Consider the following 144,179-nt stretch of genomic DNA (forward strand, 5'->3'; position numbering starts at 1 on the left):
TCTCTGTGGGCTTTACAGCTTAATTACCTGGATTGTGGGCTTTCTGATTTCCACTCCTTCCAATCACCCTTCGTCTTTATTAGTATTTAGATGGTCTTGCTTAGTGTGTTGAGTTTTCTCTTTACCCTGGCATCTGCAGTGTTAAATACGCACACAAAAGGCCTTTGGTAAGCCCTCATCACTGTGATCTGTGCTGAAATCAAACAACACGAAGTCTGACCACAGCGGGGACCTTTTTTCATTACAGGTAGAAGTGAGGCAATAAAAAGAAATGTGTGCATGTGTATGTGTGTGTTTGCAAATGCCCAACAAGGTGTCCACAAGCCCCCTCCTTTTAAGAGAGCGTGCAGGGCTGATGAATAGGGTAAGGGAGGATGGTGGAGCAGTGATTCTGTGTGTTCAAATGCTTATCTTTTCCTTTAGCTATTCTGAGTCACTTCTCTGCACTTTTCACTGAAGAACAGTTTTGAGCTCTGGGTTAAATGGCAGGAGCCATCTGATCACTCCCCTTTCTGTACATCTGGCTGGTGCTAGCTCACCTGCAGCATGTTCTCAAAGCATCTGCACCATGCTCAGAAGAGTTGAGCTCAGTGTTTCTGCTGGGCAGCAATGCCAGCATGCTAACCTCAGTTCCCAACCCATCCAAATGAGGTGTCCAGGCCTGAGCTACAGCACAGAGTATGACTGGGGTCTCCGCTCTCCACAGAGCAGACAGGATAGACAAACCCAGAATCCTCTTTGTCACTCCAGTACGGCTTTTTTAGCCATTCTGCCTACACCAGTTTCTCTCTCTTTTGCTTCTGTGTTATACTGGAGAAAAAGACTTCTGCAGAGGGTAGAACATGCGAGGGAGAAGAGCAGGTCTCTGCCTCTACATTGTAGCTAACCCTTAGCATATTACACTGCAGGGCTTCAGTTTGGCCTCTCTTTCGTAAAACTGAGATAGCATTGCCAGTCTATTGTTGTGAAGTGCAAGATATAGATGGAAAGTCCTCATACGTGTTTTAGGACTGGGCTGAATGTTCTGCTACATAACAGGTAGCCACACACACAGCCTGAATCCTATATAACAGATGAGAATGGAATTTGAATGCTTACAATATGTCAACTAACCAGTGCAAACACAGGAGATGGAAGCCTCTTGGTAAGGAGAGACATCACACAAGCTTTCTGGGCATAGATTTGGCAGTAGGTCCAGATTTATCACTAAGACATTGCCTTCAGACACCAGTGAAAAGCCCCAAATCTCAGCCACTGCCTTTTGATTCTCCTTTTACCTACAGCTACAGTCCTCCCCCTCCTCCAGCTGCAGAGAGATGGTAACTGCTTTAGTACAGAGCCTGAGTGCCCAGTAGGCACTCAGGACTACCTAAGGGCAACACTACTTCCTCCCACCATTCTTCAAAGTATCTTGTGGCCAACAGCTAGGGATGTTCTCTGCTTCTGTAGTATCCGCCCAAACATCCTTTCCCATATGCAGACCCAGAAAATGTCACATGCTAGTTCCTTCATGCCTCCATAGAGCATCCTTCTAGTCATCTTCTCAACCTCTTCTGTAGTTAGATCCAAACTGTCATTTTCCCCTTTCTGTTCCCCTGAAAGGGCTCACAGGCTTCACTTTTGAATGGCACTTCACCATGCAGCTATGTCAGTGCTATTAATTTAATTAAAAAATTCTAATTGAGAATGAGATGCACAGCCTGATATGAGTATGTGTGTGAGCTTAGACAAGAGAAAATACCACTCCCCAAATGCTGGTAAAGCATTTGTTAAACTGTGTCTCTTGCAAACCAGGGCAGTAAAAGCAACTCTTGGTGACAGGTACAGGAAGGGGTGTGAGGGTAGGTAGGAGGAGAGCCTTGGGTATGACTGGAAAGAGCAATTTCAGTGATTCATGAGGACAGGATGTCATGAACTGCGTACTGTAACGCAAGTCAGTAGGTTACTTGGTCACTTGAAAAGCATTGCAGGGAAGCTAGCTTTCATCATGGCATGCTCTGAATTTTAAGCAATCCCTCTGAAAATTACTTGAAGGCTCTCTAAAATGTTCAGACACAGAAAGCTTGGCGAACTGAAGTGTGGAGATAACGCAGAAAGTTTTAAGATAACTTATTAATCTTGAAAATGTCTATGAGATGAGCGTGTTATCACTGTGCTTTTTAAACCTTTGATAAGGTAAATAAAAACATATCAGTTCAAAAATAGTTTGCCACACTGTTAAAAAAAATCTCATGACATTTCAGACGCCAAATCTTTTCCATTCTCTGTTAATAGCATGTCTGGATCAGTTTCACAGTCCTTTAGAAACACTATCTACAATTATGAACTTCAATCAAAGCAAGGAAGACAAACTTTAAAGAAAATTTACATCAACTTCCCCAACATTTGGAAAAACCACTCAAAGATATGCATCCCAACATCCTATGGTTCCAACTGTAATTTTACCTGAGAGAAAGCAGTTTCATGTACTAGAACCACACGTGCAGTATGAGGTGGTACTAAGTCTGGAATCAATGAGGCATTACATGAAATATCAAGGACCTAATTCTCCATTATTTGCCTCTTGTACAGTCATTTACAATGCTGCAAGTCTCACTACATCATTCTCTTCATTCTTTATGCAGCTATTCTGCATAAGAATAAATCTTAAATTTCTGTGAGTGTTGGGCATTGTGCAGCAGCAGAGCCTGTTGTGACGTGTGAAGGCTAATGTACCAGCTTGTGAGCTAAAAAAGTGCTATGTTGCACTGCAGTTGGGACAGTTACCACTTTCTGGAGCCCTTCAAAGCACCAGGCGTAGTGTAATCCCCAGATCACATAGTTTGGCTTCCCTAACCATCACGGGCAGAATTTGGAGACCACCAATAACCATATCTCTCAAGGAACAAAGCAGTGGGGATTTTCCACATGACAGCCCAGCAGTGAAACAGTGAAGCCACCAGTGGACATCAAGACATGTTGAAAAACTCAGTCTGGAGTGTCTTCTGGCTGTTGTGTAGCTCATATGAAGAAATGGTGTACAGCCAAAGCCTGGCACCAACTTCCCATTGGATATGTATATAACATGAAGAAGCAGAAAACAATGGAAAGTCTTCCAAAATAACCTTACTTATGGTCATACTAATGTAGAGATGCAAGAAGCTATGCAGAGAAGCAAGCATATCACTAGTATGACTCAGAGCAGAACTGGAGAAGAAATCCTTAGGTGGGCTATGCTAATAAGCAAGAAGACTGGAGCTCACCAGCACTGAGAATAGTATTCAGAAACACCCAAAACTTACTACTTTTTCTCTGCTTAACCTAAAGAAAAATCTGGAAGTAAAGAACTGGATGTCCATGACATGGTCAAGTACTTTGTTGCCTGGTGATGGTCTAGAGGGGAAGATTTCTGACTTATGCAGTGGACCTAACTACCTCAACTTGGGATATGAAGAGCATATTGCACATGCACATATAAGAGATTTACCATATCCATTCACAGACTGTTCTTCCCTATACAGATGGTGTTTATCACCTGAATTTGCTTCAGTTTTTTTTTCCTGGGGAATTACTGAATAATCAACTTATCCCTCACATAATCATTTCCTTATTATCCAAGGTAAAACCCGCTGGATCTAATAGAAGACCTGCACACAAAGGGCACATAATATTCACCACAACTGAACAAAAGTAATTCTTTACATTTCAGATGCTACACTCCACAATGGCATTTTTTAATCTAATGCCATACCAAAATCTGATCAGATAAAGAGAAGTGGAATTGGTCCAATATTGAATTTTAGAGAATTAAGAAACCAGAACTCCCCTGATCAATCAGAATTCACAAGAAAGAAAGCCCACCAGCTTTGCTGATCCTGGATCCCAAAATGAAAACCTGGACATAATGCATATTCTTGACAGAGGAAGGAATAATACGGTCTTACTGAACACACTCTGGGGACAGGTGTAGAGGAAGAAAATAATAAACCAATATGAATTTTGGATTATATTTAGTTGAAGATTCACATGCAATTTAAAATCAGATTGGTTAGCTCTGTGAATGAGATGTGCCAACACATGATAACATCATAATATGCTGCATGGGATATTTTTCTGAAGAGTTTTCTCAAGCCATGAGCTGTGAGGGAGTGCAGGGAGGCTCAGCACAGCTTATCCAGATCAACATCTCTCTTCAAGACTGACAATGAGATTTTTAACAAAACCATTAGTCATTTGATTGAAGGCAGTTTGACCAAAATTGATTCTCCCTGATCCAAAGGAATTAATTTCAAACACTGCAGGGTGTTTTCATGTAACATGAAAGGGCCCCTTTTGTGCTGCATGAGATTCAGACCCCACAGATCTGTTCTTCTGCAACTCCCATCTGTGCATGGAAAATCCTTGACAGTTAGTTATCCAGATATTTAATGTTTCAGAGAAATAATTTATTACAGGGCTCTGGCACCTCTTCTGTAACCATGTAGCAACAAACACATGCCACCCACGTTATTAATTACTCTACTTTCAGGAAAACATAAGAAAAGGGCTACAGAAGGAAGGAAAAACATTGGGGGGCATATATAATTATATATATATGTTTTTAATTCTGATGGTACCCTGCTTTCTTATTTGGTTGGTAAACTGGAGCATCACATTTGGTGGACTACAGCTCCCTCTGATTTGTACTGTCTTGTCTGCACCACCTTGAGGCAATGTTGATCTGAAGAAGCTGTAGCTCAGGAATCCTAGGCTGTTGAAAGCACATTAGTATAGCTGTCCATGCTACCTTGGACCACTGTGTGACTCAGTGCAGAACAGGGACTTGGTGGGTGCCCAAGGACAGTGACAGCACTAGTTGCCACAGAAGCTGTCATAAGGGGAATCCAGTGTGTGTGTGTGTATCCTGGGACTCCCTGTCCCAGCTGGTATAATTTAGGACATGGCACAACCACGTTTGCTCTCAGAAGCTGGCAGCTAGGTTAAGATACCCTTTTATGCCCAAATTGGCATTTAACTTGGTGGTTTGGGTACTTTTGGGAAAGATGTGGATTTGAGTCACTTTGGTAGAGCCTTGTGAGTGAAGAGTAGAGTATCAAACCAGTAGGCTATTGTATAAGAGGCCCCTGCCAGGTCTTAAAAGAAAAAAAAGGTTTCCATTCCATTTGAATCCTATGTGCCAGATGCACTGTGACAATACTTAGCAGCGTAGATCTCTCTGGGGAAACAAGCATTGAGTACATAATTGCTGGGTTAAAGATGGGATAGGTGTCACTCTGCTCAGCTTTCTCAGAACTGAGGGGTTTCCAGGCATGAGCAGATGCACAGCTCCAGCCAGTTAAGGAATATATAAGAGAAAATTTGTGACATAGAAGATGAGGTGGATGCCTTCAGGTATGCAGCTTTGCACTTAGGCACCTGTGTTTCAGTTTATATGCCACATTATGTGCATAGGTCCTTTTTGGGATCAGCCCTTCATATCTTCTTGGTTTCTTTCATGTTTTGTTTTCACAGAGGACAAAGGGTTTCAAGAATGTTTCTTGCACAATCTGCATAAAGGATTAATTTCCTTTTGAGAATACTTTTATTCTTTCTTTCTGTCCTCATAAGAGAATTTTAAATCAGAAAGACAAATGTCTTTTTCCCCTGTCAGCATGTTATCCACATGGGAGGTTAACAGTCACATGCTATTCTTGGGGTCAAATAAATAACAGGAATGAAAAAAGAAAGGCCTGAACAGTTCAGGAAAAAACAGTTACTAGCATACAAAATGTGTATTTAACCTTTCATTTTAGATATAAGCCAACAATTAACTGCTTATCACTATGAAGAAATCTCTATTAACAGCTTATTTCCCAACTATGAAATTGCTTTTTACTTTGCTTGGTAGTGTCTCTCCTGGTCACCCTTGCACATGTGACCCTAGAAAAGGAGACCATAGACTAGGGCATTGATGCAATCTGGTAATTTCCAAACGAGTAGCAGGAACTGACATATTTTTGCAGAGACAATGGGCAAAGAACAAACATATTGTTACCTGTTAGAAGATGTCACAAAATAATGATTTCTGAGAATCAAAACAGCCATATCTGCTCAACTCTGAACCACTGCTAGCTGATCCTTCTGGTAGGCATTTCCAGCTCTTCGGGAAGAGGGTGTAGTTCTGCACAGAGAATGAAATAGTCATATATGCTAGGCAGAAAGACACCACGAATGACAGGGATAGACAGAGGAACAGATAAAACATTTTGCTGGGGTGAACACAGAGTTTAACCTGAACAGAAGGGCTGAGTATACACACACCAGATTGCTGTTATGAACAGACTGCTGTATGTCTCATGTAAGCAGTAAGGCCTGAAAGTGCCCTGATGGAACATGAATGTACAACATAGTGGAACAGCACACACACTACACCTCTGTCCCATTTCAGGAGCAGAGATGACTTTAGAAGTGGAAGGCACCTCTTGTCCCTACTATGTAAAAACATGTGTTTACTAGATCTATAGCTAAGCTGGTTAAGTAGAAAGGAAAGGTGAGGAAAAAACAGGACTGTACCACTACTGCAACAATGGCAGTGTTTTTTAAGGAAGGTTGCACATTTGGGGATTTCAGCAGCATTGAAGTTCTGGGATGTTACATTATAAACAGCAGTTCAAGCCATGTTCAAGGCTTCTTAAGTGAACACTTACTTAATATTTGACAAGAAGACTTGAAGCTCAGCTACAGCAGAGCAAAAGGAGGCACTTCTGCTGCAAACATCTCACCAGATTTTGCAACCTCTCTGTTTCCCTATAAATGATTTGCAAAGCAAAGGTGGTAACCTTAGGTCACTGGTGTTTTGCTGGGCCTCTAAGATCCTACCCTCACTATGAAGGGAAATTCTCTTTGTAAGCAGTGGGAAAAAGGGACAAGATGCTTGTCTTGGACAAGACACTTGAAAGGATTTCTAGAGGAGAATTAATTCAGGTTGTGCTAACCCAGGCAAAAGTAACCCTTTGCAGGCTTTGAGGCCCATGTAACCTTCATGAGCAATTCAGCAACACACAAAAGTGGTGTGGACAGACAGACTGGGTAGGTAATGTGAGCTTGTACAGTCCTGGAAAAAAACCAAACCAGACTTTGATACAGAGAAATGTGAAGTACTTTAACAAAATATGAAATCTCTTTTGAAGCTTGCTAGAACCACTGGACCCTCAGTGAATGAAAAAGAGAAATCTAATGTGCAGCATCAACTAGTATCCAAAAAGATTAACTTAGTATTGCAGCCATTTCAGAAAAGTGGTACAGAAGATGAGAAGAAGCTCAAGCATTAACTTGGGGAAAGATACTTCTTTTGTTATAAATTATGATTGGGAAGGATTTGAGAGCTAAGTGGTTCAGTTTGCCTGGAGTAACTAGGCAGTTTAGGAGCCAAGATCCCAATACCCTTGAGGGTATTGAGCCCACCTCAGGACGTTTCGCCTCTTTTTTACCTCCCCGCTGAAAGTTGGTCCAATGCAGTTTTGCAATCTAGACTATATAAAACTGGTTCCAGCTCAGATAGAATTTTCTGCTACTTATCTGAATACTTCAGTAGAGTGTATATCCAAGTTCAAAGGAGTATGAAAGGGAAGAAGAAGGAGGATGTTGTGAGCAAGGACTATAGAGATGCTTTGATCCCTTATGGAAAAGCCCTATAGACTATCACAGAAAATAAAAGCCATCAAGCAGCACCATTCCTCAGAGTTTAAGAAAACCATATCTCTGCCCTTAAAAGTACAACTGAAGAGGACAACCTAGGGAAAACTACATTAACCTTGACAGAGCAACAATTCTCCGAGGTACTTCTACTAGTGTAACTTTTCAGTGTCTCACACTTGTAACTATCTAAACTTCATGTCTGTGAGGCATAGCAATTCTCTTGCACCCTCTTACAGATGAAAGAATTGAGAGCTAGTGCAGGGTTCTGGCTTAGGGGTGTGATGGGTGTACCTGTGTCAGCAATAGCTCAGTGCCTGTACTTGTTACAGCTACAGTCAGGGTTGCAACTTCTCCACTGTAGGAAAGGTTTGTCTGTTCATGTGGCAGACACCATATCTCTGCTGCTCACTATATGGGACAGCACAGGCCATGTAGCTCTGCTGCTTCTATACAAACAGCTGAACTTTCTCTGAGCCCCTGTTCAGAGGGGAGTGGAGTCAACAAAGTTGGAAAGAATGGCTGTGGAATTTCTCAGTTACTCACTGCAGGTCATAAAGAAGACAGAGCAGGGGAGGAAACTGTACCTGCATTTTACAAGGCTACTTTTCTCACCCTCTTTCTTTCAACATCACAATTCTATTTCCATTTAATAGTGTTTATCTTTTCTACCTGTACGAGAACCTTTAATAGTGATGGCTTCAAGTGGGTTCTTGATCATCTTAGAATATAGTACTTACCTACTTAAAGAAGAATGGTGCAGAACTGCTTACATTGTTGGTGAAACCAAGAAAACAGCAAATAATACAAGAATTAAATGATGGTATCATCTGTCCATGTACTCCAGATATGAAAATAGCGACCTTTTCAGTTTTGAGATTCCTGATCCTTTGATGAAAGTTTGTGGACTTCTTTAAGAGATTAGTCTAAGACCTTACTAGATACTCTTCAGATCAAGTTCCTACTGACAGCTAGCCCTTACCTCAGAAGGACAAACTTCAGTAGGAAAAGACCTAATGCACATTTAATCTCACAGATCAAGGTATGGACCACAGAGGAAAAAAAAGACAACCCCACCCCAAACCTTTGGTCTTCAGTCTTACGCTCCATTACAATGTTTATTAGCTACAAGCTGGAGCATATGCAAAATTCTGTTATACAATACAACGTGGAGAAAGTCAGATTACGCATAGCAGAGTAGCGCCTGCTACAAAACAATACAGTACTGCTGATTAGACTTATGACCTAAGTGAAGCCATGTCCCTCTTCCCCCATTACTGCTCCAACAACTGATACAAAAATAAGGCTATCTCCTCTTGGTTCAGGTGCAGCCCCAGCTAGAATTCTGATGCTCAGGTACACCCTTAACCACATGTGTTCATCTAACCAAAAATCTCACTGCTAGTTAGCAAAATTCCAAGCCCTATTGCACATACCTATAAGGTAACAAAAACATTCTTAGTCAGGATGCCAGAGGCATATAAACTTTGGCAGCACTGCCACTTTTGCAATCCACAGTGGCAAAAGGATTGCTGCTAGTTTACAAAACACAGCAGTTGACATGCTCCTCTTGGTTGCTTGCCAGCATGCTGTCCTGAGATCCTCTCTCACAGTCTTTTTTGACTTTTTGACACAATCAAACTACAGTACAGACCTGCTTCCTGACTGTCCTCAGGTTTCCTGCTCCAGGTAATCTGACTGTCAGTGGTGGCAAATGTGAAATTGAGGGTGGGATATGAAGGAAGTAATATGAACCCTGAATCAAGAAGGATAATGACAAAGAAGTAGGAAAGATGTTTGTTGGACACCACAGCAGAAGATTTGTCTTTTACACTGTATTTAAATTGATCTTAATTGAAACATGGAAGCCAGATCCTTCCCTTAGACACATATCCATGAGTAATTACTAGTAGCTCAGCAAGGGAAGAGTTAACTTGACTCCGAGGTAATTAAAAACCCAACTTTTACAGCATCTGACTAATACGATTGCAGCCTTCCAGGAAGGAACTGGGGGCTTATCACAAATATCAGCTTTTATGTCGTCATTAACTAATGACCAACTCTTCATACCCACCTAGAGATGAAAGTGAAAATTTGCACATGCAGTATCTGCTTCTTCTTATGTTTCCCTAACAGACTTAGAAAACAGAAACTTGTAGTGGGGCCTGACCCTGCATTTGCAGTAAATTCCTATGAATGCCAGTGTGATGCGAGGTCATGTAAAGAATATAAGCCTAGGAAACTGTTAAGTAAGAATTTCACACTTCAAGATCTACAGTAAGAAAGTGCATTAAAGTATCAGTGTATTATAAGTGCAGATGCTCCTGAAGGCTTTTAGAAATGCCAAAACACTCAGTTTTCAATCCCATGGTAATCACATTGTTAGCTAATTGTATCTGTGGATGTGCTCAGTCTTTTAATACAGCTTTCTATGTAATTTTTACCCTCCTCCTTTACCATGAGTAAGCATCTATGTTTAATAATGGTTTGTGCCACATGAAACCCTCCGAATAGATAACCGAATGTAATTCATTTTTTAATAAAAGGTATGTTGTAAATATTGAGTAAATAACCATGTAGACAAGTTGGCAAAAGCATGCAACTAAAGGTGTGCATCACCTCCAGGACCGTGTGAAGGGCAGGTATCAATCCTTATTGTTTAACATTTGTGTAGAAAGTAGGCAAGATTTATATATATATTTATTTATATATAAATCTGGACACAAGCTGGAAAACTTTATACAGTAATAAGCAATAAGTAAGAGAATCACAACCTAGAAATACGCATGAGTGTTTGAATTCTGCTATGGTATAGGTACCTTGTTTGTCTGTGCAGGTGTATGTAGCTATGCAGCCAAAATAAGGGTACTGCTACTTTCCTTATTCTTGCAGCCGAGATTTTCTTTATAATTACATCATGGACTGAATTTATAACTAAGGCATGGCTAGAAATACAGGCTTCATGTAGCCAGAAAAGTAAGGTAAGGTTTGGTTAATTGTCTTTGGCCTTTGAAGAAATGTACTTAAGTTGTTCAGTGGCCCTTTGCTGTCAGATACTCTTGTTAGATTAGAAAACATGGTTTAACTCTGTGAGTTTTGTTACATGGGTGATGAATTAGTCAGTTTGCAGTACATGTGCATTAAATGGGATTATATGGAAAAGAACTGCTGATTTATTTAAGAGGGGATTTTAAGGCAAGTTTCTCCTGTGGGGAGATTTTGCCCTGAACAATTTGTCTTCCTCTCCGTTGCTAAACACTACTCTCTAGCTACATCCCCATCTGAACTCTTCAAAATTCACTTTATGGCATTCTACCCCCCTCCCCCCCCCCCCCCCCCCCAAACCAACTAGGAAAAACGCCTCTCTTAGGCTTATTAATTTCTGAATATGTCCTGTGCTTCATCATTAGCAGAAATGCTAAATATGAAACCATGCTCTCCTATTTAGTCCCTGGAAAAAAACAGCCTGCAGTAAGTCTATATCTTGAGTTGTCAGCCTTCAGTGCGGGGATGGCTTTTATTTGTATTGTCCAGCACTGAACTCCTTGGCAGGACTCTGAGCAAAAGAATTTAACAACATTAGCACCTCCAAAGGGGCGATCATTTGTTACATATAAAAAGAAGGCATTATTTTCTATGCTGATTTTGAGTATTGCTTCCATTTAAAGGGCATGGGGCCAGGCTCTTGGCTGGAATTCAGTCCAAAAACATCCTGGTGATTTGCAACAGCTAAGAATCTATCTGCTTGTAGGGATCTGGGGAATCACTGGTCTACCCTTTCCCTTTAAATTTCAAGAAACTAAAAAAGGGAAAATCTCCTAGCTTGATACCCTGCACAGAACGCATCCCAGGTACGTGAGATCTGTCCCACCTCTGTTGGCTCCTTCCCTAGATCAGCCCCAGTGCCTGCAGCACTCTCCAGGAATCAGAAGCAGCAGTGAATCCGGGCTAGAGATGCCCAAGACATCTGGATGGATGGACTCAGCCATCCCCGGGAAAGGTGGTGACAGCCCCAAGCCAGGGAGGAGCAATGATGAGAACTGGTCCAACCCACTTAGAGATAGAGGTTCCAGCTTCACCACTTGTTCCCAGGCAGTGAGAGTAAGAAAAGCAGAAGCTTTCTCCACAGCATTTTTGGAAACCTTTGGTGGAGAAATACTGGCGTGCTCCCTAATCCTTTAACATGAGATAAGATTTGGGATGGGCCACAACACTCAGAATTACGGGAGAGTTTTGCAGGCACACAGATTGTCCAGTGGGATTTCATAAGACATGCTGAGAAAGAAAAACATTTTCATTCATGACATTCCCTTGTGCAATTCCACACATTCAGAGACAGGAGCAGACTGTTTTCCCACTGTGAAATCTCACCAAACCTCGTTGAAGCTGTGGGCAAGGTCTGAGTGCAGCTGAATACTCTCCAGTTCTGGTGAAATCAGTGCGAAGGCTAGAGGTTCCTTACTGCTTTGTTGCAGCAACAGAAGGAAACGGGCTGAGAGAAAGAGAAAAAATAAAAGTTTGTTTTCATGGGTACAGCTCAGAGCAAACAATTAAGCCTCATATTGATCAGCCAACTCCCCCTAATAGCTGACTATCTGCAGCACCTGCAGGCCCTATAAAAAACATGTGTGAGGGGTGGGAGAGGAGAAGAGAGAGGTGTGGTCTGGCCATGGTGCAGGACTATTAAAACTGGTATTCGTCAGCATTGACCATAACAAATACCTTAGCAATGTTTACTGTGTGCTGCACAAGGGGTGGGAGCAACCAGATAAGGTGACTGTATGAAGAGCCAGGCTCATTTGAACTTTGGCCTGATTCTTCTTGCTGTTTGCTCAGTTTATTCCAGGGCCATAACAATAGTGCTAAAGAAGTCTCTAGATAAACACTCATGTCAGTGAAAGGGGAGTCAGTCTCCTTGTCCTTCACGTGCTCTTCCTGCCCAGCATCCTGCTGGCCATTTCAGTCTGTGACTGACAGCTGTTCTACAAGCATTTGGGTGCAGTTAGATGCCTTCATTTACCTTCTGCCTAAGCCAGGAGGTAACACACACGTATCTCTGTGTCATGGATTCATTTTCTTCAGAAAAACGCAGGGAAATGAGCTGCCATAGCTCAGTTCTGCTCCCATTCCCTCCAGAGTAAACTCCAGGCACTGCAGTGAACTCAGAGGAGATTAATTCAAAGCGAAACAGGGCAACTGACAGTAGTTTGGCTGGATAAACTTAAACAAAAGAATATCTGGCTTCTTTTAGATTTAACTGAAATAAATTTGCTTCTCAAAGCAAACGCAAACCTTAGCTCCTAGACTCAGCTCCTGTTCCCTGTCACCCTGTGAAAAGGCACAACTGATAGATGAGCTTCCAGAAGCTGCAATTCGAGGCATGTTTATTTGATGGCAGTGCTGGCTTAGTAGACTTAGTCTCTCTTCACTACTGGTTCCCTCCTCAAACCACTTATCTGCTGCGCTGGGACAAGTGTTTGCTCCACTGGAAGAAGTGGATCAGGGAACTGACATGGCTGAAGAATAACTCAAGTTCCCTGCACACTCCCAAGGTTACTTTTTGGGGCGGTGAGTTCTCCAGGCTGCTGGGAGGGTGCAAAGGACAGGACAGGGAAATCCAAGGATCTTCAGGTTACCTAAACACAGCTTAACAAAGGTTGTAAGGTGAGGTGCCTCATGACACCTGATATAGACACCCCCATTCCCAGCTTTGCACTGTCAAAATAGATGTGCCAACTTTCATCAGCCACTGGTGGGGCTGCGGGACTCCCTCTGGAACTTCTTAAATCTGAGCTGCCACTCAGAACTTTTATGAACTTAAAGGAACTTCTAGGCTGGGGTAATATCCCTGCCTTGCACCTTCACCTCTAGCACTTTACCAGTTCCAGGATTGAGTTACCTCTGCTGCCTGGCCTTGAAAATGCAGCAGCAGTGCGCCAGGTTTGTTACCGGAGAGGGGCAATCAAACAACACAGATTAAAGGAGAACAAACCCATTCCTTTCAGGTGAAGGTTTCCTCACACAAGGTCTTTTCCCTTTTCTTTAAATTATACGTACATGTTCGGGCCCTCCTGTAGCCAGAGGACTGGAAATGCTTGCTTTGACTTCTGAGGGCTGCTTGGCACATGCTGGCTGTGAATACAATGTGATCAGTGGTGTCTTGGTGCAACTGCACAAGCCATCAGGAGCACAGTCCTACACAAATACTTGGACAAGCTAGCAGTACCCTGTTGGTAGGCCAAGGATGCTTCAGCCTGCACCCTGACTGAGCACAGCAGTAAGGCAGCACGTGTGGAAATGGGAGAGGGAGGCAGGCAGCAGCTTGCTGAGGGTAATACCTTGCTGTGCAGGCTTTCTGCACAACAGAATGGTGGTATGTTTCTGCATGGGTTTAGTTTGGCCCATGTGACATCCTGCCTGGGTGGCTTCTTCTTACCCTTAGCAGGAAGTCAGGATTATAACTGATCCCTGCTGCTGGCTGGGCTGAGGTGGATAAGAAAGCCCTGAAGCTATGAGGGGAGAAAGCAGCTCTACATCTCCTGTGTATCACCCTCATCCCTGGTAAAGGGCACAGGCAAATTAGTCAACCTTAAGGGCTATTCTAATTTATAATAGCAAAGAACAGGCCTCTGGGAACCATTATAACTAGGCAAGGGTAATTGGAGAGCTAACACCCTTTAGCTAGATGTCCTTTTCTGAACACTTTGTACGTGGGAACTGCCAAGAAGAAGCCAAATGACATCAGTTTGGATAAATTCCCCATCAGACATATCTTCTGCCCCTTAACCATAGGAGTATTACATCTCTTTAGCTAAAAGGTGCTGGCATTGTCCCACGTGTGCGCAGTATGTGTCTGTTCTTAAGACTGATGATAACTTGTGCCTCTCCCCAGTACAGAAAGTACTTTCGTGTGAAGAACCAAAGCTTCAGTTCATTTTATACATAACCAGGCTGGGTACTACCTTTCCCACAGCCACTCCTGCCCCCAGTGATTGCAACTGCTGACTTAGGCTCTCATCTTTGATCTCAAGCACCAATTCTACTCTTTTGCAGTGATCTCAATCCCACAGAAGATAAACTGATCAGGGCACATAATCCCATCTACTCACTCTGTTCCCAGGATAAGTTTGCAGCGAAAGTATGCAGAAAGGGTCATACAACACATGGAGAGCTTTTCCAAGACATTAAGGTGGAAGCTGATCCCTCTTTGAATAGTAGATAGTTGCTAAATTAGCCACACCTCTGCTTCAGGTACTATTGCAAGAATTGTCAGTTTTGCTTCCGCTATAAACCTGATGGCTGACTCAGTATGTGCCAGTAACTATTCTTCTAACTAAAGCTAGCTCAATGAACATATGATGCTCAAAAGTATGTAGAAGAACACAGTACAGCGTACAGAAGCAAATACTACAATATGAAATTAGATGGCCTGGATTAAGACCCCACCTGCAGTACTTCGTTCCGCTCTTGGGCCCCTAGCACAACAGAGATGTGTACCTGCTTGAGTGAGTCCAGAGTAGGCCATGAAGATGCTGAGAGGGCTGGAGCACCTCTCCTATGAAGACAGGCTGAGAGAACTCGGCTTATTCAAGCTGGAGAAGAAAAGGCTCTGGGGATACCTTGGAGCAGCCTCCCAGTACCTGAAGGGGTCCTACAGGAAGTCTTGAGAGAGACTTTTTACAAGGGCAGGTAGGAATAGGACAAGGGGGAATGGCTTTGAACTGAAAGAGGGTAGATTTAGATCAGACATTTGGAAGAAATTCCTCACTATGAGAGTGGTAAGGCACTGGAACAGGTTGCCCAGAGAAGCTGTGGCTGCCCCATCCCTGGCAGTGTTCAAGGCCAGATTGGACAGGGCTTTGAGCAACCTGGTCTAGTGGAAGGTGTCCCTGACCATGGCAGGGGGATTGGAACTGGGTGAGCTTTCAAATCCCTTCCTTTTGGGTTTAGAAACCCAAACCGTTCTATGGTTCTGTTATTTCCATGCATCTGTTTTAAGAACCACAAAGACCACATTATGTTATTATATGGAACTTAGAGCTAAAAGTAAGTTTCACTGGAATTGATTTCCACTCATGCCAGGCTTAAGGAGATAAGAATTAGGCTCTTATTCCAGATTTACATCAGAAGAACTAACGGCAGAATGTACAATTTTCTTCCAGTAATATCTAATGATTAAATAAAGCAAAAATGAAATTTGACAAGCAGCTGGTTTGATAAAATTTATAGGCACAGAATCAGATTCTCTGCCTGTTGCAATTTACATAGATGTTCAGACCAACTCTAAGTGACTATACTTCTCTACTATTCTAAGACAAGTGTGCCTCCCACCCAAAATGGTAAAAATAGAAATGACTGTACAATGCATGGGGCAGTATAGAGTCAAATACAGTAGAAATACATTGCATCCTTCCTTGTGAAAATTTACAGCCATGAAAGTTCTTACGTTGTAATTGTGACAGTGTGTGAAAAAGGAAGCTGTTACGATTATTCTAGAAAATGGAATATTGAAAATGGATATTTTGGAAAACCATTTTACCACTTTTTCTGAGTATAAGGCTGTATCATCAGCTTCCATAGACTGACCTTAACCCAAAAAGCACTTGAAAATACTAAAGAAAGTGTGGTAGGAAACAGGATGATCACAGAATCACAGAATCCTAAGGGTTGGAAGGGACCTCAAAAGATCATCTAGTCCAACCCTCCTGCAAGAGCAAGGGTAACCTAGAGTACATCACACAGGAACTTGTCCAGTTCAAATATCTCAAATATCTCCAACGTAGGAGACTCCACAACCCCCCTGGGCAACCCATTCCAGTGCTCTGTCACTCTCACAGTAAAGAAATTTTTCCTGATGTTCACATGGAACCTCCTATGCTCCAGTTTACACCCATTGCCTCTTGTCCTATCACTCGACATCACTGAAAAAAACCTAGCTCCATCATCCTGACACTCACCCTTTACATATTTGTAAACATTGATGAGCTCACCCCTCAGTCTCCTCCTCTCCAAGCTAAAGAGACCCAGCTCCCTCAGCCTCTCCTCATAAGAGAGATGTTCCATTCCTTTAATCATCTTTGTGGCTCTGCACTGGACTCTTTCAAGCAATTCCCTGTCCTTCTTGAACTGAGGGGCCCAGAACTGGACACAATATTCCAGATGCGACCTCACAAAGGCAGAGTAGAGGGGGAGGAGAACCTCTCTTGACCTACTACCCACACCCTTTCTAATGCACCCTAGGATGCCATCGGCCTTCTTGGCCCCAATTGCTGGCTCATGGTCATCCTCCTGTCCACCAGGACCCCCAGGTCCCTTTCCCCTTCACTACTGTCCAGCAGGTCAGCCCCCAACCTGCACTGGTACATGGGCTTGTTCTTCCCCAGATGCAAGACTCTACACTTGCCCTTGTTGAATTTCATCAAGTTCCTCTCCGCCCAACTCTCCAGCCTGTCCAGGTCTCGCTGAATGGCAACACAGCCCTCTGGTGTGTCAGCCACTCCTCCCAGTTTAGTATCATCAGCAAACTTGCTGAGGGTACGTTCAGTTCCCTCATCCAGGTCGTTGATGAAAATATTAAACAGCACTGGTCCTGGCACCGACCCCTGAGGGACTCCACTAGTCACAGACCTCCAGCTAGATTCTGCCCCATTGACCACAACTCTCTGCCTTCTTCCTTTCAACCAGTTCTTGATCCACCTCACTACCTGATCATCAAGCCCACACTTCCTTAGCTTATCTATGAGGATGCTGTGGGAGACAGTATCAAATGCCTTACTGAAATCAAGAAAAACCACATCTACCACTCTACCATCATCCAGCCACCTAGTTACTTGCTCATAGAAGGCTATAAGGGAGAAGGCTAAAGGGAAAAGCCAACGAGCTTTTTTTAGCTTTTGGCTAAATTATTTAGAAATGATAGTTCACTGATTTGTCTACCTTAGTGTATTTTTTATGCTACTAAAACAAAGAATAATTTGACTTCTAATACTTATGATAAGAACCTTGAAAGGAGATTCTGAGAAAGCATGAGTTTATGCCACTGCAAAATTCTGGCACAGGAAGAGGAGGTGAACATGATTCTTGGGATCAGCACAGCTGTCTGTTCTCATTTCTAGAGAATATACCAGGAGAAGCAAGTGAAGTTCAGAGTGCACTGATCACTTCAGACCAAGCAGTGCTTAAAAGCATGAGGGATCAAGAAGCAGAACAAGAAGTAGCCAAGTGTACATCTGAGAGGGAGACTTCAGTAGGCCTATATACTAGGCCTATTTTCTTGATTCAGAATACAATAGTTTGTCCTTGTCCAGCATCACCTTTGTGATGATGAGAAGTGTGAATGATGCCAAGCTGTTCTTCACCCAGTAATGGAATATGCACATGATGGTGAGTTTTTTTGGTGGACAGCTAAAGGAAGCATTGGACTCCTTTTTCCATTTGGAATGGGCTGTTGTACATCAGCTTGTCTTTCTGCTACAGGCACCACTGCAAGTCTGTTAAGAGAAAGAGGAGAAATGCAGTAAAGAAACCCAGATCCCCTGGGAAACAGCTTAAGATTGTTTTCTCAGACATCTCTAGAAAGCTCTTTGTTATTCCAGACTATGAGGAACTGTAATCTGAGCAACAAAAACCACTTAAATAGTGGGTCAACTGTCCTTTATGCGTTCATTTTACATACCTTTGAATTTAAAAGCACAATTTGAACTAGTCATTGATGAATTAGAGTTTACAATACAAATAAACAGGCTACACCAGAAAGTTAAGCAGGGGTAACTTTCACAGCAAGGCTCTATTGAAATTCATTTCTATCACTGTTAAAGGAAGGAAACTGAATTGACTGAAACATATATTTCCCCAGCTATGGCAAACAGCATTCACCTTCTGTCCTGTGTTCAGAGACATGATGAAGACGAATTCTGTTATGAATTAAAAAACCCAACCAAAAACCAAAAGAAGACACTCTACTGACAGATGAAATACCAAACAGAAAAGAAAACAAAACAAAGCCAGCTCTCTGCCGACTTTTTCTGAAGCTTTCTCTTACTCCTGCAACAGACAGCTACCACATGGAGGCAGGCTCTAATGTGTGCAACCCCTGCTGCTGAGCCTGGATTTAAGCCATAAATTGTAGCTTAAATGCTCTGAGCAGTCCTGTGACTGGTGGAGTCTGAGTCTTTCTGTAACAGAACAGGTCTTCTGAGTACCTGATCTTGCTGTGCAGTACAGCATGGAAACAGGACCTAGGAAGCCAAGTTAAGACAATCATGCTGCTTAGGTGGCAGCTGTATTGAGGGAAAAGCCAACGAGAAGGATGAGTGTTTCTTCTGCAGTAGATCAGGTATTATGCTGGGGTTGCCAGTGTGTCAGCTCTGGAAGCTGAGCTAAATCTATCACCAAGTCTCCTGGACTGTTTTAAATGAGCTGTTAACAATCTTGACGTGGGGAAAGCATCATGGTCATATCTTGAAGAACTGACTATTTGGCCCTGCTGGTTAGCTGTCCATCATTTTGCACAACCCACGCTCATTGCCACAAAGGAGGTGATCCCACGATCACATGTCAGGAGCCTTATGACACCCCTCGAGATTGCCCAGCCAGCACCAAGGCAGGATGATACCTCAAGCTGTGTCCCTCAGTCTTGCCCTGCATATCTTGACAAGGCTCTGGATATCCTAGTCAGACATCCCCTTGTCTAAATTTCAGCAGCAACAGAATCATGAGTGTGACACACAGACCAACAACAAAAAATTAAAACATCAGACAAAGGCTGGGGAAGGTTTTGTTGGAGATTATTTAATAAATCTCCAACAGAAGTCGGTTATCACAAGGAATAAAATATTACGTGAATAAAAAGAACTCATTTCAACTGTCTGTTTAACGTTTCCTTTGTAAAAACCTTGAAATACACCTGCCTCCACTTACAATGCACCGATGTTGCAGTTTACATCCAGTCCTCTGAGGCACTTGGATGTTACTGGGTATTGCCAGGCAACTAGAACTCTCAGTGACATAAAAGAAATTGGTGATCTTCTGCCGAAGATTTTTAGTATCTAGACAGATGCTCTGAGAACCTGATTCAAAGAGAGATGTGTGACTCTTCTCTCCTTGCACACCTGTATTCCTTGGAAGAGTGATGTGTAAGTGACTGCTAACTTTCCTGCTAAAAGCATTTCCTTTTTTTTTTTGTGATCGGGCCCTTTCTGACACAGGCTGCAAGTCAAATAGAGAATTTCAAGAGTGAAAGCAAAGCACCCATACAAAGCTCTGCTTTAGCCTGAAACAGCAATGAGCTCATGTCCTGATAAAAGGCTAAACACAGAGAAGAGCTAGCAAGATCAGAGGATTTTCTTACAACACAGACTCAGCCAGCTTTGATATTGTGCTTCGTTTTATAGTGTAATATAAACATCCACTAAGCAGGAAGCGAACAACCTGCTTCAGTGGCAGGCACCAGCCCACCAGCCACAGGGAAACTAGGGATGCAGCCAGGGACCTGCCCTGCTTGCATGTTAGGTAGCTCCCTGGGAGGGTAGATGGTAAAGCCATGTGGCACACCACCCATCAGGTAGCCAGCTGCAGATGTCAGGCACTCCTTTCATGCACGCACATGGAGATAATTTGAGTTACCATCCTCCCAGCCCAGCCAGCCAGAAAAGACCCACCAAAAGCATGTTTCCTGACAAGGCAGGGGTGTTCCATGCAAGCAATTTCATTGTCAGAGCAGCATTTGCCAAAGGAATAGTTTTTTTTCCCTGGCAATGGGGTGGGGAGGACAGATAACAGCACAAGATTAAAAAGAGGACAGAAGACTGTGCTTTGCTTGAGAAGACATTCTCTTCCTGTTTGTAGCTAGGTCAGGAGATCCTTTTCGTAAAGGGTTTTTGCACACCAAGTGTGAACCCTTTTCCTCATGCAAGCAAGCCAGGACAGGCCTGGCATGAGTGGGATGGAGGTTTTCGGGGCCACACCTATCTCACAGAAACTTGTGGTGGAGCCAGCTGTGGCAAGTGCCAGTAAAACCTGCAATCAGGGGCATTTTTCATACTGAATGTGTCCAGGATGACTTTCCTTTCAAAACAGTAGAGGATGAGACTGCAAAATATGTCAGCAGGTTGATTATTTTACAGGATGTTTCAGAGCACAGGCCTGTCTTTCATTGCCATGGCAGAGATGTTAGGCAGTCAAGCACAGGCAGGAGCACCCTGAGGAGCGCAGTGCAGATCAGGGGGCCAAGGAGGTGGGATGACCGAACATTCCCTCCCCACCAAAGACCAGTATTTGGAAGAAGGGGTGAGAGGGAGGGTGCACACCCTTAATTTAGTGCCTCTGTCTCTTTTACTTGCTAATGACTGAAACTGGTGGCAGACTCATATACCTGATACAATCTCAGGACTCTGTTTTGGAAGTGGCTGTTGCAACAGAGCTGGGTGAAACCCTCTGGTTCTGCTGTTTATTCATGAGAAGCTGCAAGTTTCAGGTTGGTCACCAAAATGAGATCTATTATTTACACAGATCTTCAGGGAAACTGAACATCCATCATAGCACCACAACCAGACAATTTAAACAAAAATCCAAACCTAAAAGTCCTCCGAAGCCTGGATTATGAAAATATGCAAAACCAACATCAATATCCCTAGAGAGATACAACTGTGTAGTCAAAATACAAATTTGGCCACATTCTGCACTCCCACAGTCTTGTCAAAATTTATTTGTTGTGACTTGCGCTCGCATGACTCCGAGCACAGCAGAAAGTGTTCATTGATCGTGTCCAAAATCAATTGACCTTGACTCCAAGCCTGAGTGAGAATTAAGCAAACCACATATTTTTGGCGCACAGATTTAATCAAGATTAAATAGTATGCAAAAGAATCCAAATGTAATTTGATAATAGAAAAGGGTTTCCCCCCCCGCCTTTTTCTTAGAAACTTGGTCAATATGTTTCTCTCCAAAACAACAAACTTCTGCTCCTGAGCAAAGGACAGGCATTGAACGTTTAATTTGTAGTAACAATTTTTTCAGGAAGCTGTAAGAACAGAAAACAAGCCATTGTAAGACAAGTGCAAGTGTAGCCTTAAATAGGGCTTTCAGTGTCAACAAAGGCTTTCATAAATACTATGTGAGACTAACAACTTTGATTCTTATTCCACAGACTTTAAGGTGAATTGCTATTCTACCTGAAAACAATCCCATGTAAAGTCAATTAATAGTTAACAATCTTGAGCTTTCTTATAGGTTGCATGCAGAATAAAATGCATTCTTTGGGATTCTTCTCTGTATTTCCCCTTTGCTCTTTGTGCAACCTACCTAATTTTGCATCAGGCTCCACTTATGCAGCAGCCAGAAAACGTGATCCCTTCATTGCACACAGCAAAGACTCAATAGCTTTGAACCTGATTTGATGCTTACTGGGCCTGTATCCTTTGCTATGCCAAGGAACTGGCACTGAGGGCTTCAGAAGGGTATATGGGCAAAAGTGCAGGATGCATTCAGCAGAAGCATTTCCTGAACCACACATCTGACAGGATGAGCTAGCTTGTGAAACCCCTCACAGGCTTCTCCTGGTCAAGGCATTGCCACTTCTACATTTCTTACGCTGTATTACTTTGCTGGGCAATAGCTGTTTTTCAAACACAGCCTAACAGGGAGGCAAAGAAACAGGCTTAGTGTTTGGGGTGGGGAGCTGTGAGCCGTGCTTCTCTCAAAGCCCCAGGAGCAGCGTACTTGCTGATGGGAGGCACAGCACGCTGCTGCTGACCCAACCTGCCTGGATGCTGAACTGCCGTGCCACAGAGAGAATTGTAATTTGCTCTAACAGGATGGGCGTACGCTGGGCTGTGTCCCCAGCCAGTGTAAATCACAGCAGCCCTCCTCAAATCAATGCAATTATGCCAATTTTCATAGATTCATAGATTTTCAAGCCAGAAGGGAGCATTGTGATTTACATGTTGGTTACAGCTGTGATCTATGTTGTAAATGAGGATTTATAACAGCCATGAGGATCTAGCCCTTTTCATGCATTTTGTGCAATCTAATCTTTTAGTCAAATAAATTCCACAGAGCAGTTGCTTTGCTGCAGACAGTTTTTAGCCCTGTTGGAGAATAGCAGAATCCTGCAGACCCACATGGAGTGGGAAGCTTTATGTATACCTTGATGAGAGGCTGAGGGGGCAAAAAAGCCCCAACACAAAGTACTGCCTTGAGTAGAGGACTGGGTCAGGAGCAATAGAGGTCATTGAGCAAGGAGGGAATGACAGGTAGGTGGAAAGCACCAGCTCAGCATGACCTCTTCAACATGCTCAGGCAGCCCTGAGGCTTCCCCTTTCTCTCTCATCCAACTGTACAGTGTTCCTGCCACAGACCACCTCTGCACAGAAAGCACCAGCACTCTTCTCAGCCTCTTCTGCCTTCACAGCTTGATGCTGCCAGCCTATGGCCATATTGCAAATGTATGCCTCACATCCTTCGTAGCGATGTACCTCTGATGATCCAAACACCAGCTGACAGCATCCTCTGCCTTCTCACTGCTCCTCAGTCCACTTCACTGTGACCATGAGCTCTATATGAACTGGAGGCTCTGGCTTTGCCAGTGTGAGTCCCCCACAGGCTGATGGTACTGGGGAGGAAGTCCCTAGCTGGTTCTGATTTTCTGCTGTGCTGCTTCAGACACCCCTGGCAGCTAAATGAGGACAGGCACAGAAAGCAAGTCAGAAGCTTTTGAGGCAAAGTACCATGCTTTCTTCCCTCTTGCAGCACCAGCTCAGCGGGAAACCTATAGGCTGCGTGGGATTTTGAGACCTCTCCCTTGTCTTTGCAGTTCCCGTCTATTTCCAAAGGTGCTTTGCTGCTTCTGCTTGGCCTCTCTTAGCCAACTCCAGACAGACCTGCCTGCAGGAGAGTGCTATTCATGTACCTACACTTGCAAGGGACTACAGATTAGCAAACCTTTCAGTATACTGATTGTCTCACGCAAGTATTTGCACTGATAATTTAGGGGGCTTACAGATGTTAATTAGTAGGTTCATTTAATTTTCCCCATTTTCCACTATTTACTTCTGTTCTCTACTAGTAGGAAAACTGAGGCACTTGAAGGTTAAGGTAACAGTGCACCAAGCTTTAAACTACTGTTTTCCAGTGCCTTCTGTTTTCACCATGACAGCTAACAAAACCTTCCTTTTGTATTGCCAAAACATCCCACAGCGCAAATGTAGGGATAAGGACCTGTCATGCCAATGGGCTCTGCACAGTAGCCTGTCAACACCTAAGGACTGATGGTGGCATCCCAAAGGACAGGATTAGTATGTGAGGGAAAATGAGGAAACCTTAAGGAACTTTTTAGAAGCTCCCTCCTTCCTCAAAGGAATGTATTAAAAGTAATGGGTCCAGTCCAATTCTTCAGGTAACTGACACAGTTTGGGTTTGTCTTTACTGAGAAAACAGGTTGAAGCAATGAATCTAGAGCCTATCAAATAAGCTGTGGTCATTTTGCTTCATCTCACAGGACAAAATAAGGCTGGATTGAGTGGAGCAGTCCATCTGCACTGCCAGGAAGCTGTTTATGTTGTACGCCTTTGTAGGGAGAAAGTGGGTTAGTTCAGACTATTTGCAGCCCACTGAAAGGCATCAATGTACCAATCCATCTGCTTAACCTTAACTCATCCAGCTCAAACCAGTATCAGTGAGACAGACAGCTGCTATAGGCTCAGGCAGGGCTGGGAAATTTGTGAGGTCTTAGTGAGATGAAGAACATGTATCTACTCCATGGACCAGACTCTGGGCTGATGTAAATAAGCCTGGCTTCAGGGGCACTGGTGCTTGATCAGAACTGGCAATTTATGGGGCCTTATCAGGAACATTAAGGCTTCATTTCTGGGGTGTTGCAATCGGATGTGGGATTTCATGTGCTTTATTTCAATAGCTGTGGTTACCCAAGTAGGCCCAGACATTTAACTTGAGCATTCCTAGAAGCTGAGATGAAATAGCTCTTTCCCTCGAGAAATGTTATACTGTCTTCTGTATTTACTGTGCAGACCCAGTGAATATGGAATACAGTCTAAAATTTCTCAAGTCATGCAAAATACATTGAACTGCCTTTAAATCTTGCCCACAAATATAGCAGTTAGAGAGCAAGTCCTGGCCTCTCCCGTATCTCCTAACCCAGGTCTTACTCCAGTTGAAACACATAAACCAGCTCTGGAACTAGATCAAGAATAGGAGCACAGTGTGCCTCTCCTTCCATGATTAATTCAATTCACAATGCTTAAGGAAGAGTGCATAAACAAGTACACGCACACACGCAGCAGCAGTCCACCAAATTATGCAAAGAGTTTGCTTCATTTTTAGTTTTGCAATCAATCCTCATTTTGATTAGTAGCACACTGACACTCACCTGGAAATGTTTTTAGAACTGACTTTTTTGCTATGAATGCATATTGCAGCCATCCTCCACCAATGCAGCAGCAGCCTCCCAAGGCCCCAGTGGGAGTGGGAAAACATAAGGCAGTAGCTGGGAAAGGCATTGTTCCTCTTGCCTTTCTGGTTTACATCCGCACTGAATCCCACTTGATTTCATTGCCAGGTTGGTTTGGACACAAGGAGCAAAGGGAGTCAATTAGCACTCACCCCCCTCTGCACACACACATCCTCTTGGGAAAAACATCTCTGTCTCTGGAATCTCTCTTGTTCTTTCCTTAATTGCAGACTGATGCTGAAGGATTTTGAAGCAAGGCAAAAGAACTGCTGTTCACACCCAGTTTTTTCCTAAAAAACTGTTGTTTTCTGATCTCTTTTTAATTCCTCTCAATGTCGCCATTAAGAATTACATTTTAAATGCCAACCTAACATACAAGTCAGTGGTGCAGAGAATCCAAGGAAAAGCATTGCAAGCTTAGAAAGTAGGCATGAGCAGAGCACACTGGCTTACCTCAGAAGACGGAAACAGTGAAGAAACAGTCAGAAAGGTAACTGGAGACTTTCCAGACAGGTGCTTTTTCTGTGTTGTACATTTCCACAAGGATTCTGATTTGATGGCATGGTGGAACTGAGAGTGGCACCACCCGGGCCTGAGAGGAAGGACTCCTGAAAGAATTATGGAAAGGAGCTGGAAGGAATCCAAATTGCTCTAGAAAGCACTGGGAAAACATATTATTCAGGGGTTGGTTACTACTTCTCAATCGCTATAACGCCTCAGAACCAAAACCTGAGCTCAGGACAGGGACTGATCCAAACCACAACCACCACAGCCACCACCTTGGACTCAGAAGGTTTTGCTGTGCATACAAAATTGAGGGCAAAATGAATTCTGTTTTAGAAGCAGAGGTGCCACAAAACCCTGCATATCTGTTTGGGGTGAGGGGGTGAAGTTCACCATTTTAAAAACAAGCTAACTCTTCAACTCAGAACAAAACATAAGAGTGTTTCTGCAGAACCAGAAATTCTGCACTTCTGCAACACTGAGACAACATAAATATGGAATTTAGAAACAGGAATATGTAAATACAATAGCAAAAGTTGCAATAGGAAAGTTCAAGAAATCAGAATGAAACATTTTCACTTGCACAAAAGAAACAATTTGACGTTACCACAGTAAAATGAGAAAGTCAAAAGATAATTGTTTCTCATTTTCCTATTTTAAGTTTTGACACATTTCCACAAAAGAATTGCATTCTGACAAAAACACTTTTACTGACAGAAGGCCACTTCACTGATTCTTTTTTTCTGCTCTGCTAAAAAGTTTCCCACAACAATGCAGCATGAGGCAAACCTGGTCACTTCTGTAGGAACTGCTCCTGCCCTCAAATTTCTAGCCTGCTTCTGTGACACCAACTCTTCCCTGCTCATATGCTTCAAGTCAGAGAAGAATCTCATGCAACTGAAGTTATCAGCCTACCTGTGGTTTACGACAGATCTCATATTTTCTAATCTAAAAATTCAATTGTGGCAGCTAAAACCAAAGCAGGTGATATTTTTTATTCCTGGATTCATGTCAGGTGTCTCAGTGAAACACTGGTTCCACACTCAGTTGCCCTGAATGCCTCCATGTTCTGTCTCTTCTGCAGTTAAGATATGTGCTATTTTCTGCTTCTTTCCTCCAGTGAGTACCTATAAGGACTCCTATTACATGGTTTCCACAACTTGACCATCCACATCGATAAAGATGAGAAATCAAAAATAATCTGGAAATAAACACTGGAAGATGCACAATGCATCAGGCCACAAGCAGACCTGGTACAGCTCACTGTAAGCCCACACCCCACCAAAGACCACCTGAGAAAGTTTTGGGCTTTGTAAAGGCTAGATTAGAGACTAATACTAAATAGTCAGGGGCTGTGGGAAGTGTTTGGCAAATACAATTCTCCCTGTCTCTCTACCCTGAGCGTATTACAAAGGAGTGCTCTTCTTATTATCTGAAGGAGACACATTACTAGGGCCCTAGCTGCTTCTGCTGATGGAAGATATTAGAGCATTTTTCACAAAAGGTGCACATGCCCCAGACAAGTCCCCACTGAGTAAATGCTTCCAGTCTGCCTAATTCCTTTTTACAGTTTACATAAAACCTGGCACTTTTCACTGCCTGTACCCTACTGCTGTGTAGCATCATTCCGTGCTTCCAAACACCTGATGCGTCATCTCTGTGATGGATGAAAGGGTTCACACAGATTATGTGTGTGAGCCCTCTTGGAGGCTCCAGAGATAAAGCCTCTGAAATTCTAAAGCACAGTCTAATTTCCTGGTAATTCAGGTAGAAATGAAAACATTTTTAAGCTGAACCATGTTAAAAAACAAGTGGAGCTTGACTTTTCTGGGTGATTCAAAAACACTTTCTGCTTCTTCCACTGAACATTATAAAGTTCCTCTGGTTTCACTCGGGTTCTGCTGGACTACAGAGGCCTTTCATTTACTCCCCTGACACCTGTTGGTCTGCAATACAAAATGCCATGGGGCAGTTTTACATAACTTGGAAAGAAAATTCCAGCTTCAGCAGTAACAGGTAGATCCTCAAATTAGTCATCAGGTGAAGAGCAATGGAAAGTGTTTAGGGACAACTCAGCACCATAAAAACTGCCTGTGAAAGAGTTTCCCTGTCTTCTCCATTGCCTGGCTATGCTATGAAGCACAAGGCAGTAGGCGTACTAAGTAGACAGTACAGTTGTGCAACTTCACTGATTGCTGACATTGATGAGGCTTCTGTCCTTGAAAGCCAGCCACTCTTTTATGAGACCAGGCTGGCCTTTACCAAACCTCAAAGTTCCCTGATATTGATAAGGTCTAAAGGAAAAAGAAAGAAAAGGAGAAAAAGTGCAGATTATGGGGGATGACAGTGAAATAAAAAGAAGGGAGGTGAGGATCACAGGACCAGACATACACTGAGAGAGAACTGGATGGAGGGAACATTAAGCAGAGCACCCGTCATGTCATGATGGCATCTAAGAAGCGGGTGACTGCAACCCACTGATGCTGTGCCCAGCAATGTGAGAAGGTCATAGCACAGGCAGAGCTCCCACAGCTTCTGGGATTTACCATCAAACTTCCCGGCTGGGGAGGTGACAGCGAGGTCCCTCAACTCTTTGAGTTCATTAAGATCCCTGAAGCTCTGTATTCGAGCTTTATTCTGAAAGCCTTTTACATTAAAGCTGAAGGAAGCACACAAACCCAGAAGCTGGAACTTTAAGAAGCACAGCACATATTGCAAAGCTTAGTGTAAAAAATTAGTAGTAAAAAATGCACCTGGTACTAGCAAGCTTCCAGGTGCTAGTTAACCTTTGGGCTTCTTGGCGTACAGGGTGAAAGGGGCCTAACGGGCAGAGAAAGCTTGCGAGCTGAAACAGATCCTGATGTCAAGGTTGCTTCAACAGCAGCTTCCCTGCTTTCTCATAGTTGTGTTAGAAAGAAAATCATGTGCCACACAATCTAAAACTCTAAGTGGAAAGAGCTTTGTGCCCCTTTTCTCATCTTCCTTATCCTTTCTATCCGAGTGCACAATAAATGCAGAACTAAATATTGCATTAACATATACCATGTGGGATTGCTTACTTGAATACACAGTGTAAAAAAGTGTGGGATTTTAACTGGCAGATAGATTTGTGACATCTACCATTTTTATGTAAACGGTTGTAAAATGGTCTTTGCACAGAATGTTGTTTTGACATAGTAACCTTTGTCTAGCTCAGAAAAAGACAACAATGAACAATGCAAGGCACAGCATATACTTTTTCAAACTATTTCTGGCATGCTCTTTCATTTTACATAGTACATAGCTTTAGGCTGTATTACATGTTATATAGTAACAGTCAACAGAGTTAAATTTTTTCAAATGAATCTATTTTTTATTACACACCCCCATTAAAATAGATGTTTTGTGTGTGACGTGTGCGTCTGTGGATTTCCCTCAGAAAGAACCAGATTGATCAACTAAAGCATGAAAAGAGTAAGCTTCTGCATTGAGAGTCAAGATTTTGTCAAGTTCAGGCAATTTCTCCCCCCCTTAAAAACTGTAGGATTGACTTTCTTGCTCAGACCATGTTTATATTATTGTAGGTTTATTACTTCATTGAAGACACTGCAGGAGATACCAGAAATCTAGTCCGAGGTCTGCGCTGTTAAAGGACTGACATAACCCACGTGGGAGGAGTGAAAACATGCACACGGAGGTGACCAAAATTGGGTTTATGCAGCAGGACTTGTAAAGTCATACCAGCTAGCCTTTAGATTTCCACCGGACAGCACAGAAACCAACGGCTGTAGTGTTAACATTTCTTCAGTGTTAACTCTGAATGCATGGCAAAAAGAGAAAGATTACCATGAGTGGTGCAGTTTAACTGTTCAGATACTCCCAGGGATATACAAACAGCAGACTACTCTCCACATGAATAAATTGAGTCAATAAATTCTGTCCAAAATGTTGTAAGACCCCAAATATATAATGGTCCCCATATTGCTGAAGGAGATCCTGCATTTTCTGGGGGCTGTTGGTGAGCAGCTGCCACCATTGACATGCAGACAACAACACAGACCCTTGTTGTTTTAACAGGTCTGGAGCTGCAGTGGAGCAAGTGCACAGCTTCCTGCTGAAGTGACCTGCACAAAATTACTGCATGAGCCTGGTTAAAGCTAGTGGAGCTCCATGGCATTTTCCACCAGACCTTAGCAAAAGGTCTAGAGGTCCCAAGATCTGGGCTGGCCTCCAATTTTATGAGGACTGCACTTGCCATTTTTTATGCTTGTGCAGAAAAGCCCTTTCATAAACATCTTTCTTTTTCCTCTCTCAAAAGAACCGTGTCCTGCCTTAAACACTACAAAAGAAGTAACAGAAAATACAGGAAAACAATGCAAGGTTCTGCATAATGTGTATAAGAAATGACTGTTTATCACTGTATGAATACCTAATTAGAACAGACATAGCTCAACCTCAAAATAGCAAAAGTACAGGTTAAAGCATGCAGCATTCCATGGTTAGTACTGCAAAGATACAGACAAAAATGTGTAATGAAAACCCTGTGAAGTAAGAGCCATTAAGCAGGTAAGTAAAAAGTCCTGCAGAGATGAAGGCATGCTATAGCTGGGCAGCCACTCTAATCTCTTCATTGCAGTCCTTGTTCTCCACCCATTCCTGGCCATGCATTTATTCCCTGTCCTCACAAGGATGTTGGTTTCCAACCTGAAAAGACATCTGTCTGTCTTTTGATTGAACTGAGTGTATGGTCATAGGGTGTACTCAAGGCAGACTTCTTGAGATAAATGCTGACCTGGTTTGTTAGTTCACACCCAGCATCACGCTAATGTGGTTACACTGCTTCCAGACCTGGCTGGCTTGTGCTGGTTAGCATGGAAAGAAAATAACCTGTGATTGCCAACACTCGTCCATACACATAGGAGGACAGGTTACTGTGCATAGAGACTGTCTGCTTTTGGTTTTGGACAGTATTTAGAGAAGCAGCTGGCAAAAAACTCACAAAACCAGTTTTCTCACTGACCATGAGGTAGTATCACACATGTCTTGTGATTTATTCTTCCAAGCAATGAGAGCAAGACCCTCTGTCCAAGTCCAAACACCAGAATAGCCTTAAAAGCATTACCTGAGAGAGCATGAGAGTAACAGAACTCACAGTGTAGTAAAAAGAGTGCCACTGTGTAAAAAGATGTGCACAGCCTTAATACAACACTTTGTACAGTACTTTGTGCTTTATTCTACTTATAGGAGGGCTTCAGCTGGCAAAAGTGCCAAATTTTATTTGTCTCCTGGAGGTCCTTTTCCTAATAGTCCCTGCTGTGGCTCCATCTCTTTTTTTGCACTCTACCAACAGATAAAAGCCAGTAAGCAAGATTTCAGAAGTGGTCGTATCATCCCTGCTCAGTCCTTAGCCTTTTCTTCAGAAAACTTTGCTTTCTTACCTGCTGTAAAATTCAGGTGCCCATTTCTCCTCTCCTGTACAGGCAAAATGTCGAACCATTCTCCCAGTATCTTCTTGCAGTATGGTTATTTTCTTTCTCGCAAAGACTCTTTTTCTTCCACATCCTACTTTCCACTGCTCACTTCCAAACTCAGCTGATCCTTTCCTGAGCTTCTGGAGTACACCTCATCCCAAATGCCACTGCAGTTTATTCCTCTCTCGTACTGCCTGGGGATCTTACTCATCATTTTTGGGGTGATTGCTCCTTTGCACCAATGCCTCATCTAATACTTGACCTCTCCACAAGAAGAAGTGTAGTTAGAAGAAATATGACTACCTAGCAAGCCCTGGAGATAATGAAAAAGGGCCTCCATCCACTGCTTTTACTTTTGTTTTTTGAAGTGACCTGAGATGGGGTATCCTGGACAGCTCAGAACAGAACCTACCCCACATTAGGAGCACTTCAGTCCACTCCAGGGTTTTCATCTGGTGAGATGCACGCCATTCATTCTCCAACACATCCTCAGCAGTGACAGGGACATGCTGAGTCTTTTCTCTGCCACTGTGCAGCTGGCCCCACTTATGTCTGAAACCACTCCTGAGCAGCACCCACCTGAACTGTCCCATCACTGGAACTGCTCAAATAAGGAGCAAAAGTGGGTGTGAGAAGGAGCCAAGCACATGGGCCCAGATTCTCAGCTCTTAAGCCGCTTCACCAGTCACTGTGCAGCGTGCACGTCAACAGGAGACTATCTGCCTTATTCCACTATCCATTTTTGTGCTTCTCAAAGTGCAGTCTTACATTCACCTCTTTCAAAGACCAAGCTGGGTGCGTACTACATGTGGGTGCATCTCCCCTCCATGTTTAATTCTACTTTCTGAACTGTGCATTTTGAGTGCTTCTGCAGCGCACAGCGCGCAATTAGAGACGGTCCCACAGGGCAGAGGTGCAGACTGCATCCTGAGATATTCCTCTGCTGTAGAAAATAAACAGCAGCCTCTGAGACTGCCTCTCTGCCGAAGTGATTTTAGCATTTCACTGTCACACAGCAGGCGACCTGGGTGGGGATGGAGTGTGCTGAGAGGAGCCGCTGCGCCATCCTCGGGAGGCTGGTTATTTTAAAATGCACCAGACAATTAATTAATTTTCCTTAAAAAAAACCTGCTGCAAAAATGTAGTTGGAGGTATTACACTTCCATAACAAAGTCTCTATTATAAATGAGCCTCTCCTTTTCAGACAGGGCTCTAATTAGATTGCCTGCGGTGATGATGAATGGCCAAGGTGAATTCATTTCTGGGGGAAGTGTGCAGCAGCAACCTATGTCCAAAAGGCAGTGCTGCCTGTGGTTGCTGCCTCAGGCACCCCATCAGCACGGCTGGGAAACCACTGCCTGGCTTGGGGGGGCTCGGATGTGCTTCCCATAGCCTGCCAGCACGTCATGAACAGCCCCCAGCCCCCAGCCCGGAGGAGCCATGGTCACCATCTTCCCCTCCTCTCTCAACAGCAGCACTGCAGCAGTGTGGGGCTGCCCCCAGGCAACAGGGAGGCCTAAGGCTGCTTCAGTGCCTCAGGGCCTGCACCTGCCCAGAGACCCTGGCAAGGGGCTGAGGGCCGCGGGTCAGTGAGCATGCAGCCCTCCTTGCCTTCAGAACAAGCTACAACCTGGAGCACCTCTGGGCAGCTTTATTACTGTGATTAATGTTGGTGTGATGAATCCTACTCCCTGTCTTTCTTTGCCCTCTACACAGTAAATGCAGTTTCAGAGGTACAGAAGCACTGTGCACCCTAATGACCAGGGATGCTCTTTTTAAGGTCTGGCTTTAAGAGCATTTGCTGTCAAAAAGGAGAAGCTCGCTGGCATTTCGCAGTGCTCATGGCTGGGTTTCAAAGGCAACCTTTTGCAGGATGCAGCAGGTATCTGGAGAGAGGTAAGTCACACTGGGCTCAGTCCTGGCCAGGAATCACCCTGTGTTTACAGATGTTTGTTGTTCACAAAGGCCATCAGAATTTTGGCTAACAGCTTAGCCTTTGCATTGTTTCAGAAATTCTGCTTTCTCTAAATCACAACTTAATTTCTTTTTTTCTCTCTCTCAAGTTTACTGTCGGCTGTTGCACAACAGTCCATGCCTGGAAATGAAAAGCTCCATCCGGAAGTAAAAGCTGCTATAAAAAGAAGGCGTTCCCAGGACAGATCCATTTCAGTAAATGATGAGGGTGATGCGAAATGAAAGTTGTGCTGAAATCATTAGCTCTGAGAACATTGAAAGGACTGAAATGTATGAATTAAAAGCAGCATTGTCATTTACAGTTACAAAAACTCCTGCATGGACAAAATCACTGGCAGAATGAGGCAGGTGATGACAGCAGCATGTTTCTGTTCTGTGGGCTTTTTGCTGGCATTAATAAAAATAGTCTACTTGGAGGATGAAACAGCTGCTTGTCAGAGGGCCTCTGGCTCCCCACACAGCACTGTTTGGTGTGGCGTGAATACTAAACCTTAGGAAGGAACACTGGATTTGGAAATTGCAGGCCTCACTAATGCACAGTCTAATCCACTTTAACCGCACGTTTTCGTGGGCCTCCCATTCCTCTTTGGCCCTGAACACTTTCTGAACAACTCTACAACTCTCAGCATCAATTAATGTAAATGTGACAGGCTTCTCTGATACGTAGGGTAAGGAGCCTTTCAGCCTCATTAGAGAAAGGAAGGGTTTTCCATCCATCTCCCGATTTTGATGGAAATAGTGTACAACGTGTTTTATCTTTGTGGAACAGTAAGAGCGAAGGGGCTGTGAGCCAGGGCCGCCAGCTAAGAGCAGAAAATGAAATTTAATTGGTTAGTAACAAAATTTTAGTGCTGAGACAGCTTGTTTACATCTATTTAATGTCATTGCTTCCTGAATTTGTCTATCAAGGAGTGCTGCCTGACTGCTTCAGCTAGATAACAGACTCGCTCATGCTGCTTCCAGATTTATCATCTCTTGTGGCCACCAACAGCCTCTTGCCAGTCTTTCAGTCTCTGTCTGGTAGCATCCTTTTCTATTGAACTGCACTGATTTGCACTCTGTCCCTGCTTTATACCGTGGCTTTTCACCTGCTGGTACTGTTGTTTTAATTGCATCCTTTACTTCCGTTCTGGCTCTGTGCCTTCTGTTTGCCACCCACAGACCTTCAGCAGCTTTGAATCTGTTTCCCAAACCTGATCCCTTCCTTGCTTACAAACCCTGTAATGGGCATTTTATGTTAAGTAAGTGAGACAGTTCAGCTCTAACGCTAAATTGTGCAAGGACTTGGGAGCTGGACCTCAGGAACATGGAATTCCTGAGTGTGCTCATTACTTTGCGGGACTGGGCCTGTAATGCACTTCTGCTTTCCTACATTTGCTTTTCTTTGAGCTATAGAGCCAGCTCCCTTCACATGCCTTTAAAAGGCAAACAGGATAGGAAAGAGCGTTTGTTCAGCTTGCTGTGTCTGTTGCAGAGTGCTGCACACTGCAGGAAGGGTCAGAGCCTGCACACTGCAGTCTCTGACCGAGCACTCTTTAGCTGGTAAGTGGCAGTATTTTCAAACCTGAGAGTTCAAGCATGAGAGGAAAAAGGAATGCAAATTTAGAGACAAACCTCAATATAGCTGGGAGCATAATGCATGTATCTATGTGCAGATGTGCCCCAAAAGTACCCATGAATTGTAAAGCACCGTAATTGCCCCCATTGACATTCAGGTGGTGTGGCAAACAAAGAGCAACTTACACATCCAAGAGGGCACACAAAGATTGGCTCCACAGTTAAAGGGGAAAAAATATGAGCCAATATCAGTAAAGTGCTCCTATAGGAAAGCGGAATGCAATGGTCTACTACTCTGCCTATTTGTGCTATCTGTTCCATGCAGGAAAAGATTTTGAAAGGTTTTTAGGACCATGACAGTATTCCCTACAAATGGTTCTTTGCTGCTGCTATATTATAAAAACAGGAAGGTGGCAGTAAGTTTTTTTAAAGGGGGAGGCAATTTTTTATGAAAAGATGCTAGAGGAACAGTCAGATGTACCTGAAAAAACCTAGCTTAGCATGATTTTCAGACTTAGAAGCTCAACAAAAAGCAATGGAGCAATTCTTTAATTAGCTTTGTAACTAGGTGAATCCCAAATTTTACCATTTGGTTCTGGTTGGGAGAATTGTTCATCCGATGCAAACAATTGTGAGCATTTCCAGGTTCTTCAGCTAAACTCTAAGAAGCTTGAATCAGGACTAATAAAAGGTCTTGTTACAGAAATAGATGATGGCATGGAAAAGGGATTCCGGCCCCCTGAATACTGACATATGCATGTTCATCATGTTCAGAGTGTCTGCTTTGCTTAGACTGAGTCAGAGATATTACATAAGGCTTAACTGCTTCTTACATGAACTTCTAATGGCAATCCATTGCCTCATAGCAAAATAACCAGTCTTGCAGAGACCCTGAGGCTCAGCTGCTTCTCTGTGATGCCCTCAGAACCAAACTACAGAAGGAGCAGAGTTTTGGAATGCAATGTATAACACAAGTGATAACAGAAAGATGATGTCAGGAGGTATTAGCAAGCTAAAGGAAGTTGAGGAAATTGTTCCTGGAAGCACTAGATAATGAGGGTCTCATTAAAATGGACACCATTAAAAGGAAGCTGCTTACAAAGGAAAATGCCTTTTCAGAACTCCTACCAATACTTAGGAGAGCTACACACCTGTATTTATTGTTAGCTGGCATTTGGGGTTGAAACAGTGCAGATGCACCCCTCAAAGCTTTTCACAGTGACAGAGCCTCAGAAGATGACACTGGAGAGGATCTCCGCTTAAGCAGGGGAGACGAACAGCAATGGTGACATCAGATAATCACTTCTATAGGTGAGGAGTAAGTGGTGTACAGTTCTACCACAGAAAATATTTAATACTGTTCCTCTGGCACTACTTTTTGTTAGGTGGGAGCATAGACCAAAATTGGCATGTGTCAAATCCCATGCAGCAGTGGAACTCAGAAGAGAGACTGCAGTTACCTACCTGTGACAGAACTTTCAAAGATGGCCAGTTGGTTTTGGTTTCAAGTGAATCACAGGATGTTCTTCCCCATCTCCTGGAGTTTTCATACCTGTCTGCTACCTTTACAGAATGAGGCCTTTTTCCTTAGGGGAGCAGAAAAGAGAATACCCTTCATACAATTTTACTTTGCCCATAAGGGCATCAACCAGGCATGATGTATTCATGGCAACTAACAAGATTTGTAAATATACCATGTCTGCAAAGTCACTGATGGCAGATGTTTTTTCTCCCTCACTGCACACAAACCTTGTAAGCACAAGCACCCTTTCAGCATAGTAGGGAAGGAAAAATGCAGTGATGTCTTGCCATAGAGAGAGAATGCTGGGGGGTGGGGGGAGGGTAGGCTCATTTAGGAAATTAAACATGACCTTTTAAGCAGAAAATGGATGAATGTAGAGCAGACATCCCATCAGCTGTGCAAGACAAAAATATTACAATCTGGCTAAAAGCACCCCATGCTTTTTTGAACTCTAGATGTTATAAAAAGCTGTGGGCAACTAATTTTGTCCAGTTCCTATGAGTATTAATATATGCAACTGTTTGCAACAAGAAAAAAAGCAGTGTCTAATAATAATCATGATGCATTCTTATCACTTAGAGCAGAAAATTTAGCCTTGATGCCATCAATACAGCTGCGCAGGAGTCTGCCTTCCCTGCTGCCTCCATCCTGCAGGTTCCTACATGCCCTTATATTCAGTGACTACAGCTCAGCCAGCTCTGAACTACCACGCCAGTGCTCTGGCAGGCTCATTCCCTTGATGAAGAGCTGAGGCATCCGCTGCAGTGCATGCTTCACCCCTGGCTCCCTCCAAGCCTTGTCTTCTTCTCAGGCACAACCTGGTGTGTCACAAGAACACGGCCAGGGTGTGCACCCTCACATAGGAGCTGAGAAGAACTCTCCAGCTCCCTGGGGCTGATGCAGCTGTGGGAGCTGTACTCAGTGTCCTTGAAAAAGAGCCTCTTGTAGAAGATCCAGAACAAGACCTAGGGCTAAAGGAAACCTCAGTGTCTGTGGGGGGCAAGAGCTGCACCGTCATTGATGAATCCAGTGAAGTACTTGAGGTGAAGAATGAACTGCAGAGTCTCCTGCTGCTTTGGCACAAGTCATGTCTGCCCTTTCCAAGATCCCCATACCACACCACCTCTATTGACCACTCCTCGGATGTGATACAACAACTTGGATGAGATACCCTCTGAGGGTAGGGGCAGGTGATGTGCCAAAGCTACCACCCACTCTGTGAGTTTGGGCTTGTCTACTGCCCTTTAGGCCTGATGTCTGGTCCATTCAGCTGCTGCATTTTGTCTCAGTCCCATCCACCCGGCTGAGTAAGCAGTTGCCTGGAAATGTCAAGAATCCCCAAACTTGCCAGTCTTCCTCCCTCTGCTTCATATCCCAGCCAATCCCTGAAAGCACACAGCCTCATGGCTTTGTTTAATAGCGTGTTTCATTCATCCAAAATTGCCAGGCTGGGGGATCCCATGTCCACCCTGATACTGATTTGGAGAATTCATTTGTATATTGTGTTTTGTTTTATTGATGCTCATCACTCACTTTAAAGTGGAGCCAAACCAGTTCAAGGAATTCACAGGCTTGGTGCCTTCCTCTGAACAGCCTATAAGACACTGGTTTCCAGGAGGAAGGCTGTGGGAATGAGGGCAGGAGTGCATCAAAGAATGAGCTTCTTCATTTCTGTGTTTACATATTCAGAAAAAATAGTATAACACTGTTTAAAACTCTCTTAAAAGTAACAGGAGTGCTCTTTCTGCTGACCTTGCATAAAAATGATAATCAAACAGCCTTTTTAGTTTACAACTCCAATAGAATCATACGGAGAGAAAACATATGTTGGTCCAGTGAGTGACAGGGAGAGAAGTGTTACTAAAAAGCTTCCAATGGTGTCATCCCAGGGGGAAAAAGGGAGAAAAAGAACCAGCTGAAAATGAAATACAATAATAGAAACACATCTTTTCATATGGAAATGTTGATAAATATGGACATGTTGAGCCATACCACTGCTGGATGTAAGCCACCATAACCCTGCAAACATCAGGAGTGCTATGGCAGTTCACACTATCCAAAGAGCTTTTTCTTTAAGTACGTCATGCTTTGAGGCAATGGGTTCCTGAGCAGGACTTCCAGTCTCCAACTGGACCAAGTGGACAGGTTTACACACAGCACTAAACCAAATGGCTGGTGACACAACCAGGAACCACTGGCTTAGAGTTTTTCCTCCTGTTTGAGATGACTATGATCAGCCACGTCTGCCTACAGTGAGTCTCAAGAAAACAGTAAAAATACTTGCCAATGCAAGCAGTAGCACATTAGTCGTGAGGTGGGTGCACAAACATCATCTTTATCTGGCAAATGGGGAAACTGCATTCCCTTGGCATCAGGTCACAGATCTGTAGCAACCACAATTAGTCCTCTCATCTTCTCTCTGCACACCCCAGGCCTATGGCTCCAGCTCACAGTGCTGTCACAGGGTGACTCCAAAGAATGAGCGCTTTACCTTGAAACAGAGCAGATTGCACCAAACACAAGATATTAAAAAAAAAAGAAAAAAATCAAGCTGCACAATGCCCCTGCAAGGTCTCCACTTACACACAAACCATTTCAAATCAGCCAAGTTAAACACTAGCCTGCACTATCCCCACACTCGGTACATTTCCCAAGGACACAATATAAATGCTTCCATCAAGGCACAGCTTAATTTATTTGTTTGCTTCTCTCCTTGCTCATGAGAAAGCATTTTTGTTTAAACGGAGAGAATAAATAGTCTCCTGACCCTTCTCTCTGCAGCACATGCTCCAGCACTGCCCTGTGTTTATGAGGCTAATGGGGAGAATGCTGTGGGAGGCCCTTGTTAAAACGCTGGCAGCGCCTTCCCTTCATAATGCAGTGATTTGGGGATGCATTGTGTTTGTAGAAGCAGGAGGAAGAAGAGGCTAATAAAAAAAAATCCATTATCAGAGCTTTCTGTGTGTAAGGACAGACTGTCTAAATGCAGGGAAAACAACAAATACCTTGGAATAAAGAGCCCATGATGGAGATAAATAATCATGGGGCTCATTCAACAAGAGCCTGCTGTTCAGAAATCCACTGGAACAGCTGCAGCTTCCACGTCATTATACTTCTGATCAGTGAGGATTAGGAGTCTTTTTGTGAGTATCTTGTTTGTTATATTAATCATCACAAAAGCAGACTCTACAGGCATAAAACCACAAAGGAAATGTGGGGACTTCTCACCCCAACTTTGCCACTCAGTCTCCATTTTAATCTTTTCCACTCCACTCCTTTATTTTAATTTTCCCCAGTGGTCTGTGGGGAAATGTACATCTTCCCCATCAGACCTGTACAGCTTTTTGCTTTTGAAATCATCTGTTAGTAAAGTTTGATATATTATCAAGCTTCTGCTTGGAGACACTCATGGAATCTGGAGTCATGAAGATAGTAGGGTCTCAGGTCTTACATATCAAGCTTATTTTTGCACTGATTTCAGGCCCTAGCAGTACCTTAGCATTGTGTCAGTATGCTGTGAGGGAAAAGATGTTTTTCTGTCTTCTAATTATTTTGGGAATGTGCTGAAGGAAATGGCCTATCCATGAGAATTGAGGGGAAAGAAAGCACCTGGCTTTGACTGTGAGAAGAAAGGTACATCTCTCTTTCACAAACAAGTAGAGCTGGGACCCCAACTGCCCTCTTGTTGTTCCAGAAATCTTCTCCAGGCTTTGCATTAGGGCTGAGTAAAAATCGTTTCAGTCCCTAAACAGAGTGCTCCTTAGATAGAGCCATGAGATATTCTTCCTCCTGCTTACCTTAGGGTGGTTGCCCATAAGCCACACAGAGTGATGAGTGACCTGCGGTTCACTTGGTAGAGACAGCAATAACGGAGCCTCCCCCAGCAGATACTTTGTTGGACAGGAGGGGGCAATAAAACTATGCCACTGCCTTCTTCCTGCCCACCCAGTAAAGTTCCCTTGTGAGTGTCCCTGTGGTTCCTCTGCAGAGCTTGTATCGCATACTTCCTGAGATGTGTGGTGTCTTCTGTAGGCACAGTTGTCATGGAATGGGTTGTGTTCAGTCTTCTCTGTAAGGTTTTCTTTGTATCCACGTTGGCTTGACCATATAAGTACAAGCTGATGCTGATGCAGTTGTAGGAAACCCTAGTTTCTAAACTGTGTCTGCATTACCAAAGTGGCTGGCACATCCACAGTCCGTGTTTCTGAACACAAGGGAAGCTGGCCATGATGGCTGATGGTGAACAATGACATGGTCTGGGCAGGCAGCTGGTTTGGACTACTGCAAAGTCAGGAACTTGGGATGTTCTGAGGCATATGCTAGCATGTCTCCATGGATCACATCACTCCACAACAGAATCTTAATTGCATAATTCAGCTCTCAGTATCTTCTTTAAGATCTATTACTTTGTTTTCCACAACCGTTCATTGCATATAGCCTGCCTTGATAAGGCGGTATCCCAAGTTAGGTCCTCATCCTGCCAGGGCAGCTACTACCTGAACACATGCTTCCTGCGGCTGAGAGAGAAGATCCCCTAGAAATACTGGAACTTTTTCTCAGGTGCACATATTAATGTGAAAAGTTGCCTAAGCAGCAGGAGGGCTCAATGTATACTGGACTGAACAATGTATACGAGACCGTGACAGTGCCTGTCACAGTGAGGACCATATCATAGTGCGCAATCTGGAGAATACATCATGTAACACAGCAGGTAAGTTCTAGTGCAGGAAGGTCCAGGATAAAGGATTTCCCTTCTCTGTTCTTGAGACCACTGCAATTGCATTGGAGCACCATGATGGACGTCAAACACCCAAGCTAACTTGGCACCCTATTGTTTTACTGATGAATAAGAGGATCTCTCTGCCTTTTGTGTTTAACACCTTCACCATCTTCTCAGGAATAGATGGGGAAAAAACAGCTCCCAGTACAACCAGTGTAGCTAGCATGCATCATCCACACGTCTCACCTGGCCACTCTCCACCTCTGCCTGGCCTGCTCTCATGCAGTGTGTCCCTTCCAATTCCCCAGGGAGGGGACATCTCTGCAGTGACAGAACTGACTTTTCCTATCTATGCTGCAGGCCTTTGTGCTGGCCATTGCTCTGCTTGTCCTGCTGCATGCATGCTGAGATGGAGGGCTTTTCTGACAGCTTTAAGTGCAGGATCCTTTGGATGCTGAATTCATTTGTGCTAGTCTTCTCCAATTTTCTATCACTTCTAGACCTTCCAATAGAGTAAGAGTGACAACACAGTCCATCTAAACACACACCTAAGCACAGAGTCAGTGGTTAACCATAGCTGAGCAGGCAATCCACAGGCAAAGATATAATGTGATATGTTTTTGAGAAGTTTATTTAAGATCCTGTGGGAGATAAAATAATATTATCTTGAAAAATGATGTAATGTAATTAAAAAGGCCTCCTCCACCCCCACTGACTGCTATTGGTTGTTCGCTGCTGTCCTTGGAGCTCCCTGGCAGCATGCGAGCAAGTAAGCAGCATCAATCACTTACATGCAGTTTGGTTTTGCTTTTCACCCTTGTTGTTTAATTTAAAAATGCCCCAAAGTTGTTATTGTGTTCCCCCCACTCCTAATACATAATAATAAAAAAAGTCATCATAAAGAAAAACCTCAGGAATTAGTCCTGACTTGCTTGTGACCTGCCTGACTAAATATCACAAGCATCCAGCTATCATGTCCTCAGCCCCTGACACCAAAGCTTGTTCTTGACAACAGCACCTAAATAACTTCAGCAGGATGGGCAGCTTATCCTGAAATCATTCATTAAGATGATTTATTATTTAGGAAGGCAAGTAAGGCCACTGGGATTTGCTGCTTTCTGCTCAAGAAAGACACACTGCATGCTGTCTATGTTAACCCTCTAGAATACAGTTATGTACATATTCATCACTACCAATAGATCATAATTAGACTTCTCATGTGCCCCCTTAGAAAACTACCCCAGTGTTTTTCCTAGTGGTGTTTCTTTTCCACTGGCTTTTGCCCTAGCCAAATGCAGAAAGAAAAATCATGATCAAGCAAACACAGACTTTCTGAAGGAAATAAATGTTTCCAGGTCAGAAATATTTCCTAGCATGGCTAGAGAATGTAAGTCAGTCATATTTATGCAAAAGGGATTGTCCTCTGGGCAATGCTGGAATAATTAGGAAGCATTAATTCCATAGACAAAACCCCTCTTCTGTGCTGGAGAGCTAACATTAAGTCCCACTTTCCAAAGGACCCATAATTCATGGTAACAAGGTTAGTCTAAAGTCTCAATAGAAGGGTCTCCACAAAATTTCTCCCTTCAACCATGAACCCCAAAACAGAAGGATACAGGAACTGGGAAATCTGCTCCTTTCTTTTATTGTAAATCTCTGTGGCTTCTCCACAGCTAATGGGAGAGGCTGCTGGTGAGGGTCCTCACTGCTGAATTTGTAGACAACTAAGGACAACGAAAGGGTCTGATCCAGGGGGGACCCAGATAAACAGACTGAAGACTTCAAGTAAGTGCGGATAGCGCCTAAAACAAAAATGCTGATGTTTTGGTTTAACCCTGGTGGGCAGCTCAGCCCCTCACAAAAGTGGGGAAAAGAGAAAACTCATGGCTGAGATAAAGACAGTTTAATAGGTAAAACAAAGCTGTGCACACGAGCAGAGCAAAACAAGGAATTAATTCCCTGCTTCCTCTTGGCAGGCAGGTGTTCAACCATCTCCAGGAGAGCATGGCTCCATCACGTGTGACAAGAATTTGGGAAGACAAATGCATTAACTCTGAATGCCCCACCACTGGCGGAGCACAGGATTCTCCTGCCCTGAGTTTTGTGGCTCCTGTGTTTCATCTTGAAGGCATTTCCCTCATGTGCTCCACCCAAGTGGCATACTGTGGGGAAAGATAGATAATCCCCTGGGGCTGTCACTGCAAAGTTGATTTAGCAGTATTCGGAGAGGGGACAGTGTCTATGAGGAGCAAGGGTGTTTCCCTTGGCCTCCTTGAAGCACATCAGCAGCACAGGTAGGGCTTTGCAGGCTGACAGTTCATCCATACCCTGGACCAACTTCCATTAGCTGCTAATTACCTTGCAAAAAGACAACCTTAGGGTTTCCTAGCTTTTTCATGCCATGACCCCCTGTTTGAACACAAAAGAAGCTTTTTAACATCTCCTTCCATATTTGCCAGATAAAAAGAAGGCAGAGGAGGAGTGTTCAATCCCCTGCTGCATGCTGCAGCCCAGCAGTTAAGAGAGTCAGTGCTAGGACATCTGCATTACTTTATAAGCAGCATTTTTAACACTGCAGCACCAGTAGTGGTGAGCAGAATAGCTTTGCTCTGAAAAATGCTGCCACAGAACGCAGCCTAGCAGGAGACATGATCTCCCAGCCTGCAAGTAGTAGCAATTCAATACGCCCTCAGTAATAGCTATGATGCTTAATCATAGAACAGTTTGGGTTGGAAGGGACTTTTAAAGGTCACCTCGTCCAGCCTCCATGATATCTGGGTCAGTGCCACTCTGTCTAATCAACATGTACACAGAGCCCAGAGCAGCCTGGAGAGTAGCAACATAAACCTGCATTTCCCGTTGGATTCCAAGGACGGTGGCTGACTGCGCTCTGCAAAGACATTTAACACCCCTCCTGCTCCAGAGCCAGTGGGGAGCTGGGGGACAAAGATAGCAAAACCAGCCTCTTGTGCTATCTCATCTCTCTCCAGGTCACAGCAACCAGCAAAGGTGCCCTGCCCCATACACAGTAATAAGCTGATAGCAACGGTCTCCATGCCTTTTGGAAGAAAGTTGTGCCAACTGCAGCCCTCTGTGTGCCCACAATAAGGCAGCAGTACTGCCAGCATTGTCTCTGCTGCAAGGTGAAGGCATCGCTCACAAAGCTGAGAAAGTAGTCTCTGTTGTGCTCAGGCAGTCCAGCAACACAGCTCTTACTGACATCTTTTATCCTTGTGCTAGCAGCTGGAATTAATCTGGAGATTTTGGAATTATTATAAATTGTCATCAAGATGGAGAGGGGTGAACTTCACAGAGCAGAAATGTAGTGAATTTAGTCACTCCCTCAACATCATTCACATCCGCCCCTGAAAAGCATGGGTTTTGTCTTCTGTGTTTTATTTTTGTCATCGTATGTGTTAGACCCAACCACCTCTTTGGCAATGTATGTGTGTGGGCAAAGCCAGAACTCACGCTAGGGTGGCTTGATGCTGCATCTCCCATTTTGGCTTGTCAGGAACCTTGCCAAAGGAGTCTTGTTTGGGTTGTATCTTTTCGGGTAGGTTTCAGTTATATCAGGAAATTGCAGAGGCAGACTGAAGCTCATGAAAGATGTCTTGTTTGGTAAAGTTGTAAGTGTTAAATTTTGTACTTGTGCGTTTCTCACACATACAAAGGCCATATTAAGGATGCATGTGCAATGATAACTATATACCTAATTTGTAAGTATTTGACTTCCCTGTTTTAATTTCTGCTTTATGTAAAATGAAAAATGGGCTTCTTGTGTATGTGATAACAGCATTTGTTTCTCTGGCTTCTCCCAGTCCTAGCCCCAAGCACAAACTGTGCATGTCAGCATCTCTCACCACTCTGTTAACTTTGCACGTGAATGAGCAATATTCAAGAAGCAAAAGAATTGTGAAAGCCTATACAGTATAGGTATGTTTACCTGTATGTTTAGCAATACACCGTGGAAGCTGGGCTGATGACAAAGGAATGTTCTTGTAATGAAACTAACTTCTGAAGAAATTAAACAAACCTTGTCAAGGGAAACTAATGCCATTTGTGTGTTAGGAAGGCACGTGGGCTGCAGTCCTACCTTGGTGTAGGAGTGGTGCAGGGGCCCCAAGCTAGGGCTGGAAATAGAAAGAGTGATCAGTACAGCCCTACAGATGTGGTGCTATACCCATCGTAAAAAGCCCTGCAGATTGCTAAGTAATCACAGCCCTAATCCTTCTGGGCCTCAGTGTCTGCGCGTGTGCTCAGGGATACAGACACCGTGGTGGTGCTAAAGCCACACTTTCAGCCATTGCTAACTCATGATACACAGCCCTGCAGAAAGCCCCAGGGGCATGAAGGAAATGCACCGTAATCACAAGCACCCCTAATACCTAGTCGTTTCCCTCTGATAAACTGCATTGCTTTCCGTTTCCTCTGAAGTGTCAGAAACACAAACTGTGTCACCTAACCAGGATAATTCCCAGGAAGGAGATGGAGGACATCATTGCCTTTCAGCAGCTCTTGCAGTGCAGGGCAGCTCGGCAGTTGCACCCTTACACACTTACTCAATTCAACTCTTCCTCTGCCCCAATGGATGTTTGCAAAGACTGACTAGTTACAGCAGCTAGTCAGGAATAAGGGTGAGGTGAGGGAGGTAGTTACTTTGCTTAGTTTACATGTTGCAAAGCTTTCTATTCTGTCCATATAGAAAAGGAGAGATGGAGAAGAAAAAGATAATGGGAAATGTCAATGTAACATGTAAAAATGGTGGCAGTTGCAGGTTGCACCGTATAATAAAACCAGCTTGTGTTGTGCTATCTTTGACAAATAATCAAGGGCTGTTTAAACTCTGCTGCTGAAGTCAGCCCAGGATCCCAAGTGCCCCAGTGCAGGGTGGCATAAAGAGGGCGACGCTGTCACTGATTTGTCAAGGCTGTTTTCCTGACTCAGCTTTTACAATGCAGGTACGTGGTGCATGAGCCCCAGCCTAGCCGGTTAGCTTCCAGTCTTGCTCCCAGTCTTTTCCTGGGAGACAAAGAAATCACTGAGTCCATTAAAGCAACTCCTCTCCTTGTGAGAGAACAGCCCCTGCAGCAAGACCTGGCTTCTCCCAGCCTGGGTACCTCTGCAGTAATGCATAGGGCAGTGCTGGGTGTGCTGCCAGCTCCTCCTGCCTTGTACCTGTCTGATTAGTCAATACTATTGAGCCTTCTGCCTCAGCCCACATGGCTGCGAGGTAAGGTCACAGGGCTGTCATTGAAGCGTGCAAAACCACGCACCCTGGCACTTCCCTTCTCCTGTACGGAGAGAAGGGGCAGGACGCGTCCCTTGTTCCAGTCACACAGCTGTTACCAGGGGCTCTCCTGCAGGACTTCTCTGGCACCCTGTCGTTTGACTAGAAGTGCAGGTACAGCATGGTTGGATGTGCATGTAGGCATCCCTCACCCATTTCCAATTTTGGAGGGGTGGGATGGTGGTAACTCTCCCTCTGGCACCAGCAGCCGGTTGCCTGTCTCGCAGGAACATTTATTGCAGGCATTTCAAATCACTGTCAGAAAACAGGCATCCGTTTCTCTTTGACTTTAAAAGAAGTCAAGTCCCTTTTCCTAATTACTCAGCTCTCAGATTTCAAAGGCAGGGAGGAGATGGCGTGCGCAACAATCCTGCTTTATTCACTCCCTGTAATTTGTGGTGTGGCTTCTGCTCCCGGTGTCAGGGAGTAACTTTTCAAAGAGAATTAAAGAACAGCAAGCACTGAGCGCCTCTGGGTGAACAAGCTGTTTTCTTTACACCTGAAGACATTACAAGAGAATCTCAGCCTCTATTAACACAACTGCTGAGCTTTCATGGTGGTGGAGGAAAGCTTTCGAGTATGAACTCTGACTGCTCAGAAACCAGAAGTCAAATGAGAAACACGGAGAATGTATCAGTCACAGGAAGCCCATTAGTGCAGGCATGGAGGGATGCAAACATGATTGAATCCAACAGCATTCTGTTTGTAAATGTTTGTAAACACTGTTTCGTATCACTTGGGTATTGCAAATCCTCTAAATTTTTGCTTTCCCAGAATTCCTGCTCTCTCCTGAAAACTCCCGTTGGTTTCAAGCTGACACCACTCAAGGTCACACTGGTCTTCTATTCACTATTAAATCCACCTCCCACAGAAGAAACCATTAAAAGCATCAGGAATCAGATCGCAAGCCATTTACTGCAGAGCCTGTTTCTCCCACTGTGTTTGCTCTTAGCTAGCACAAAAGACTCCCGATCCTGAATGGGGCCTCCGGGCATGACTCTAAATGTGAAACAGTAATTATTTTTTGGTTAGTTTTGTTTTAAACAAAAGGAATGAAAATCAGGGCTCGCAGAACTCCCCAGACAAAAGGGAGCTTGGGTTACCATAAACCACTCCGGCCTGTGGCAGATCATTTGCCTTGCCTCCTTGGGCACATTTTGGCTCTTAAGGAGTCAAAGTTGCCCTGGTTTTCCCTAGAAAAAAAAATTGTTGTAATATTTCTTATGACACTTGTTTTTAAAGTAGTTAAAAAAATAAATAGGACTATTTCTTCACACAGCTTGTTTTTACGAGTCTCAGAGAATCGTATTAATTGCTTAATTTATATCGCCATCAGGGTCCATCAATTAAGAGGAATCAGTGGTATTATTATCCTTGTAAAACACCACATCAGTCAAAACTGAAGCAGAGTCAGAGGTCTAACTGTTAATCAGGTCACATTTCACTTCCTGTTGACATTTTTATTTCCCTTGCAGAAAATACTTGACGTTAAGTCTCAGATTATGAGCACTATTCACCCAATGCAAACACCGCGGAGAAGCAGTCCTGTTGGTACCGCTGGGAGGTATGCACAGAGTCACTTGCGAGGCACCTCTTCAAGCAGCACAGGGTGGATCGACAGCCATTCATCTTGATGATGAATGGGGAATCACTCCAAGGTGAAGGACAAATTTCCATCTGCACCTCGGAAAGCAAGAAACAGGACCAGCAATGGCAGCAGAAGTTGTTCTTCAGTGGCTTTGCTGCAAGCTGAGGAATTTGAAGAGTTTGGCCAAGGAGGCAGAAATATCTTACTGTGATAAATGTAATAACGTATTTATTGGCAATAGGGTAACAGAGGGCTGGGCTGGTGGCATGGTAGAGGAAAGGAGAACTGTGGTCCGCATTTGCTTTAAAACAAGGCTTCACACAGGAAGGACAATTTTGTAGTTAAGGAAATTGGCTAAGAGAAAGGGAGTCTTTCAGTTATTCAGAGCTAGGTATTCTTGTGCTTCTTGAGTAACCTTACGTGGGTCATTTAGTTCTGCTGCGGGAAACTGAGTAAGGAGATGTTAGAATGTGCCAGCCTGAGTAAGGTGGCTGTTGCATCCTAAGTAATACTGGGACAACACAGACCCCTTTCTCTGCCTCACAAGTGTCTTCCTAATGTTAATTTACATCCCCATTACATCAAAGACACATCCTATGGTAATCTTCTGACTCAGCATTCACTACTGCTCAGAACACTACTTGCTCACAGTCTGTAATAAGGATGCAATAGTATTTCCCCTTTGTTCACCATATCTTTGGTAACTTCCCAGAGAAGTTCCCAGAAATCTCTGTGGAATTTGAGTAATGTGGTCTGCCCAGATATAGCTGACTTATGCTTTGAGAACAATATATGGTCTTTTCCAACCATACCCAATGTAGCTAGTTTAATCTCTTTCTTTCCTATTTCCCCTCTGCTAATGCCTCCTCCCCCTTTTCATTCATTTTGTCTCACAGTTTGTAGAAATAGAGATGCTTTACTTGTTATTCCTCCTTTTTGCTGCACGCCCCCAGCAGTTAATGCTTTTTCTCACAAAGTGATGAATATTGCGGCTGTTTGTTAGCAATGATAGCACTGCACAGAGAAAAAAAAAATCTTTATAAAAAATGTTACTTGCACCAGCACCTGCAGAAGAGAACCGACTGCTGCCACAGTGAGAGCTCAACCATAACCAGTAACTTTCTAAAAGTATGTTTGCATTTTAGCATTTTAGTCATAGCTTTCGAGATCAGAACAATCTACTTCCCTCGCCAGCAGTCTGACCTGCACAGAAAAGGGGAAGAAACTACACGTATGTGTCCTTTTTCTCAATCAAACTTTGTAAAAGTTTCAACTGCCATTAGGAAGCTGAGTTTTCTACTTAAAAGGTCTGTAGAAAGCTGGTAACTTCTGTTTCAGAGGGAACCAAAGCCCTCCATTCCCATGAGCTGGACTGGAATTAGATCCAGTGGTGCAAAGTCCTTTCCTATGAAGAGTAACACGCCTGCCTGAGGTATGCTGTTAGCAGCTGAATCTGCAGACCTTGCCTCCCTTTCCTGCCCACAAAAGGCATGTTTGAGGAGTAGTAATTCTCAGATAAGCAGATATTTCCTCTTTCTTACATGTATTTCTTTCTGTGTGCATGTGACACATTTTCTCTAAAACAGCAGTCTCAAACCCCCTCTTTTTTGGATCTCTCTCAAAACTCCAGGTTTGACAGCACTGCTTAAAAACCATTTTGACTCAGAATAAGGTTTTGTGTTTGTTGTTGTTTTTGTTTGGGGTTTTGCTTGTTTTCTTTTTCCTAGATTCTGCACTAAATCTTTATTTGACTGAATATTGTACATGTTTGAAGTGCCTGTGTGAGGAGGGGAGGGAAAAGAGCTCTCACTTCTGGCTGAGGGGCATGTGTGAAAAAGTGTGGCTTTGCTAAGGCCAGTGAGAGTGCTTGAAATCACTTTGCAGTCCTGTGACACTCAGAAGTTTCCTGAGGTTTCTATCTGACTCTCAGCCCCTTAACAGAATCAGCAGATAGGGTCCTCTCTTGTTCATTTAGAACAGGTCCTTTATGTGTGTGCCCCAAGTGTCAACATTTTGACACTCCTGTATTGAGACAATAAGCAAACCAAAGCTGCTTGATGTCCGTAGACCCTGGATATAAAGACAAAGGCAGGCAACTAAGGTCTCCAATGTAAGTAAATTTTTTAGTCTTCCCCAGAGCTGATCCACTGTTGAACAACCAGTTGCTTGCTCTTCATTTCACAGCAAGACCCCGCTGGCTCCAAGTGCTGCCACAGCTCACTGCAGTTATTTGGGCTGTCTGTCCTTGAGGCCCCCTTTGTCCCAACTTGGGTATTGAAAAGCCACTAGCTTGAAATCTCCTCCTGATACAGGTGAAGCTTTGGATAAATATTGGCATCTCCCACCATAAACTGCTGTAAGGAAACAAAAAGCTTCAGCTCTGCAATCAAATTGTGAAAGAGCTTGTTCCTTTACCTCCGTAATATTGCATAACTGCAGCTGAGCGTGAACGGAAAGCAAGTGCATACGTCTCTATTTTTTCTTACGCATTACCTTCAGAGAAAGGACATGGTTTCTATTACATCTCTGGCTGCAACAGATGGGGTAAGATGTGGGTTTTTTATTCCTGCGTATGACTATAACTTCTTAAAAGCTGCCTTCCCAAGTTGATCAAGCAAGTCATGAAAAAGGGTCTGTTTATAAAAATGATGATTCTTATCGAGTTAAAGCACTGTAAGGCAGTCAGTACTGTCCCTAAAGAGAGAAAAAGAAATGCTTTTATGGAGAAATATCTTGTTTTCCTAATGGCTTGGTTTGGAAACAAGTTTATAAAACACATTAAAATCCCCCAGGGGCTTCAAGACTGCAGTGTTTCTAAACAGTCACATTTACCTTGACCTTACAGTTGTAGTAGAAGGAAAGATTGCCTTCTTTTTAGCCCCAGGAATACAATACTTGGCATTTATGTAGCACTTGAAAACTTAATAGCTCTAGAACCACAAACCAAGAATCCTCATGGCCCAAACAGAGCAGTGAGTTCAGACACCTTTACTGTCTCCTGTATTATGTCCCTTTCCTTGTCTGCCTGAGCAGAGAGCAGCCCTATGGGGCTTTTGCCTGCCAGGGTCAGAAATTGTCAGCAAGAGGCCAGCAGGCTACTGAGAAGCACAGGCCAGCTGAACAAAACCTAGCCTGTTTCATATAGGTTGCAATGAACAGCCTCAATTTTGATCATATTCAAAGTACTTCTAAAGGCTGCTGAGCGAAGAGGTGGGATTTTCATTTGTTTGGGATTTTTTGGATGTGACAATCACATTTTCTAACCTTGTTGTCTGCTTTTAAACCTTAGGAAGATCTTGGTTCCCACCTTTCACCAGCTTATTACCCAAAGTACTTGAGAAAAAAACATGGAAAGGAGAGGGAGGGACCAGAAAGTGAACAAGCTGGAGAGACCAGACCTCATCAGGTTCTGACATGGGTCACCGCCTCCCCTGTCTCTTGCTGTCCTCACTAATGCCTTGAGATTTTAATTTTAGCATTTCAACTTAGCAAATTAATGAGAAAATGGATAAATGTAAGGGTAGCTAGGGAGATTTCTTAATGCTGGTTCTGTAAAGTGAGTGCTTTATTTCCTTGACCACAACACCACAGCAGAAAGCTCCTGATTGGCTGCATGATCACTAAAGACAAACTGTACAAGTGAAGACTGCATTCTGTTTACCAGAGGGTCAGTCAATGTCCACCCAGAACAAAAAATTCTCATCGAATAGCAGAAAATATGGACAATGACATGTTCCTGAAGCTTTTGTCTCCTTCTCCGTCAGCCCTATATTAGAGGAACAGCTCACCTTCTCTCTCTGGATAACAGATCATGATGGTGGTACAATGCTTGGTGCATGACAAAAACACTGCCTCCAAACTGCAAGACCCCTACATTGATTAAGAGGACTTCAGGAAGCTTCATGGGGTGTTGCCTGCTAGCCAAGAACTCTGTAGGCAAAGACCAGCAATGAGGAATGAAGTCAGAGAAAGAGAACTGTATTTAAAGGAGCGTTCACTCTGGGAAGATGAAGTGTGAGATGAAAATAACAATAACAGTAATAATCATAGTACTAGTACTAGTAACAATAGTAGTAATAATAGTAGCAGCCTTCTAGCATAGACAGGAAGCATTTATGTAAATAAATGAGTCCACAGCAATATGGACTGTAAGATACGCTTGACATTGCACAGTCCTGGTGACCAGCCTTTGCACCTCATTTTCACTCCTAAGTATGCATTTTTGTTTATATCCTTTTAGCCACTGTTCTAGATGGCAGGGGGATTGGAACTTGATGATCGTAAGGTCTTTTCCAACCCTAACTATTCTATGATTCTATGATTTATAGCAACTTAGGACACTGGGATCTCAAATCAGGATGGGAACCCCTCCGATATTAACTCAATATGGATATTAACCTTCAGTTAAATACACTGTTTCACCCAACTGAACCATTACACTGGATTTTTTAAAACAGAGACTACCATTAAAACCCCTCTATCTTCCAGATGTAAGACATAATTCTCAAAAAGTAATGAGTATAAAACCAAAAAATTGCCAGGTCATCTTATACATTATATAGTACTTACCTGGGAAGAATAGGCATCAACTATATATTTCAGAACTCACTAGATTCCTGGGAGCCACGATGTAATCATATGAATGCAATTATAATTTAAAGCAAATTTTAAAATCAATGTCTTTATGACTCATCATCAGCAATGCATCCCTCAGAAGAAAAGGCTGACAAGGAACTGAACTGATGAATGCTTCTCCTGCAATGCTGCTCAGGGCAAATAATTTTACAGCACATTCCAAAGTGCTGAATGGCCTGGAGAGAGGTCAAACCCCTTTGTGATTCCCCTGGGAACAGATTCAGAAAAGTGTGGAATCCACCAGTAAAAAAAATTGACTTGCTGAATAAATTGTTATGTTTTTCTCAGTTGGAGAAAATCCACCAAAATGAGGGTGCTACAGCAACTTCCCAGATTAAGGCATGTGGCTAAAAGAGCTGTGCCACAGAACTGAAAATGTGCAAGTTCATCATGCTTTCACCAACAGGCACAGGCTATATTGTGAAAACCTGTAGACTCCAGCTATAAACTTAATGGTAGACAGCAGCATAGCTTAATCCTTCAAGGAATTCCTTTAGGCTAGCAAGCTTTAGCAGTCTTCTGCAGATCTACAGGAAGTTATAGTCTGACTTTTTCCATACATAGCATGTGCTTGGTCGTCAAGTTTTTGTGATCATTTCTTTCCGCTCCTATGTCCTTTAGATCATAACAGAGGTTGTAAACTGTCTAACTTGTAACCATGAAAATTTCATTTCCAGGAAATAATTTTGGGTTGCCCTTGTGTCATTCTGAAGACTGGATGACAACTCTCTGTGGATGGAGACGTGGATGCCAACAGGGAATGTTCTTAAGTGGAGCACATGATCACAAAGAAGTTAAAACCATTCTGAATCCTCTGCATTCAGTGTCAGAAAGTGGAATTATCCTTCTTCTTACACCCCTCAGTAAAAAAACAACCAAATAAGAAGTACCAACAATGACCTCCCTTCGATGCAAAATAAGTCTGTGGTTCTGTCTGTATGCTTTCTGTGATAACAGTATCTCATTACTAAAATAATGATGAACATAATGCTGGTTAAGGGAGGACTTTCAGTTTAGCAGCTCCGGCCAATGAGCATATATGGCGTATGTGCTAATAACATAACATGCTCATAACTGAGCATGGCACCAAGTTGGAGTATATCTTCAGTCATTGCTGGGCCTCACAAGACAATGGATGAGAACAAAATCTTTCTCCCAGGGCTGTTTTTATTGCCCAGGATTATGAGCAGGGAGCCTGGTGAGGCCGAGGTGGTGTTGGTAAGTCACTGCAAGGATTCACAGGGATGGCATTCTATTTCTGCACACATGTGTCCAGTTACAGCGGAGAAGGGGGCCCTGAAAGACAGCCTGCAGAGACTCTCTAGTGGAAAAGCCTGGCATGTCCATTCTCAGCCCAAAGCAGGGCAATTCAGCACCAGTCCTGAGACACCTGATGTATCCGAAGTTCAGTTAAGTATCTGCAGGGCCCAAGGTTTCTTTTGGTCTGAGTTTAACCCTTGCTCTGTTTCCTAGTTTTAAAGACAAACCTTCTGACTGCCTTTAAAAAAAAAAAAATTGTTAAGCTTTGTTTTTTTTTTTTTTTAAATGGAAAGAGGGAGACATGTCCTGGGAAAGATCTTAATAGTGCACACATTCTTAATGCCTTGGCTTGGGAGTTGTTATGAATTCCCAAGTAGATCCATCTACTGCCTCCCATTGCTATAAGAGTACAGACTATGGGTCATAATTCCTGTTAACAAAATTTCCTCTGAAATAGGCATGCACTGGTGTTTTCAGGAATGACATGGTGCATGCCTGCCTTGCATTGTCCTCTGCATTGGGCAGCTACTGAATATGTGAGAGAATGCTAGGATGGTTTCCTGGGGCATGTGGAGGGAGACTGACTTATCTTTACAGACTTCTGGGGAATTTCTCCTGGAGCTCTGAGATGAAATCTACCAGGCTTCAGCAAACTAGTGAGCATCACTACCGGCTGCTCTACAAATAGGTAAAGAACAAGGCAAAGACTACTGGGAACCATGCTTCAGAGCCCATGTGGATGCTCCTGAGCACACAGCAGGCTTGGCAGGATCCCAGCATCCAGCAGGGGATGGGCATGGCTTTACTCACCTCCAGAGCTCACCTGGTGTGACCCTGGTATGGCAACAACCACAATCAGAGGTAACTGCTCCATTGTGATGATTGGTGCTGCCTGAGGATAAGGGTGAGAGGAACAATCTATTAACAAGACCTCTTTGGGGGTTGCTTTTACCTGTAATAACCTTTATTTCCCCACATTTCCTCTCTGGCAAACAAGTGATGGTAATGTGTAAGAGCTTGAGGAGCAAGCTGAGCCTCCAAAAGCAGATTTTGACACATAGATGAGGATGTGGGCACCTTGTTTTGTGGTGGAGCCACATCAGGAACTCAGCACCTCGTTTCTTGTTCATTCAGAGCATACACACTGCCGAGGCCTCATGCTGTTTCTTGTTAGCTCTTCAGCAGCTCACCAGGCCCCAGCTGGCAGTGGCTAATTGCAATCAGCAGGTGAGAAATGTGATGCCTCAGCAGTGGAACTGGTTCCAGGTCTGGGACACATTCTGGGAAATGGAGAGTGCCTGGAAAAAGAAAGGGGATACCTTAAACCTGAACTTCCGTGAAAAGCACTACTTGAGGAAGACATCAATGCACAGGACAAATCACATTTACTGGAAGTTATAATGGGACAACCTAATGTTAAGAGATGGGAATCTTTCAGCATTCACCTCTGGTGGTTTCTGCTTGCAGTCTAATTTGACATGTCTGTAACATGGCTTTTTTTTCAAGGCTATAAGCATCCTTCTGAAGCTCAATGGGCAGTGAGAATATAGTGCCTTACACTTGGGCCAGCAGTTCAAATATGGCTCAGAGTCTCAGTGTCTGACATTGCCATCAGCTGGTGGCCTCAGGTGGTGGGCAGCTTTCCACTTCACTGTGGGTGTTGTGTGGGAACCAGGTATGCCAAAGCCAACTTACGGAACAAGTGTATGTTCTGTGTCTTGTAGCAGCAATTGCTTTTAGATGATTTTGTCTGAGCTAAAGATATCTCCACCATCTTGTCAGTCAGAGCCCGCAGCAGAGGAAACGGTGATTAAATCTGCAAAGAGAATTTGCTGCTTTCTCAGCCTGAGAAGTAGATCCTTCGAGGTCAAGGTTGAGTCACAAAAGCTGAGAAGCTTGCCAGGCAGCAATGTAAGTTCCTCTGTTGATAAATTCAAGAGGACTTCCATTTCCATGGCTAGCAATATAGTATCTTGACAGGTGCTCAGTTATCACAGCAGTAGGTATGTTACAGGACACAGAAAGCTATGGATGACGGATACATGTTTGAGCACCTCTACATTTTAACGGGGTATTGTGAACCTAGGATTCCTCTGAGGTAGATGAGTGAGCCATTTCCAGGTGGTTTAATCAATGGAGAATGAAGGTTTCAGTCCTGCAAAACAAGCCACCACCTTCTTCCAAAAGAATTCCCACATTACCTCCCATGTAAGGATGGCCAGAATAGCCGATTTGTGATATTAGCATATGTGCTGAGCAGTTCCACATCAGTGATGCTGCATGCAGCTGCTGAAATGAAAAAGCATTGAGCAGCCTGGGAACAATGGGAGAGATGCTTGGATTCTTCTAATGTGAGAGGCATGTCTGTGTTTATTTGTTTGCAATTGTGCCAGTGTTACAGGGCCATCAAGGGCAGATTCTGCTAGATATAGATCAGTGCATGGGCTGAAAAAGCAATTAACATTTTGTTATCATCCCGTTCATATGCAATTAAAATAGGGTCGATTCCCCTTCAGATAAAGATGCATAAATAAGTAGAGACCAGATTTGGGTCCTAAAGTAGACAAAGGTATCCTGAAAGTCGTAAAAGATCACTTGTCAATTCAGTCACTCAGACTGAAATGCTGCAGGAAAAGGTGACTGAGACAAGCGGAACACATGGGAAATGGCAAGCAAAATGGTGAGATAGGATGCATACAGCTTTTTTGTTGTTGTTTCAAAACCCGATTTTAATTGCTGTGGGTTTACAGATTAATGAAACAATACATTTCTTCCAAAGAAAACAGCTGTTTGGTGGGTAATTTTAATTACAACCTGGTGATAACCTCCCATGGGAGTTCATCTGAGCTGCCAAGTAACTTTCTTAACAAACAGTAAAGACAGTCATGAGACTGTAGATAGAGAACTAACAAGTGGAAACAATTGTGCAAACTGAAACATAACTTCGTCCCTTGCGTGCGTATCTCTGAGTAGAGGAAAAAGCTGGAGAACACAGACCACTTTGTCATGAGAATACAGCTAGTACCAGTATACGCACAATCACTATTGCTAACTATCAGCTGGTGCAAAATGGCACAGCACATTTAATGCCAATTGATTGCACCCCAGCATGCCACCCATTAAGCAATTTGTTGAAGCACTCAGTTTGTATGCACTGCTTTGGGGTAGCCTCCACGGCTGAAATTGCTGCTAAATAGCTAGAATCAGGTGCTCCTTGGGTCAAACTGGATAGTGGTCACTTAGCATGACATTAATTGTCCCAGCAACCAAACACTGTAAAAACGAGCTTCAGCTGTTTTAGAGTGGTAAAGTTTAGAGCTAGTAGAGTGGTAAAGAATGCTAGTGACACTCCCTGTCTGGTGAAAGCTTTTAGAGCCTTTCACAAGCTGCAAAAGAGCACATAAATGATCAAAGGCAGTAGGGTGGGTGCATTATTGTTCTCATTAGAGCATCATCTGCCAATTTATTGCAGCAAGAAGCCAGCAAAAGAAAAGCCTTCTCTCCGTAAAAAACCCAGGGTGCTTTTTATGTGACATTTAAGATATTCCAGGGCTGGGCACGGGTTGTTGTGGCTGTAGTCCTTGCTGAAGCCTGGCTCTCTATTTCTAAGAGCAAAAGCAGGCAGAGGAGATGGCAGTGAGGTGGACACAGCAAGGACCCCAGCACATGGCTGCAATGAAGGCAGTGAGGGCACAACAGGCACCAGCTCATGGCCTGGACTGTCTGGTAATGTAAAGCACACACAGGATTCCATTATAATGAAAACCTGCAGATTCTTACCAGACTGTTAATTTTTCTTCATACAAAGACATACGTCACTGTCTTACACACATGCTTCCAGCCACACATTTATTAGACAAGGTGGATATGTTTTTTCCCATTTTCACTTATTTGTGGCCTAGATCCAGCTGCCTTTGAAACATGTGGTTTCTGTAGTACAGGACCAAACATCTTAGGAGCTCTTGAATTACAAGAATCCTAGTCTCCTCTTCTTGCAATTGTTCATCCACCCTCAGACACATTCTAATGGACAGGCTAAGAGTTTTGCTCAAGATATGCTGTTGGAAGAAATACTATTACTCGGGGAGCAGGCAGGTTTTGGCCATTCATTTACCACAAAATTTGTGGTATAGTCAGCAGTTCACTGCATGACTGCTAGAGGCCAGGACTTAGACCCTGTACAGTAAGAGCAGGGTAACAGGTAACCCTAGTTCTGCTCCTCAATATACAAGCCAAATAGTCAGGCACTGCAGGTCATAGTGGTATGAGCAGCTCTGGCGATGTGCTCAATCTCTACTGGCATCAGCTGATTGCAGGAGCATCAGAGGTATCACTCCCTGGGAGAGAACCTGGAAGCCTTGGTGCCTTCACTGACCCCTATGGGGCTGGATTGGGCAGCAATCTGGCATCTGCACAGCAAGGCCTGGGAAACTGTCTGGGAGCTCTGCACACAATTGTAATAGAGGTGCAATGAATTAATAAAGGCCTGAGATGCTCCAAAGACCTCTGTGTGCTACACACAAGGCTCTTTGCACTTGCTAAGGAAGGTGCAGGATTTAAACAAGCAGAAGCAGCCTTTCACTTCTAAAAAGAATCTAAAATTTGGAAGTTTAGGGAAGTGGCATACATGTGCTCTCTCTTCAGACAGAAGTGTCTTAAGATGGACTGGAATCCCTCTTGCCTCTTTGCTTTCTCAGCTGTATCAGCCCTCCTTGGAGAGAGGGAAAGTGTGGAGAGCAGAAGAGCAGCGGCCTGGTTATCCTAATGAACTAAGGATGCCCTGCCTCCCACTCTGCTGCTCTGAGCCCAGCCAAATCTACCAGGTGAAATCTGGCTCCTGCCAGTTTATAATGGGCAGTGCCACACACAGCAGCTTATGCCCTGCAGGGCAACCTAGGGAAAGGGAAATCCCAACACACAGAAATTCTTCCCACCATTATACTTAGAAGCATGAAGCAACACAGGGGACTGCTCTGTAGTATAGCACTAACCTAATAGCATCTCATTCACAGCAGTGCAGCTGAAAGCTGATGTAGAAGGATGGACTACCCGGATCTTTGCAAAAGATAAGGGTGAGAGGGCATTTGCGGGAGGGGTTGCAAATGCTTTACCAGCTGCACTCCTGCACCAGACTTCAGAGTGCTGCCAGCACCATATCATCAAAACCTGGAAAGGAGGTTTTGAAGCAGCCTCCACCACTGTGCAGGACAGGCCATCCAGACCTCCCCTAGCACTGCATTGTGCCTGGTTTGCAAAAGCATCTGCTCCTGGGCAAAGCCCTGGACAGCTCTGATTTAGTCACCACCCACCAGGGGAAGCAGGGACCCCAGGCACTTCAGCAAATCCAGGCTTATGTGTTTCTAAGTTTTGAAGTTTTGCTGGCCCCTCCTTTTCCTTTATGGCTGTAGATCAGAGAGAGAGGGCAGAGAAAACAGGTAGTTTGTCTAAACAAAGGTCAGACTTGCTGCTCAAGGGGCAATGAACCAGTGCTGTTCTGCAATGAGCAGCATAACACCGTCAGGTCACACAGGTAAAGAGTCCCTTTGGGAAGGTGAAAGCACTACCCCTCCGATGCAATTCCTATTGTTTATGGAGGCATGCACAAACTCACACAAATTGGACAATTAGATAATACTCAGATAGCAAGTACCTTCTAAGTTACTCAGGTAAAATCAGGCAGCAAATACAGCAGAAACTCCTGTTCAAAACATCTTATGGGGGCAAAACCATGCCCCAAACAAGAAAAACCTAGTTTTTAGCCATGTACCTGAGCATGTTGCCAAATACAGGGTCAGCAAACTACACAAGAGAGGGCCAGGTAGGTAACTAGCACTGGCTACTCTAGCAGGTGGACCTACCAGACCAAATGAAAAGCTAAAATTCATTGTTTGCACTGCATCAATGAGAGAGCCAATTCAAAATGTGAGTAAGCTGTGTAATTAGGTTACCTAAAATTGTCTTTTACTTCTCATTCTTTAGGAAGGAGGCATTGTTTTCTATCTAAGAATGGCTATAGCCAAACTGTAAAGCTCACAGGGGAAGAAGTGAAACAACATTATTTCACTAGAGTAGACATCACTAATTACCTTCTTACCTTGTAGAATGTCAAATTAGTTGAAAAAAATAGATCAAGCTACTCATAAATACAGTGATTAAAGTGATCAAAAGCTCATAACAGCACGAAGAGTGTGGCAAGGTTGTAGTTGTGCTCTAACACCTGCGTTTCATGATGGAAGATAACGAGGCAAGGCGAAAGGTAAACATGAGCATTTTGCAAATGTTTACACTGAATTCCACAAATCATCCCACGGACTCTTGGATTTAATCTCAGGCTTCAATCTCAAGGTGAGTTTTTCCAAAGCAAGGCAAGGCTTGTAGGAAGAGGTAATATTCTCTCTTCTGACCTTCAATCATCTTCGCTACAAAACACTGTTATGCCATTATTCCAGAGGCTCATTTATGTTTTGAAACATAAAGAGATCCTGCACAGGTTTAAAAGACCAGTCTAACTTCTGGGCCAACATTCAAGCCAAACTTCAGATTTTCTTCTAAAGTCGACATAGGCACCCATCCACCTCTTTATCTGGAATAGAAGGAGTGATCTCATGAATTCACTGTATTTAATATTTATCTTCACAATGCTACTGTGTGAACTAAACATTAAGTATCTCTTTACACATTTGAAACAACCCCATGTAATAATCAAAGACAGGACTTTTCATAAGTCCTTTTAGTCACATGGCAGAAGGTTTAAGGTTTCTCCATAGTCCATGGAGAAACATGGGCAATAGAGGAGGGTAATTTATTGAAACTCCCAGCTCCCTTCACTAGCCTTCGAGGCAACACAGCTTTGTAATTTAGACTGTGGTCTTATCACAGGAGCTTCCAGTGATATAACAAGAATTAGGTGCAAGTCTTGAGTGACTTGACCAGCGTTACACTGGGAGCCTGGGGCAGATCAAAATTTAAACCCATATTTCACTGGGTCATAAACCATTGCATATAATCAAATTGTTTGATTGTTTTGGCTCTTACCTCAGCAAGTGGATAGTTGCAATAGATGAGTTCATCTTGGAAATTTAGGTTTGACCAAATTAAAAATCTGCAGGAAAGAAGCAGATGAAAACTAGCAAATGACAGTCACAGTGCCCATAAGCGCCCTCTTGTACAGCCCACAGAAACAAAAGAACTTATGTTAAGTTCAATAGATCTGGAGTTAAACCAGCGAACCCCATATGAAATATAACTGGCTGATGCTATAAAGAAAGTCCCCCAAATTAATATTATTTTGCCTGAGATCATTTACCTAAGCAAACAAAGCCAAACAGATACTCAATGGATGCAAGCCAGACTACTCTAAACTCTGTTGCATTACTTTATAGCAGGACTAAATTTGACCCAGCCTATCTAACAGGATGTTTGATAATCAGGATGTCTTTGAGAGATCTGAAATAATTGCTGCTGCTCTTGGCCTTGCGGTTCTTCAGCAGATAAAAGGGGGCAATTCTGCAAAGTTTTCACAGACATTACTGGAAATTCTGGAGAAGATAAGATTAAGACTGATGAAATACACACAAGTATTGTCTTTGGCATTCTCATAAAGTGTTGCAAGATAGAAACTAATTTCCTCTTTGAAGCTGAGCAAAATTGAACCTTATGGTGCAGGAACATTATGATTTGCACAGGAAGAGAGACTGCAAACAAATCAGGAATGAGAAACTTTAAAATCAGTTGTGTCCTGGGTCCAGCAGTAGCAGTCATGTTTCTCCTTCGTGGTAGCTGGTGCAGTGCTGTGTTTTGACTTCCAGCCTGGGTGCAGTGCTGTGTTTTGACTTCCAGCCTGGGAACAGTGCTGGTGATACCAATGTTTTCGGTTGCTGCTAAGTGATGTTTACCCTGACCAAGGACTTTGTGAGGCTCATGCTCTGCCAGGGAGGAGGGGAAGCCGTGAGGAAGCAGAGATGAGGTGCCTGGCCCAGGCTGGCCAAGGAGGTATTCCATACCACAGCACGTCATGCCCGGGGTGGGGGGTAACTGGGAGTTACCCGGAAGGACACGGGCTTCTGGGTTGGACTCGTTTCTTGGCCGGTGGTATTGTATTCTCTTCCCTTGTTATTTTCCCTTATCATTGTTGTAGTTGGTGGTAGCGGTGGTGATTTGTGTTGTACATTGGTTGCTGGACTGTTCTTGTCTCAACCCGTGGGAGTTGCACTCTTTCGATCCTCCTCCCCGTTCCTCTGGGAGCGGGGAAGGGGAGAGCCCGGGGGGGGGGGTGGGGGTGGGGGGGGTGGGGGCTCGTCGTTTGCTCTCAGCCCGGCACCACTCACTGGGAGTGAGTGAACAAGCTGTTTGGTTAGGGTTTAAACCATGACAAGTTAATAATCAGTTGTTTTGCTTATTTGCATTTTCTGTCCTGAAAAATATGATTTGGGAAGAAAGAACCTTCCTGTCCTTAATTTCTTACCTGGAAATTATTTTCAGTAAAAGGTAGGCATCATTCCTATTATACCTCTGCTCATTAGTAAACCATGCAGAGTCACTCCTCTTACTACTAAACATCCCCAGCGTTGGGAAGCAGGCAGCAGTACAGAATCATAGGATAGTTTGGTTTGGAAAGGTCATCTAGTGCAAACCCCCCTGCAATGAGCAGTTGGTGGTGTAGGTGCTGTTCATGGGCTGTTCACTGTGTAGTGCCCTGGGAGTCCCAGGCTCAGCACGAGACATAGAGGCAGTGGAACTGCCTGAAAACTGCTGAGACCATGAGGCTCCACAACAGTTAACATTTGAGTGCAGAGGAGAGGATAGGGGAGGGAAGTGGTTATTAACAGTTCTCTCTCTGTCTAATATACAGTTTGGTAAATAATTCAGAATTAAGAGAATTCAGCCTTTCCTTGGCTACTGTTGCAAGAATGGACATTGGTAGGCATGACTGAAGACATACACGTTTTCAGTGTTTACAGCCAAGCGTCTCCATTGCTGGTTGTTCTGCTACTGAGAAAGGGAGGGAAACTTTATTTTTCCTGTATGTGCAGCTAACAATTCCAGGAACACCTCCCTGCTTCTCCTCCCACTTGCCTTTTTCCCTTTCCTGGCTCCTCTCCTCTGGGATTTGATAGCACCAGCCTGAGGCTCTGGGTTGTGCTAACATTGCTTCTCCGCTCTTTCTTCCAAACCTCCTAAAAGGAGTAAAAAGTGAAATCTGTGGGTTTGTTTTGCAGAGGTAGATCATGGGAAGAGCAGGGATCACACAGTTCTCCTGCAGCTCCAGCTTTGGGTGCCTATGTGCTGCTCAGTGTGGTGCTGGGTGGTGGTGTGCAGCATGCCTCCAAGCCCTCACTCAGCTCAGGATACCCACTGTGCTGCTTGGGCACAGCCTCCTTTCTAGATTTATGCCACTTTTCTTGGTGCCTGGCCTCAGCAGTCAAAATCTTGAGCAAATTCTGGCCCTTGTTTAATCCTTGCATCAGTCATCCCACTGGCACAGCCTTATGCCAGTGGCAAAAGTAGGAAAGAGCCTGACCCCAAGCAGACCCAAGAGATACCTGAGGGAATGCAGTTGTATTTGAGAGACTCATTCCTCAAAATATCTTCCAGGCACTAAAATCTCAGCATGCACTGAGAGGCTCTGAAAAAGATAAACACAAAATCTGGATACCTTTAGAAGTGGAAATGCTGGGGTATGGAGAACAGTGGGAGCCACAAGCTTTCTTGCTGCTTCTGTGTGTGCAGCTGGATTAAACGCCAGACATGTTTTTATACTATAATATATACTATATACATCTCTTCTGGAGGACAGAGAGAGGCAGCACAGCAGTGAGAACAGCAGGATATCTGTGAAGGATCTGGTTTTGCTCAGGTACTTCCTACAGCCCTGGTCTATGCTAGGGGAATGTTTCCCTTCTGTGTGACTGTGAAGCAGGGATATGTCTGGTTTGTCTGTCACACAGGGATTTTATGGCTGATCTCTAGAGTGAATCAATTCCCCTGATTTCTAGTTTCCGGCTTTGACCCTAAAACTGTGCTTCCTGAACAGTTCCTGCATACATGCAGCAAGAAGAACGGGGAGCGTATCCTGGTTTGTGACCGTAACACCGCAGACCAGTGGTGCACTGCTCACCATGCCAAACAGACCATAGCAAGTGGTCCACTGCCATGTGCTGTCACATCAGGTCACCATAGCCAGGGAGAAGCCAGCTCCCTGCACTGGGGTTACCACATGTGCCACTTTAAAGAGCTGCTTTTGGTAAGCACCCTGATGTGGCTGCAGCCGAGATCATGTCTCCTGGCCCCACAGGTCATTCATGATCTTCAGTTCACAGCCTGGCATGGCCAAGAGCAGACCACTAGACACTGAGCAGTGAGTCTGCTTGGGAAGTGCTTCACTCCTAGACTTCTTTAAAAGGAAACTGTTGCATGTTTTGCAGGCATAGGAAGTCATGATGCGGTACTTCTTCAAACAGAGAATTCAGAAAAGGTTTTAAAGTTCTGTTTGAAACATTTTGTTGTATTAGAGTAATGGTGGGGTGTCTCTCTGACCAAGCTTGGAAGCTAGCAAGACCTAATTTCAGCATTTAAATGTGATACTGTCTGTTTAATGCCATAATAACATTGTCTGGAAAGCCCTACAAAGGCAAAAGACTTTGGCCCATGCTGTAAGGAAAGTTTTGGTTGGAGAAGGCACCAGTGAAAGTAGTGCAGCCATGATAACTCTGTTTTGCCAGGCATGCACTTACCTCAGTGCTCAACAGGCAACTGTTTTACTGTATTTACATTTATAAAGCCTTGTCCACTACACCTGGGGCTCTTGGTTAACATAACATATAGGCAGCTGCACCCATACTGATTCTTAAATGGGTCCTCCCATCCTCCTTGGGCATGGCCTCAGGACCTGACCCCAGAAAACAGGCAGAAGAAGGAAGGACAGCAGGAATTTTGCAGCTGTCTCTGGCTTGGTTGCATATTTTCATCTCAGTTTCACTCTCCCCTCAGAGGACTCATTACCCACCTTGCTAGACAGGGTGTTTCATGTCTGTAGGGTGCAGCCATGTCACTCAGTGATGGCAGCTATTTGCTTGGCTCCCCAGTGCTCAGGGCCAGCATGTGGTAAGCAGCACCTTCACATTCCCGCTGATCCCTGCTGGAGCAGCACCGGCCCCTCATAGTCTTATAAGTTGGCTTCACTTTCCTTTTTATTTAAAGCTATAAATTAGCACCTAGGAAAACATCTCAGTGTCAGCCCCTGGCAGTCCTCAATTTCACAGCACGGGGCAATAGAAAACTGAGAAACAGAGAAAAATGCTAGGAAAAAGAAACCAGCAAAATGAAATATTGTGTAAGATGGGTCCTAGCTCCCTTCCCACTCACATTGTAAGATTACTTAGGTCCCCATAGCTTCTTAGTCTTATGGGTATGACGAGAGGTATGTTATTGTTATAATCTGTCCCAAAATCGTGCACAGAATTTCCTAGTGATCTCAGGACTGCAGTGTATGCAATATGAGAAAGGAAGCACAAGAGAGATTCAGCATTATGGATGTTTCTGCAAGAAGGTTTTGTTGAAGCTAGTGTTCAATCCAGATCTCCCACATAACTCGCCAGTGATTAAACTGCAAGAGTATACTTGTTCCCTAATTGCAAAAAAATCACCAAGGACCTGTAAGTATTTCTGCGAGTGGGATTGCTGAGTGTTGGCATAATCAGAGAAACCCTTGACTGCAGGCTTTCAAGTGTCCAGATCAGCTCTGGAATTTGGAGAGCAAGAGTGTACGAGGACAAAAAGGACTGGTGAAAAAACAAGCAGTGGGTCAGAGTACTTGGTGCATGCTAAGTGGTGCTTTTTCATTCCCCTCTGAAATTGGATCATGGAGGGAAGGGGGGTCCAGATTAAACTCATGAGCTCCTGAATGCTTTGTACCAGCTCTTAACAAGGTGAAATTTGCATTGCCGTCTAGAAAGGCCTTAGTCAAGTAAGGTCTGGGTATCACCTTGGAACGTATCCTGGATGGGTTGTGCAACCTTTTCTCACGCTGCTGCCCTCACTTCAGTAGCCTCATTGCAAAAGCCAGTTATTGTACTCACTGTGTATATTTGCACCTTTGATGTGGATGTCCCTTTTGTAGTTCCTCCCATCCAGGTATATGGTGTTTGGAAAAGAACCCTATAAATATTAGTTATGAAACTCTTATGCGAGCCTGTGAAGTGGTTTAGGATTTTTCTGTCACATGAAGAAGAGTAAATGGAGGTGCCAAGCCAATAAGTGCTTTGCCCAAGATTAGACCTGTTGTTGGAGTGCAATTGGGGGAATAAGGCATCAATGGGGTCCTGCCTTCAAATTCCTGCCTTTTACTGATAGAGCTGCAGTTTTGAGACTGCATGGTCTTCAAGATATCATCAGTGTTCATTTGGCCTTCACTGAGCCTCCCAATTCCCTGACATTTCATTTAATTTTATTCTCTTTTGAATCCATATGGTTAAAGGAAGAACAAATTTGTTCCCAGACTGACTCTGCCCTGCTGATGCCTTAGGACCTGCCCGCAGCAGGAGGAGGTTGGCTGGGACAGTGTGCAGTACAGGAGGAAGAGGATGCATGAGGACCACTGGGTGAATGTGGTGATGGATGGCTGCAGGGCCACTGCTCAGCCCCTGTGCCATCCAGGTGGAGACTGTGCCCATCCCTGGATGCAACCACCTGGGGTGTGATGATGGCCCATTCTACAGATCCGTATGTTATCTAGATTACACCAGCTTGTGTCATTCCTCTATGTCAGTATGCAAATACAGATTGTGGGGTACCCAGGGACAAAGGGGGAGGAATTAAAGAAAAGAGCAGAGGGGTCTTTTTGCACAGCAGGACCACAAACACCCCAGTTTTCTACAGGCACATTAGACACGGCTCTTTAACCTCTCACCTCTTTTGGTTGTCACCTTGATGGCCAGGTTTGCTGGCATACATGTAGGAAAAAAAGGCTGAAGGTGCCCCCCCCAGCAGACTTGCCACAGCTATTGGATGATCTCTCTCAGCAGCACACTGCTGCCTCCTTAAAGCCTTCACCTGTCCCCTGTCACCACTGATAGCATCACTACCGTGACCTTGAAATCCTTCTCACAAGTGCTACCCTGTCTCTTAGCAGTGGGAAATCAGATTTTCCTTCCCTCAGCATGACTCCCTGCATTCTCATTTCTGAAGAAAGAGCCAGGGAGGGGATGAAGTTTTTCCCTCTGCCGCAGTGACTCTTTTCAGCTGTAGCCCAACAGATTGCTTTGCTCTTCAGCCTTATCATTCAATACCACCTTAATGCATGCGGCTATGCAAGGTTACTATTAGTGACTGATAACGCTGGTGCTGCTGGGTGGAGGTTTTAACCCTAGATGAACCAAAGTCTCCTCTATACTACATGCTTAGTACTCCCTGTGATTTCAGATGATATAAGCTATTATTATTTGTAGAGTGGACTTTTTTTTGTAAACCAGAAAATACTGTAAGTTTGTTGTGTCAGAGGAAGACAAAGAGAAAAGTCAGCCGTTCTGCAGGACCAAATCAATCAGTGGCTTACCATGCATGAAGTGAGTGACAGCTCTGGCCCTCTGGCATTGTAATTTATTCTCCAGTCTCAATCTCTTTGCAAGTATTGCATGTCATGCTCTTAGGAATATATATATAGAACCAGCTAGATGGTTATTTTTAGTGCAACCACAGGTATGGAAGCATTTCTTTTTTTAGCTTCTCTTGGTACAAATATAGAGATAGGAGACAATTGAACGGCCTCTCTGCACCTCTCTTCTCCACTCCTGCAAAAACATCCCCCCTGTTTGGAACTGTGCTTAGAGGAGTCTGCGAAGCTGCTCCTATGGAAGGGTTCTGCAAAGAACTGGTTGAGGAATGATGAGTTTACAGGACATTCCCAAAATTCAGCAATAACCTCAAAAAATCTCATTCCAGTGTGGAAAAAAAGTGTGGTACAAACCAGAAATTACAGTTCCCCCTCCAGAAGTCCTATTTTGAGATTGTGGAGGTCACTGGGGCTGCACCGGTTGGTAAGTGGGAAACCCCGAAGAGCTGAACATCCTCAAATTAAGCACCTGCTCCAAGGTAAGCATCCTCCAATTAAGGATTCCTGAAATCCATCTTCTGTAGCTGACTGGCCCAGGTCCAAGAAAGGGAAGTGTTACCAACTTGGTGAGAACCTGAGGGCTTCCAACCCTTCTGGACCATTTCCAGCCTGGTAAAGTGGTCAAACTGAGGAAATTTGACAGCTCCAGAGTGTAGGTCTGAACACTGGGAAGAAACTGGGGATCAAGGAGTCTGCTGGAGACCAGCGATGTCCTGGCTATATGCCTGCAGAGTGTGTCTAACCACAGAGTTCCACATTTTCCATGCAAAAGTTGTTCCAGACAGCCCTGGTTCCAGACTAGGCACCAGAGGGACACTTGGCAGGGAGCTGCTGGCTGCAGGAGTGAGTGTCACAGGAGGGCAGCAGGGGATACGGCATGCAGGCAGCATCCCCAGTGACGTGGGGTATTCCTGATCCTGACAGCTGCATCCCACAGCAACTGTAAGAATTGAAAGTCATGAAAACCAGAAAAGTTCAATGGGTACGCTGACTTTTTGTCAGATCTGAACAGAAACCTCCACCTTGTGTGGCCTGATACCTCTTTTACAGGCTGTTATCAGCTGGTCTGATAAAACTTGTTACTCTCCTTGCACATCTCACCTTGCTTTTACATTAGCTCATGCAGAGTACAAGCTTCCGAATAGCCTCTTGGAAGTGCACCGCAAAAACAAACAGCCGAATTTTAAGTGCCATTGTCCATTTATATCACAGCTTTCTATTTATTTTCTGTTTGGTGACAACTGGTCTGTCCACACATAAGCATGCTCTTTTGTATGTGTACAAATCGATTAGCATGCATCCTTACCTGTGCAAATATGCTTGTTCTTCAGGCAGTGGCGTGTCACAGACTGGCAAGACCCCCACAGCTTATTTTAGGAGTTAGAGGTATGTTTTTCACACATTGACCTCAAACCTATGTCCACACACAAATATCTTTGCTTTTAAACTCTCAGGCCTTGTTTTCCCACTTCCCCGCAAGAAAGAAGGATAAAGCGTATGCAGACTTAAGGGAGTATTTTGTAACCATTGGAAAAGTAGTAAAATGTTCTGCTTCAAAGCAGAGATACATAATCCATGTGTACCTGGCTGGATTGGTCTGAACAGAGCTCCCACAGGGCTGAGGCCACGGTGGTGAATGCAGTGTCACAAGTTGTTTGGAGACAGCAGTGTTTGTATCCTGGGTATCAGTAAGGGCTTGCAAGTTATTATGTCCCTTGCTCAATGGGCGACAGAGAAAAAGAGTGCTTTCAGGAGGGTTTAAGACATGGGGCAGTGATAAATGCAAATCCCCAGTGCTCTGCACAACACAGGTAATGGGTCTTCAGCAGCTTCTCCCTGGTGGGGGGGGAGGCAGAGTCTGGCTGACCTCATCCAGGAGAACAAAAGACAAAAAGATGAGAACCTGCAGGAAGCAGCAGCAGTGACAGAGAGAGTGAGAGGTGTTTTGGGTACCTGAGTCTCAGAGACACAGGGCTGCCCTGGCCACAGCCTCTTAGGGGAGGACAACAAGCCGCTGCCTGGCAGCAGTTTGGCCAAAGGCATGCAAGTGGCAGAATGCACATTTATCATGGATGAAGTGAAGCATTTTTTGGGTCAGTTGCAGCTAACCAAGCATCAGCACTCATCCTGGTGTGGGCATCTCCAAACCAGAGATAAACCCTAGCCTGTGCCTCACAGCAGCCCTGTTGCGCTAAACCGCATGCAGGAGAGCCCAGCCTTAGGGGCAGCCGCTCATGGGAGCAGAGAGGAGCTGCTGCAGCCAGCTCCCAGGGCTCTGTTGCTGAAGCCACAGCCAGAAAGAATCCCAGAGTCACTGGGACAGGGGAGAAATGCCCCTGGGACACAATGAGACACTGACAATTCAGGAGCTGGCAGCCTGGCACTAGCTCTGCCAGGATCCCTCTTTTCAGAGGTCTGAACACCCGCAGGGTGCTGGTTAAAGAAATACATTTTTCCTTGCCTTTTTTCAAGGTTGAGTGATGCATAATCACTGCTGTTTGATGAAGCTGCTTGTTAATTATGCGTACTGAAATGCATTTCCCTCTGTGTCTTCCCAAAAGACATGATGCTGTCCCACAATACACAGCACGGTTCTAAGTTGAGCAGAAAGTTAAGGAAAAATACCACCATTTTCAAGGTGTAAAACGCCTACCATGGTCTTGCATACTTAGCGTACTATACTCTACTCCCCTCTCTGCCACAATCAATACCATTCTGATTTCTTTATCATGGATGATGGGGGATGGAGATGAGCGATCCTGTTCATACTTCAGCTTTGGCATTTTGATTCCCAAACAGCCCATTCACTAGCAGCATAAAAATAATGTAAAAACAAATACATCAAATAAATGTAGCTTGAAGACATCTCTATTACAACCCTGCTTTGTATTCTATAAGCAAAATATGCGCTGTGCATACAAACACTGGGGGAACGAAGGGATGCCGGTATTAACACTGACATATCAAGCAGTTCCTTCATGAGACCATGTTAACTATGCAATCACCCACAAGTATTTACATATCATGAATGATGTTTTCCAAACAACACCTCCAGCTGCACTGCCTCATGCTGTTCTTGGATGAAGTTCAGGAGAAGAATGAGGCCAAATCGGCACCTACAGAGGGTGTTTTACCCACCCCTGAGTTGGGCTGACTCTGTGGCAGTGGAAGCCCCATGCTGCTGGATGTAAAGCACTGTGTCTGACACCCAAGACAGGCAAGTCCCTGAGCAGAAACAGGGTGGACAAGTTGTTAGCTGGATTCAGCCTCAATCTCTGGCCACAAGGTTGGGAGGTTTCTGTTTTTTTGTGTTCTGGTATTGGTTCCTTTGAACAGAATTAAGTGTAGGCAGACCTTGCACACTACTAGGGCTCCTGTTTGGAGCAGTTGTGGCTAATTTGCCACTCATGGGGTGTGGCTGGTGGTTGAACTCACACGGCATTTTTACAGCCTCCTCCAGATGAAAAATAGGTTAATGAGGAAGAAGGTTTGAAAAAGCCACCCATTCTGCAAATAGCCTCCTTCTGCAGATATGCTGACTGAACAAACAGCGCTGGCAGCCCAGAAAGTTTGAATAACTTCATCATAGATCAATGAATTTGACCCACTTCTAAATCCTGATCAATCACTTGTTCAGGTAGGGAACTTTATGACAGTAATAAAACAAATCGTGGTGTAAATAGTCCCAACAACAGTTCAGTTGCATCCGAGTACCAGAATGTAACCAGGCCTTCATCATGTCCAGACTCCAGCACAAGTTACACATTTTACTTGTTTAAATTCCCTTTGTAGACATTTCTCTATTCCTTTACTTCTTTTCCTAAGCCATTGTGATAAATTTGCTCTTAAGAAGACCCTGTTTCATTGAGTGTAGTTTACAGGGTAAAACAAAAAATCACCTCCCCTCCCTTTTTAGAAAGTGAAACATTTGGGAATGAAAGGTGCTAATACTGTAAAAATTATTAACCTATGATCCCCCTACTCAAGCAGAAATCCACAGTGTGTGCAATCACAATGTATATAACACCATGAAAATGCAGCTTACATTTTTATGAACTTTCTTTTCTTTCACATGCTGACGAGTAGAGTAGGATGTGAATGGGACATCCAGGCAGGATGTGGGAGATTAGGGCTAAACTCCCACTCTGCCCAAGAGAATGTGATCCACTGCTCCCACCCTTTATTAGAAGAGTCTCTTTATCCTCTGTCTTCCATCTACCCTGATGGGAGAGCAGCTGGCGGCTCTCAGCCAGCTGTGGCAAAACACTTGATGGTTTCTTGGCAATAGGAGAAGGAAACAAGTGAATGTCCATGTGAGGTGAGAGAGACACACAGTTGTGCTTGGCAAATATACAGGCATAGTCCAACCAGAGAAATAAATGAATTTAGCATTCAGCTGTATGTTCCTCCAAGCACACCCCACTGCTGGGGTAATTGTGCTGCAGCCAAGGGAGCAGAGCCATGGAGAAGGATTTTTCTCTCCAACTGCAAGAATCCCTGTTGCCCCTCTGAAGTCTCTTTTTCAGTGCTTCATCTCCAGTGATGGACATGAGCAGTGGTCAGGGAGATACAGATGCTCTTTGAGGGGGTTCAGGTCATGCTGCAGGTTCAGGTCCAGAAGAAGGTTCAGAAATGGACCATCCTCGGTCCACTTCTGTGATGCTTAGGCAGAGCCGCACTGCCGTGATATATACCACTGCCATTACAGATACCATGCTTGTAGATACCACAGATAGTACTGGAGTCCCATGTGAACCTGTGCCATTGGCATCCAGTTTCCCCATAGGCAACAGACTTAGAGTAAATTGAATTGCAGTGCCTTTCCCATTGGCCAGCTGGCTGGACATTATCCAAAGCTTGGTGAGTCTCTCTATTGCATCTTGGTGGCTTCTGAACCAGAGTATTCCTGAATTTTGTCTCAGAGCTCCATTATGAACTTTGCATTTACAGCTGAACCATAAAGTGCCTGTAACTTAGGAAAATGAAGCTCGGCTTAGAAAGAAGTCCTTGCTACAAAAAAAAGAGACTGTGAGTACATACACCAGGCTGTCATGTATTGGGCTCACTTGCAGTCTAACTTCCTGCATTATGGATTCTCCAAATATCACAGTTCCTACAAGAGAAGGGGAGAGGCAAGTCCATCATATTTACCACACACGCTTAGCTTAACATTAATCAGACAATTACTCCTCTGTAAGGAAAACATCTGTAGATAAAGTCCAGTCCATTGTAGGACATGGTTCTGCTGACATCAGTCATTCATACTTCCACAAGAAGTGCCACTAAGTATTTCTCAATTATTAACAGGCCTGAAGACAGACGAATAGGTACAGTTATGTCACAAGGGAGACACCTTTATATTAGGAAAACTCTAAGTTAAACAAATCACCTTACTGTAAGTTGGAAGCTCTTCCTGTTTGCGAGGTGAGAATTTTCACCAGCCCAGGTCAACAACACTGCTGAGCCATGGGGCAGTTGATCAGCTCACACTGCAGGGTGTGATCCAGACTCCATTTGGGCATCAGGAAATTTTTATCCACCTTCTGCAGGCACAGAAGCATCTGACAGGATGGGGATGAGCGCTGTGTCAGTCAGCATCAAGATGCTTCATTGAAATCTCCCAAAAAATCTTGTCCGAAAGCCCTGCTACCAAGATGGATAAAAAGATGATGAAAGCTCACAAATTTTATCTTCCTCTGGGCTCTTTCTCTTTACCCAGGTCTGTATGTGCTTCTAATCTGTCTCCTGGACCACTGTTTTCCACTTTGACTCTAAAGCTAGCGTGGAAAAACTCCTGACACAGAAGTATGACAGCCCTCTTTACAGATCTGCTCTTCCCGCTGTCCTCCTGTCTAAATTGGACCATAACTTCTGCAGAGAGGCCTGGGAGGGTGAATATTACCCACCACTGCAGTCTGTGGAGAACCACTACACGTAGCCTGCAATTCATGCCTCCTTCACACAGCCAGAGTGTGGAAAGTTAAAATCAGCCACCTGGCTGCCACTGCAAACAGGCAAAACTAGCACACTCCCACTGACACCCTTGGGATATAGGCATCTACACAGAACAAGGACCCCTCGGTCTCTTAGCAGAGTCTGTCCATAGTATTTATGTAGAACTGACACTTATGATCATTTATGGAATTGCATGAATGGGGAAAAATGTTTGAATGTTATATTGCTGTGCAGACAGCCACTGCTTGGGACCCTGTCAGCCTCCTGTATCATGATACTAGTATTTTGGTAATAGTCTTATCATCTTCACCTTTGCAAGTGTTCACCTGTGGTTTGCACCTTGGTGAACCACAGGGTCATTTCCAGTCCTGGCAGCATGCTCACTGCCTTAAAATGAACAGGGGGAGCGATTGCATGGGGGAAAAATAGTGCCCTGGAAGGAGGACTTGAGGGAAACCCACACCCCCAGCTTTCTCTGGAAGACCTGGAAAATAGCTGTTTCCTGACCCCTGGGGTAGGTAGATTAGGGAAAGGAGGACAGGTCTGAGAGCATTGACTTCAATGAGCCCTCCAAAGATGGAGGGCTGAGCTCTGACATGGCATCTTTGGGAGTGATGGTAATGAAGGCGTTATGCACTGAGGAGCAATGTGTAGAACGCAAGACATAATTGGGCAGGCACTTTGCATCTACCTGCTACATGGGGGCTAAAAAGTCATGCAATCACTTCCTCAAACAAAGATTTGCAGTCAGGCTGTGTTCATGTCAGTTGAAGGCAGATCATGGCCTCCCAAAGGATTTCTAAGATAGGATAACAAGCACACACACACACACAAAACTGCAGTCTGCCTTGAATTCCTCTGGAGGGTCACTAAGGCACTGCAAAGCCAGCTCTGGGTTGAATTTGCTGGCTTGCCTGTAGCCCTTCCAGTAAAATATGTTTTTCTGCCTGCAAAGCTTGGTACTAAGAAAAGGAGAGATCTGTGGAACTGTGCTGTTTCTGGAGCAGCGGTGCAAACAGCATCTCTAGATTGACTGTTTATATAATCTGGTGTTCCTGAGGACCATATGGCTTGATAAGCACCATACTGCAACACTAAGTGCAGTGTACAGGGTAAGACCAAAGTTTCTGGATCAGCCTGGTAGCTAGTTCCCAAAATCAGGCAGGGATGAATGGGGATGGAAGGAGTAAGAGAAGCATGGCAAGCAGAAAATGATCTATCTCACTGCCACCTTCTCAGCTTCTAGTGGATGTGAATCTTGAAGGACTGTCTGGGCTGGAGCTTGAAGCTCCAGCATGTGCCCTGCAGCACCAGTTAGCCTGTCTTCCCAGCTCTGGCCAAGTCCTCCTGAAACTTGTTCACACTGGGGGCCTCCACACTATCTGGTGGCAGCGAGTTCCCCAGTTTGATGACGTATGGTATGGGAAGGCATTCCTTTGCATTTATTTCAAATCGGCTGCCTGGTAGTTTCAAAGGAGTTCCCATTCTGTCCTATCTAATTTGGAGGATGTGTGCCCAGTGGCTAGACCACAGGACCAGATCTCTGAATTAATTCTATTTTTATCTCTGTCATTCTTCTAAAAGAGCAGGTATTATTATTCATTGCAGGGAGCTTCACCTTCAACCAGCTCAATTAAAATTACCCCGAGCAAGCAGTGATCTGGAATTTGGACTGAAATGACATAGTCAAGACTAATGCTCCCTGTATACCTGCAGAGAACAGGCACAAACCAAACCAGGCAATAAAGGTAAAAATTCTATTTTAAATTTCCGGTGCCTGGATCAATTTGTGCAATTGAAACTGCTGCTAACATGTTCCTAAATAACTTGACGTACAGTAAAAGACCATATTATACAGCAGAATGCCTGTAGTTACAGAAAGATAAGACAAGATCCCACATGAAAGGGAAAAATGTGTCATTTCTAAACCCAGCAATTTACATACTGACCTAAGAGCCATCTTTCTCTCTAGCTGTTGTAATTGTGCAGTTCCCTATTTCTATTGACGTGTCTCCATGTCACTTGTCATTTGCCAGTGAAATAGCACAAAAATCATGAAAAATTTCAGCTACACCAAAGAGTGCTTAACAATCTGCATTAGTGGGTGAGTAACTCAACTGCTGGGAGAGGTTCAAGCGTATAAAGGTGCTGCTTAAAATGGGAAGTGGTAAGTGTCTGTGTTAATTATAGTCTTGGGCACATGTCAATACTGTTGTCCCACAAGCAGGGTTCTTTTACCAAGTGTGCAAAAGCCAGGCAACACTGAGTTGAGATATTTGCTTTTATTACGATTCTGCAGAAAAGGGTGCCAGGCATCTAACACAGCTGGCATGCCTTCTAGGAAACAGGTAAAGCCTTTTATACAAAAGGCTACCAAGGGAGTAAGCATATAAAAATAGGTGATTGGTTACCAGCGCTTTACATAATGAAATCTCAAGCACGCATGTCTTGATTCTTACCCAAGTCATTACACCAGGGTGGTCCTATATTTACATATAAAATCCCCTCCTACAGGTGTGGCTTTTAGTACTATAATCATCCAAGGTAACTAGAGGTTATACCTTTATCCTATCAGTTACCTCTAAGTTACTGTTCAACCCTACATCCTGGCGCGGGTCCTGCTAAAACAATAGTTGACCATGAAATAAGCACTTACAGTATTTTTCTCCCGAGGACTTTCCATTCCCATTCCTAGGGTTCCAGACAGACCACCATAAGTGCTCATTTTTAGATTTTTAACCCCTTTCAACATCAGTGCCACACTCACAGCCCAGCGTTAATGAGGTACTTTTCCTTGTTTCAGAGGCAAAAATCCATAAGGAAAGTCAGGCATCCTTTCTGCAAGGGGTCATTTGCATCCAGGATGTGTACAAATCACTTTACCTTTATTTAGAAACTAAGGCAATCAGAACACCCCAGGCCCCTCCTGTTACCTCAGAAATATCATTATGAAGATGCTTATGCCACAGAGGCTTACTATGCTCGGTTTACTGGGACACTGGAAAGTGCATTTTCAGCCATTTGATCAGCATTTTCCCGAGGTTCCTAATGACTTGCAAAAATCTGCCCAACAGTAACAACCTCAGGGAGGCTCCATTGTCTCTTCTGAGAACCCTTATTTGTTTTCAAAATGAGAAATTTAATTAGGCAAGGTTTTTTTTGGAGGAGGACTTTGTGCCATGTGCCCTCAGCAAGCAAGCTCTGTGTCACTTCCTAGTGCCACCCAGGAGACGAAGCCTTGGTAGAGCTGAGGATCAACTAGGGCAAAGGAAATTAATGCAGTTTTAAACTGGTTCCCTCTGCATTTTCCCACATGTCCAAGACAAGCAGCTGAGCTCACCTCCACCTTATGGAGTTTGCCCCTGTGCCCATGCTTGGGCTCATGCATGGGTTTCATGGGCAGGAGAAGGGCTGGGGGGTGAGACTGGGGCCACAGCTGGAGGTCCTCCATAGCTGCTCTGGGGTAGGCCAGGAATGCCACTACATGCAGCCAGGTGGCATTCCCCTGGCATGCAAACAAACTCATCCAGGCAGGTGCAGAAACAGGGACAATCAGGTGTCACCAGCATTCTTATGAGCTTTCTCAACTTCCACCATCCTAAAAGTGTCCCACACTCATGTGGCACACTTAGGAATCCCCAAATACTCTCCATTAAGTCCCTAATTGCTGCTAATTATTATGAGGATGATTTGTGAGAGCTGGTAGCGTGCTTGGTGCTGCGGAGATTGCAGAGCAGTGCCAATCCCCAGCTGGTGGCACTGGCACTGAAGGAGACACAAACATCACAAGCAACATCTGGCAGCAGGTTCAGAGCCATCCCAGGGGCACTGAGAAGGATACAGCTCCCTCACAGGGAACCATGGGGTAAGGGTAGACACAGCACAGCACTGCTGTGTCTGGTTGTGCTGCACTCTTCCTTGTCTCTCTTTTGCCAAGTTGTGTTTGCAGGCATGCTCCCCAAGTTATTTTGAAGACAGGCTGGCATTGCAAGGCACTCAGGGTCTAAGGAGAGGAAGAAGATGAAGACAGATACTTGCTTTTATCTGGCAGGAGAGAGTGAGCCACTGGAAAAGTTCCCCTTCATAGGATAAGACTCTTCCTCTTCGGATGGCAGAGTAACACGCATAGCTCCCTACCCCGCAAAGGGAAAGCAACTACCTGTACGTAAGTGCCCTCAGTCAGTGATTGCCTACTAGCCTCCTCTTCCCCATCCATTGTTCTTTGGAGAACGATTTTTCTTAGAGCAAATGTTTCCTCTCTCCTTGGCTAAATAAAACGGGCTAAATCAGTGATGGCATCTCCTACAGTGCCACTTATTTAGTTTGCTGTCAAAATCATTGTATGTATCATTTTTGCACAATTTTATTTCACAGCATAGGATTAATAGAGAAGGAGAGGGGGCTTAAAAAAATCAGTTGCAAACAGCATGTTCTGATGTAAATGAACAGTCTCCAGCAGCATTTGCAAATCTGCAGTAGTGCCTTGCGCAGCAGACTGCAAAGGAAAAGTCACTGGGGTCCTGGCGACAGAGGAGCTTTTTCTCTTTGTTTTTTTTCTTTATGTTTTACAACCAAAAGTGGGGAAAAAAGGCTGATAACATGCAGCTGAAAGCTAAAATAGATACTTAAAGTTCATTAAGTTAGAGAAGGAATTGCTCAATATTCCAGAAAGAATATGCTTAAGGTCCACGGTTCTGAACCATGCTGCGGGATGCTCCCCTGAATCAGGCCTTCCTAAGGGAGCTCTGTGTTGGGCTCTGCAGTCTCCATCTCCTGTGCAAGAGGAGTGCAAACCAGAGACAGTCATTTCCCATTCAGCTCGTGTGGCCATCGGCAACCGATTAGCAAAAGGGAAACTGGCCAAGATTATTTTTAGCCTAACAGCATCCCTTTAAAGTCTGCAACACATTGATCTACGATGAATGTGTGCCTGAACAAAGTCCAATGCAAAATTCCTTCTAAAAATTACGTAGAAGTGAATGCAAATGTACATGGGAGTTGGAAGCTCGGCGTACAGACGGCTGCCTGTCTGTCAGGGCAGCTCTCTGTGCCGTACAGATTGACCACTCCCTATCGGAAGTCATTCGGAAGGAAACCCGTGCCTTACTAGACAACCCCTAATTTTCATATCTGTTATCTGGGCATCGCAGCAATGGCCAGAGTGAGATTACACAGGTACATAGATGGATGCTTTACATTGCCTTCTAATGACCAAAAAAGGGCCCTGGAGAGAATGTGTCACTTTGCCCCAAGGGAGGACACGATGGGTGACACATCTGTGATAACAGTAACTCAGCTACTAGTTTCTGCTTGCCCACTTTGTATGCGTGTAAACTTTGCCCTAAATAGCAAAATACCACATGCCGTGAGGCTACCCGGTCATAATGCTCTGGTTTTGTATCAAGGTTTTCACTGAAGTGTCTGAACAACTGAAACAAATGCTGTAAGCAGCTTGTTGAGGTACCTCCTAAGCTTGCTATTGAAAGTCCAACAGACACATCATGGACCCAAAAATGGGAGTGTAAATGACTTCGTGGGGCTGCTTCCTACCCCCACCCATGTGGTGGGTTGGCTCTGCCTTTTCTCAGGTGGAACGGGCTACTCAGGAGGGGAACAGAGAAGCTTTGCCTTCAACCTTGCGGGACAAGTCATTGCCTGAAATGACTCACTAAGGTACGACAAGCTTTGTTTAGAAACTGATATATACAGCCAGGGGCCCTCGGAGACTGTAAAGCATCTGTTTGACTCCCTCGGCGGGTTAGCTGTGTGTAAATCATTTACACACGCTACAACCTGCTCCTGCTCCCCCTCCTCAGCACTCACTGTTTGTGGTGTTTCGCTAATAAAACATCTCCTGCCTTTCCACTGGCGAGCGGCTCAGGACACACAGCCTGGAGTCTGACCTCAAAGCAGGCTGGGATTTGAATCTGAAATCCACTCGGTTTGATCTCGCAAGAATCGCCGTGCTGCACAGCTTGTCCGTCTTTAGTAGAAAGGCATGCCTTCAAATCCATGCTTTTCAGAGGCCTGTCTGCGTTGTCAGCTGCCATCTTTCAAGAGAAAGATCTAAAATTAGAGAAAAGCTGCCCTCCACTGCTGGAGCACACTGCTGCTGTGACATATGAAAGCAGGAAAAAGCTTCAAATAAAGGTCTTCTGCTTAGGCTCACAAGCAAGAAAGGCTTTGGGTCTCCTCTGCCCAGATGGGCGTTTGTTGGGATCTGATTTAAATCGGCAGTCACACCACCAGTGCTTATCTTTGTCTGCCTAAGCGTTTATACTTTGCTTGTCATCATAGGTGCTGTTATTTTGATGGAAACCTACAGATCCAAGGGTTTTCCTTTTAAATACCTTTCCTAGAAATCCTGGGGGATGCCAGGAGACCCTACTCTCTTCCATAAATCAGTGAAGAAGAAAAAAACCCTCTACGTGGAAACAGCAGCTCGAGACTCTTTGTACACAGTGGTTGTGATGATGTGTGGACACTGTGCAGGGGCCAAGCTGTGGCTGCAGCCCTGGGGACCTTGGGTTCAGACCTCTGTGGCCTTCAGCTAAGGTTGTCCTCAGGAGCCCCCTGAAACCTATCACCAGTGGTAACACCCATGTGTTAGGGGTCTGGGGCACCTCTGCCATGTCCCTACTACCCTGCTGCTGCTCCTGCCACTGTGGTTTTTGCACACTTTTGCGTGACTCCCATTAAATGGTGTTTTCCCACCCTGGAGGGATTAGTGGAGCTGACAGGGTTAAAGCTGCTCTAAAGTACCATGGCATAACAGCCCAGGCATGGTGCCCAGGGGCAGCAAGCCCTGGGGACACCCCCTACTAGTGCCAGAAGGGAGAGGAACTGGTGGCACATCAGGGCAGGAGAATTAGGATGAAAAATAAGCGCAAGTCTCCCACTACCTGAGGACAACAAAGATGCTGTGGAAGAGCAGGATTTGGTTAGGAGCAAGGCAGTGTGATGATTTACCTTTTAATTTGTTCGGCTCACTGTGTCCCAGAAACAGAGACCCTGCTCTAACCCAGCAAGGGTATGCTGCTGGGAATCACAGCAAAGAAAACACAAAACCAATGTCCTTGTCTTTTTTCCCTGCCCCATCACCCTAGCATCCAAATGACACTTCCCTGCTGTGTCACAGTGGCTTGCTGTGAAAATATCCCGGGGTTTGGGTGGAGTTAAAAAGGGGCTTACTTACTAAGAATAACTGCCTCAGCAATCACCTGGTTGAACAAGAAGTTGCTCGGTAGCTGAATTACTTTAAAAAACACTAGCCAAAGGTGAGTGCGCTGAGGCTAAGCTCTCACCTCACAGTCAGAGTGCATGGAGAAGGAAGCAGTATTGGCACCAGGAGAGCAGGAGGACAGCAGGACCAAGGGAAAGGTACAGAAATGGCACGAGTGAGGAGGCTTTGCTTACGCAGGATTGCAACAGGTGTCTGCAAACACATCACAAGCATGCCTTCAAAAGACACTTTTCCATATTGTGAACCCAAGAAAGGCTGCCTGTGGTCTTCATCATCTGGGGTCTGCCTGCAGCAGGGCCCTGGCAGCTCCAGCCCTGTGTGCCTGCACCGCAGGCTGCCTGTGGGAAAGGCTCTTCCTTGGATCCTTTTTGCCACAATAACACAATGGAGACTTTGCCATGTGCCTGGCAAAAACAGAGGCTTCAGTGCACTGGAAATAGCCTGCCGCCAGCGACTGAAGCATCAGCATGTTTTCCAGACCATTTCAGATCGCTGGAGCTCTTGAGACAGAACGGTAACAGGGGGAAAAAACAAAATTAATAGCTATAAGTGCAGGTGATGCAGGCACACTCAGTACAGGGCACAGTGTGGAAGGTAGAATTTTGTGGGTGAAAGCCTAGGTGTGGCTGGAACCAGCCTTGGTCTCAGACTTGGTCAATGGTTCATGTCTAATGGAATGCATAGAGAAAAACTGAGGGAGAATTAAGCTAAAATGATTTGTATAGAGATTGAAATTGAAACAGATAGGGAGACTGTACTGCTGAGTCATGAGGTTCAGACTGGAACCCCTGGCTTTCTAAACTCCCAAAGGAGCCTAGGTGAGGCTCAATCCAGTCTTAGTCTCAGACTTGGTTAATGGTATACATCTAAAGGGTTACAAGTGTTAGCAGCAGTTTGCAGTTTTAAGGTGGATCTTCTACAGTGAGTCAATAGAACTTACTACAATTGCTGTAACAATCTCTATGCACTTAAATACACACGTTTACACAAAGACATATAAACGTATACCTGTTAAAAATTTCCCTCGAGTCAGTGAAATACTCACATCTAATGTCTTGTCATTCCTTAGTGGGCAAGGGCCAGGCATCAATGAGTGGGGGACTTTAGACTAGATCCTGTCTCTTGGTCCTCTGACTATTGCAAATGTAAGAGCTTGTGAGCTCTGAGAGGTGTACCATTCAGAGGGAGATGCTGGTCGCCATCCACTGCCGTCCACTGGAGCTCAAAGGGCCTCCCATAGGACCACTCTTTATAGGGTCTCAAGATAATGACTTTGGTCATTAGCAAATTTCCATCCTGGCCACTACCTGAGTCAGTAGTTACTAGAGATTTTCCAAAACTCCAGTAGAAATGGTATCGTTCCACTTAGGCTATGACCAAGGGAAGAGTTCTTGAGCCTGTCAGGGGATGACTGATTACCCCCACTCTCGCTTCCCACCTTAGCCAGGGAACAGGATTCCCTGGTACGATCAGCACCCCCCTCCTTAGCCATGTAAAAACTCTTGGTATAGCCCAGAGACGTTTTACTGCCCAGGTCATTACACAAAGCCCAAGGGCTGATGGGAATTCCTGAAATCATGGAGCAGCCCAGAAGATGGGGTGGGACGATGCACTAGCACAAAGAAGAGTGGGATTTGGTTGCTGGAGTTAAAAGGGACCTGTTTTTCTTTGGCAGGAGCAGCAGAAGTTTGTCTTCTTGAACCATTAAGGCGTAACCAGGATGGCTTGTCATCACATGGCATCACCCCAACACCGGTTTTACTGCTGGTTCTGCAGAGGGATCAGATCAAGTTACTAAAGGGCATGGCTAATTGTGTGCAGCCAAAATTGCATATATTTTTAGCATCAGCAACATTCCAGGCTTCATATGAAAGCCAAAGAAACCACTGGGAAAAAATCCATTTACTCCCTTGAGTTTTCTCCTCCTAGACCGGCCGTATGGAACAGTCCCACAGGAACCCAAGCTATGAGCAGAATACTTGCAAGCTACACAGATGGAAAACTAAGGCATTTTGCTTAAACCGAGAAACATGAGTATTAGTGAATCCATATTGCTTGGTACAGTATTACTGCCATGCATGACTGTGCAGGATTTGCTCCTGATGCTTGCCTAATTCCTCTCTTACTTCTCTTCTATGCTCATGGAGGTCTATCCTTCACAAGCAAAACCTGATTCAAAGTGGGTTATTTATTTTAAGCCAAGACATTTGGATCAAGTTCTTAGGATGTTCACTGACTAAAATACCTGATCTCTAATCTCTGCTTAGCCTCTGACTTCGCACTTGATTTAGGAGGGCGTGATGCTGTGCTGCAGGAATGCCTGCAGATGCAGCCCCAGGGTCTGGAGCCACAAACCAGGTCAGCAGAGCAGGAATGAAGAGGGAAGGGGGACAGCTGCCTGAAACCCATGTGGGCAAGGCACGACATCTGTTTGCAGGCAGAACCCTGCTGCTGGGTGAGGTGACTGGGAGCGATGGGTCTTGGTCTTGCCTGCCAGGCAGCATGTGAGGTTTCTCACAGAGGGACTGGTGGGAGCTGCCCTACCTGCGGGCAAGCACATCACCATTTCCAGGCCCTCCTCTAGTTTATGAGTAGAGAAATGGATGTTTCAGTACAACTCTTTGGGCAGATTTTTGCCACCCTCAAAGTGCTGTAGAAAGCTCAGTTCCTGGACATCCACCAGGATGTCCTGGATCCACCTGGACATCATGCCACATGCAGAGCAGTGCATCCCAGTGATGTCTGTGTCTCCTGATGGCCCCTTTCACTGTGGCCTGTCTTGGTTTGGACACTGTGCTATACATCCCCTACCGCATCCTTTAACTCGTCCTTCCTTCCCAGACTGCTTTCCAGCCTGCACATGGAGGTGAGCTCCAGCAGATCACAGAATCACAGAGTCATTAGGGTTGGAAGGGACCTCTGAAGGTCATCTAGCCCAAACCCCTCTGCCAAAGCAGGGCCACCCAGAGCAGGTTACACAGGAACATGTTCAGGTGGAGTTTAAATGTCTTCAGAGAGGGAGACTGCACGACCCCTCCTGGACAGCCTGTTCCAGTGTTCTGCCACCCTCAATGTAAAGAAGTTCTTCCTCATGTTGAGGCGGAACGTCTTGCGTTTTAGTTTATGGACATTGCTTCTTGGTAGTGTTTTGGGTGAAGGAAAGAGGTAACCCAGAGGGATTCCCTTCTGTCACATAGGCATAGTTGTTCCCAAGCAGTATACAGGACCCTTTCCTATATAGCTCCCGGTGGTAAAGCAGGGAAGCTATTAGTCCAGAGCCAAGCATGTTTTCCACCTGTTAGAGTGCTCCTTTTCTACTTACTTGGGGGTAAGTGGAAATGTGGAAGTCAAAGTCCTTCAGACCTGGAACACTGTGGCTCTTGGTGCCCCTAACCACAAGGATAAGCAGAAATGATGTGCCTTTGCTGCAAGGCTGCAGTGTAGGAGCAGTGCCGTGATGGTGTGGGAAGCTCTGGGCATTCAAACAAAAGAAGTGGACACAGTTAAAAGGATTTTCTGATATTTGTTTAGCTTGGCTACCACACTTTATTGGAGAAAAGGAAGGGTTTTGCTGAAGTTGAAACAAACAGTAGATCAGAACATTAAATAAAGGGTTAGCAAACCTGCCAGTAATGCTATGACAGGTATGCTGATGAGGTCAAAACTGAATTCCACATTGAAATTGGAAATTTCAAATACAAGTGTTCACAGCAAGCAAAATTTTATTACTACCAAACCTCCAGGTGCTCTGAACAGCCTCTTCATTGTCATTCATCTGATCAGTATTTGCAATACTAAGATCCACCACAGAAACAGAGGATGGCAACTTTTTAGTCTACATAGGGCAGACACAGCAGGGAATCTGGAAACTGTCTACCCAGCCTGCTGTGGGGCCCCTCATAGGCTGACAAGGTCTGCAGTACCACCTAAACAGCTCCCTCTGGTCTTTCCCCTATTGCTGTCCCTTTCCTCAGCTCCTCCATTAAATTATATTAAGTATAGGAGTAATTTAAAGGTGCTATTTCAGTGTGGTCAGGAGAAGCAGAGGGTTGGGAGGATAAGGAGAGTGCACGTAACAGGATTCTGGCTGATGGAGGGAGGTTCAACAGCTGGTTGAGTAGGGCATTGGCAGGGAGCTGCGCAAAACTCCCAGTGCTCTGGTATCAAGCCTCTGCTGGGTGCAACACATTAGCCCAGGCCAAAAAAGTAAGCATTGTAGTGAAGCAATGTGGCTTCCGCCCCAGTAGCATCCTTCCACCTCAGGAGCTCCTGAGCATTTAGTGAAAACAAGGGCATTCCTCTTCTCATTACTCCTATGGCAAAATGAGCAGCATGAGTAACTCCTTGCAGCGGTGAGTAAGAGATTCAGAGCTCGGGATGTGCGCTCCTTACTCAACATCACACTGCCCATCTGCAGCAAAGCCAGGATCATATCTGGTGATGCGCAACATCCAAGTGTGTGACTTACAAGTAGTAATTATTGTAATTAAACAGTAATCCCAAAATACTCCCTGCGTTACAACTGCTTCTTTGCTCAACTAAACTCCCATTTACCTCAGTAAGGGCACAGCAAGTTTGCCCCAGAAGACTTTGTATAGCGTATTAAATTTGTATCTTCAAATTACACATCCAGTTAAAACACTCTTATAAGTAATTTTCCTATCTGTTTGCAGTATAAACATATTACCAAGTTAAAATTAAATGAGTAATTAACATATAGTATAATATAAAATTCACTCCTTATAATACAATCTAAAATTCAGCAAACAGAACAGTAATGCTGTCTAGCTAAGCAAACAGGATAGGTGTGAAATTAAACAGGATATAGATGCATTGTGTGGGAGAGATTCAATGGTGGAAATGAGTCACCTCTTTGTCAATAGCATCGCTACCAGCTACGGCATGCTGTGCAGAGGGGAAGCAAGACATCCAGGACAACACTGCCTGTACAACAATAACACCAGAGCCGTCCCAGCCTGCACTCAGTGCTCTTTCTGAAGCTCAGAAATGTCCAGGTTGGAGAGCCCTGCAGGGCTGGGGTCCCCATCCCAGCTCCATCAGCCCATCCCAGCTCCCGTCTGCTGCCACAGGATCTGCCTCTACCTGTCTTCATACAGGAATGGTGCCTCATGGCTTGGAGATGACTGAAAGCTTTGGGGCAATATTGACTTAATCCAGCATCTCTGATAAATAAAGGCAGACAGTGCTATGTTAGAGCTGCTCTAGTGCCCGGCTGAATTCACCCGCACAGTGAATAAATGAGCTGCCTTTGACAATCTTGTTTCAGCATGCCTGAGAAGGGAGCGGCACCCTGAAAGCTCAGGGCAGCAGCAGTGCATCCCATGCAGCCAGCCTCCTGCCCTGCAGTCAGCCTCAGGCTTCACTCACATCTGCCAGCACAGTCCAACGGCCATAATACTATTTTCAGGTGCACTAGAACAAATCTGGGACTGGGTCATTGGCCCAAACTCATCCAGGTTCCAGTCCTTCCTATTGGTGGTCCCACAGAGAGGAGAGTCTGCGAGGGGCTGCCATGTGCTGATGGTGCCCTTCTCCAAAGCACAGCACTGCTGGGAGCTATGGACCAGCAGACCAGGCTCCCTTCCTCTGTACAGACATCGTGGGCACCACGATTCTTTTCATGTGTGGTCCTGTGCTAGGCTGCCATGGGGACATCCCATTCCCCAGGGGATGAGCCCCCTGATTTAAGCAGTAGACTTTGTTCTGCACTATTTTGCACATTAATTGTTACATAAATGCATTAAAATATTTGTAAGGTTGATTGAAAATGTTGCTAAATCTGACTGCTCAGATTTAACCAGCAGAAATTAAGTCAGATAATAAACAATCAGCATTTCAGTCCTACAAAAGGATGGTAATTTTGTAGGACGTTGGGTTTATATTGTCTATGCACCTGCATGTGAAATGCAAATGATAAAGTGAGATTTGATAGCAAATTGGACTGGCAGACTGTTTTTGAACATAATTACTCAAAAGAAACCACCCGGAATCAATTTAATCACAGTGCAACTGATTTTTAATTTCCAATGGTACAAAAAAGTACCATTCACATCAGGCTTTTACTGACTTCGGTTTGTAATCATGGAATGTCTGTATTGTAGCCAAGCTAATTAAATAAATGCTAAGTATTTATCACTTTGTAATACAGGAAAAAAAAAAAAAGAATCAAAATTAAAGGTGCCTCCTAAACAGCAAAATGAACAAAAGCTAATGGTTTGGCATCCCACTGAACCCACACTTATACACAGTCTGCACTTGTTTAGCAGTTGTGAAATTCCGGGGCTATTGTCATCCATTTCTACCAGGGCTCTCTGGACAAGTAGAAGTTGTGCTAACAGACAGCTGGGACACCAAGCCTAGCAGCCAGAAAGGAAGCGTTGCTGCAAAATACCATCTGAAGATCAGCGTGCAATGCTGATCTCTGTCCTGCAGAATAAGGTACTGCCCTCGCAAGGAAGGGGGTGGTCGGGGGGAAAGGACTGCAGCCTGCCCTCTCTGATCTTGTCTTTTAACACAGGAAAAAGCTGTGCAGCCATCAAAAGGAGGGACAGAAGAAGTGCTAGGGCTGCTTTTGTCTCCCCTGGCTGTGAAGACAGCAGAGGAAGCAGACGCTCGCAGCTGCCCATGCATCACAAGGGAAGGCAGCAGTCAGGTACCGTGGTGACTGGAGAATGAGTCTGAAAAACACATTGTGTGTATTAGGAAGAGCAAAACAAACTGCCCCGTGGCAACTTGGTCCTGAGAGGAAAGGGCTGATATAATTATACTAATTTCATCTGGGATGAGAAGTCATCCCCAACCTGCTTTTATTCTCTAAGTGATCCCTTTTAGCCAATTTTGGTGTTTGTTCCGGATGTCATTCTCTTAGCTGGAAGCTACTGAGGCTCAATGATCTTAAATCCCTGTATCCTGAGACAGAGATCTGAGATGAGACAAAACTGGATTCTCGCCTTCTCATCCTGCTTTTGATTTAGGGAGGGAAGAATTAGATCCTATGTTCTCATGGGAGGAAACATTAAAAACCATTTTTTTCTCTGAGCCTGAACAAAAGAACACAGACCCAGTGCATTCACAGACAAGTGAGGGGCTTCCCCTCTGTGACTGCAGCATCCCCCTCCACTAGCAATTTGCCTGGCAGCAGGTGTGGATATTTCTGATGAAGTAGCCAAGAGCAAAATATAAATTTCTGCTTTTATGCTGCCTTTTTGAGGGCTGTGGGAGGACAGAAAATGCCTGAACTGGCAGGACACCTGGCAGCCCACAGCCTTCAAACAGATCCCAGAGATGCTGGATTGGCAGAGTGAATCAGGGCTTTGCAGGACACACCACTGCCAGGCTCTGGGTACCACATAACTTTGATCCAAGGCTCAGAGCCAAAAGAGCATCGCTGAATCACAGCCCACCTCCTGCAGACTTTATCACTGGAGGGTAATAGAGAAGCCTGTGCTGGGTACCAGAGAATCCCATGTGACACCGGTAGATGCCTTGGATCCCAGGGATGCTCAGGGAGCTCACAGAATAGGTGCAAGCTTCTGAAGGCTGCCAGCCTGAGTGAGAGGAGCACAGAAATACCCCGGTAACTGATAAAACAAACAGTGACAGCTCCCAAGCTCCTCCTTCTAATCAGCATAACAATGTATTTAAGGTCATATGCCGCTTTTTGTGTGTGCACAATGTGCACTGCACCTCAGCACTGCCGGGAGAAATGTCTCTGGTGCAGGGGCAGCAGTTAGGCCAGAAAGCTTGGCCTTCCCCAGACACACAGGCACCAAAGAATGAGTGTTTATACAAGGCACATAGCAGTGCAAGGCCTCTCTCATCCTTCAGGCCTTAGGCAAAACCAGCCTGTTCCACAATATATATTTAAGATTGATAATTCCTGTCACAAGAAGGCCCCAAGCAATTGGCCTGGCTTTAATAAAACGCAAGTCACTGGTGCCTTCTCTCTTTTGCTCAAGGGTGAAACAAAAGTTGTGCTCATTCTTTGTGGAGCTAGGAAAGGACAGGCTTCAAAGAATTTCAGGTGCAAAACCCAAACACCCTAGATTAGGCTACCCCCATGAGAGGTTTTTCCCACCCTGCAGGAGTCAGGGAGCACACAGGTTAAACTGCTGACACAGTGTTCAGGTACTGGAGACCTGAAAGCTGCAGCAAGCCCCACTCTTCTGGGTAACTGTGGTTAAAGCAGCCCACTGGCTCCCTGACGATGCCCTGGGGCTCAGTCACTTATCTCTTGCTTCACAAAGCAAGAAAACAACAACAAAAAACCCCACTGCAGTGTGCTCAAAGCATCCAGAAGCCAGAAAGACAACCTACACCAAGGAAAGTCAGCTTTCATTCTGAATTCATGTGCTCCTCACTCACATAGCCTGTGTACCATAACACTGGAGATGACAGACCCATTGTTTACCATCCTTTTTCGACAAAACCCCCAGGCAGCCTTCATAACTCCATGCACAATTAAAAATGAACTATACTTAGAAGTGACATCCAACATAGACTAACAAGAAGCAAACAAAGATTTAAAAGGGCCTGTAATTTTTCTTTCTTTTGAAGAACCCATTTGAGAATGGCAGCATCCCCAAACAAGCCTGTAGTATTTCCAGGCAACGATTCAGCTCTGTTGAAAGGATGCTTTAAAATAGACTTGTTGAAACAGTCTCCCTATCTCTTATACTCCTCATGAATTTCCCATGACTGCTACCTTGAGGGTATGCTTGGCAGTGAAATGCAGGGAAATTCTGGCCTGCTTCATCCCTCTTGCCCCACCCTATCACTAGGGAGTGGATGGCTGGGAAAGGCTTTGCTGACTCACTGGGTGGGATTCGGGTACCTAAATATAGGTGTCCAGTGTCATTCGAGATTCTCTAGGGTATCCTGCTTCATTCCCAGCTGCCATTCTGGGAGGGTGGGAATTTTCAGCAGGTCCTCTGCTGAATCTGCCTGCTTCAGATATCCTCAGGTGTCTGAAAGGGCACAAGGTGCTGAGATATATGGGGACACCAGTGTTCCCCTGTTGGGTCAAGTGGATGAACTGTGCGGTGCAGACATGCAGGAGGTGAGCCTAGAAAGCAGAATACCTATGCTGTTCCTACCAAGCCAACTTTACTGAGCTCCTCAGGATGCATGGACCAGGACAGCAGCAGAAGAAGGATGCACTGGCTCTGGGCAGCCAGGTGCTCCACAGCATCCTTGTGGCAAGAGCAAGAGGGGGCCCAGCATGGTTGCCATGTGAAAACTTGGGACAGCCATAGACATGCAGGGTGTCCCAGGGCAGTGTGGGAGAAAGATGTGCCTCAGACACTGACCAAAATTCCCATCTGGTACCACCCAAGCTGGAATTTGCCTTTTGATGATCCCTGGTTAGCTGGACCTGGTGAGCTGGACCTGTGAGCAAAGCACACGTGACCCCAGGTATTGGAAGGCTCCCATGGGAAATCTCATCATCTCACTGTCCTGCTGATTAGATTTATTTCAGTGGGGACAAGGGTGATGCCTCAATATTTTTCCTTCCCTGTGCCCTGTGGAACTCAAGCTCCACCCTGAACAACCAAATACCCTAGCATTATATGCACAGGGAAGTTTTAGCACCTTAGCACAGGAACAGAGATGACTTCCATGTGGACACTGCTACAGCGGTATAGCTGCCTTCTCTGTATGCTGTTCACCTCCTTCCCTAGTTCAACCACACAAAAAAATAAGTATTTTTGCTTCAAAATGAAAGTATCAGTTACTGGGTGGCTTATGCATAGCTGCCCTGTGTTAATGTCTTAGGCTGCATCCGGAAAAGCTTTCTCACAAAGATCAAAGTGAAGTGATGAAGGCCTGGAGGGAGCCTTCTGTTTGTGAGGAGGAATGTGAGTTCTATCTATGTGAGGTGATGGTCCCCTCAAGTGCCAGGATGGTCTTTAGGCTCCCATATATTTGAAAGCTTCCTGTCTGAGAAGCAGAAGGCTCTACCAAGCATTTCCAAAGCGCAACTCTGACACCATCAATCTTTAAGGCATGAGATGAAAACTGGTGCCTGTATAAAGTTTATGAATCCTGGGAGACTGCTGAGGAAATAGGCCTCTGGGGAGAAAATGCACATGTAAGAGCAGGGCTTGTCTGTAAGCAGGGAGCCTGGCAGGTAGAAGCAGCACACAGGAGTAGGGCTTTTGCTGCAGATTGCCTCTTACCACCGAAGTTTACGGAAGCAGCTGGACACATATATTTAGCTGCATGAAACAAGAGGGAAACCTTAGGAGCTGACCTAGAGAATAAACATCAATAGGTGCTGCAGTCTTTCATTTCAGTACAGCTGTTTTCTACCCCAGCAACTTAGTATACTATTTTTGTAATAGACATGCTGCTGCCAGTACCCATCAGAGCTGCATGCAGCTGGTGTTGCTGCCAATAGGGATCCTTAGGGAAGGGAAAGGCAACTTTAGGACATGGCCCTTGGCCAGTTCCCAGCACTCCCTGTGGAGTGAGGATCCAAATCCAGAGCAGAGATGAGTGACAGTTTTCTTTTTGCACTTCGGGCACCAACACAGAGATGCAGCTGGGAGTTGTCCTCCAAAACCAAATGAGGAATGCTGCTGTCTCTCTTTGGCACAGGTTATTTATCAGTCTCCTGAACAGTCCTTTTACCGGATACAGTATCTGCCCTTGGAGCTTACACAGACATAAAAGGGGAGGCTAAAAAAAGCGCCCAGACACTGACAGGCTGATAGCACAGGTTTGAGGGGAAGGTTAGGTGAGCCTGATAAACTGGCTCATTAAATTGGTCAGAAAAGCTATGTAATGTTGGATCCCATTAATTCTGAAACTTGTGTACAACAGGGTTATATTCCAGCATTTCATCTGCCTTCCCTTGTCCTCAGCATCCTTCCAGCAGCTGCCTGGACCCTTTTGAGGAGTACCCTTCCTGTTCCCATCCTGGCCTGCCCCTGGTCTTGCTGGATGTCTCAAAGCTTTCCCACTGTTTGGCAGAGCTGCAGCTGCTCTCCCATCTGGTGTGGCAACGTGAATGAAGCCCTCCATGCACATCTGGGGTGGCAATGTGAATGAAGATCGTACTTAGAATGGGACCTCATCCTGGGAACACTGCAGATGCTGCTGAAGCCTTGTACTGCAGTATCAAATCAGAGAGTTATTTAATGTCTAGTTTCACTGAGTGCCTGAGCCCTGCTGCTGGAGCGAAGCACATCTGAGAGGCAGATTCCTACTCATAAGAACTGGCAAGCTTCACAGATTGCAGTCCAACTGTAACTTTTCCAGTATAACTCCATCCCCTCTGCTTTATCATAAAATGGTTCATGTTGCATTCCTGAAGGCAAATTTGCACTTTGGAAACATCCCTAACTTTTGCTGGGCCTCTCATGAGCAGGCACCTCTGTAAGCTCCAACAAGGCATTGAGCAGACTGGTCTGGAAGGGAAGTGGATGAGGTAGGCGTAGAAGCTCTCATGGTCCCGTTCCCATGGTGCCCACAGCAGAGGTACCCCCACACTGATCCCATCCCACCCCTGTGCACCCACCTCCCATTGCCCTGCTTTCAGGGGGGCCTGGCTTCCTTCACTTCACTGGCACCATGCTCCCTACCAGGATTCATCACTTCTTCAGCACTCTGACAGTCAGGACATGCTCCCCTTGTTTTCTCCCAGTGTTTTTTGTCCTCCTACAATGTAAATTAGTGCAGGGTATCCCCTGCCCTCTTTCCTGCTGCTTTCCTTTGGGAATATTAAGGAAAACAGTTAATTACATTTTTTTTTTCCATTTACAGGTGGCCAATTCACATCAATAAATTATCCTTACTATGTCTTGCAAGTAAATTTGCTGTCTTCTCCTGAGAGCTTTTCCCTTGCATATCTCAAGAGTTTCTTGTTTACCTTAACCTCCTGTGCAATATTTCTTTCATTCTTTGTTTTTCTTTCTTATGTTTTCTAGTGTGTCTGTATGTAGGTTACTTCTTGGTCCCTTCTACCCTGTAACATGTCCCTCCATCTTCCAGAGTGACATTTTACACTCCACATATGTCTCCCTCTTATCCTTGATTATTTCCTGTGCTTCCATAATCATCCACGGTGACCTGTTCTAACTCTCATGGTATTTACTACTGTGTGGCTTATAAAATGTGTGGATTTACATGTCAGTGCTTTTCATTTCCTGCCAGCCCACCTCATGTCCTTTCTCTCCTTTACCATGCATCTTTTAAGCTCACCAATACCTGTTTTTTCCTGAAGAGTTGCACTAGGAGCAGACATATCTCTTTCTCCCTGTTTGGGAGCCACTTCCACTTTAGGATCTAGTGGAACCACAGGCTCTAGTGGAACCATAGCTCCAAACACCCCCAACAAGCAGCATAAGCACCTGGCTGATCCCAGCCTTAGCTCGCAGCTCTGCTGGCCATGCCATCTCATGGCCCCCGCCAGCCCTCATTGTACACCTGCTGAGCTTCATCCCTGCTCCCCAGCAGAGGGAAAAATGTGGCTCTTCCTATCCAGCAGGTTGGGCTGAGAACAGATTCAACCTTTGAGGATGCTGCTGAGTCCAGCCCCAAGCTGCCATTGGTGGTGGTGAAGATGGCCTCTCAGATGGGCCCCATCCCTAACCCAATCCTAATATCATACAGCCAGGAAAGGTCAGACCATGATTTTGGACATTATTTAAATGTCTTTTTGGTGTAAGGCAAGTGCAGCACCCAACAGCCTGCACTAGGGATGCCTGGTTGTGTGCTCAATGCCACACTGAAGCCAGTGGGATTGGTCAGGCATAAAAATGAGTGTGGTGGACCAGACCCACCACTGCATTCTCTGCAACACCACAGGAAATGTCACAGTTAATTGCAAGGGGTCCTGGCAGGGCTGTGAAAGCAGAGAAACCCAGGAAAGGGTAAATTGGTACCTCAGCTCTGTCCTCTGGAGATCAGGCAGGGCTGGGTTTATCTCAGCCATCCCAGCCAGGAGCCTGCTTAAGCCATTCTTTAATCTGTCGCAAGAGCTAGGGTTGGCCTCTGATTTGAATCACTGTGAGCCAGGCCCATATACCATTGTCCTAATGCCTCTTATCTCAGTTATTTCAAAACATTCCTCAGCAGCAATTACACCTTTCCTCTCCAATCTCCCCCAAAGTATCCTTTACTGTTTACCCACATCGATTTTTTGCATCACGTTGTGTTTATGCCTCTTGTGCCTTGAATTATAAGGTGAACAGCAAATTTTCAGACTCTAGCATGCTCCTGATTCACTCTGTGTGTCTGTTCTCGTTCTTACTTTGTACATACAACTTCCCATTGCTCATTTCACTAGTGAATCTGTTTTGCAAACTTATTAAGGGCAACCTTGAAGAGGGAGCACAAGTCTTTCTTTTTATGCCTAGCACCTTCCTTTTATTTTATCAGTGGGCAGATATGTCCTCCTGTACCCCCTTGAGATAATTCTCCCCTCCTGCCCATGAATTTCTTGTAAAATAAAAATACCTCCAAACATGGAAACATGTTAATCTGTATTTTAAAATCCTCAGGCCTGGCTGTGTCTTTCTTGAGCAGTGCATTTAAATGCTGAAATTAATCCCGAGGAAGAAAGAACTTGTCTGTTTGAATGCCTATAAGGGCTTACGGGACAAACAGCTTACTAAAGGCAGGTAGATAGTATTTTAATGCAAGAAGCTCTCACATTATTAGAGCTCTACTCAGAGACCATATGCAGAACATGCACTGTATGTTGGAAATGGATGGAAGCTCATCTGAAATTCACTTTGTGCACAAACTTTCCAAATACCTGGCGTTTCTGGTGTACAGAAATTGCTAATGAACCATGGGGCTCAGAGATATCCCCTGTTTCCCAAACAACTTCAGCCAGCAAGCCTGGCTTTCTGATTGCTTACAAAACACCCCACTTGTTTGTAGCTGCAGGGAAGGCCTACGCTATGTTAGGTCCCACAACTCAGCAAGAGCAGTCACAGGAGGTGCTGGGTACCAGTCCTTATGACAGCTGTCACAGGATAACCTCCCAGGACAGCTCATTGATTTAAGAGCAGGTGATGGGCTAAAAGCAGCTTGTAGACTGGTATCAGTGTATAATGGCTATTGGTGATCGCTCAGTACATTCAGTAAAGCCTCCACAGATACGTATCTGCTTGTATCTATCAAACAGCATCCCCCTCTAGACCATAGCTGTGAAGCAAAACATCAACTAGGTGTTCAGGATGGACTTCTCATGACCAGAAGTAATTTGTTCAGGACAACCCGAAGAAAGAAATCAGATCTGCAGTGGAAACTACAGGCTTGAATAACTAGAAAATGTAAACACATTTGAAGACAAACCTCAAATGTCTGTGTCTTTGGTTAGCTTGCTTAAACATGTTGCTTAAATTCTATTTTGTTAGGCACACATTTCTTTTTCCTTCTTGACAATGGTTCTGCCTCTCCTTTCTTTCCCTGGCTGCCATTGCCAAATGTTGCTGCTAACTGGCACTAGAAAAGCAAGAGCAGAGAGGAACAAAGAAACTACTATCAAACAAAAGCAGTCATAAATAAATGGAGTTTTCCTGTGGTACTTCTAAAAACTAGACAAAACCTTCTTTCTCTTCCAAAAGAAACCATTTTGTAATGAATCATTCATTCCACGGAGCTTATTGTTCAGCTGATGAACATGCGTAATGCTCATTTACATTAGAGCAGGTGCTGTGAGGGGAGGGTATAGCACAGCATATAGAAAACATGTTGTCAGTTCTGGGATGTTGCACAGATTATGGCATCTCCCCTACTATGAAATTATTTGCAACTGTAGTTTCAATTTTTCCTCTTCAGCAATGGATCTTATTTATTGGTCATTATGATGCAGGGTTTTACATATCAATGAGCATCTTTCCAATAACTTTCATGTTTCTGAATCAACCCTCAAGTGGGTTAATAATAACAAGACACCTTCCTCGCTACCAGCTTGAAAATGTTCCTGCTGAGGAGGGAAAGTGTGTTGCTAAACGGAGGTTTGTGACTCTCGGGGGAGATCAAGTCCTGCCTTCTCAGAAATCAGATGGGAGTTTGACATTTGCGTTCTAAGGCTTTAGGGCGAAGCAAGCATTATCCTACGGGCTTTTCCAGCAGGAGTCCCACCAAAACCCTGTGGAGGTGAAGGAGAAGGCAACCAGACCCTGTGGGAAATCAGAAGCTAGCTGAAGCTGATTGCTAACTGGTAACATGGAGCTTTCTCCTGAGGGAAGAAGGCTGCAGGGCACCCAGCCATCCCAGTTGCTGCTAGCTTTGGCAGTGATATGGTTACTCCTCCTGTTGCTGAAGCAGGTCTGCAAGATGAGAGCAAGAAGAGACGGGTGTGTAGGCTGGTGGGAGCACCCCAGCTCACTGATCCCATCACTTTGCATCAGGGCAGAAGCACTCAGGTCGAACATTACAGGCAATAGCATTTTGTCAGGCCTCTCCCAAAGTCCCTCCAGATGACCAGGCTTCTACCCAAGCCAGTTGTGAATTTCTTGCTGTGGGTTACACCATGTTTCTGATGTGAGCATCTGTTCCCAGCAGCTGGTTGGTGTTACCTGCTTTTGCCTCTGAGAAAGAGCCCATGGTATCAGAATATCATTCTGCACAAGCACATCTGTACAATGAGATTCTGGTGGTCCCTGGGTGGATGCAGGTATAGAACTAGCAGAGGAGATACCCCAAGCACAGAGTCAGAGGCAGAGCAACCACAGTGTGTCTCACTGGTCTTCCTTTGCCAGTGCAGAGGACTCCACTTTCTGCGGGCATTTCTCTCCTGTGGTGTGACCTCTTCGATGGTCTCCCATCCTCATTTGTAGGTGGGTTGTAGGACCCTGGTTTGAACTCAACATCCACTCCCTAGGAATGCATTTTCTCCAGGCTGTGAGTCAGTTTTGGAGGTTTGCTCCATCCGCTTCCCTATTTTCTCAGCACCCTTTTAGGAACTGTATAGCAGAGCCAGACATAGTATGCTGTGTCACTGCCATTGATTCCTGTACTGCAGGCACAAGATCCACCTCTTGCTTCTCTCTGTTTATTGCTCTGCACCGCACAGCATCACATTAGCTGTGTTTGCAACAGAGCTCTACTGAGAGTTCATCTCCAGCCATTTGCTTTACAATCATTGGATTTATAACAAGTTTGACCAAACCCTAATCTAATTTGAAACTGTGCTAAAGCATTTTTATATTTACTTTAGTAATGAAATAAAATTTCAGTTCTGTTTTTGAAGTGATTTATTTCAGCATTGCTACTGGTACAATATCTCATTTGTGTTTCATAAATTGCCATGGGCAGGAACAAAATAGTAAAACTGGTTTTCAGCAAATTACTTCTAAAGAGGATGCTTTCCCCTGTATACTCACACACACAGACTTACCTTTTCAAAACCAACCAGTGATTTTGGTGCTCAGTCTGACATGTATAAAAAGTGCCTGATATTTAGAAAAGGGTGAATAGACATCTTCTGACTACCCAGCTATCTCTAATATGGTTTAGAATGGGTAACTGAATATAGTGCTAAATTAAATCACTTTTGAAGCTGTGGACAAAAGTTATTTAAAAATAAGATATCCATGTGATCAGATTGTGCTCAGCTAGCTTGCAGCACAGTAGCAGAGATGTCCCTGATAGTCTGTGTTTCTAGCCCTAAATCGGCCAGCAGGATCTGATCTCCTACCGAGGATCCAGATAGGTGAAGAGTTCAAGGCAAGGCATCTCTATGAAGGGGATGGAGAGGAGGTGCCTCAATTTAGAAACTCATTTTCTCCTTTGGTCCATCAGTGCCCAGATTTATTAACCTTCCCAATAGGCTGTAAAGCCCATCTATTTCGCTGTTCCAAGCTAAGGCTATTGTAAGGGTGTGAGTTGAGGAGGAGTTATTTATGGATGGTCCTTTGTCTAAGTTTATGCTGTTATATTTAATTTATGTGGTTGGCACCCGGTGTACTGCTGAGATGCCTAGAGATACATTTAAAAAATTTGACTACATAAATAAATAAAATACTCTGTACTCAACCAGAACTAAATTATGTAGTACAAAGAGAGTAGTGATTCAATAGACATTAGGGAAAGGACCAAAGGAGCACAGCAGACCAATGCTATTTGCAGACCCAGGAAACCTTACACTTGAGGAAGCAATACAGAGGAAATGCAGCTGGCAGCCCAGATTTTAAGTGGTGCTACTGCCTCTTGTCCAGCCTTTCACTTGAGAGATGAGATCACATCTGCAGTGACCCTCAATCCACCAAAGAGAGCTCTTCCTAAATAAGCCGGATAGAGCAGATTTGTAGCACCAGCCATAGGTGGTGAGACTCTGACTCCTTTGAAACAGCCGGATGCTTGGCCAGTGGCTTGTAGGGAAACCAGGATTTCACTGGCTTAATCACTTATATAAGTCAGGTCTAACTGCTGGATGAATCCATTGTACGGCACCCACCACTTAATAGACAGATGTTTAAAGACTCAAAAGACATTAAGCAAATAAACATCAGCTGGCCTATCAACAGGATGACCCTGGACTGATGATGCAAATACTATAGTGTGCAATAAATATAGCACACGTCTATAAATGTACATAATTAGAAGTACCATATGATTTGTGAATGTGATGCAACAAGGAGCGTATCTCAAACGTAACCAAGAGCCTTGCTGGTCTGTGATGGGGTATCTATAAACATATATAATTATAGATATTAGTGCTATAATATGCTGATAATATACTGTACTTATTGGATATGTAATCATAGGATCATAGAATGGTTAGGGTTGGAAAGGACCTTAAGATCATCTAGTTCCAACCCCATGCAATGGGCAGGGACACCTCACACTAGACCATGTTGCCCAAGGCTCTGTTCAACCTGGCCTTGAGCACTGCCAGGGATGGAGCATTCACAATGTCCTTGGGCAACTTCTTCCAGGGCCTCACACCCTCACAGTAAAGAACTTCTTCTTTATATCTAGCCTGAGCTTACCCTGTGTAAGTTTAAACCCGTTACCCCTTGTCCTGTCACTACAGTCCCTAATGAAGAGTCCATCTCCAGCATCCCTATAGGCCCCCTTCAGATACTGGAAGGCTGCTATGAGGTCTCCACGCAGCCTTCTCTTCTCCAGGCTGAACAGCCCCAACTTTCTCAGCCTGTCTTCATATGGGAGGTGCTCCAGTCCTCTGATCATCCTCATGGCCCTCCTCTGGACTTGTTCCAACAGTTCCATGTCCTTTTTATGTTGAGGACACCAGAACTGCACACAATACTCCAGGTGAGGTCTCACGAGAGCAGAGTAAAGGGGCAGGATCACCTCCTTCGACCTGCTGGTCACGGTCCTTTTGATGCAGCCCAGGATACAGTTGGCTTTCTGGGCTGTGAGTGCACACTGAAGCTGGCTCATGTTCATTTTCTCATTGACCAGCATGATCCTTCGGATCGACCAACATCTCATCCTTCTCCACAGGGCTGCTCTGAATCTCTTCTCTGCCCAACCTGTAGCTGTGCCTGGGATTGCTCCGACCCAGGTGTAGGACCTTGCATTTGGATTGGTTAAACTTCATGAGGTTGGCATCAGCCCACCTCACAAGCGTGTCAAGGTCCCTCTGGATGGCATTCCTTCCCTCCAGGGTATCAACCGAACCACACAGCTCGGTGTCATTGGCAAACTTGCTGAGGGCGCACTCAATCCCACTGTCCATGTCACCGACAAAGATGTTAAACAGGACCAGTCCCAACACCCATCCCTGAGGGACACCACTTGTTACTGGTCTCCAGCCGGACATTGAGCCATTGACCACAACTCTTTGTGTGCGGCCGTCCAGCCAGTTCTTTACCCACCGAGTGGTCCATCCATCAAATTGATGTCTCTCCAATTTAGAGACAAGGATGTCGTGTGGGACAGTGTCAAATGCTTTACACAAGTCCAGGTAGATGACATCAACTGCTCTACCCCTGTCCATCAGTTCCGTAGCCCCATCATAGAAGGCCACCAAATTGGTCAGGCAGGATTTCCCCTTAATGAAGCCATGCTGGCTGTCACCAAGCACCTTGTTGTTTTTCATGTGCCTTAGCATGCCTTCCAGGAGAATCTGCTCCAAGATTTTGCCAGGCACAGAGGTGAGACTGACTGGGCTGTAGTTCCCTGGGTCTTCCATTTTCTCCTTCAGGAAAATATATATTTCAGGAATATATATATATATATATATTCCCTTTTTCTAGTCATTGTGAACTTCACCTGACTTCCATCATTTTTCAAATATGATGGCCAGTGGCTTAGCAACTTCATTTGCCAGCTCCTTCAGGACCTGTGGGTGGATTTTATCAGGTCCCATGAATTTGTGCACATAATAATCCCAGGTAGCATCCCAGTAAACCCAGATAGCACCTCACAATGTTATGATATGCTTGGTTAAACTAGGTTAAGTGTAAATAGGGTATAATAAACATGTCCATTTTATGTCCTTTGGTCTGTGTATGACTTGAACTCAAATTATAAAGACAAGCAGGCCAAAGTCAAAACACATTGGCACCTCTGCACACATCTTTCTGTGGCCCAGGACCAGCTGGAACAGAGGCTGCAGCATGTGGAGGGGGCTCAGGGCCTTTGTTAGACAACACGCAAACCCCACATCACAGTGGTGGAAGTGCTGAAGGATAAAATTCTGTCCCTGGGGCAGGTTTGCACTGCAACCACAACTAATAAACATCACTGACACTGAGCTGTCACTTAAGCAAACCAGCTCAGATAATTTCACCTGCTTGGTGAGAGTGGCATGAGCTTCAGTGACCACAGGCTTTTGCCTGGGCTGCTGAGAGCCTCTATGGCTGTAGAAGCTGTGCTCAGGTTCAGTGATACAAAAGGCAGCAGCATGGCTGATATATCCAGGTTGTGGTGGCATCTCAGGACTGTTCTAAGGGCTTTGGCTTGGGAAACAAAGGCAGCAGCTTCCCCTTTAAAACACCTAGTTTCCTTGGGGGTTTCTGTCTGCACTTTGCATTTCACCCAGATTAGGATTCAGGCTATAATATGTCACCCCTCCTTGAGCAGGTGAGCATCTGTGGGCATTCGAGCAGTTCTGAGGAATTCTCCCCAAAATGTGCCAAGCTGTGTCAGGCCCAGCCTGTGAGCAAAGGAGACACCACGCATGCTCCTGGTGTTAAAGCATAAGCAGAGAAAAAGGATGTGAAATAGGAAAGGCTCTCATTCCTCACCCAAGTCTCCAGCTCACATGGGTCACTCAGAAGTGCCCGGCTCCTCAGCAGAGCCTGGCTAGCAGCTGCCACCCCAGGGGACAGGGAGGAGGACATGGACATGTCCCTCAGTGAGTGCTCACTCCAGCACAGCCTACTGATGTCACCGCAGCTGAGATGGGTGGTACAGACCCCAGCACCTTCCCAAGCTCCACACTCCAGCCAGGTTTGCTCTGCGCTGTTCATGCCATCCTGCCCCACTGTCCTGCTGGAAACAAACACTCAATGTGGCAATAGACACTGACCTCTATTTTGCCACCCTCTGGCTCTCGGTGATGGGCAATACCAGATTGAGCAAGAAGGAGGATATATTTGCCATTAAGTGCATGATCAGAAATACCTGAAAGGGGTGCATGGAAGTTGTAATTGGTGCAGGCATTGATCTCATTTGCTGATATGAAGCAATGGGCATCTTCTATCTAAGAGAGGATGTCAGAATGCATTGCACAATTGAGAAGTTTTATTCCCTTTGTTTTGAAAGAAGTCATCAGGAACCGGATGGCTCAGGGGTTTGGTAATAGAATATGAAACCTTTCATCTCTCCACCAACCAGTCAAATATGACCTATTGTATTAGTCATAGAAAATCATCAGATTACTTGCTGGTGTCTCATGTAAAATGAAATAGCCAGCCTTTTCTGCAACCCAGCTCCAGCTGAACAGATTTTCCAGCTGAAATGGTAGGACTTCGTTCCAGCAATGTGCCTTTCAGCTTTTAAAAGCTCAGTCTTTCTGGACTGTGAGCTGCTGTCAGCCCCTTGCTGGGATGGAGTTGAACAGGACTGCCATCACTGATGCTTGCCACTGATGTGGGGAAGGGACACCTTGGAAACATGTCTTCAGGTATACACACTTCATGAATGAAAGTACCTTATGCAAGATGCTTGGCCAATGCTCCTCAAAGAGAAGAGCACTTTGGAATATGTCTGTGGCTTTATCGTGTCAGGTTCTCAGGGAAACACTGCTGAAAGCAGTAGAAGTGGTGAAACTGCAGAATGAAGATGCGATTTGGCAGATGAATTTAGAGGAGAGACATCAAATGGAACAACTGTGTGAGCAGTGAGAGGTTTGGGATAGGTTTTTCCCACAGATGGTACTGCCTAGCACACAGGAGCAAATTGCCTGAGGTGGTAGGAGGCAGTGAAGCAATCCTTCAGTGCATGGTGCAGCAAGGGAGTCACTGCTTCACTGGGACTGCAGCAAGTCACTACATTTCAGCTGACATGGGGTAGGAGACTGCAAGGAAGGTTCTATATCATGGTAAATGTAAGAGAACCAGAGGTAAGCCCCAATGACAAACCACTTTTATCATCCTTTCTGCTTGGTGGAGACCCTTTGAGTTTTTCAATCTCTGTACTGCCAGCTGGAGTGTGAGGGAGGGGAGTGGTAAGAGACCTTGATTGGATCCATAGTTGAGTCTATGATGCGCACAGTAGCTGAACAAAATGCCAAACCAAACAAGTGCTCTGTTATGGTGAATGAAATGGCAGTAGCACAGAACAACAGAGGCTCATAAGGAAAAAGAAATGTAAATATACTTTGGAAACAGAGGAAAAGAAGAAAGAAACAGGACAGAAAAGGAGAGAGAAATGTGTCTTCAGTCTGTTCAGCTTTTCCCACTCATGACAAACCTCTGCTATGTAAGTACTGTCTCCTATCTTTGGCACCTGAAGTAATTAAACTTCTAAGGAATGTGTGCACATCATGGTTTAACGGTGGGCCACTCAGTCCCATGGAGCTGCTTATTCACTCCCCCAGAGTGGGGATGGGAAAACAGTTGGAAGAGTAAAAGTGAGAAAACTCATGGGTTGAGATAAAGCCACTTGAACAGGTAAAGCAAAAGCCACACACAAGAAAAACAGGAATTCATTCACTACTTCCCATGGGCAGGCAGGTAGGTGTTCAGCCATCTCCAGGGAAGCAGGGCTCTATCATGTGTAACAGCTACTTGCGAAGACAGATGTCATCACTTTAAACTCGCCCCCTTCCTTTTTTCTTCTCACCCTTTATATGCTGAGCATGATGCCATATGGTATGGGGTATCTCTTGGTCAGTTGGGGTCAGCTGTCCCAGCTGTGCCCCCTCCCAACTCCTTGTGTACCCTCAGCCTGCTCGCTGGTGGGGTGGTGTGAGGAGCAGAAAAGGATTTGGCTCTGTGTAAGCACTGCTCAACAATAATGAAAGCATCCCTGTGTTATCAATGCTGTTTCCAGCACAAATCCAAAACATGGCCTCATAGCAGCTTCTGTGAAGAGAATTAACTCTACCCCAGCCAAGACCAGCACAGTGCACGCTCCCTGTGATCCCTCCTGACCTCCAGGACAGGACCAGATTCCTGAGCAGACGTTCAATACTTGGTGGAGGATAGCATCTTTGATACATCACTGCATGGCCCACCTGCTTAGGCACAAATGCCAGCAAATTTGTGATATCACTTGTGATTCCTTGCAAAAACAATGCAATCCCATCTGCAGGTGCATAAAAATTTCAGGCATGACCCTTACTATGCCCCATTTCTTGCTGCCATCACCATTCTTCAGGGTCTTGGGCAAGGCAGTCAGTCTGGACTCCAGCAGCTCTTCTGAAAGAGATGGAGCAGGCAAACAGCAGCTACTGGCAGCTCAGGGATGCAGTGAGAATGAGTAGCTGAGGCTTGCAAGGCACGCATAAATAGCTGAGGATCATGGCACGTTAAGAAGAACGGAGGGGCTACACTGGCCTCCTCATTTATAGCAGGTGGTGCAAAAGAGAGGCTGCAGTGGCTTGGGCTGTGCAGCTGTAGCTGCAGGGAGCTGCCAGACCTGCTCTCCCAGGCGGACACTAAAATATATTACAGAGCAGAAAAAGCCTGACATGTTTATAATAGAGACAAAATTTGCTGTCCTGCTCCCCTTCCTGTAAGCCCCTGTAATGTAATGTAAAAAAGGAAAGAAAGGGGTATGATCTCATGCTTGGTGCTTTATCTAAAGTGAGTTGCTGATCTCAGTCCAGCTCCTAGTGGGCAGATCCAGGCTCAGTGAGCATCTGTGCACTCCTGACCTCCTGGTGGTTTCAGTGAGAAAGCCGTGACACTGAGGGCCCAGACCTTGCCACTGGGGTTCTGCTTTTGATTTCAGGGGCAGCAGAGCTGAAGGGATAGAGACTGGAGTATCTTTTATTTATAGAAGTAGTGCTTCAAAGGTGAGGGTTTAGATTTACCAGTGGGGTACTCTTGCTGTGTGGTTTCCTGTCAATGAGGACTAGAAAGCTCCATGCCTGGATAGGCAATGTATTCAATCCAAACTTCACTTTATAAAACAAATCAAACACCAAAGCAAGAAAAATAAATGTGACAGGAAGTAATGAGCAGGAAAGCCAGCAAAAGAACAGCTGAAATACATTTAAATCCACCCCAAAAAGGTTGTACCTTTAGGATTAGTGGGTCCATCTCTAGAAGTCTCACTTGTGCTGATGTGACTGTGCTACTGTTTCAGCCTTTTTGCCCGTTTATGTGCTTTCCATCCCCAAAGCCCTTTGTCAGAGAGGCAGCCACCTTGATCGCTGGCAGGGCACAGGAAAGCAGGAACATGGGACCGAGAGCAGGTGCAGTTTCATACCTGCAGGTGGTTTTCTTGCTGGCTGCCACCATGGACTGGGGATCTCCTGCTCCTGGAGAGGCAGCCAGCTCTTCCCTGGCCACATCAGGGAACTTCAATATGGCAGACATTTCTATCCCTCTGCCACCTTGCCTGTGTGCTGCATATTCATCATCTTTATATTTTCTTTACTTTAATCTCCCTCATTTGCATATACACAGGTCCAAATGATAACAATTACCATAAAACAATCGCATTGTCACCCTACTAATAAAAATGGCTCTGTTAATCAGGAGGCTTTCAGAGTCACCATGCCTGAAAGACCTCAATTTAAACTGTCAGGCTGAACCGGGCAGCAGGTAAATTAGCTTATCTATGATTGCATGCTGAAATACATTGATTTAAGATTTTTCCCATTCAGCCTGACAACTTGTCTAAATAGGCTCATGTCTGAAGAAGGCAGCTTGCAGACATGATGTGAATGACAGGGCATTGCAAACATAATGCAGCACTGCACAGACTGAGGGAGAGAAAACATCACAGAAGGGATTAGCAGGATAAAAGAAAGGGTTAAAAATAAACAGAAGCAGGTACTCTAAACAGCACAGGTCTCAGATTTCACCCTGATTTTCTTCTTCCATTTCTAATTGCTCAGCCACTATAGGGGAAAAGCAATTACTGATCTGCTATCATTCACCATGTCATCTTCAGGTCCTCATTAGCAATTCCATAGACAATCTTAGCATTTAGCTCCCATCCTGTGATTCTGAGTGTCCTAATCACAATGTGATGCTTCGGGGTGCCTGAGGAGCAGAAAGCAGAGACCACGTCTTCCTCTGTGTTTGGAAAAACATGGTACCTTAGGTATGGATCGTCAGAAGTGAGTGATTGAGATGGGTTCCAGTCACCGCCAGTGCTGTGGGCTCTGTACATGCTGTTCCCACATACGTTTTCGATCCTGATCAACAACAGGAAAACTTGAGAAGGACTAATTCTTGTTTTAAAAAGCATCCCGTGAGGCATCCTGCAAATCAGCCCTATGCCACAAAGGTTTTAACCATATAAACTAAACCCCAGCGTTTTTCCTCACCATCAGCACACAATGCCAGGAAGATGAAGGTGAAAGAGCTGACATTACTTACAGCATATGAGTGGATTCAGCATTAGATTTGATATAAAATAATACACATATTTTGATAGACTGTGTAACACTTCTAGGCCTCAGTGGATTATAAATATTGAGTAACTGCTGGATTGTCAATGCAAGGCAAAGGCAGAGAGATGGAGATTTATGGAGGGACTTCACTGCAGACATTTCCACCCAGAGGGCTCAGAAGGGCTGAACACCAGGAAGGTATCCCGATCCTCTGTGGAAGTTGAGGCAGCTGGTGCCTGGGAGCCCTTGGGCCTGCATGGGCACATGCAGAGCTGGGATGTATGGGGCCACGCTACTGGAGCAAGCCAGGGTGGAAAGATCCTCTTCTCTACCTGCAATGTACCAGCAGGGTCCCAGCACAGCCTCTGTGAACAGCTCTATGGGAAATCCTTAACAAAGCCTTGTCCCCAGCCTGCCAGCCTCCTGTTAGCACTTTTCCTCCCCCAAGAGTAGCTCTAGGGTCTTTGTGAGGGGCCTCCATCGAACCTTAGCCAGAGGGTCTTCCCTCTGGGAGCAACCCCTGTACTCCCCTGGGCACAAAGTCAAAGCTCTGAGCAGTGTGCTTCTCTCTCTCAGGACACAAGGATGCCCAGCTATGGATGTATGCATTCTTTCTGGAGCTAGTTTTTGAGATTTGTAGTGCTCAACATCAAATAGTGCAGCTTGGAGGTCTGTAATGTGCTACAGAGCAGTCTATGGGCAAAGCTTCAAGAAAATGAGGGATGTGGCCCTGACAACACATGAAGACCATGCCCTTGGCAACAGGGGAGCTGGGAAGAAAGCTGCGGTTTTCCATGTGTACCAAAGTACCAGTGGAAATCCCTTCCCTTTTGCATGCAGATATACCTCAAGGTGAAGCATGTGCTGCACAGAGGTATGGGACCCTCACCTGAATTCTCACCTGTGCTCCCCCAGTTTGCATACTCAAATCCAGGCCTACCTTACCAATGATGACCTGGTTCCTTGCTGCATTGGTCCTCCACTGTCCAGAGACCATCAGCTTTTCATTGTCAACCAACATGCAGTGATGACCAAGGGTAGCTGGGAAAAGCCTATTAAATACCCAACATGTGCCACTGAGTCCACTGGTGTTAGTCACCAGGAAGGCTGGGAGCACTGTTGTGATTAGAAGTCCTACCTGTGTCCAGCAGGACAGGGAAGAGCTGCTGCAGGTGCTTCCTTGGATTCAGATGATCTTTGTTCCCTGGAGGAAATCCCTCTGATTCCTCCTTCAAGAGCATCACATGGGCTTTCAACACTCACTTCCTGCTTCTGCTTGGTTCTTGTGGTGTACTGACATCTGAAGAGGGTGCGGGATCTGGAATGCCTCTGACACTCTCGTTATAATTTATTTGATCATCCCCCACCTTAGATTGCCTTACTGTTTCAGACACAATGCAGTTTTCTCCCATGGATCAATAAATTAAGGAGGGACACATATATTTAAAGCAAGCTTTTTAGTAAACAGTCTGGAAAAGAAAAAAGCCGGTATTGAGGAGAAAACTGTCCTTATGTTCTGATCATTGGAAACTGCTTGCACCAGACCAGTGAGAACAATGTAGCTGCCTGGGAGGCAGAGGCTGCTGCCATGAAGACACCCTGTGAAAGTACAGGTCTATGAGGAACAACAGTGGTCTGCTCAGAGACCATTGGCCCTCTTCCATTTCATTTGGAGGTACAATTACAGAATGAACACACTGCACAGTCATCCTGTGGGATGATCTTCCTGAAGCCAGAGCCCAAGGTTTGATACGCAGAGGGAAAATGGTTATACTCTATGGTTAAGAAAACATCCAGAACCAAGGACTGTGCTTCATGTTCTGAACCCCTGATGGTCAGCACTGTGTACCAAGAGGCCCTGCAAAGCCCCACTGTATGAGTTGTTCGACCTCTTCCTTGGATTCAGAAGATCTATGTCTCCTGGAGGACATCCCTCTGACCCCTCCTTCATTGCTCTGGCTCAGCACAGATGCATCCTTTTGGTGGGACCAGAGGCATGACAGTAACTCAAACAGCATTTCCATCTGCACTTGCTAGAAATTGGATCTTTTACCCACTACCCGTGGGGATCCACAGATGCTCCTCTTCCTTCAGGTGGCTGGCTCAGTCCTGACAGCCTGCACTGGCTTTGTTTCTCTGCAGGATTTACTTGAGGTAGAAGCATCTTCCTCTCTGTCCAGGCTATGCATAGTTCACTGATTCTTGCAAATTCTGCTGCACAGCAATGCAGTTATGATATTTTGCACACTTACCTCCTGGGGGTTAGTTTATGCTGGCTGTCACAGGTCATGCCTCTTTACAGGCCATTTTTTGCTAGAGTCTGACTTTGAACTTCGCATGACCACTTGGGTAAAGCCTTCACCTGCAGTATCTTGATTTTTCACTTTGTTCCTTCTGTCAAGACACTGTCCTCCTCCTTCCATAATTTACCTCTCTTTCTTGACAAGCTTTCATTCTTTGCCATGCATTAATTCTGTGCCTACCTTTAATCTCTCCCAGAAGGCCTCGATCCAAACCCTCCTTATAACATGATCTTACCACAGACTTTACTCCTAAAACCATAAAGGTATTCCTGCAGCTTGAGATGACTTGCCAGCCTTTCCTCCCTTGCCTCCACATGCAACAAGTCATAGGTACACCTCCTTTGTTTCCTGTTGACATAACACACACCATGACGAAGCTTCTGCCATGCATTTTCACAGCTAATCTGAGTTAAATACAAATGACTAAGAATGCAAGGAGCAATTTTTCTGGCACCAATTGCTTGTGCATAGTGCTTGTGCATAGTGCTTGGAGGAGCTGAGGCTGCTCCAGATGCTCTCCATGCTTGTGGCATTTTGGTTCCTGATGGGAGACTCTGGCTACATAAATGGGATCCCCATACACCTTCCCAGTTTAAAGCTGTTCCTGAGCTTGAGGCGCTCGCAGATCCTAGCTCAGGGTCCCCTTCCTGGGGGTGTGTCTGTACCTGATGCACTGGTAGTTGCCACGCTGAAAGGAAGTCCCTTTGGGGATGTCTCTTCCTGCTGCTCCTGCTTCACCAGCTGCCCCACCGCTTGGGTGGCGAGTGGGTCCGTCTTCTCTGCATATTCATTAACAGCAATATAAAGAACAGATGGCACCTTCTCCCTTTAGTGCACTGAAATGAAGTTTGATATTATTCTCTGTTCTTTGTTACAAGCAGGTTTAAATTACATTAGAAGCTTCAAGATCTGCAGTACGCGTCATCCCTTATCATGCAGGGCAGGAAAATAAACACAGCTGAACTCGCTATCCAGTGACTCATTCGCAGGAGAAATATGTTTTGGAGATAGGCTGTTGGTCAGTGCACATCCAAGGGCCAGAACTCCTTCGCTTGCAGATACATCTGGAAGGGTTGATAGGGCTGGCAGGGAATGCCAAAATAACAGAATTCTGCTTTGGGGAAAATGTCCCTAAAATAATGGGAAAACAAGGGGGAAACAAGAACCAGATTCCAAGGATATAATTAGTTATTTAGGCATTTACATTTTCATGTTCAATGACATTGGAAGGGGATTAAATGCACATTAATAACTGAAAATTCTCAGGATAAATATTTAGTGGAAAATGATATTTAGTGGAAATGATCTCCAGATTTCTATTCTATTCTATTCCAAGGCAAAATACTATTGTGTATAATTATGATGTTAGGAAATGGCCAGTACCTAGAACAAGTGCCAAAAAAATGAGTAAAAGCTAAAGTTCAATTTTACATCAGGATCTGTGCTGTTAGCTCTGTAATCCCTGGGAATAACCTCTGGCTTCAGTGGACATAAAGCCTGACCTAAATATTACTCAGGTTTCTGCTTCTTCTGCACATGGGCACACTTCAGCCTTCTTTGTATTCAGCAGAGGCATGGAAATTTACTTTGGGGGCTTTTCTTTGCTTTGGCCTGAAATTTTGCTTCACCATAAAAGCATTTACTTCTAATGAGAATCTCTGGAAACACCCATAGCCCTGCTCCCAGAATCATCATATCTGCACTCCCAATGGTAATAAAGAAGGGTTTGCTTCTATTTGGCTCTCCATATGGTCATCATTAACTTTGTCATCATTTCCCAATGCTTCAGGTACCCAGTTTCCCCAGCCACTTTTATTATGCTTGAAAAAAATTAGCACTTTACACATAGGTAACATATTTCAGCCACTTTGTCAGGCTACTTTAAGTATCGCAACACTCCATGCAGTAAAGCCTGTTGATTGAAAAGTGAAGAAAGAAGTTTGTTGACATGGTTCAGGAATAAAAAGCACATTAAACAGAGAAGCGGGAATAAAAGCCACTTGTTCTGAGCTCCAGCCCTCTCATCCAGGGCACGTAACCCACCCTGGCCTTTACTTGCCAGAAGGTACTGTGGGAGCAGGGAAGTTGGCTGTCACACTGCTGTGCTTCATTACGTTGCCAGCTTCCGCAATAGGCTTTGTCCCAGGCCTGAAGCACTTCACCGTTTGTAACACCACTGCTAACAACACATCAGCTTCACTTACTTTTAGGTGAGTGGCAAAGCTTTGTCTGTTATCAATATGTAATAAAGGGCATTGTTTCCTTTTTGTTGCTGTTCTTTCTCCACTTGTTGCTCGCTGGATTTGAAGTCACTGTTAATCTGGTTAAACCCAGGTTGATCAAAAATGCAGCTAATGAATAAAACTCAAGAACATGTCGGTAGCACACACAGCCTTCCTGGGAAACTCCTGTGAAGTTCCCTGTGAGTCCCAGCCCTCCCTCATGTAACACTGGCAACCCAGCACCTATACTGTTAACCATTCAAAAAGCTGCCCCTACAGTGGGTAGAGGTTTAAATGCTTCCTTCCTGTGACGTGTAGAACTCCAGCAAGGAGGTAACAACCCCCTGCAGTTGTACAGCCACATGCAGAGGGTTTGGGACACCTGAGGAGGTGTCCCTCTGTCACGAGGAGAAAAGCAAATAGACCCCTAGCAGTGGGAAATTCGTCAAGCAGGACGATTATCCTATTTCCAGCCCATGAACTGCAGGGCCAGGTTCACAGTTTTCCTCTTTTGCTGAATTTCAACTAAAGGTCAAATTATCCATGTTTGAAAACACGTTTTTGCATTTCTTAATCTGTTAGCAGCCACACAGCCAGATCTCAGGCTTTTATTGAAAGCTCTGCGGTACGTGGTATGCCAGCTAAAGCACCACTCCTGGAGATGGTGTTTATGCACATTTCAGCCTTCCTTTGATCTCTTCGCTTATTTTTCCTCTTTGCTTTTAAGTATGTTTGCTTTAACTCTCATCCTTGGGATTTTACAGAATTGTAAAGCATTCTTCTTTAAAAAAAGAAACAAACACATGTTTTCATGAAAGATATTATAAGAAAGAGTTTTCTGGTCTGCATTGTCACAAACAGCAGAATAACTTGGTCCTGTGAAAGGATCTTTGTTTTCAACTGAAACAGAAATCTCCTATCTATGTATTAAGAAAGTTAAAACAAAGTAAAGTTGCTGAAAGGAGACATAGATATACCCCAAATCCACCAGAACATCAAACAGCACCCCCCAAAAAAACAGAATATCAGGACAGTATCTTTTATATACTGGTTTATTACATGTGATATTGAATGTATTTAGCACAAAGTTATACCCGTATGTCAGAATTCACCAGCACAATTAAAAATCTCTAAAAAGAGCTAAAAAAAAAAAAAAAAGAGAGAAAAAAACCTAAAACCGCTTGCAAGTTTGGGATCTACTTCTGTTGTGGCCCAAGTTTGCATAACAAGGATGCTATTTTTAGCAAGGAGAAGTTTGAAAGTGGATGAACTTCTTAGCTTCCAAGGTTTTAACTATACTGAACTTCTTCCTTAAGGCAAGACAAGTGTTCTTCTCAAATCCTTCCTATGTGACAATTTTCAAACATTTTTAAACTCTTTATAGACCAGATAAGCCTGAAAATATATTGTAACTGATTTCTAAAGTCCTTTGGAACAACCCATTGTGCAAAGAAAGAGCCCTCCTCCTAGCTTACAGCTAAGCTATGATTATTCATAGAATCATATGAATTATTAAACCAACCTCAAGACTGGGGAGGTTGGGACTGGGATTTCATGGGACTATTTGATGCCATATTATCCATTTCCAGATAATGATTTCTCCTGTGATCCCCACATCCATGTTTTCTTTCTTGTGGTCCTGGGATCAAACCCTTAGTTTTTTCTACTTTTTAAGTCTGGTCATCTTTGCTCAAGCAATTGTTTTTCCCCTCTGATATTAACTCACATCATGATAGGACTCTGATGTGTCCTAGAGCTCCTTCAAGACCCTCCAGCAGCAGCTCAAGCTCCCAACAGCACATCAGCCAGGCAGCACTCCAGCTCCTTCTTCCTCTCTGTTTTGCAGGGCTTCTTAAAGAAAGAATACTTGAATGTCTCCAGGGATGGGGCATCTACCACCTCTCTGGACAACCTGTGCCAGTGTTTCACCTCCCTGATCGTAAAATGCAGCATCCTGCTGGATCAGGATGCAGATCCCTGCTCTCCAAATGTGGCCTCACAAAAGTACAGAAAAGACTGCCAAGTCAGCAGAAAACAGTACAGCAGCTGTGGCAGGGACCTTTGGACATCATGGGGAACTTCCTGAAGAGGACTTAAGCAGGAAGGAGGATTGCCCTCCTCTCCTCAGCCCCATCCCAAACCTGGCTTTTCTGCTCCCTTTACTTTACCCTGTCCCCTCCCCAGCCCTTTCACTTGTGAGGATGCTGAGACAGAAACTTGCTTTATTCATGCAAAAGGTCTGAGAAAGAAGGAAGAACTGACTCACACCTGAATCACCTCCACACTCCCCAAACATCAGGTGGCTTTCCCGCACACCCGTCTACTATGTCCTGGTACCAGCAGCAATGCCCTGCCTGGCACTGGCAACATGGGCGGAGAAGGGACCTCTGGCTGCCCAGACTAACCACATGCTGCCAAGGAAAGTCATAACTGCATCAACAGTTTGCCAAGGTGCTTCTCTGAGCTAGTTAGGATATTTTATTTTCTTTTTTTTTGCCCCTAAGGTATCATTTAGTTGTGTTTATTTGTCCTGCATAATGTTATGACAAACTGTGAGGGCAGCAGCTGAATTTCCAGGGGAAGAAGAAAAGAACAGACCAGAGCAAAGAAGATACAAAGTGATGTGTCATGGATGTGGCCTGACCTCAGTGCTACACATCCCCCTGGATTATTTATGCTGCAAATCCACTGGCATGCCCCCCCAAAAAATTAGAGACTCATCAGCACAGATACTTTAGAGGAGAAAAATAATAAAACACCAGCAGTCTTCTTATTTTCACCTACCCAACCATGAGAGGAAATAGCGGTGGCTTTGAGGGAGCCCATCAAGCACTGCTAGTGTCATGTCCAGAGCATCTAGGGCTATAGGGCCTGGAGGGAAGCACCTTGACTGACCACTTCTCTGCTTACTCCATGCCAAACCACACTCTACTCCCTACGCAGGGACTGTCCATGACCCAGCCACACTGTGGGTGCGTCAGGTTCAGCTGCCCTGGGTCATGGGTGCTTTGCTGCCTGTGAAGGGATTTTGGATCCTACCTTTAAGAGCCTAGATTTGGAAGATTTTTTCACAGAGGTAATTTGTTTTGCAGGGAGTTGGCATAAGCAAGCTACGCTTTGATTTCCTCAGCAGCTTCAGCACTAGAAAAGCTGGGATCTTATACAGAAACGATCAGCGAACTTGTGATGAGATGTTTTTCCTTCATTAGGGTATATTTCAGATCTGGAGGGGAGGGCCAGCTAGCAGACAGGAATGAATAATTTTCTCCTGCAAGCCACTTCTGATGCAACTTCACCAGCAAGGAGGCGAAGCATGCCTGCTCGCCCTCACCTCTCACCCGTGACAGTACCTCACATCACCCTGTGCCAGGCAGGGTCACTTCACAGCAGGTGCAAGACCTATATCCAGATTGCTGTTGTGTTGGCTTGTTTCCTGTATTTCCTAATGCAATGTTTGCGCTGTTTTGTGAAACGAGTGTTTGATGAAGAATCGAGCTTTTGGTACAGATACAAAGAGCAAGCACTGACCCGGGATAGGTGTTTCTGCTGTTTGCTGGCTCACGTGCCCCATCTGTTCTCATGCACAGCTCCCAAAGGACAGAAATCAGTCGCAATTGCTCTCAAGCAGTGCGGTTCTTTAATTCAAAAGGACAGAGATAATTAGCTTCCCGTTTGAGATCCCCCCAGCCCAGCCTTTGGGGCGCTGGATCCCACTTAGCTGACTTTCAGGGGGCAAGCTCTTAAGCCTCCCGAGACATGCAGATGGTGCCGGTGTTTGGTCCCCCCTTCCCCAGGGGAAATCAGCAGTAGGAAATTTCATAGCTGCTACATCCCCCCACCCCAGAATCCACCCTTCCATGAAAATGCCAAGGAGATTTAAACAGCTTGCATGATTTCAAGGGGAAGTAGCGAGGGCAGAAATAAATACATATCGTAATTGTATAACATGCCCCGGTTACAGAAAACCAAAACAAAAGCTATCTTCACAAAGGTATCCACATCAGCTGGCAGCTTTTGGAGCCAGATGGGGCTGGATCTACAGAAGAGCCCAGCAGGATTAAATGCCTGCAATGCGAGGGGTCTACCGGGTGTGGTAATGGCTGCTTCACCATTGCTCCAGGTGGTGGTTTAGCAGAACCTGCAATGATTGCACAGACAGATAACCTCAGAAAATGACTGCTTTGAGATTTTCTGAGGCTGTTGTGTGTTCTTACCCTGTGGGGTCTACTTGCTTTGTGTTTTAAACTATCAAATGCTGATCTGCATGTGCTAGCAATGGCATGGAGATTTTACTTAATAATTAACAGAACAGACACAATAAAAATCTCTTCCAGACAGTTCTATAGTGAAATACACAGCTTTTCACTCCTGCTTGGGAGGCTTCATCTAAAGTTTCTGGGGAGATATGGAAACACAGTGCCCTCAATCACTCAGAGACCCTTTCCACACCAGTTTGCCCGTTTTAGAAGCAGCAGTTGAAGAGAGCGAGCTCCCACCCATCCTGCACACCTGAAATAAAGCACTGGGCATTCTGTAGGATGGAGGAAGTACAAGATCCCTGAATCTGCAAGAAGGAAAGCCCACAATGAAGTCAGGTGGGTGGCATCCCTGTGGCAGCCCATACCATTCCTCTCATCTTGGGAGAGGTGACCCCCATTTCCGTCGCAAACAAAAGGAGCATCAAACCCAGGAGCTTACACACTGCGATGACATTCATCCCAGTGGACCTCTGCTCCCAAGGAGAGCAGGCACCAGGAAATTATGTGCAATACATTTAAGTGATTTACAGCTCTGTGTATTGCAAGCCCACTGTCAGCTCTAGTTACCTTACACTCAGCGGCAGCTTCAAGCCATTTTAAAGATTTCTTTTCCATTTCAAGATATACGTACAAGGTGGAAATGAATCAAATTCATGAGTCCAGGTTAAAAGGAAAATGTAATTTCAAGGAAGAAAATACATATTACCCATAAGACAGCAGAGTCTGACATGTACCTTGGAAAGGAAATTCCCCACTGACCCAGGCACTGAGGAACTGAGGGAGCAGCTTGCGGAGGCACTAGGCAGTGATATTCCCCTTGAGCCCACAGGAGATGTCAGCTACAGGGGCATGGGTGAAATGGATACCATCGGCATAGGGTATCTTCCAGGATGAAGAGAATCTGCCTGTTTTTTCCCCCTGCTTTAGTGTGTGGAGAGCCAGTATTAATATGAATTTATTTGGAAACAAACAGCAATTCTCAGCGAAGCAGTGGAAAGCGTGGATGAGTCAGACATAAATCCAGTGACAAACAGTCAACACACAAGTCTCAGATTCACACATTTTGAGACAAATGTGAAATCATTATATATATTCCTGTTTCTCATAACACTGCATCACAGGGAACTACAAAACATCGTTTAATGGGAAAAAAAATCTTAGTAAAAGTTAAAAATTAACTTCCCTTCTGTATCTACATCTAAGCTGAGCTCAGACTGTCACAGTGGGCACGCCTCCAATTTCTGTTCATGATTTGAATCACCCTTCAGAATGTCTCTTTGCTCCCACAGCAAAGACCAATTCTGAACTTTGTGCTTTACCAAGTTTTCTTCACTGGGACCTATTTCTCATTAAAAATCACCCAGAGTGACACCATTTTTGTCTCAATGCATTTAAATTTTAGCCTGGTACTGCCTCCCTGAACTCCAGTTCAGGCTCTTGCGAAGCCGAGGGGAGTAAATGAGATTCTCTCCATCTATATCTGTTGTCTTTAGTTGAAGTTCTTGTGCGTGTGATTGAAGTACTAGGAAGTGTTAGAGTTTACTGCACCTCCTAGATAAGTTGGAGCTGAGAACATTTCACCTTTCTACATGCATATCTATATCTCTTTATTAGCTACAATTTCTCCATGGTCAGACTTTTCCTGTTCCCGCTCCAACTTTATCAGACTTGGCAGGGAGAAAATGCTGCATAGAATATTTTTATTTTTCAGTTTAGTTTCTGAACTTTTTAAAGGTTTTGTTCTCTAGAGTGGAACATGGAATATATTCACTACCAGGGCATCCAGGGGCTACACTTAGAGCCAGGTCCCTCTAAGTCAATTACTATCCAAGCATGAAGGAAGAGACCATTGCTACCTCATAGCATGTACAGCTGGGATGTCTTCCCTAAGCCACTGACACATGTGCACAGAGAAATAGTTAAGCCCTTCTAAACTCAAACCTATGTTCTAGGTAAATTATGAAATGGTCAAAGATGTATGTGAGATCCCAGTATTTTGTAACTACTCACTCATTAGAGCTCTGAAAATAGGGTCTACCTACAGGGCAGATAAAGCATCAACAAAGACCATGTGGTACCCAGAGACATGCCTGAAACCCTCTGGTGAGCATGTTTCCCTGCATCCCTACCAATGAATATGGAATACCTCTACATCCCAAGCTCAGAGAGCTACCTGGGCTTCACAACACCCTCCACAGCAAGCACAAACCCCTTCTGCATTCTTGCTGGCAATGAAACCACAGGGAACAAATCTGGCTCCTCCCCGCCCCTCCACCTCCACATGCCTCTCCTGAGCCCCTTCCTCCTGGTGGGGAGTTGACAATTCAGGAGGCATCGTGTGCTACAGCAAAAGCCAGATGTTTGGTGTTGACAAGCTCAGCATGAAATGAGTTTGAAACAGCATAATAAAGACCACACTGTAGAGAGCCCTGCACACAATTTCTGTCTTGTGCAACACTTTTCTTAATTTGAAGTACAGATAAATGTAAGCACTACCTGAACCATTAAGACTGAATTGATAGCATAGAAAATGCACTCTTTGCTATGCACATAGTAATTACTCTTGTATTTTGAATAGGAATATTAATAAATAAAACTTAGCACCTATGTTGTGGCTGCGTTCCAAACTGCCTCTAAAATTAGCTAATTCTCACCAGCTTGTATGAGGCAGAAAACCATTATTAGCCTAGTTTTTTACACTGAGGCGCAGAGCTTTCTCCAGCCTGTAAGCTCCTTGTGCAACAACATTGCCTAGCTCTTTAAATAGCACGTTTAACTCCTGGAGCTCAGATTACTTTGCAAAGGAAATTGGTTTCCTTTCCTTGAGATAAAAGGAGCCGGGAGGAGAAGAGATCTGTCAATTCAGAGGTCTAGACATGTTTCATTTTAACCCCCTGGGGCTGCAGGCATGCTTGCCAGCTCCCCTGCCTTGTCCCCCCCAGCTTCTGGCAGGCACTGAGGATGTGAGGAGGGTCTCCCCCAGTGCTTATAGCTACAGGAACAAGGTGAGCACAGGAGAGATGCTCCAGGCCCTGTCTGGCATCACCTGGGTCTGCCCGGCACCAGCCTCATCAACAAGCAGTATCCTGAGCTGACAAGTGACCTTCCACACAGGACCTGCAATTATAGCAGAAACTGCCACTCCAGCTTTTCTAGGGTTGTTATCTTCTTCCTCTTGGCCAGGATCCCGAAATCTCTAGTCTCCATCAAAATCTTGGAGACGCAGACCTGACCTGTGACTTGGGATTGGCAAGCCCTGAAGCCCTTTCCTGGGGCCAGACGCTCCAGGACAGGAGATGGGACAGGTATCCTGGCCAGCCATGCAGCTCCTTCCCAAGAGACGGCTTTTTTAATGTTAAAGGCTGTTTTGGGACTCCTCTAGCTTGCTAAGCAGCAGCAGGGCAGGATGGGAACCCCCACAGTCTCCCTGGCCATTAACCTAACCCTCGCCCATACAGCCTCACTCCAGGCAAGCTGCTCTGAGTGGGGACACCACGCAGCTGATAATGCACATGAACAACTGACTTGTCTGGAGCCAAGATTTAGGATTAAAACATCTACAGGCTTCTCTAGAGCTTAGTAAGGAGCAGGATCCACTGGGGCACACGTGCAGGTACAGACACAAGTTGTCTGTGGACACTTGCCAGAGAAGGGCCACTTCCCTGAGCCAAACCCAGGGCAAAAGGCAAGGTTGTTTTGGTTCACTTTTGTTTGCTTAAAGTAATTCAACTGAATAAGTAAAATAAAAAGGGCACATAGAATTGCTGCTGCCAGGTGACAAAGGCCATTTTAAGTAAGGCCAGGCTTGGCCTGGCCTCACCTCACCTTGCTGTCAGGTCTTCCTCTCACATCTCCCCTTCTTACAACAGCCATATCCCCAGCCTTCTTTCCCATTTTCTGCCATACCACTTTCTTTCAACCTCAGTCCCATGCCAGTACCTGTTGTGCCCACTACCTGCATCTAATAAACCCCATGCAATCAGGTAATGAACTAACCAGTCCTCTTTGGTGTACGTAGCTGGAAAAAATGGAACAAGCCATCCTCTGCAGCAGTACCTCAGACCGAGTAAATGGTCTGTGTAAAGCACAGGGGACTGTACATGACTACAAATTTGATTTAACTTCTGAGTCAGTCTTGCAGGTGAGGGAAATGCCATCAAAATTATAAATACAATTTCTGCATAAGTATGCTATTATATCACTGGGACACAAGCACAGACATCACCACCCTGGAGCACATCCACATTCTTCAGCCTTCCCTCCTCACCAAAGCTTGCACTGGCAAGCCCTCATGGTACTTTCACACTGCGTTAACCTGGTCTAGTGGAAGGTGTCCCTGCCCATGGCGGGGAGCTTGGAACTAGGTGATTTCTAAGAGGTTCTTTCCAACTCAAACCATCCTACAATTTTATGATTCTGTGATCTCAGCTAACTGAGAGACTAGCTTCTTTTTCACAAATCTGAATTTCTGAGGAAAAAAAAAAAGGCAACAAAAAAACCCAAAAACCAAACCCACGAAAAAAACCCACCCCATTAATCCCCCATTCCCCTAAATTCCTAAAGACCCCCCCCATGCCCTCCCAGAGCTCCTCTGAAAGCAAAGCCCAGCAGAGCTCAAAAGGTGCCTAGAAGTGTCCAGAAGTTCAAGCACTATGTGAGACGAAGGCCAGAGGTTTTTGAGAGACAAGACCTAGGGCCCCTCTCTGTTGGGCTCTTCCTCACTTAGGTAGCAGGTTTGTGCAGGTTCGACAGCAGCATCATGTAACAGAGTGGTAGCTGCTCCCTTTTCCAAATGATCATTTAGCTTGGGTTTACCAAGCCATTCATTTCATGCTTATTAACCTTTGGAGTACTGTTTTGTCCAGACTGCCAGACAAATTAACTTTTAAGAGGGGTCTATATGGATGTCTGCAAACTCCCTTAGACACAAAACAACTCTTAGGGAATATTTAATGAAATATTTAACGGTCAGTTTATCTGTCTATAAACTAACACATCATTCTGGACAACAGCTCATTGGAAGTACTGTGGGTAACTCTTATTTAAAGAGGCAGGTAGAGGGGAGAGTAGGGTGGTCAGAAAAGTCTGGAAGATTCATCTAGAGAAGTGCTTATCACTGTGTGGAAATGATTTACCTGGCTGTGGAAGGAGCTACACCTTACAAGGATCCTTGCATGTAGTCCAAGAGCTCACCTCCACCAGCTGGGCTCATCTGCTCTGTCCTTCCTGATGATTAATGTGTTTAGAAGACTCAGTACCCCCATCAGGCCCCCTGCCAGATTTCTATGAAAGGACAAGAAGAAGTTGGATAAATATCATACGAAGCAAAACCAGAGTCCACTCTTGACCTCTGCTGCCACATTAGTAAGATACTTGGTGCAAAGGGTGACATTCCCCCTCTGTGCTGTGTTCTGTACCACATGCACAAATACCCCTTCAGGATGTTGTGTCCCAGTCTTGAGAAGCTCACAAGGCAAACCTGGCATGGCTTTGGGAGCTCTCTCAAAGTTGATCTTCTGTGTGGCTGACAGGAATCATTTTAAAAAGGCTCTTAAACCCTGTGCCAGATCCTTGCACAGGGCACCAAACCCCGAGCACCAGACTGCAGTGAGCTGCAGTAAGGAGGTGTCAGTTTCAGGGGGCTTGGATGACAGAGTCATCCCAAGTCCTTGGGAGAACCCCCAGTGAAAGCAAATTCCCTGAAGGTTGCCTGGATCCAGAGATTCTCTCTCACAGAATATTTGCACACAGGCTGGGTCTCCTTCCTAACATACTTTGCCTTTTGTCTTTTTTTCTGGCTTCTAACAACAACCCAAATGAAATGCTGGAAACAATGAAAGCATTAAGGGAAAATGTCATGCCAATCAATATACGCCTTTGTGGCCGTGGGAGTGGAGAAGGCGTGATGTCACTGGTGGGAGCAGCTTAAAATTTTCCATTGAGAAAAGGGATCTGCCTTTAACAGAAGTAACACATCCCAAAATCTGCACTGTGCCGTTGTGTGCCATCCAATCACACAGGAGAGCACTGAGATGTGATGCAGCACAGGCCAAGGAGCCAATCTAATTCAGAAGTTACAGAAGCAACTTGCACTCATTTACCATAGGGGCATATAGCTATGATGCGTGTGGGATTTAATTCTGTGAGCAAAGACACTGAGCATAGAAACTGGGAAATAAAACCAACCTACCTAGCAAGTGATATGTGAAATGAATGACTTTGATGAATGGTTTTAAACTGAAAGATGGTAGATTTAGATTAGGCATTAGGAAGAAGTTCTTCACTATGAGGGTGGTGAGGCAATGGAACCGGTCAATCAGGGAAGTTGTGGCTTTTTCATCCCTGGCAGTGTTCAAGGAAATGCCCAAGTGTTCAGGTTGCATGGGGCTTTGAGCAACCTGGTCTAGTGGAAGGTGTCCCTGCCCATGGTAGGAGGGGTGGAACCAGGTGATCTTTAAGGTCTTTAAGACACTCTTTAAGCTCTTTCAACCCAACCATTCTATGATTCTATGAAATGCTGAGGCTGGGTGTGGAGCACGCAGCTTTGCAGCTGAGCTCTTCTCTGGGCTCTTCAGTTTAACTGTCCAACTTTACATCAAATCCAATAGTGAGTAAGCACACAGGTTTGCTCCCTCTCCACCTGAGACCAAGCAATTGGCTGTCTCATGGGCTCCGGTTTGTTTTAAGGGTATGTCAAAGGGATGAGTCTACTCTCCCCATGACAGAGATGTTAATTCCCCTGGTTGACTTCATTCTGAAGTAGACTGGAAACAGCAGCCTGGTCCCTTATGGCTGGGTAGTGGTTCAGAAAGCCGCCCCTCATCACCTTCCAGCTCCCACCCTTTAGTGGCTCAGCTATTTTAAGCACATCGCTTAAGAGCTTTCTGGCTGGTGGCTCTCTGTGGTGGCAGGCAAAGTGGATTGAGATCAGATTAAAAATTCTAGAGTTTGCAAAGGGACCACACTGTGATGGTTGATTTCAGATCCAGATGTCAGACTCCTGAATTTGCTGGGCTTGTGGGATCTGAAGTTCTGGTTTCAGCAGCTACAGAGGTCTAGAAGCGAGATGGGGGCTTCAGTTCTGGACTGGGTGAAAGCTGCTGTGAAACACTTCGCCACCTCTTTGTCTGACTAAAATCTGAGACTTCCCCACACGGGGATAAGAGTGAACAAGCAGAGTTTCAGACAGCAAAGTCCTGCCAAGCTTTCTGTTTTTCCTCTTTATAGGCACCATTTCTGCTCTTTTAAGGAACAAGTCTGGAGGAAAATTAGAGCAATTTACAATGTCACAGCAAACTTTATAATGAGAAAGTACAGGCTCCTGGGAGTCTCTGCTGGGTTATATGGAAATATATGGACTTTGATGCAAATGCATGATCTACTGGGCTCTTGTTGTTGCTGTTGATGAAAGGCACCAGCGGGTATGAAACAAGTTGAGCAGTGAGCTTGTCTGCCTGCCTTTGAGGTCATCCTGTCTCATCTGTAGCATGCCAATTGCTTGCTGCCAAAAAGATCCCTAGGTCACAGAGGAAGACCAGCCTCAGCTGAAGCATCAGCAAGCGTGAAGGTACAATTTTGTTTCTGCTCTGAAAATGTCAATGCAGGGCTCAGAGCATCTGCACTGCAGGGAGCAGCACTGCCCGGATACAGCGGAGCTGGCCCTGAACGAGCTGCCCAGCATGGGAAGGACCCAACCAGCTTTGGTGCACCTCTCTAACACACATTCAGTCCAGCTGACAGAGACCTTGAGCTGGCTGGAGCACTTGTGCAGAGCTACACCCTGCTCCCCTGCAGCTGTGCCTGGATCCCAGGGAAGGTTTGCTCTCTATTTGGCATGGTCTCAGTCCTCAAGACAGGACTGGTGTGTCCCACAGCTCCCTGACTGCCTGCGTACACACGTTGTAATGTAATTGAGGTGACTGGAGGCACTGCCGTGGACCTGCATCTTCTCATAGCAGGCAGAGTGCACTCAGTTCCCACTGTTTAGATGCTGGAAATCCTACCAGCCCTGTGAACTGACCCTTTCATCACGACTGATGATTTCTGGCTCACCTACCCCAAAAGTCAAGTTGCTACAGCTAGAATCCACTGAACGCTCCTGTTTATAAAGTAAAGGCCAGCACAGCTCACATTTCCAAAGCATAGCTGGATCTGGTTTAGAGAAAGAACAATGAAGTCATAACAACTTATTCTATCATTAAATTCAGATGGCCTGATTTGGGCATGCTCAGGAAGCATAACAATTGAGGGTGAAGCTAAACAGACCCTTTTCAGGGTAGATTTATACTGCAAAATGCTGCAGATCTGGGTTGCTAGGGTTTCTTCACAAGGCTCCTGTGCAATACTAACAAGTGAAGGGTCATACCAAATGTGTACCATATGCTGCACAGGTACAGCATTCCTCTCAAGGTTTTCATTATATTACATTTTACATTTTTTTTCCTTTAAGATTTAATTCCCTAGGCTGTTGTTGGAAGTAGATGAAGTTGTATCAATGGAAGGAATTTCACCTGTTCAAATCGAGTTTCGAGGGATCCAGACATAGCTGGCTTTATTTTATTTCCTAATAAGCATTCCACCCCTTGTCCCTCCAAGGTACGGTAGCCATGCTTCTCATATTCTTGCATATATCCAATGTACTCATGGCTGTGCTGCACAGGGCTAAGGCAACATAAGAATCATCTGCTTACTTAACAGAATTATGTAAATGAATGTCACTACCACCTCTAATGTCACTCAAAAGTCAACACAGAAAGATTATATTCCACCAAAAGTCTTGGTCTGCAGGTCACTGTCCCCCTGCCAGCCTCCTCCAGCTATTCCAGGAAAGTCAGCAGACGCTGCTGACAGGTCACCTCTTACAGGTGGATTAACAAATCCCACCTCTGGGTTCATTCAGGCTTTTTAAAAGCGTAATTTTTCAAACAAGGAAAATACATACTGAGCAAATTCCATTCTAGCTGAGACACCCTTAACCAAATTACAGTTCAAAAGTTTCTGTTTGTTATGTTGAATGCAGTGATGATAACTTCCTTTTTCAAGTAACAGAAGGGCCAAAGCAGAGAAGTGCTATGCTGCCCCTTGTTCTCACCAAGAAGGAGGGGCTGGTAAAGAATGGGAAGCTGGAAGGCAGCGTTGGCTGCAGTGACCATGAAATGATGGAGTTCAAGATCCTTAGGGCAGTGAGGAAGGTGCACAGCAAGCTTGCTGCCTTGAACTTCAGGAGAGCAGACTTTGGCCTTTACAGGGATCTGCTTGGTACAGTACCACGGGATAAACCCCTCAAGGGTAGAGGTGCCCAAGAAAGCTGGCGAATATTCAAGGATCATCTCCTCAAGCTTAGGAGCGATGCATAAAGATGTTGGAACCGGATGACTTTCAAGGTCCCTTCCAACCCAAACCATTCTATAATTCTATTTCTCTATAAAAGCATTGTAAAAAGACTAATCCACATTGTTAACTGTACCAAGCTGGTAACAAAGTACATCAGCCAATTCTATATTCAAGTTTCTAATTCTGAGTTTATACACATGCTGAAGGAAGCTCAGCTGTCACCGTTTGTGGACCACTCTCAAAACCTGCAGCTTTTAAACACTTTCTTATGCAGCTCCTGAGTTCTGGACAGAGTTGGAATTTCAAGAGGTCTATTCTCAGTGATGTGGCGGATCAAATTTAAACACCAAATTAATGTAAAAAAACCAAAACAGTAGGTCAGGTAACTTGCAGAATAATTTTTTGAGAGCCCACTTACATTACTCTTTGCACAGACAACTTTTCTTGGAAGTATCCCCTCTGAACAATTCAAAACCACGTTGCTTTTTGTACTGTGAGGGAGGCAAAGCTGGTTTCAGAGAAATTCAGGCTGAGGAGAATTAAAATACTAATTTTTATAGTGATGCATTCTGATTCTCAGCTAAATCTGGCCCTAGGACTTACTAAGGATATGCAGAAAGTGTTATAAACACTCCTTTGATGTGTAACATAAAGGTTTGATCCTATGTTTACTTAACAGTATTGTATTGCTGAGCATGGCCATGGTAACTTTACCTGGTTTACGATATTTCTGCAGCCATTGCAAAAAATGGAAATTTTAATATTCCACCTGGGTATAATATAAACGTCAACACCAGAAGCTCTTGAAGCAGAACTCATCTTTCCACTCACGGATGGAAGCAATAACTTCTTTGACTTCAGAGCATTGTTAAAGAGTCTATAAACCACCACCTAAACCTGCACGTACTCTAGAGAAGGGTGACAAAAAGGATGAGACTTTAATTTCCCTAAACTCTCCCACATTATGGGACATGCAGTACAGAGCTTGAGATCCATGGCTTTAACTAGACATTTGGACATTTGCATCCAGTGAGCACTACACCAGCACTCACTAGGTTAGGAAGGTGAGGAAACCATCGAGAAGATTGTGTGGGTGGTATACAGGCACTCCCCAGCCAATCATTATATACTCACTGATTTTAAGACCACTGATCACACTCAAACTAACTCTAAAATGGTGGATACATTGCTTCTGGACTTCTCTCCACCCTTAAGGTTTGGGTGTGTCTTTTCCTGTCCTGGCTAATTACAAGATGCACAGACACTGCCTTTTTTTGCAGCCATCTTACTCTTATCTAGCCTTGTTTATTTAATGGTGTCTTAATCCAAACTAATCACATTCCTAGCAGCAAAATATGTTCTAAATGACAATGAATTATGTTAGCAGGAGCATAATCAGGGGATAGCAAGCCAATCATTTCTACTTTTTTTCAGCATACCTTAATCAAAAGCAGCAATGAAGGAGACACATTGCAGAGCATTATGAGTTGAAAATACCTGGAGCTGTATAGGCGAGCATGAGGACAGTGTAGGGTACTCCTCTATCAGAGCTGTGCCTCCAGGGCAAGTAACACATGGGTTGTAGGAAATGGGTTTGTGGGTGTTTGTTAAGGGTGAGGAGGGGGTTGAAAGATCCTGGTTGAAAAGTGTTACCTGGATTTGAAAGCACATTTAGGATCATGAACAAATCATGATTTATTAGTCCAGCACTAACAGTCTGCACTAGACTCCAGAAAAGTCCTTGATGGGTTAGTACCATGTTGAGCATGGCTGGAACTGTGCACTGTTTCCCTTACTGATCTAAAAAGTGGTAAAAAAAGAAGGCACAGGGGGAGGAACAGATGGGTGTGTTCAGACTGGCAGTGTCTTAGTGGATGCTGAGGACAAAGACAGGTCATGCTGCAATGCTACACAACCCCTTCTGTCCCCCCGGCTGTTTGTCTTCCAGGGAGACACAGTATTATGGATACCGGGTATTTGTTACTCTGGATACTGGGTATTTGTTAGCCTTTGGAATACCCCGACCGACAGACCACATGTCAAACAAACTATTTGCCAGGAAGCACTTCTATTGATTTTTCTTTTTGATAAGAGAGTAAAATATTGGCAAAGGTTTCTCTTACTCCTTATCATGAGCATCAACACAGAGCAAATTTCATGCATTAGCCCTGTATTTTTTCAACAATAATGCACAAAGCTTAAATAAACCCATTCATCTCACAGCAATGTTGTTTCTGGAATAGCTGCTTTGTAGCAGTTATTCAAGTGCTGGGAAGTGACGGATCAGCAGCCAAACAGCACAGCCAGTCCTGGCACTCAGAGGGGATTATTCGGGGCTAGAGAACAGACCCATGCAGAAACAGGCACTAGCAACAATTTGCTAAATATGCCCTGTCCTGGAGCTGAAAAAGTACCCAAACACTGGGACCCTTCCTCCACCCACCTGCTCTCATGTGCTTCATCCTGAACAACTCAAAACCACGCTGATGGAAAAAAGTACATTTTGTCTTCAACAGTTTCACCATGAGAAAATAGGGCAAGGCCTACTCTGCAGTGGGAAAAAAAAAAAAAGCCCTTAATGGACAGCTCTTTTTCAGCAAGCCTTAGGGAAAAAAACCATGCTCCTAAAAAGGCAGCACATAAATTGAGATTCAGCCTACAAGAATGCAGGCTGGTATGTTTTGGGGGGAGAGAGAGGGAGGAAAGGGAGGAGTACAAAGCAAGAGGCACTTAAAGCCATGAAAAAAGCTGAGAATCAATAAACAGACTGAAGAACAGTGAACAAAATGCATCACGATTCAAAACGAAACAAAAACCCCTCTAGCCTTGGGGAATTTGTGCTGCGTATACAGCTGCAGTGGCTCAGGAAAACAAAAATCGAGGGATCTTAAACTGTAAATGGCTGTGGCCAAAACCCCACACATCTTTATTTTCCAACTGTAAAAAGGACCTGAGAGTTTGTGACACATATCCTACTTTATGGCAAACTCTCCAGGACTGGGATCAAACCTTAAGGAGTCGAGGAAACTGCTTTCTGCCACTCTCAGGGGCTATACCTGCTTGCTGGGGTAGAAAAGGACACTACTAGAGAAGGAGGCTCAGAAATTTGCTTTGGGAAGTTTGCAGCTGTGATTTGTATGTACTGAATGCTCTCAGCACCTCACAAGGTTTTTAAGAAGTGTTTGCAATGGAATATATTTATCTGCTTGTCTGTCTTTCTTCAAAATGTGTTGCCATAAACTTCCTGGGATTCTTAAAGCTTGGGATCCTGTTTCTGTAAGACCCTCTTTTCCTCTCGGGGCTGTGCATTAAGCTCTGGGCTGAGCACAGGGAGCTCAGGCAGTGAAGCTATACACCACTGCCATCGATGCCTGCTATGATGCTGAGCAGAAAAGCAAGGTAATCTCACCAGACCCTGCTTATGGCATGAAAATGCATAGACAAGAAGACAGAGCACATGGAAAAGCACCTCATCTCAGCACAAACATCCCCCTCATTATGGCAGGTTTCCTTCCACATGGATATCAGCTGCATTGCTGGTCAATGAAGGGTGGGAGGTAATATTTCTCACATTAACAGCCCAGCTGTGGCTGTTAGAGCAGGTCTGGCCCACTCTAGCATTGGCTTCCCCCGTGGGACTCTGTGTAGGACTTCAGTGAGTGGAAGCTAGTGCCACCATGATGTGAAGCGTATTGGTGTAGTCCTGGAGGAGAGGAGAAGCACAGGAGCTAAACCAGTGTCCCCAGGCACAGGTTTTGCTTAAACTTTGGACTGAGTTTTCTTTCACCTCAACTCCCTGCAGGGACCTTATCGAGCTCGCACCAGGCAGGTCTCAGTGTCTACCCCAGAGGTATTCAGACAGTTGACCCTTGTGCACCATGAACCTCTCCAAGGTTTGGGACCTGCTTGTTCCCAAGTGTAGGCATGGGACCAGCACTCCACAACAGCCCATGCAGCCCATTGTCCCTCAACAAGCAGCCCGTTGCCATCTTCTCTCTCTGGAAAAGATGCCTGATCAAGACCCTTTCTTTAAGCCTGGTTTCCAGGAAAAAAAAAGCCATGTGATTTTGCTCTGTGCATGCATGAATGCCCAGATCTCCCTTAACAAGTCTTGAAACATCAGCCCACTTCACCCAGGTTGGATGGAGGAGTTGGTATTTCTAACAGCACTTACCTGCTGGGCTAAGCAAACTTGGAGGTGAAACATGCTGCAGTACCTGTTGGAGGAAGCCACATGCTCCCTGTACACGTTTCCCTCTTGAAAGTGACAGGGGCACTGACATTTGGCTGTGTTTTGCCCACACACAGGGTGAGAGTGAGGGCATGTGACCCAGGAATGCAGAGGCTCATGGGGTTTCACAGTCCAGATGCAGCCAGAGACACCAAACTTCTGCAGGTTTTGTAGGAACAGGCATCTGGGTATCCATGTGCTTCCTGGGGCAAAGACCGAAGCATGAGGTCATGCTTTGTCGGCAGAGAACTCACATGCCAGAGAAAACACAATGGAGACACACTCATAATGCCCCAGCTTCAAGAAGAGCTTCACCTGAAGCTTTCATTTCCTTAGACGTCAGAGTCTATCAACACCAAGACACAGATCTGTAGCAAAGCATCTGGTCATTAGTCCTTTTACTTACTACTCCTCATCTTCCCTACCTAGTTCCCCATCATGTTGTCACCAGCTCACTCCACTTCTGGGGTATAAAGCTTAAGAGGAAAGTGAAGCCACATCTAATCTGTATAAAATAGTACATTTTATAGTTTGTAATTATCTTCTCCCCTGCACATCTTCACATGTGCCACAGCTTTTTCTCAAGGATTCAACCCACAGCCAGGACTCTCATATCCCCTAGGATGGAAATCTGAAATCACAAAATGATCTCATGCATTTTTCTTTGCTCTGGTTTCAATCTCTCTTCCCTTTCCCAGCATATTTCCAATATACGAAGCATGCTTCACACTATTCATTTTTAATGCTCTTTCTTCTCTATTTCCATTTTAGCTTATTCTTCCTCCAGCTCTTTCTTTTTGCCTGTCCTTTGTCTACCAGTTGTCCTTTCCTCCTTCTGTCCTGTTTCAAAATCTCCCTATGAGCCAAACCTACTGTCTCTAAAGAGTAATGCTGTCAACTTTAATGGGAGCTGGATTGACTCCCACAGCTTTCATCTTCCCATCATTTTTTCCCTGCATCCTCTGACTGTCCTCCCCTTCCCAGTTCCTGTCTCCATGCCTGTCTTCTCTACATGAACTTTTTAAACTTTTCTTCCCTTTGCCCACCTCACACCCTTCTGCTCCAGCTCCTACTTGTGTCTTTCCTGCTCTTTCTCATCTATCTCTCACGGCAAACAATCTGCCTAATCTACCATCTAGGCAGCTGCTGAGCTTTCCAGTCCACACCCACCACTGTTGTATGTGAGCACCTAATATATATTGTATATTAAGATTAGGATCTTTCTTATTCCCTCCCTCTTCCTTTCCAAACTATGTTGAAAAGGCTGGTGTGTGGTGGTTTTATCCAGTAGTTCACCTCTTCCCTCCATGCCCCTCCCTATGTCTGCTAGGGAAACAGAGGGCCAGAGATGCGGGTTAGAGAAAACTGTCATTAGCGCTTACACAGTTAAATAGAAGAGCTTTACTGTCTCTCTCTCTTTGCCCTAAAAGAGGACATGAAGCCTGACGTCATCCAAGTCAATGGAAAGACTGAGATTAAATTCCCCAGGAGCAGGAACAGACCCATGAGAGAAGAGAGATTGACAGGGGATGCACAAAAGAAAAAAAAAAGAAAATGGATGTGAATAAGGACTGTAGAGGATAGGTGGATAAAAAGGGACATTAGAGGAAGCCCATGTTACCTGAAACATGATCCGCTCCCTTGTAATCAGGATCTCCATGGAAATCTGTGTTTCACTACAACAACTCAGCACTCCCCAGGGGGGTTATTCTGACCTAGAGAGTAGGGTAAAGAAGGATACACCCATTATGACCTCAGCTATTTCTTTCTCATAGTTCATTAAAAAGTCATCTTCCCACAGCCACTGCTTCTCCCAGACATCTGTGTTATTCCGGAAAGTAAGGATGAAAAGGCAACTTTGTGCTTCACCCAAACTGGATCACAGGAGAGGTACGATCAGGTCTGGAAGGGATTCAGTAGCCCTGACAAAAGCAAAGAGGAGTGGATCCTGCTCCTCTCTGTCCCCAAAAACTGCAAGAAGATGAAGAAAGACCCTTACTGAAGTCCTCAGTCTTTCTGTGAGGCCAGGAGGGAATGGAAAAAACACAGAAATCAACAAGGGTGGAGACATACAAATGTATCCTATCCTCTTCCTGGACGCAGAGAGGAGATGGGAAGTGAGGATGAAAGCCTTTTCTTGGTCTCTCCATGGGCTGCAAGGCAACCATTTGGGTAAAGCAGTAACATTCAGGGAAGGGTGCTGGGGATGACATGGGGAGCAGAGGACTGAATATAGCCCTATGGCCCAGAGAGTTCTTCAGTTCCAAAGCGGAAGAGGGACAGAGGTGAAGTAAATCTACACATGTGCTTTAGAAAGCAGGCTTCCAGCCCTGGAAGCCTGGCTAGGCTGCTGTAGGCAAGCACTTCCCCAAAACACAGGTGCTAAATTCAGAAAGAAAAACCACCCCAAGTTGCCAACCAGCTTATTTAAGAAGGTAAAGGAAAGAGAGAGGAAGAGAAGGAGAAAGAAGGGAAAAAAAGACACAAACAAACAACAACAAAAAAAAAACAAAAAACCCAACAAACCAACCCACAGGGTCATAGAAAATTTAATTCAAAAACCTCTTAATTCACCAATATTCAAATCAGCTATATTCTGTTAAATAAATTGTGCTGGTAAGTTAGGACTGCCTTGACTTGCCTTATCTAGCCACCACAGCTTTTTACATGCATCAGCAGCAAATTAGTGTATTTGCCATCACGATGTTCTAGCAATTAGAATTAGGTTTCTGCAGGTTTCATTTCTCCTTGGCAGGAGCCAAGATGGAAATACGAACAACTCTAACTCATGCGCTACTCACAATTTCCCCTCTCTTGATTACTCAAACCTTCTACTCCAGGCAATGTAGTTAGCAGCTCTTTCTGCTGTGTTGAGCCTTTGCAGCAGGTACAGCATGACACCCACTGCGTGTCCTAATCTCAGTCCATAAGGCTGAAGTAATACAGTGTATTTTTCCACAAGCTTCCATAAATTTAGAGAAATATTTGCAGGAAGGAAAAGACAATAATTCTATGTCTATTCAAATGAATTACAACCCCAAAATAATAGCTGGAAATTTGCTTGCAAAAATCAGTAGACTTTATAACCAGCAGTGTGTGGTTTGTGAAGAAAGATCATGTTGATGTGCTCAAGAGGAAAAGGGATTACAGTATAAATAATGCAAGAGGAAAGGAAGAAGGGACACACAAAAAAGAACATTATTGGTAAAAATCAATAACAATCATCATACAGTTTTTATGAGAACCTATCCTCCTTGAATAGGTGAATGCATAGGAGTGCACCTCAGTAGCCGCTTAAAAAAATCAGAATGTTAAAGAGAAGTAAAGCAGACCATGTTTTTACCACTTGTCAAATAAAACACTACATATTTCTGTGTAACTAAGGCAGTATTTCTGCTGGCAAAGTAGCAGTGTATAATACTGTCATCTGTATACTGGAGGAACTCAGATCTGCCAACTCAGAGAAAGTGTGGCTTCCTAGAAATGAGTAATTTCATCTGATTAGTAATGAAAGGACTTTTACCTCTTTCCTGAAAGAATGTCCCCGCTTTTGGGGTCAGTTTCTTGGGGACCTCCACACATCAAATTTCATCCTGAAGAGCTTATGCCTAATGGTTCTAGAGACCGGCTGCACCAGGAAGCAGAGTTTAGGAGACATCCTCAGAAAAGCCCTTCTCTGATAAATGCCTTCAGTGGCACAGAGAATAGCCTTGCCCCAGTGCCCACTAAGTGCCTTTTCCTGCTGCAGTGAACAGAAGAGACCCAAGCAGAAGTGACAGATCATGCACTATGTTCTAGGCACACCTCTGGGTGCTTTTTTTTCCCTTTGTAAGAGCATCTTGATTTCCTAGTGGGAACTGAAGAATACTTACGTATCTTCATATATCCTTACTACCCACAAATAATGGAAAAGACCTTTAAAATGCGTTTGTGTTTCCTCTTCAGAGAAAACTGAAAAGAATGAGGTTAAAGCCAACTCACCATCACTCTGGCATTAGTCAACACGTGGCATCTATACTTAGCTTTGCTCCACATCCTTTTGTGTTCTCACTCCTAACCACTTATGTTTGCTACCTTGGGGCTGGGGCAAAGGTGGCCTGCTCTCATTCTTTTAAAAACAATTTAGAAAAGGGAAACAGAGAAAACTGATGACATTGCTCTACAACAGAAAGGATGACTTTGGAGTAAATGCTCAGAGAGCATGAGTCATGCTGCTTTTCCCAGAAGAGGCTCTTACCATGCACTGGAGATGGACCACATTACCTTTTATTTTTACCCAAAATACTGCCACATAAACCATGCACTGACCCAGCACATGACATTCAGGGGAACTGAATGGAAAGAAGACAGCATATAGCTTAGCCAACACAGACTGAATGATGAAGCATCAAAGGTAGTCACATTGTATTCCCCACAATATGTTCTGAAAGTCCACAGACAGCTGGTTGGTCATATGGTGCCAGTCTTTATTCCCTGCTTCTAGCTGCTACATGATATTAAAAGGAGTAGGAAGCAAAAAAAGGAAATCCCGTCTTAAAATTGTGTATACAAACAATAGTTGCATCAATGCAGATGGAAGGGGATCCTGTCCAAAATACACACTCAAAAGCAGCAAGTGCTTCAGAGTCTGACAGCTAGTCTCTACCGAACCTAGTTTTCATGGAGAAAGGCATTGCACCTGGAAATGAAGGAAGAGGAGAAGGAGGAGCAAAAGGAGAAAGAGGAGAAGGAGGGAGCTGTTATGGCAGCCCCTGAAGCCCAGGTCTTGCTGCAGAGGGCAGGCTTCCACTGCCATCAACATCCTCAACATCCTCACTCTGTGCGACAGCTTGGCTCAGCCAATGGGTCAGGGCCCTTAGCCGTGTTTCTGATGGGAATTCTTCCCCAGGATTTTCTCGGTAAGCCATTACGTACAAGCAGACCAAAAGGGCACTGTGGATGTCAAGGCATCTTCCTTATCCTAGGTTCTGACTCCTTGTCAGATGGGGGCCTAGTGAACAACATCCTCCCCTGCCTCCCACTTTCCATGTGAAGGGAAGCTGGGCAGGAAGGCTGGCCAGGGTCACATAGGCCTGTGCAACAGCTCCTGAGAGCTGCCAGGCACATCAGGGCTCACAGCATCCATCTAGGCACTGCTCCAGGTCTGAGATCTGGTAAAGGATGCAAAGGGAGAACAAAAAAATTTAATTTCAAGATATAAAGCTTTCTGTGCCATTCTCTTCATCCACCAAGCAGCGACAGTGCAAAAGAACCTAATTATCAGTGCTTTCACACCAAACCTCTCAGCTCTCTAAAATGTTCTTTACAGCCCGACAAAAGCACCTTATTCCTGCAAGCACTGAACTGCTTGGCATCTCTTTCAGAACGAGTTCACATACTAGGCAAGGCTGGCTTCAGGACCTGGAGGAGATAAATCAGGTTGGAACAGATTAGCACCCTTGTTCCCACAACAGAGGCTTCCTTTCTGCTCCCCCTTCCCATGAAGGCAGGATCCCCTGTGTTCCTGGTGGTACGGGCTTCTGCCTACATCCTCCTGTGTTTTCCAGACAGCTGCTCTAAGAGTAGGGAGGGAAAAGAAGAGGAGAGATGGAGTGGGGCATGGCAAGACTCCAGTGCCACAGGGAGGGGATAAGAGGCAGGCTAGCTGGGAAAACCATCACCAAGCAGTGCTGCCTACCCAACAGAGAGAACAGGGCAAAACTGGGTGGGAGAGGCTGCCTCCCTCAGCAATTTACCCACATTGGTTGCAGCAGCAGCAACAGAAAACTTTGCTTTACACAGTGATGCGTTAAAAAGAGAAGAAGTGTGGTTGTTCCTGTAGCACAGACAGATCCTACCTCCCGCAGAAGGGGAGCTGAGCCAGAGAAGGGAGCCATACTGAAATCTGTGCTCCTCTAAATCACAACCCCCAAGAGAAATGGTTTTAGCCTCGTCAGTGGTCTCAGAGCATGTCTGCTGGTAAGGGCTCCACACAAAATACTCTGCCTTTAGCCCAGTAGCACCTTTGAGGGCTAGAAGAGACCTTATTTTCAATCCTCTTGAGTATTCACCTCTCAAGGCTCCTTGTAGAGTGGCTCCTGGCGCTTCAGGAGCAACCTGCTCTCCTGGCTCTCAGCCCTCCAGTCACAGCCTATTTTGCATGGCATCCTTTAATTAGAGAACAAGACAGACTTCGTGCTCAGGGCACTTTCAGGGTGGGCAAGTTCTGGGCTCTCATCCCTGCATCAAGGCCTGGGCCTTGGCACGCGTTGGTGCCTGCACAAGATGAATGCAGCATTCCTGTTGCTCTTTCCTCTTCCCCTCCCACACACTACATAAATATTAAAGCCTTCCCTATCAAGCAAAAAATGCTGCCATGGCGTACTTGGCAGCACCGTTCTGTAACACACTCCAGGTGCTCTTCGGGAAGCTATTCACAGCGGCCTCCCCTTGCTGGGAAGCCGCCTGGCAGCTGAGGCAGCATTCTGTCATCTGTACTCCAAAGGAAAAGAATACCTGGTTCTTAAAGACCATGTGGAAGCACCTCCTCTTGGTGATGGCCACCACGAGGGGATGGAGGCATCCAAGCACTGGAGGTTCAAGGTGCAACCAGCCCTGTCTTCCCAGTGCTTGCACCAAGTGGTTCATGCCACGTCACTGGGTCCCACTTTCAGCTGCACAGGCGGATGGCACAGGGAGCATAGGGACTGCAGGCTCTGGCGTGAGAAGCACAGAATAGACTCATAGAATTAACTAGGTTGGAAAAGACCTTTAAGATTGTCAAGTCCAGTCTTTACCCCAGGACTAAACCATGTCACTGAGGGCCTCATCTACATGGTTTGTGAGTACTCCCAGGGATGGTGATTCTATCACTTCCCTGGACAGCCTGTTCCAATGCTTAACAACCCTTCTGGTGAAGAAATTTTTCCTAATATCCAATCTAACACTCACCTGGTGCATCTTGAGGCTGTTAATTCTTGTCCTATCACTTGTTACTTGGGAAAAGAGACCAGCTGCTTCTTCTCTCCATCCTCTTTTCAGGTAGTTGTAGAGAGCAAAAAGGTCCCCCTTGAGTCTTCTCCACACTAAACAACTCGAGTTCTGGACCCACTCCAGCACCTCAATATCTCTCTTGCAGTGAGGGGCCCAGAACTGAACACAGTATTTGAGATGCAGCTTCACCAGTACAGGGGGATGATCACTGCCCTGGTCCTGCTGGCTGCACTATTGCTGATACAGCCCAGGATGCCATCAGCCTTGTTGGCCTCCTGGGCACAAGCTGGCTCATGTTCAATGGTGTCAATCAGCACCCCCAGCTCCTTTTCCACCAAGCAAGTTTACAGACACTCTTTCCCAGGCCTGTAGCATTGCAGGGCGCTGTTGTGGCTCAACTGTGAGACCTGGGACTTTGCCTTACTGAGCATCATACCATTGGCCACAGCCTATCGATCCAGCCTGTCTGGATCCCTCTGCAGCGCCTTCCTATCCTTTGGCAGATCAACACTCCCAGCCAACTAGGTGTCTTTGGCAAATTTACTGAGGGTGCACTCAATCCCCTCTTCAAGCGAGTGCCTGGGAATGAGGTGACACACCAATCAGTGCATGTTGCTGTGCCCAAGCTGTACTCGGGATCTCGCCCCATCAGCCACCGGTTTCAGTGATACTCAAACTCATCAGCATACCACTCTCTTTTGAAGATGGGACTCAGAGACACTTTCACAACCCGCTTAATCCGATCTACATGAAAGCACCTGCTAAGTGGGGAGCTCCCACTCTGCCTCCTGGCAGTGTGCTCCCAACCCTTCCTCCACACTGACCCTGCAGCCTATATAGCTACACCTTTTGCAGAATGAGGGAATTAGTACAGCTGAAAGCTTTTTTCCTCTGCTAATTTTCAGCTGGAGCAGCTCCCTGGTTTGGTAACTCCATTGCTGTATGAGCACTGATGCCAGCACAATGTAAACAGGGATTTCACAGGGCCAGGGGTGAGGGTCAGCGGAGAGGATGGGACCAGCCCTCTTGGTGCTGTGAACAGGTTGCTCAGAGAAACTGTGGATGTCCCATCCCTGGCAGTGTTCAAGGCCAGGCTGGATGGGGCTTTGAGCAGCCTGGTCTAGGGTGAGGTGTCCCTGCCTGTGGCAGGGGGCTGGAACTGGATAATCTTTGAGGTCCCTTCCAACTGGAACCATTCTGTGATACTATGAAATAACCACCTCCAGGTTTTAAAATACATAGCCCTTTGAAAATGGTGCATGTGTTCTTAGTTCGGTTTTAAAAATCAGACTTACATGTCTGCATTCACCTAAATGAGGAATTATTTTAGTCTTTGCTAAATCCTGTGCAAACAATATCAGTCAAAGCTGAAACACATTGTCTGTTTTATTGAAACCAGATTTCTCAGCTTCTTTAAATGAGGCATTTTTTGCATTACCCTGAATTTTACATTACTTGAATACAAAAGCCAGCATCATAAATGCAAAGGCCATGATCTGCCAGCTCCCTTGCTTTTCCTTGTTGCTATACAGGCTCACTACAGGGTGTATTTTCCTCTCAGTGTGAGTGTGATGCTACAATTAATACTAATGGCAATTATTAGGGCACATCAAAAGATGAGCATAGTACACATTAACAACAGAAACCAGCCTTCTGCGTTGTTGACTCTGCTTTCAGCATAGCTATTTAGGCACTCTGATATTTCTCAAAGTATGGATTGGTGATTGCCATCAATATAAAACAGTTTCAAAAAAGCAGTGCCTCTGCATGAAAATAACAGATTAATAAAAGAAGCCAGGTTTAATTACATGATTCAAACAAGGATTTATCATGAAATCACCTCATACGCAGCTATTACCAATTACAGTTCAGTTCAAAACTGAGACTTAGCTGGGTGAGGAAATGAGTTTAGTTTCAGGAAGGAAAAGTCTCAGAAAGATGGGACAGCGAAAATGGAAAGACACAGGGACAAGTCCATACTAGAAATGGCCTCCGGGGAACAAAGAAGAGTACATAAGAAGAAGGTGATGGACAGCACACGTGGGAAAGCAAGAAGTAGGTGTCTTGAGACATCTTATTACCCACTGCTGGGTAGTCAGATAAGAAAATCTGTCCATAGACGGACTTCATACTTTGAGCTAAAAGACAAAGAGTTTTGTCTCAAAGAAAGGCTGTGCCCACTGTCCTCGTGTGGGCTGTTCACAGCTGCAGGAGCAGGTTCCTCTGTAGCTGTTAACTTGGTAACTGCTTTGAGTTGGTGGTGGCTTTGTTGGCTTCTCCCTTCAGTGCTCTAAATAAGCAAGTAACTAGCCCTGCAAAAAAGACAGATTCCACTGTACCTGTCAGTGTACTCTAACTAGTTAGTGCATGTCTGCCCAGCTCTTCAGTTAACAGCATACATCAGGCTCAAGAAGTATGCGCTATGAGAAGTATATGCATTCCCATTTCAAAATACTCTGATAATAAGAATACAATGCAAACTAACTTGTCTAGTGTCCTCCATCCCAGCCGAAACCAGGACATCCAGAGTGCAAGAAGTTCTGTAGGTTGCTTAATCCGCCTGAAAACAGAAGAAAACCAGATTTCAGTTCCAGACTTTGAGGGGAGGATGCTCATTCCCCTCTTTATGATGACAAGTCTGAGGAAGCCATTTCAAATGTAAGGTGAAATATAATATTGCAGAAGCACAGATATTAAACCTTGGAAAACCGCTTTTGTTGAGGTATGTCTAATTGAGGCCTTGTGTCTCCTACCTGCAAGAGAAAGGCAAGACAGCCTACCTGCAAGAGAAACAAGGGGAGAAGAATTTTGCACTGAAATACTTGTGAACTATTTCTTTGCACACAAAAAGAAGACCATTCTTGGATTCCAGTGAAATCTCCTCCAGTTGTGGTATAAGTGAAACCAGCTGACTGGTCAAGCTTCCTACAGACCCATAAAAAAGCAGGAAGGGTGTAGTCTATCCAACATATCTAATCTCCGCACTGAAACAGCGTCCATCCATGCAACATCTGCTTGTTGGCAGACTACTGCTGACTCGGCAAGTCTTTAATCTGTCAACTCCCATGTGTTTTGATAAACCATGAAAGCTGTTAACTTAGACCTCAAATAAATCTTTTCTGCCTTGAGTGGGGTGGAAAGCTTTTGTGTATGGGCACCAGCCCTCCAGCTCAGGAGGGGTGAAAGGATGCTCCATCATTTCCCTTTCTTTGCACACACAGAAAAACCATGTTGGTTATTGACTTTCTCCCTCTCCACCACAGCACAATCTGGAGGAAATCCCTGAAGAAAAGCTTCACCTTGCATCCTCTCCCTGCTCCAGCACATAAGTCAATGGCCAGACAGCAATCCCACAGCAAGATGGTTGCCATGCTTCTGCGATATACCCTGAGTCACAGCTTTAGGCACTCTGCCCATCTTCTCAGTTCAAACGCAGATGAAAAGGGAGATGCACTTGAAAAGGCTCAGCTAGTCTTAAGGGGTGTGTCTGTGCCTGTGGGTCATCAACCCTGTTGCCTGTAACTGAAAGTTGATAACAGGCTTGAACAAAATGAAAGAATTATATCAGAATCAGATGTATGTAGATAAACATGATAAAAAGATACAATGCTTTAATTGATGCTATGACGAACCTCACAAACATTATAAGGCAAGCTCATTCACTGTTTTGTGATTTAATCCAGAGGCACCTATTTTCTCTCTAAACTTTCCAAGCTTTTTCTGTGACATCTCTTCCAGAACGAAATTCAAGAACACAAAAACTAGAAGATGTTTTCCTCATCCTGACTCCAGGTCAAATAAGTAGGAGTGTGTCTGAACAGAGAAGGAATATTACTTTTTATAAAGCGTGTCGACTCTGGTAGCTGGCTACCAACAAAAAGATATACAATTACTGCACTCCTGCGTGCAAATTTCCTTTTGGAAAGGAGTTTATAACTTAAAACTGATTTTGACCCAAACTTGTCATGCAAATCTGTGGCCTGGAAGGAAAACTATTTTGCAACATTTAGAACCAATGCATCAGGTATTTCTGCTTGTTTAGCAGACAATAATAAATAAGAGAAAAACACATGTGAAGCTGGAACTGCTTTTGCAACGCTCACCTTGCTTGCAATCCCGTCAGACTTTATGGCAGGTTATAACCCACCAGACTCCTCTTTTTCCCCATGTGTATTATCACCTGAGATAGTTGAGCTTGTCGGAATGTACTGCCTAGCACACTGTTAGCTAGATGTAAATAATAAAAATAAAAAGATATGTTTAAAGATATAAATCAGAAAAAGCAGTATTTCCAGACACTTTCTCTCCCCTCCCCCCCAGTGCTTCTGTGAAGTAAGTCTGTGTGAGAAAATCACTGCAGACTTTTCCACAGAACCCACAGGCATGAAGAGAAGATTACTATCCCTTTCTTTTTTCCTCCCCTTGTAGAACAGGGTGCAGAGCTTAACTCCATAGTAATGACATCCTAATGTAACCTTCCATCTGGCACTAACAGAAGCACATCTTTCAGCGAAGCCAATCTACTGATGACTCATGTGTCTTGGTGCAAGAGCCTGGGGGGGGCAGGGAAATAAACCACAAAACACAGATATCTTGATCTGTTTAAAACCTTCTGCAAGAAAAAGCTTTCAGAGGGAAAGTAGGAAGTTGGCAGCCTAGCCTGACTCAGACTTACCTGCTGCTTTCCACCAAGCACTGACCACGCTGTGCCCTTTGCAGCAGCAGAAGGGGTTTGTATGCTGAGGAGGCAGAGGAGAAACACATGGGACTGCAGCAGGTGGGTCTAGTCCCAGTGGGTGTCAAGATACTGATTTCAGACTTTTAATCTGCTCCTAGGCAGAAGCGGATACAGCAGCCCACTTCTGGAGGGTAATGGAGAAAACCTTATAGTGCCAGAAGCAGAGAGGATTCCTGAAATGCACACCTAATCCAGCAGAGACCTGCCATCCATCCAGGTCAAAGCAGGCTTTGAAAGGCTGTTCTTCCCAGAGAACTCACGGCCACCCCCAGTGTCCTTATTTTTGTACATATATATCCATACAGACAGGCCCTGAGACAAAAGCTTGGCTCTTTCCACCGCTGCTCTCCTTTTGTATACACAAAATAAGAGTTGACTCATAAAGTGTAATGACACGTACTGGGCACTTTTGTATATTAACTGATGCATCTCATGAGCAACGACGTCCTTGAGGCTCCTTGGCTGTAATATACCCTTCTGCTGTAATCAATCTGTAAGCGCACTGTTCTGAATCTCATTTATTACTCTTCTAATGTCTGCCTTACTGTCTATTGAGTCTATTTTATTTAGGTGAGCTAAAAATGACAACTGCTTCTCACAGTGCACATATATATTCCTTCGTTTTGTGCATGGTTATGGCAGTTTAGGAAGTTGTCTTTTTGTTCACGCATGCCTTGGAAAGAAGACCACCTATCAAAGTGTTTGACATCATAAAGATACTTTTACTTTAGACTGATGCCATTTGTCACTATCAAGTGTCAGAATCACTGCCCCAGAGCAGACTAAAGGTTTGCTGAACTCTGTGCCCAATCAGGAGCACTTAATACAATCCAGTCCTTCAAAAAAAAACATAACTGCTAATAATAAACCTAATTGTATTATGGAGATTTTTCCTATTTCAGCATCTAACATATAAAAATCAGTGCATAAGACTCCACAATCTCATCCTTGCTTGCTGCATCAGGAACTAGCATTTATTTAATTGCCACTTTTAAGCTAAGTTGTTTTTCCACATCCTTTGCATGGGAAATTCATTCCTGTATTTATTGGTTGTTCTCCCCCTCCCTCCATGGCATCAAGATTTCTTTCTTGCTCCCAAGAGCCTCAATCCTCTCCCTTGACCTTGAAAAAGGGGAATTCTAAGGCTGCTCCCAAGTGGGAGGCGTCTGTGTCTCTTTGCTCCTGTGAGTCTCAGCACTTTTTGCCATGGCTGAACTGGGATTACCCGGACTGCACCAGCCACGCGGCCGTGCCCCCACATGGGAGCCATGTGCAGTTCAGCAACTGCACATTAGTCACTCAGGCAAGACAAACCCTTGAGTCATGGTATCACCCTACCTCCTCTGTTACCCACAGCTTTACTTGTAAGGAAATTACACCTCTGCTGCCAAATAATGCTAAACTTCTCTCTTGTTTTTAAGATGAAACAATAATGGATGTGTCGTTCATGGTGATACTGCACTAATGTAATACTCTTTTTCTGACGTTACTCAATAACCTAAACCAGCACCACATTGCCCCTCATGCAATATTTAAACCAGCATTGTTTAAATCCATACCAGGAGATGTAACTGCAAGTTCAAAAGGATCGCTGTTGAAACTGTGTTAGCTGCTTTCCTCTGAGGTTTCACCAGCACTGCTGAGCAGAGCCTGTAATGTGGTTTCCAGGGGGCTGAGTGCAAGGCAGAAGGGATCCATGCAGCAGAACATGTTCTCTCTTTCTACCCTTCTGAAGAAGAAAACTTTACTATCCACCATGAGGCACCGCATCTTTCACATTACATTAGACTACAGCAAGACTGGTGAGCAGACATGTTAGGAAACCAGGGTAATCCCTTCCTTGTTCCTGACTTTTTTCCTGGCATCGCCCCAGGAGGGGAGGGGTAAGTGAGTTAACAACATTACAAAGAGAAGAGGCATCTCCAAACTAAAAATCTTCCAGCCTTACAAACTTCTTTACCTTAGAAGGCAAAACCTCCAAAAATTCACACTTTTAAACATACAACTTTAATTATACAAGCCTCTGCCAACTAGTACCATGACTGGAGAGTTCATGCTTTACTGTTTTAAATTAGGTTGAAAAGGAAATTAACCAAAATATCCTTAAAGGTGAAAGAATAATTCTATTTTTAAAAGGAAAAAGCCACCAAAAAAAAACCCAAACCCTCAACAAACCAAAACAACCAAACAAGCCCTAAATTTGATGGCAATACAAAGTAAAATTTCAGTATGTCTACAAACCTGGCAATTCAGAGCCCAAGAAGAAAACATCGTATGTTATGGAAGGCCATATATGTTTATTAAATGGTTATGCTCTGTGATATGCACACATTCTGTTGTCATCAGCAAGTACACATTTAGTATTTCAACATGATAGAAACACCCAATTTTGAGGCACATTACTTCAGCAAATAAAAAAAAAGCAGAGAAAAAGAACTGAATAAAATTTGGGTAATATAAACCCTATTAATCTCTAGTATCCATGGAGGATTATAAGAGGAAAGACATTCAAGAGGTGGGGGAGGCAAGTATCCTAGACCTATTCAGAAGGAGATAAAAGACCTCCCCACGACACATTAAGATACTTCCTGAAAAAAGCAAGAGTCATTCCTCGGCTTTGCTCCAACCTCCATGAATCGCTGCCCGCAGAACAACCATACTTGATCTTCTCGGATTTTGTTAAAGGGGCACTGACCTTCATGCCAGCATTAATGCAGAGCAACTGGACTGTCCAGCTGGGAACAGCTTACCAGAACTCAGGCCATGTACGGTGCAGCTCATATGGTCATTCATCCATTTTAGATATGTGGAGTTACCATCACTACGTAATCACTCCCTTTGGGAAACAAAAAAAAGCCACAAAACCCTCTCTCTTGCACATGCACATATTTCTGTGTCTCGTAAGGCAGCTCTGGAAGTAATTCAGAAAAAGAAGAATTCCAGACGTTAAAAATATCATTTAATGAAGCAAACATAAATCATACCAAAAAGTTTAAGTCACTTTCAGTTAATACATTTGCATTTATTTTAGAATATACTCTACATCTGAGTAAAAAAGTATTAAATAAGCTCCAGCACATGTACAACCGTGTGACCCGCCATCCATCCCGCTACAGAGGGATGCTCCTCAGCCCACCTGGTTCCCTCCCGGATAGCAGAAGCAATTTTATGCCAGTTTTGTCATATTCATCGGCTTGCATCCGAGCCTCCTATCCGCCAGCTACGCCACTGCCTCGTACATGTACGGGTGCAGCCACCCCTCCCGGAGAGGAGCGGCACCCGCTCGCCCCAGACCGTACAATAAAAAACAAGGACGGGGGGGGTGGGGGGTAATTAATAAACTAGTACTGATTAATTTACATCTCTCTCTCTGGCTTGTGCGTTGATAGAAAACCGGCTGCAGTCCTGGGAAGCGTCAGCCCCGGAGCACCACCCGCTACGGAGCCGGCGGCGGCAGCAGCGGCGCCGGATAGCGACGTACCCGGTGCCGGTGGTCCGGTCGCCGCCTTCCCCCGCTCCCCGCCGGCACTCACTGTCCCCAGCTGCTGAAGCCGATCTCCTGCTTGTATCTGTTGGTGAGGACGTTGGCCTTGCGGGTGAGCTTGGAGAGGACAGAGTGGAGTCCGCTGAGGTGGTAATGGAACTGCTGCTCCAGGTCCTCCTCCCCCTCACCCTCCTCGGCGGGCCCGCCGCCGCCCAGCTTGTCCTTCTTGCGGGCCGCCTCCTCGCCGGCCGGCGGCTGCACCACGCCCCACTCGATGTCGTTGCGGATGGATTTGAGCAGCATGTAATGGCTGTACATGTCCCTGCGGGAGAAATAGGCGCCGGGGTCCCCGGTGGGCAGGGCGGCCTCCCGCGGCGGGCAGACGGCGCCCGCCGCGTCCAACTCCTCCAGCAGCAGCGGCACGTCGCGCAGCAGGCTGGGCACCATCACCGTCTGGTCCATGTTGTTGACGGCACCGATGAAGCGGTTCATGGCGTTGAAGAGGGAGTACTTCTGACTGTACGAGTCGCAAATCTGCATCATGACGGTGGTCGAGCCGGAGGACGAGCGACACGAGGCCAGGCCAGGCAGCTCGGACCTCAAGGCTCCTCCAGCGGCGACCTCCTCGCTACCGGCACTGTCCGCCCTCCTCCGCTGGCTAGGGTTGGCTCGGCGGCTGCTGGCGAGCAGAGATCTGCTGGGAGGCGGCGGCGACAGGGTTAGGGGCTGCTTTTCCTCCCTTCTTCCCTCCCTCTCCCGGCCTGTCTCCTCCCGTCAGTGCCCTCTCCGCCTCCCTCCCCGGCCCTCTCTCCCTTTCCAGGCTTCCCCTCCCCATCCCTTATCCTCGCCCTCCCAAACCCCGACAGCCTCCCGGTGCGCCCGGTGCAGCCGCGGCGCTCGCTGCTGCCGCTTTCGCTGTGCAGAAAAAGTGAAAACGCAAAACCCACCCCCAAATCCACAGCTCCTGCCGGAGCCACGCGTGCCGCGTGCTGGGACCGGCTAAGGGGAAAGCACACCGGCACCACGCCGGTAAACAGGAACTCGAGCGGGCCCCGGGGGAAAAGGTACCGATTCGCGGCGGGAACAGGGAAAAAGGGCGGGGGCACCCACCGTGGTAAGGAGCCGCTCTCGGCCGCGCCGTCAGTTCGCTGCCGCCCGTGGCTGCGCTCCCATCCCCAGCGCCGTATTTATAACGCCCATCTTAAAACAAGGTGTTCCCCAGTGCCACCCCCCGTGCCGCCACCAC

General features: G+C 45.0%; 1 protein-coding gene and 1 long non-coding RNA gene across 3 annotated transcripts in view; both read right to left on the reverse strand.

The window, feature by feature from the left end:
• Positions 1-54,563: 54,563 nt before the first annotated feature.
• LOC130600488 (uncharacterized) lies at positions 54,564-107,090 on the reverse strand. Its single transcript, XR_008972465.1, has 3 exons — positions 106,530-107,090; positions 60,653-60,719; positions 54,564-54,915 (listed from the first exon to the last, which is right to left on the reverse strand). It is a non-coding gene; the product is annotated as an uncharacterized LOC130600488 (long non-coding RNA).
• A 34,636-nt stretch (positions 107,091-141,726) lies between these two features.
• Positions 141,727-144,179, reverse strand: part of MID1IP1 (MID1 interacting protein 1) — a 2,470-nt gene continuing 17 nt past the window's right edge. The window contains exons 1-2 of one of the 2 annotated variants that reach the window (XM_057411835.1): positions 144,044-144,179; positions 141,727-143,627 (exon numbers count right to left, since the gene is read on the reverse strand). The exon at positions 144,044-144,179 is cut by the window's right edge and continues 17 nt beyond it. In XM_057411835.1, the coding sequence (XP_057267818.1) occupies positions 142,979-143,476 (498 nt within the window). In that variant the 5' untranslated portion in view covers positions 143,477-143,627; positions 144,044-144,179 and the 3' untranslated portion in view covers positions 141,727-142,978. Of the gene's footprint in view, positions 143,631-144,043 lie in introns of both variants that reach the window. The other variant, XM_057411836.1, reaches the window with a different exon arrangement.

The sequence above is a fragment of the Pezoporus wallicus genome, unplaced genomic scaffold (assembly GCF_028554395.1).
Source record: "Pezoporus wallicus isolate ANWC-B61680 ecotype Strahan unplaced genomic scaffold, APGP_CSIRO_Pwel_v1 contig_1438, whole genome shotgun sequence".
In the NCBI taxonomy this organism is placed as follows: Eukaryota; Metazoa; Chordata; class Aves; order Psittaciformes; family Psittacidae; genus Pezoporus; species Pezoporus wallicus.